Here is a 111,974-nt window from a genome sequence, read left to right as displayed (position 1 = left end):
AAAATGTAATTTATTTCTGTGATGCAAAGGTGAATTTTCAACACTATTATTCCACTCAGTGTCACATGATCTTTCAGAAATCATTGTAATATGTTGATTTGCTACTCATTTAATGTTAAATCTGTAAAATACATTTTTAAAACTGCTTTTATTTTGAAATATAAATATTTTGCTAAATATAATTATCTTTACTAGCACTTTTCATCAATGTTAAAAAATATAGTATAATATAGTAAATTATACTTTGTTATTATATATATATATATATATATATATATATATAAATTATAGATTATAATTAATTATAATGCATCCGTTATTTTAAATTACATTTATTCTCTTGTTTTTGGATAATTTTTGGTTTATGAGTATATACAATATGTACTGTATATACAAACAAGATGTTTGTTATTATTATTGCAGTTAGTGCCACAATTATTAAAAAAAAACTGTCTAAATTTTGCTTGCAGGAAAATTTTTATTACATTATGATATATACATATTTGATGAAAAACATGGGATTAAAATAGTTGCAACTAACTGAGGTAAACATGCTAAATACTAAAAATATACATTTTTAGCTATATAGAAATATATTAAAAAATTAAAATAACAGAACAACAAAGTTGCAAAACCGTAAACTGAATAAAATTTGAGAATATAACTATAAGAGCTAATTAAGAATATGAATAAATTCTTATAAAATTACTAAATTTAAATAAAATGGTTATTAGTACATTTATTTGTTACTTTTGCCACAATTATGACAAAATGACTTGGTTTAAAAAGCAATAAGATTTCTGGACTTGGCTTGCATCTTTGTCTTTTGTATTTAGGGTTGTACGAGGTGAAATGTTTGGGAAACGTTGTGATGTTTTTTACTCTCTCGAAGCACAGTTGAAGATTAGCCACCTGTTACAGATCCAACTCTCTGTCTCTCTCCCAACAGTCTGAACCGGGCCAGAGCTCTACCCTGCCTCTCTTTAGCATCCAGATCTGTCAGTGAGCTCATCTTTGGCTTTCATCTGTGTGCTCAGCACCACTCGCTTCTAAAACAACCATGCACATCTGGCGAGATATAAAATCCCATCTATAAATCTCACAGGAAAAAGAATGGACTTTATAAGATACTCTACCAGTTTATATGAGACATTGTAAAGCGTGTACTCTTTTGCCAGAACCTTTAAACCTCCTGTTATGCAGCCATCTGCACTCCACACACTGTACTAACCCACTAACCACTAGCTTTACACACTGTGCACTACTATCATGAGCAACAGATTATCCTCCTAATATAAAAAAAAAAAAAAAAAAAAAAAAAAAAAAAATTGTGCAGCAAAACACTTAAGACACTGAAGATGGAAGTAATGATGCTAAAAATATAGCTGCCATCACAGGAATAAATCTCAAATATTTCAATATTTTAAAAATGAAAACAGTTATTTTAGACTTTAATCATATTTCAAAATGTTACTGTTTTTATAATTGCATAATTTATAATTTTACAAATAAATGCAGTCTCGGTTAGCATAAGAGACCCAAAACATTTAAACTGTATGTACATTGTCCAGAATTATTGAAACCATAACACTGAAACATCAAAACATGGAAAATATGTATAATATATAGTAGTATACGTATTAGTTTATGTTGCACAACAAGTTTGTATTTCGATATAAAAAGTGGCAGCAATGTTTCGTTCAAATTTCATGTTCACATTTTATTTGTGCAAGCTTCTGATTTTCAATATGCACATTGAAAATATTGCTTGAGCTTGTTGGATCATCGGTCTAATGAATATATATATTTTTCTATAATTCTGTATTCTTTGTCAGAATCTGCAGCTGAGCTCATATGAACACGTTCATAGGCAGACGTGTAGATCTTTACGGCTCAGTGGATGATACTGAGCTTCAAACATGAGGGCTGAAATCTGACAGAGGGCATGAAGTTGATTAAAAGCATCTGTTGTCTGCGAGCAGCTGGCCAGTTGTATTCAGAAGATCAATCCATCTGGCACTCAGCCCCAGCAGATCCACCAGAGACAGCGCAGTGGGCACTTTGTGCCGCCTGTGAAGGTTTGTTCCACAACATTACATCCTCTTTAAGAGACAAATGTAAGCGAGAGACATTTATCAAGAAGGGAAGATGGGAAATAAAATGCATGGTGTTGTGTACTGTGCACCATGTTGAGTTCCATCCATATCTGTCTTTACTTTGCCAGTTTTCCTTCCTTCTCTTGCTCTCTCTCTCTCTCTCTCACTTGCTGAACAAACAAAGGAAAGTTAATGAAGTGCATCTACAGGCTGAAACTTTTTCCCACGTGCTTGATGAAGTCATGTATTTCCAACCTGTCATGATATGACTATGGATCCCACATAAACAAACACCGCACCTGTTGTAGATCGTCCTGACTCGTAACTTTCGACTCTTTGCAACTTGCATCAGGCTGTTGGAGATGCTGAATCAAAACAGCTTACAGTCACATTAGAAGAACAGTTCACCTAAAAATGTGAATGCTCACCAATGGATCCTCTGCTGTGAATGGGTGCCATCAGAATAAGTATCCAAACGGCAGATAATCTATCATTGCTTCCAGCTACGTAAGATTTAGAAGTGAAATTTATCCTCCTCTCATAGGAACTGTGTCCTGTTTAATGTTTAAAATATAGATATTTTTTATTTCTTGAATATATTTCTTGTAACCTATGTAAAAGAAAGTTAGAATTTTGAAAGAGTTTACTATGGTTTAATGTTACACCTTAATTATGGATTTATTTCTTATAAACACAAATCCTTTTGCTTCACAAGGCATTAACTGACGGACTGGAGTCATGTGGGTTATTGTAATGTTTTTATCAGCTGTTTTGGACTCTCATTCTGACGGCACCCATTCACTGCAGGGGATCCATTGGTGAAAAAAAGTGATGTAATGCTTAATTTCTCCAAATCTGTTCTGATGAAGAAACAAACTCCACTAAATGTACATCTTGGCTGACTTGAGGGTGAGTAAAGTTTCAGCTAAACTGATTGAACTGTTACTTAAAATATAAAGCACCTTACAAATGTCAGAGCGACAGTTACCCAAAGCTTTTTATTTCTCCATCTTAAGGTCAGCAGGTGTGCATGAATATTTTCGACTCGTTCAAAACGATCGATACCTCCATTGTTTTGAGTAAAGAGTTCAGCTGTCCACCTCACATATGGGCTGCGCCATCGAGGCATCCGCCAGCCTGAGAGACAGAAAAGCCCTCAGGGTTCACCGAGGTTTTAAATATGGATCAGTTGGCATTTGTGTCGCTGTATCACAAGGTGACACATTCTGATGTTTATCAGAACATCTGTTATATTGTCCTCTTCTCTCAATAATCAAGTTTCTGCTATGTCATTTTCATATCAAGCACATTCTGAGAACCCTTTGAGACACTTACATGAGGCAAATGTGCATTAAATACGCTTTCTTTTTCAGTAATCTCATAAAGTCGGAAAATCATCAGACTTCATTGCTATGCCCCAAAACCTAGTAGAACATAAATACATTCAATAAGTGTGTAAAATACACCAATTGTGAGTCAGGTCTCCTGTGTGTGTCACATTAGTTGTGCTTTTTGTTGTTGTACCAATATAGATAATAAAAAATCAGTCACTAGCAATGTTTCATATTAGGATGCTGTCTTAGAACAGTGAGGCAGCTTATTAGGTTTTGTAGCAGAGCTTATTTCATACTGTACCAGGTTTTTTCGTTGAAGTCCACCTTTCCTTTATTAGAAGCCCCTCCAACACTGTCTATGTGCTTTTTGAGTAGGACATGCAATCCCACCCTGGTGGGAAGGGTTGGTTATGTCTTTGAAGTAATGATTTATTTGTTGCTAATGACATCTAAAACCATCCTCTGACAGGGTAACCATTTGTACCGTCCATAAACTGAGCTGTCTCTTGTTACGCATTGACTGATCGTGTTTTGCCACTTATTTTTCCATTGCGGCGGTAGTGAAGGGTTGAAACACATTGCATGTAAAAAGGTGAATTGAAAAAGGTGTTTGTGCAGAGGATATGCTGCAATGAAGTACTGATATATATATATATTTTTTTTTTTTCTTGAAGCATTTAGCATGATCTAAACTCAGTTGGTCTGCATGTGGTTATACTATGAAGACTTTAATATGAATTTAATATTAAGGCACAGACTCATAAATGAAGATACATAGCCTACTTTACAGTGAGAAACTGATGTAAAATTTCACCCTGAAATAAATGTATACCTCCTACAATAGGTTTACTTAAAAAAAAAACAAAAAAAAACAACTGATGAATATGCATTTAATATCATATATAATATATGTTCGAAGCATAGATATGGGATCAGAATCCCGCCAAATGTATTGCAGTCACAGATCGAAAAATAATAAGCATGAATCAAATATTTAAAAACACGTGTAATATAACGCACAAAACCAATTTTTTTAAAATAACTAACAGCGCAGTCATGGATCAAAAAATAATAAGCGTGAATCAAAAAGTGTAAACACACTTAAAATTATGGTGCACAAAACTGAAACATGAATTAAAAAATTTCCAAATCTCAAACAAAATCAGTTTTCCTGCTCATATGTTATTTTATTTTTTTGTGCTTGTGTGTTTTTGGGTCTTTTCCCCTTTGCTCTTGTTTCCACTTTCTGCTCTTGCATTATGTTGCAGTTAGTTTCATGTAAATCAGGGCGGGCTTCAGCTTCACCATTGGGCCACTAGTTCTAGACTGACAGATGCTCCTTAGCCAATCAGTCCAAGGGGGAGTTGACGTCACTCCAATGCGACTCTTGGCTGCTGTGGCAGATGTGTGAAGGGTGACACGCGAGTGGATTTTCAAATCTCTCCCATCCCACTCCCGCAAAAATAAAAATCGGTTTTGTGTGTTATTATTTTACACGTGTTTTAAAATATTTGATTTATGCTTTTTATTTTTTGATATGTGACTGCAATACATTTGGCAGGATTCTGATCCCATACATAGACTGTAAAAAAACATGGACGCAGTGTCCGTGACATCACCCATAGGTGTCTGAAGAGTGTATTTATTTATTTATTTTTTATCTTGGCAGTGCTTCACTGCGCGTCACTCCCAGGTAATCGAAAATGGGCAAAGAGGCGGGAGTTGGTTGCTGAAACCACACCCACCTAGCTCAGCAGTGGCCACAACCTTACTTATGCTGAATTTTAAGGCTAAATATAATTAACGGATGAGTTATAAAAAAATGTTACGCCCCCTCACAGTTGACATAAAGAGCAACCACTTTTTGTACCTGGCTGCAAAAAAAAATTTTCTGCTGTAAATTTGGGCATTTTAACATGGGGCGTCTATGAGACTGACTCCTTTTTGGAGCCAGCCTCTACCGGCCAGTCCACCAAACTGCAATGGAATGATACGTCCATTGCAATAGATCTGAATGTTTAACGCTCAATAGAAAATATACGTTTCTGTTATTTATCATACTTACAGCCAGGTTGTGATTCATAAACTGGGTATTAAGCCATCTTTCAAGAGCAAGCGTTTTATGAATCCCCCGTTGAACTCCTCAAGATTAGAAAAGCCTGTCTGCTCTATTTTTCCCAATAAGTTAAGGCTGATAAGAAATATTTTTGAACTCTTTTAAACCAAAGCTGGGCTATCTCATAGCCTCTTGCTAACGAGCGCTCGTCTGTTATTATAGCAGTCTCCCCTATTTTGTTGTTGTTCTTCTCTTTAGCTTCATTTTCTACTGCAAAACAATGGCCCAGGACAGTATCGCCACCTTCTGGAACAACTGAATACCGCAAAAATAATTGAATGCATATGTGTGACCTGCGCGTACAGAAATAAACCAAATTTACATTCACAGCATTGGATACAGTGTCTTCTCGACATGATGTTAACCACACAGACAAGCTACAGCGTTTGAGGGCGGGTCAAGTTGTTCCCAACCGGCCAATGTAGAACATAGGTGGGACTTATGCAAATTAAACGACATGTTTAGGCTGTTCGATTCTTTCTTCTGGGAGCAATAACTTTATTTATCGTGCACTTTTGGCACAATCAATTATTTACATTCACATACAGCTACAGTCAATATTCAAAATGGTATAAAAGGGGCATTTTAATATATTATCATTTTATCAACGCAGATCAGTATAACCTACATCTCTGTGAGAGAAGTATCCGAGAACTATCCATGTGTTTCCTGTGCACTGTGTGAGGTTGTCTAAGTGAACGTCAGTCCGGAGTTCCCTTGTTTCTTTTGCAGGAACATTTGACCCGTTTCCCAGCTTGATTCATCGTTTCCAGTCTGACAAAGCCACACCACCTTTGTTTCTGTGTTCCTCTCTTTATTCATCTTTCTCTTCCTGCTCATTTCCAAAGCACACCTTCCAAACCGGGCCTAACCTTTAAAGCCAACGGCCAGCCTGTCCATCCTCCCCTTCTGTTGACTCAGCAAAATGGTTCAGAGGCCACAAAACGAAAACAAAATCATCTCCTTTGGAAAATATTGTTGGGCCTTGGCCGGTGTGTTCGTTCCGTCTGCTTCTGTAGTGCACACAAACACAGATGACTGATTGCCGTCTCTTTGGTCCGCCAACAGTGCACGACTGGGAACGTCCTGCTTCCATGAGCTGAGTTATCTTTCCTTCTGTAGCCGGAAAGGAAGTGGAGGGAGGCGAAGGGAGTGTCTGAGGGATTTTAGAGGAAATTTGGAAACACAAAAGACTTGTAAGTTGGGGACGATAATGAATCCAGAGGTGTGGAGTACAGGCGTACAGGAAAATGTGGGAGTTTCTTGTAAAGCTGATGAAGATTGAGTTATTGAAGAATTATCATTATGCTTCTCAAGGGGCCCATCAGTGCTGATGTGACCGCCTGCAGAGACCAAAGCAAACGTAGTTACAGCGGGTAGTCTCTCTGTTTATCAGTACTGGGGTTATTTTTGTTGGTGTCTTTGTTAAGTTCTGGAATATCTTTTGATTAATCAATCAATTTCTGTACTGTTGTTCAGATGCGTTCGAAGAGATAACATTACCATAATGTATTCATATGTATTAAATAATATATTCACTTTTTTAAATAAACCTAAAAAATGTATCAGTTAGAAGAGTTTTCAGAGTATTTCAAGTTATTTGTTGTGAACTTGTCGCATAGAAAAATACAAGGAATACAATTTTCCATGAACTGAGGAGCCCTCCTTCTTGATCAAGAGATCAGAAATCATGCCAGCAGTTTATTCTTCTGGAAAGTTCAGCTTAATTATGCTCTGGGATTGTTAGAGATGTGTTTGTGCTTGTGTGTTACTGGGGTCATATAATATTTCTTCACTTTTTCTTCCTGAGGGAAAGTTTCTTTGCATGTTAGTCTAGTCATATTTTGCAGTTTAGTTTTTCATGTAATTTTCTATCCATTCTCCTCCCGTTAAGATTTAAACATGCCCCTTTTTTGCTGCTGCTTCTGAGTAAACACTCTCTTTGAGATAAACATTATTTTGCTGTGGGTTTGCAGGTTTTGCATCTGAAAGTTGCATCATGTGTTTCATAGAATATCCAGTGCTTTTATTTCACAAGACCAAGGTCAATTTGATTTCTTATGATGTAACACCTTTAATACTTATTTATGTGCATGAGTACACTACAGTATGTCTTTGTGCTGTAAGATGCTGTAAAAAATATATTGTTCAATGTTAGTTCATGTAAGTTAATAACAACTGAGACCTTATTGTGAGGTGTTACTGCATAATTTTGGTTTAGACATTTAGTAAATGACTGCATGTGAGCTGTTTGTCACCTCAGTCTTTATTATCATTGTTGTTCAGTCTTTTCTGACCTGCTGTCTTACAGTGGCTGATATCCGAAGCTCTCATTGATGTGGCAAATTCACTGTGAAATGAGAAACGTTCTCCTGTGTGCTTGTGTCGGTGAGTGAGATGTCTAAATGCATGCAGAAACAGACAGCTGTCTCATTTTTTTTTTAACTGATTGCACTTTCTCTCAACGGGACATGAAGCTAATTACCTACAAGCTGACTGATGGGGAAAATCAGTGAATGAAATTAATAATTGTAAGAGTAATATCATCCATCTTTGGCAGCATCTCAGGGGAAGCAATTTAGACCTTTTTATACACGCAACAGCTGTCAATTAAAATGACTGACTGTGACGGCCTTAGCTACAGATGCTGAGAGACGGTTTGAATGTGAGCCCTGAAGCAGTGATTCCAGTGTTTTAGGGTGTATTATTGAAACCCACCCATTGCTGAATATGTGTAGTGCAGAAGAGTACAATCCCCACATGTATTGTCTCCTTTGAGATTCATTTTTTAATGATACTGAATATTCTTAAATATATTTTAAGCTTGTAATCAAAGAATTTTATGTCAACTCTTTTATGTAATGTTGTAGCTACCTCAGATATGTCATTCACAAGTTCATTTCTTCATAAAATACAGTAAAAAAGTAGTTTTCCTGTTTTTTATTTTTCACTATTTTAAATATTTTTGCTTCAATTTTTTTTTAATTGATTCATTCTGTTATATTTAATAATTGTCTTAAGTTTTGTGAAATATATGAAATATTAATAACAATATGTTAACAATAGTGATACTATGAATGAGTTATTATTTTAGTTATAACTACAATATATATAGTTAAAAATATATTTTATTTTGTTGTGTTGTGCACTCTTTGGTTCATGACTTGAAAAATAATTTTTCAAAAAATCCTAGGAAGAAAATACATTTCCGGTTTCAAGGCTGAAAAAGTGAGTGGATAAATACTGGGAAATTATTTTTAATTTTATTTAATTTTGTAAATGCATCTAATAAAGTCCCTTTAATGACTGTAATATCAACATCTAAAGTATAAAGAACTAAAATAATAATAAAGTGTTTATTTTTTATTTTTTTTTATTAGCCATTGATTATTTAAGTTTTATGATGTATATATATATATACAAATCTAAATCAGAAACAATACGTATAAAACATGGCACATTAAATGATAAACATAACAAAACATTTATAACATACAGTCCCATAGGTTCCTGCATTCATTTTCTTGTTAACTTGAGTTTGGCTTTCATGAGCATGTAAATCAATAATGATTGAACTTCAGAAACGAGAAAGCAGCATCAGCTGTCTGGGTGATAAACAGGCTCGTCACTCTATTCATATATTTAATCAATGACTAATGAGGCGATGAGTCAGTTCTTATTTATCGGACATGGTGCGTTCCCACAAACTGACAAATATGTCAGGACACTCCCACACAGTTTACTAATATTTATCAGCACCGACAGGAGCCGCAAAGGTGGAGGACAATGTGCTGACGTATCACATCTGCTGCTATGCAAACAATTATTTAATCAGTGGAAAAATGTGTTTCCTGTGATCATCATTGTGTTTTTCGTCTTGTCAAGGTGTCTGACGTGCGTGAAACACTTTCCTGATTTATCATCCTTCCTCTCAGAACTTGCAATTAGTGTATTTCCGATTAACAACCTGGAGTCAACTCGGCTGATGAAGAAGCCTTCGGAGAGCGCAGCCAATCAGAGCGCAGCTCCTCAGAGCCCCATAACCGTTACCTAGCGTGGATCATTATCTGCTCTGATTTGCATGAGGTAATTGGCTATTTCTGTCATACGTAAAGCAAAATTGCTAATGACTTTATTTAGAAGAATTGGAGACCATCTACAGAGTGAAAAAATAAGGAAAATTAGAAGAAAAAATATATTCTAAAAACAGCCAAGCTATATTTACAAATACATTGTCTCTAAATGACATTCAACAGGGTTGTGAACCATTCATAACTGAATTTATATGTAAATTAAATTGCTGAATTTGGACTGCAATAGCAAACAAGATGCCAAATTGCAATTTGAATTTAAAAGTAAGGAAGTGCATTAAATTATTTGGAATTTAAAGTCATATGTCAAGATAAACTTTAAATGTCACCTATATAAAACCTGAAAAAGCCATAAAGTTTGAAGGTTTATAAGCCAGATAGATGGATTGATGTATAGATAGATAGATAGATAGATAGATAGATAGATAGATAGATAGATAGATAGATAGATAGATAGATAGATAGATAGATAGATAGATAGAGTAGGAAGATAGGCTATACAACAAATGACACTTGACAGCAGTAATATTTTTTTTTCATTAGCCATGGAAATTATGTTAATGAAAAGTCCACAGTAGAATTTTGCAACCTTCACAGCATGAAAATCAAACGGCGACTTAATTTCTCCCTCATTTTAGCCTCTGACCAGCTCTCATTTATTCCCCATCAGCGGCCCCTGCGCTCCAATCAACATAATCTGTTTCAGTTTGACCCACATCTACAGCCAAACAATAAGCCTTGACTGAGATTTTGTCTTATTCTCCTGTTGTGAAACAAATTAGAAATAAATCAATCCGCTGAACATCAGGCGGCCCGGATAGATCTATTAACGTAATTTCCATGAGCACCACTGGAGATTCCCGACAACCGCTGGCCAGGTCTCATTAAATTAACATGATAATGTCCCATTCTAATTTACAATTACTCCCTACCATCAAAATGATGCTATTGAGCCCCGGATCCACCCTGCTGTCATTGAAAATCAATGATGTAACGTTTGCTTGAGCTCACAAGAGGTGCAATTAACTGATCACATTATCCTAAAGAAAACTCATTCCAGCTAATACAGTGTTTATCTTGGTCCTCTGAAGGATTCTCGGTGAACTCAAGGAGCAAACAGTACATGATCCGTGCACTATTGGGAAAATCACTATTACAGTTACTCATACTTGGGGTTAAGGGTTTGAACAAACCCATGGGATGATGTGGGATGTGTTCAGAAAGTATTTGATTATATGTCAGATTGTGGGACTCGTTGCCCTTATATCTTAATGTTTTGGATAATTTTTGAAAGTAAATTTTAATTAATAATTTTTTAAGGAAGGATACATTAACCTGGCATTAAAGGGGTCATATGATGCTTTTTTAAACATCTTTTTTTTGTGTGTGTATTTGGTGTAAAAGAATATGTTGACATGCTTTAATGTTCAAAAAACACATTCTTTTTCAAGTACTGTACATTATTGTAGGTCCTCTATGCATCGCCTCTCTCAAAACATATTGTTTTCTACAAAGTCCCTCCTTCCGACAAGCACAATCTGCTCTGATTGGCCAACTGACCCAGTGCATTGTGAAAGACCGTTAATAATGTCCTTAGTTTTACCATCAGTTCAAGCCTGAAAGAGGAACAGAGTCACGTGACAGACACAGTGATGAAGCTCATACCCCGTATGTGTTTGCAGTAAACAAGCAACGGAGGGTTAAGATAGCTGACTTTGTGATGTGATGTGACCCTCTCTCTCTCTCTTTCTCTCTCTCTCTCTCTCTCTCTGTCACACACACACATGCACGCAACGTGCAAAACTCCGCATTTAAACACTCCATAGCAAATACTTACACTAATAACAAAACATTTACAACAATAGCTGATTCAGAAGTGCCAGATTGTTGTAGCAAATAAAATGCGTTGCTGTTCTTTTGAAAGTAATCTTAAAGATTCCTAAATGCACCTACTTTCGGAAGGTAATAAAGTGCTTTTGCTTTCTCCTAGATACACAGCATCTCCCTGACATGACTTCTTTAACACTAACTGAAAACAGGCCTTCTTTCTTTGCATGAACATTTGGGCGGCATTACGCAAATCTTCCCACATAGTGACGTAGAGATGTGGGGGCGTGTTTAAATGAGCCATTTTCTGGGGGTGTGGTCGAGTCTTAACTTTGATAAAGAATATCTCTTTGGATTTGAAACTTTAGTCTTTGCAACTTTACAGATCTTCTTTATGCACCAAGAGCTTGTAACACTCCAAAGAGAAAGGAAAAATTTAAATCACATCATATGACCCCTTTAAATAGACCGACTCGTTCACGAGTGAAGAACCGTTTCTGTCATTCGTGAACCGAGGAGCTGATGATACTGCGCATGTGTGATTCAGCGTGAAGCAGACCGACACACAGAGCGTCTGAACTGATTCTTTTGGTGATTGATTCTGAACTGATTCTGTGCTAGTGTTATGGGTGCGGGTAAACCGAAGGCTTGAATCAAGGGCAATCATCGCCAATGACGCCATTACGTCGAGTGCAAAAGAACTGGTGAACCGTTTTCTTCAGCCGATTTATTGAATCGAACTGTCCGAAAGAACTACTGGTGATCCGAACACCGATGCAACCGGTTCTTCACTCGTGAACGAGTCAGTCTATTGTTCGTTATCTGGCTCAGCTTGGTGTTCATCACAGCAGTTCAGTCAATGTACTGTTTGAGTACATGAATTACTCCGGGATATTGGTTTGTTTGAACTCAGAGGGAGTGTCAGCTACATTAAAAAAGTTAACAGCTTAAGTCATTTATGGATTAAAGCGTATTAGAGATGCGAACCGTTTAAAACGATTCAGTTCGATTTGGTGAACTGAATGATTCGTTCTCGAACCGGAAATCCAGCTGCTTTGATTTGAACTCTCTCTCACACAGACACGGAAGAGAAGACAATGCTGAATAAAGTCGTAGTTTTTGTTTTTTTTGGACCAAAATGTATTTTCGATGCTTCAAAAAATTCCAACGGACCCTCTGATGTCACGTGGACTACTTTGATGATGTTTTTCTTACCTTTCTGGACATGGACAGTATACCGTACACACAGCTTCAATGGAGGGACTGAGAGCTCTCGGACTAAATCTAAAATATCTTAAACTGTGATCGGAAGATAAAAGGAGGCCTTACATGTTTGGAACAGCATATGGGTGAGTTATTAATGACATAATTTTCATTTTTGGGCGAACTAACCCTTTAACATCAAGTGCAAGCAGGGTAGGAAACACCTTTTTCCATCCAAGAAATATAAAAATCTAGTTCATTTATTCACAGTTGTTTATGCACTATAATTAACATTGTGCCCAGCAAAAAACATCCCATTAAACATTGTGTCAAAGCAAGTAAAAAAAAATAAAAACAGGAAAGAACATGGTCCCTAAAAAGCATTCCATCCATCTGTTCGCTGTCCTCTTTTATACTGTGATATATTTTATCCCTCCCTATTTACTTTATGTCCATACGTTCCAAGAATAAAGAGTTCACATGACTCTCAAATGAGATTTGCTCATTAGGAGTTACAGCAGTCTAGTGCCCCACAGGTCTAAAACTGCTCATTTAATTTCATCTCTATCATTTCTCTCTCTCTGTCCTTTAATTGCTGTCTCTTCCAAGGTCTTCTCTCTCTGTATCTGCTCCCCTGACTCTAATTGTACGGATATTTCTGGCTACGGATTAGCATCGAGTCTGTGGTAGCCTTGACTGCTAGATTTCAAATGATTAAATAATTACCAGAATTGCATAAAAACTGTTTTTTGACTCATGCATTGAAGCGAAGAACTGATAATGGTTTCTGAGGTGTCTGTCTGTTATGGAAGCTTGTTTCCACAATGTGATAAAAATTTACGTTTTTATCTCACAGGTTTATATCTCACCATTCAGACTCAGATTTAAACTCAGAATTGTGCGTTATAAACTCTTTTTAATATTTTTTTATATTTTGTTTAAAAAGATTTTAAAAATGTTAAGAGAAGCCTGAATTGTGAAATATAGACTTGCAATTTTAAGAAAAAAAAAAAAAATCTTAAGGAAGGAAAATTGGTCAGAATTTTCAATTCAGTGCAATGACATTTATTTTATTCATTCGTTTGACAATCTTGCATAGTGTGTTGGTGCTCAGATCTATTTTCTTTTGCTCAGACTTTTCTGAAGTAGTATTTGGAGTTTAACATAACTTATATAACCATATTATAGGATAGGTTGTTTTCATGCATGTTCAAAATGTTTAGAACTCTTGATACTTTTAACCCACCAGCTAAAGAAAAGTCTATATTCTGTCGGTACTGTTTGTTCCCTGAAGGTCTTTGGAGTCATCTCTACACTCCTTGAACTAATATGCTTAAAAGTACAGCCACTTCTGAAGCGATGGCTCCTTCACAGACCATTGCACATCAAGAGTTCAGGTCAGCTTCAATAAATCCCTTATACATAAAATACAATATTTTTCTACTTTTTTTTTATAAAACATTTTTTTTTTTTTTTATCTTTCCACCCTTCTAAATAAAGTACAGAGCAATGAACCAGTGTTCAAGTATTTGAACACTTAAGCAATACTTGAAAATACATGAATGTCATTGTGTTACATAACACATGTCTGCAAACAAATGATGCTAGAATTTCTCTGACTTAAGTGGTGTCAAGGTGATTTCATCACTTTTACTATGAGTATGTTGCACAAGCATTTAACAGGAACTTTTTCAATATACTTCAGTAAAATTGTACTTTCTTTGAAATGTTATTGCCTACAGTATGTCATTTCTAAACTGTTACCTACATGTTAAAAAACTCCCCAGGGATCACTGATAATGTCTCTCTCTCTCTCTGTGTGTGCGGGGTGTGTGTGTGTGTGTGTATGTATATATATATCTGTCCCATTTTACACTTCTGGAACACAGCTGATTTATTTTATTGTATTTTTAGTTCTATCAAATCAATGTTTTAAACACGTTTTACATCTATCCTCTAATACATGATATAAATTAGTTTTAGTAGAAGGACAATTTAGTAAAAAGCCAAGTATTTAATTCAGTAAACAACGTATCTTTATAATACAATGCTTAATATTTTTTTCCTCACACTTTCTAATTTGGGAGTCCCTTGCATACTTACTAATACAGTATAACACAATAACAGCATATCATAATTTAAAAAGCTGTTTTAAGGTACAGTATGTATATTCATTTCTTCAGTGCATTGTGTATTTAAGGGAAGTTATCTGTACACTCATTTCTTATTTGAAAAAGATTTGGTTACAATAGCTTTCTATGTTTCTTCTCTTTTCTAAGAGTGAAAGTATTACGAAATTTTATTCTACCCCGCCACAAACCAAAGGAAATGCTGACTCCATTGAGTGCTATTAATTGCTTTCCCATTCGTTCTTCTGATCTCCCGAAGATTAGATTGTAGCGCTTTGTCAGGCGGCCGTGTTATTAATTATCATTCCACTGCAATTTCGTTGAAGGAAATTATATTTCTGAGAGATTCATCTGAAATACAATAAGAGCTCTGGGCATATTGTGCATTAGAAGTGAAACATATTAACCTGTTTAGGGCCTGTTTAGACACTCTACAGCAGTTGGTTTTTGATTGTTGAGTTAAAAAAAAAATCTATGGTTTTCAAAGAAGATTATTATCAAGATGAATGAGATATAGATGTTTTTCCACATGCAGTCCAGCCTCAAACACTAAACAGCTGTCTTGTAGCATTTTTTTTCTCCAGGTTGGAAACCACAGGAGATCACTCAACCCAGTTATTTCCAAAACACCTCTGACATGTTTGGAAGGTGTTTAGAGATCATTAACTTACAAGTGCATGAACTCTTTGTGTGTTTAACCCTCAGCTGGTTCAGAGCCACCAGGGAAATGACGAGAAACACACCTGCTGAAGATGAAACTCAATCAGATGCAGCACTTGGTATGTTTTTCAGTGAGTGGGCGTTTCTCAATGTCAAGGATACTTCCTCGGCAGGTCTGATCCTTCCAAGTCACTTCCTTCAGAGGCTAGGCGAGACTCCTCTTTAGCATTCGGAGAACACGTAAATGGAACAGGCTAGCAAGTGCACGTAATTGCGTCATTACATCAGTGAAAAGGTCCGTTTGAATAACGCTGGAATGGTATCGTTAAACTACTTTGGACAACTTAACTAGTTATTTATAAACATTATTTACAAATGTTAACTAATTATTTACAAATGCTGATGACGCAACCAAGTTAACAATTGTAAAATGACAGGTCCGGTTCAGTTAACCATTTGTATTTGTATATATGGTATTAATTTGTACTGGCATTTAAACGTTAAACTTTACTTATATTTACTACAGTTTTAACAAATGTTTGGTAACGTAAATAAAAAACGTGAACGCACCGACTCCGCTAACGTTCGACATTTATACATTTTTGAACAAGATAGCAAAGCTGCGCGCATAGGATTGTGGGTAATTTGAGAGCGCGAAGAGCGCGAAGGATACACATATGCATCCTTTCCTGTGTATGGCATATTTTTCGAACGAAGGACTCCATGGTTGAAATTCCGAGGATCCTCGACATTGGAACAGTTCTTCGACGGATGTCGATGACGTAGCATCCTCGAAATACTGGCTTCCGAGGATCCTTCCTTGACATTGAGAAACACCTAATGTCTTATATGTCGTTGACCTGTTTCTCCCACAAAGCTTCATATGGCTTCAAATCATTTGGAATATAGTGCACAGGTGGTATGGACTACATTTAAAAAAATCTAAAGAATCTTATCCACTATAAAGAATCTTCTTCTAGAATGGAAATATTCCATGGAAGTTAAGGTTCTTTTATAATGGTTCTTTATTGGCATTGATTCCATGAAGAATGAAGATTATACAGGCTTGAAACAGCTTGGATTGTTCTAGGTCTTTAATGAGAAAGTTTTAGATCACCTCATTGTTCCTGAAATTTCTATTACTTTGTATCCTGTCCTTTCATTCATCAATAATTCTCACTTTTTTCCCACCATCATTCTTTTTCTCACTCTCTATCTCTCTCTCTGTTCTAAGTAAGCTAAATGTTTCAGCAGCTACCATCTCTGTAGCAGGTTAAATTAGCCAGAAATGATCATCCGTGGGAGCTGAGGGGATGCGGCAGGATGTGTAAAACAGACCGAGGAAGAATCCCAGTACCTGGAAACACAGGCCAGATTCTTTAGAAAGACAGCTGATGTAGGTATATAAATGTACACCTCCGTTATAGTGTTTGTGTTTGGCGCTGATTAATGTCTAGCATTCAAGTGAACCATGCCGTGTATTGATTAGTTCCCAGAGAACATGTTTCCAGCCTGTAGGCCTCCAGTTAAACGCTGATCATTAAAGCTACAACAAAGGTTAGAAGCATTAGCAGGGCCACATGCAATATTGCACAAGTCTCTGAGTGGACTAATCAGTTACTGGTTTAATCAGGTTTTCTTTTCTACTGCATTGAGTAAGTCACTAGATATTTCGGATGTTTAGACTATGCAGGTGTCATTGAGTGCAAAATGCTTGAACTTGAAGGGAACCTGTGAGTAGAGTCTGTAGTTGATGCATGTTTAGGCAAAGTAATGACTTGACAGCAGAATGAACATTGAATTATTGTAAATAATAGAGAAAATATTCATCCCAGCTAACAAAAAAATATTCTAACATTTTTTGGTAATGTTCCATTTAAGCTATATATATATATATATATATATATATATATATATATATTAGTTCAAGAACAACATAAAAGTCAAATAATTAATTCAGGAAACAGCATGACTTGATAATACAAAGCTTATTTGTATTTATTTTTTCACACTTTCTCACTTGGGAATGGCATCAAAAATGTTTGAAAACCCTACTAATATAATTACTAGCATAACAAAATAAGCATTATAAAGTGCTATTTTATGCTTTGGATATATTTTTGTTTCTTCCTTACATTGTGTGTTTTAAGGAAGTTATTTTTAAACGTGTTTTCTTTCTTATTTTTTGGAAGAGAGAATAGCTTCCTGTTAGCTAGGATTAATCTTATTATACAACAAGCAATAAAGGTATACTTTATTTTAAATAATACATTTAACATAACTGAATCTATGAAGCCAGGATGACTAAGATATGAAGTATATGAACAAAAATAAAATGGGGTATTTGCAGGTTCAAATCTGAAACTTTATGTTCATTTTATTGTGTGCATTTCCAATGCGGTCTCATGACCAATTCATACGTATTTTACGAGTTGGCTAATTTATACAAAACTCACTTGTATGATTTTATATGTTTTCTGTGAGGGGTAGACAATTCCTACAAATTCCTATGAATTTGCCACGTCGTAAAATATGTAAGATTTTTCACAAAATGTATGAATTCATACAAACCAGTTTGTACATATTTGTATTAGCCACCACGTAAAATATGTGTGATTTGCGAAATCTTTCTTACTTTGTGTAATGTCTGTTAATTCGTAAAACCTGTAAAAGCGAGATACGATATTTCTGTCTCAAGCAAGCTGAACGCAGTACTTCTATTTGTGAATGATTCTGTATTTTAACAAATCGTAGACAAAAACTGAGTTAAAAGCATTTCTTTGTCTTTGTTGTCATTCGCTGGATGTTTAAACTGATTTTCTGGATTCTTAGTAGATTTTTAATCACACAAATACATTTTACAGACTTGTTTTGGAAGTAAATGAGGTGTGTTTTTTTAATCATTTTAACAAGTGATTCAATGACTCATTTGTGGAGAATTGTGGTATAAAAAACAACTGCAAAAGTCACGTGTCGCCACCTACTGGTAAAATAAGGGAACAAGCTTAAAGCTGCGGTAGGTAACTTTTGACGCTCTAGCCGGTAAATAAACAGAACTGCTTGCGTCTTGCGGAAGAACATCGTAGCCGGAACTACTTCTCTCTGTTTATGTCTATGAAGAATCACAAAGGTAATGTGTTACTCCGCCGCGGTACCCCCGAAGCAATCTAAAATAGTCCGAATATAAACACTTATTATAGGTCCACCCTAGTGATTCAGGACAAGCTTAAAACACGGTTTGATAAATGGATGCACGGTGTACTCGCTTATAAATTTTTCTACATTTTGAACACAAACAAAGTTACGGACCGCAAGCTCTGATTGGTTGTTTTCTTACCGGGAGCGATGAATTTCTGCAAATGGCAATAGGACACTGGGAGGAGCCAGAGGAGCTTGATTTTTTTCACAGATTATCTGTCTCATATTCTACTGTCAGGACATAATGACAGGTTTAACAAATATGTAAAATATATTTTACAAAAGTTACCTACTGCAGCTTTAAAGGGTCAGTGAACAAATATTTTTGCTGAACTGATTCAAAAGAATTCAAAATGGTTATTTTGCATTTTTATCCTGTATTGTCAAAAAAAAAAAAAAAACATACATTATTATTGTCAGGAAATTAAAGAGAACAATTAGCATTGTTGTATTGCAGTAGTATTCCACACAGTAATCTCTTTGTTGTACTGCATATTTCGGAAAAAGTAGTAGGTCATGCAGTTAAGTCTATAAAAAAAACATAGCATGAGTTTGTGGTAAGATTTGTACAGAAGTAAGGTATTTTGACAGCCTCCATATTATGTTTGGGTATAGAGTCTATAGGTTATGCCGTCTGTTGGTAGCGTGTGTGGGTGTCTGCTGTTTTTTCTTAGCGATCTTGTGATATTTCAGAAAAAGTCAGTAAGCGTGGAGAGTAGAATGAACCCCATGAGCAAGTCAATATTCTGAGAAATGGAGCTAATTTCTTCCTGCAGTTCGAATCACTTTAGCACAGTCCAACTAATGAGGATAATGAGCTCTCACTGCAGTTGTGGCTCCTAGCTGGGCTGCAACCATGCACATCTGCCTGGAGACACCCATAAAGACATTATGAATCAATGTTTCTGAAAATCTGATATCTAATGTTATTTAGAAGAACACTAAGTGCTTTAATTAAAAGGATTTTGTAATTATGGCAACATATTTACAACCTATTTAAATGTATCACATTGTGAAATGGAAGGTTTTCATATAAAAAAATATTTCTTGTAAAGCTTATTGTCTTAATTTCTTTATTCAGAAATAATAGATTTGAGTGTGTGTTAATAGTTGCTTTATTATAATATTTTATACATGATAAAACTTATATAAAATATCTGACTGTTTATTTTTTTTTTTTAATCTTTATTGTCAATTAGTTTTAGTTTAGTTTTTATACTCTAGTTTGTTTGAGTTTTCTAGTTTCTGTGTATTGTTTTGAGTGTGTGTGTGCACAAATATTTTTGGTACCATTTTTTTGAGCAAATGTTTTTAAAATTTAAATTTTAAATAATTTAGAATTTTTATTTAGTTTTTATTTCTATTTGTTTTTATTTAGCTCAGTTATAGTTAGTTTGTACATTTTATTCTGTTTAAGTTTTTCTGTATATTTAGTTTGTGTGTGTGTGTGTGTGTGTGTGAATATTTTTAAACGGATATCTTATCATTTTATACTTTCTGAATTTATCATTTTGTATACTTTTTATGAGTTTTTATTTCTATTTTATTTGTCAATTTATTTTTGTATTTAAATTTAGTTATAAAAAAGTTCACCTGTTTTAGTTTTAGTTTTTAATTTTTTATTTCCTTTTTTGGTGAATATTTTTGATGAATTATTTGGTCAAATGGTTTCTACTTATTTTATACATTCTTTATTTTATACCTATTTTATAGTATTTAGTTTTTTTATTCATATTTTATTTCTAAGTTCTTTTTTTTTGTTAACTGTATTTCATTTTTATTTAATTTTTGTTTTAACAAAAAACTTGTTATTTGCCTCTTTTTTTCCAGAGGCAGTTATGTTTGGACTAAGAATGATAATGAATCAACCACAACGGAGTCAAAATGAGAATGCATGAAGATGGTACAGGTTAGATGAACACAAAGATGCTCAGGGGAAATATGTTCAAATGAGTTTATTGATCAATGAAATGGATCGTCAACAGATACATCACAAATACAGGGCTACAGACAGAATGAAAAAGCATAAACACGTTTTTCAGACTTCGTTTGTTTCCTTCATTTGGAATCGTTTAACATAATCAGGATGGAAAGACGATGCACATGACAATGAAGATGACTGAGATTAGCACAGATGCTAATGATTTGGAGGAACTGAGAAGTTAGTCTGGAGAATAAATGATACCATGTCGCAAAAGCAAACAGAAAACCACATCTTTGCTAAAGTTACAGAAACTGTAAACACGAATCAGGGTCTAGCACCAACATGTAGCCAATGGGCGGCACAACCTTTGACACCTGACTTAGCTGAAGCTTAAGGCCTTCACAGAACACATAGAAAATATACATGAGCCTTTAACACCAATCCATGCACCATCACGACTAGTGCAACATAAGCGTGAATACATTACTCCTGCACAAACCATCATCAAATCAAGTGTAAATCCATAATGTCTAAACTAATAACAGCACCAAAAATCTACAGGATGACGCTCACCAGTGTAGGTCCAGTTAGCACCACAAGTCCTGTCGGCTAGACAGAAAACGCTCAGAGAGAGACTCACTGTTCACACACAACAACAGATTCGCTTCTTGATGAATAAGCACACGCTCGTCCGTTTATGATCAGCTAGTCAGATAGACAACCAAAAAAAAAAAAAAAAAATGTAAATAGCAGATGTTTTTTTCTTTTTTATTCTTAAGTATTTTTTTTGCAGTTTAAACTGGATGAATTTAGAGACGCAGCTTTACAGTGTATGTTTTAAAACACTGAGCTTTTGCTTGATCTTTTTAATGTCAGATTTTCAGCATAAAATGCTCTTTATGAGGAATTGTCTTAAATTGCATTTATTCCACCACTGATTCCATCGAAAAACAAGTTCACCCCTTTTACGAAAATTGTAGTCAGATGACTATATTATTTTACTACTTAAATAAAAATGTAAGTACACGACCATTCAAAAGTGTGGGGTTTGTCCGTTTTATTTATTTTTATATAATAATAAAAAAAATTCAACTGTTTTTATAACTTAGATTATATCCCATATCTTGGACTTTGTTTCTTGCAATTTTGAGAAAAAAAGACTAAATTGTGAAATATAAACTTATAATTCATTTTTTTCTCTCTCAATTTTGAGTTTAAATCTCACTCAGTTCACTCAATAAAATCTCAATTCAGTTTTTTTTTCTCAGAATGCTACATTTACATTAAAACTTTTTTTTCATGCAAACTTTTCTTTCTTTTATTTCACCACAGATTATTATTTTTTTAATGTCATTGTGACATTTTATCTCACAATTCAAACTTTTCAGAGAAATTACTTTTATATATATTTTTTTTTATTCTGTTGCAGATCCTGGCTTCCATATCAATTTGATCAAAAGTGACTATAAAGACTTAATGTCACAAATGTTTTACTATGCTTAAATAGAAAACAATTATTTTAAAATGTAGTAATATTTCAAAATATTAGAGTTTTCACTGTATTTGTATGCCTTGGTCTTCTTTCATAACCATCACAAAGAAGTCTTACCAACCCAAGACTTCTGAATAATAGTGTACATGCAATCGGATATTTTTGGCCTTATATTTAATCTTAACTAGTTGACTAGTCATTCAGTCGACCCACCTCGTACTTGAATTTGAAAATATGTAGTTTCACACATCCCTATTATCAACATTGCTGGTTGGTTTAGAGTGATTCATGTTTAAGAAACAGTCACAGACAGTAATTCGGGTCATTTACAGCTTTAATCTCTCATCTCAGCTGTTATGCTTGCAGTAACGATGGCCGCAGTCATTTTGCTGAGCTAGATTTGAATTGGAACATAGATGGCAGTTGGATGGCTGACCTGACCTCATCCGCCATGCCAGCGCACCGAAGGCCAATCAGAATGCACACGGGGCCGCGGCTGTCTCTGTTTACTTTTGCACTTGGCGAGTTCTAAATGCCTCTGCCCACCTCTGTCTCATATTTTATGCTCTGATTCTTATCATACTAGCTAAATATAACCACAGGATACACACCACCTTTATGATACTTGGTTTTCTGGATTATTTAATGGTTGCCGTTTCCTCTCAACTGTTCAAACTGACTTATGTTTGATCGGCTGGGATTCTGGGAAACGTTCAGATGCACTGATGAGAATGCACACATACACGCATATACACATTGAGAAAGAGAGAGGATAGAACACTTACAAAATGTACTCTATGTGGTACATCAGATGGAAATACTATGGTACTTTTGAGGTATATCATGGAATTTGAACTCATGTGTCATTGTAGTTACATGGTATTTCCAAGAATGGGGTACATGTCCTTAATACAGTGCTACATTATCAGAATACCATGATAAAAAGTCAAAAACACTATGGTAATACCATGATAGGTGTTAAAAATACCATAGTAGTAGTATGGTATAATGATACCATGTATAAAAAATCATGGCAATACCATGGTAAAATGTGTAAAATACGTAGGAAGTGCTATGGTACATTTTCAATTTACCATTGCAATGGTAAAATGTCCAGAATACTATAGTAAATGCCATAGTAGTATCATGGTACTATGATCAAATGCCATGGTAAAATGTGAAAAATACCATAGTAGATTTTATAGTTCCATGGTTCCATGTTCAAAATACCATAGTAGTATCATGGTATTATGTTCAAATGTCACAGCAAAATGTCCAAAATACCATAATACCCCAGTTTCATGTTCAGAACACCATGGTATTTGTACCATGGTAAAATGTCCAAAATACCATAGTAAATAACATGATAGTATCATGTTAAAATATTCAAAATACCATAGTAAATAACATAATAGTATCATGGTACAATGTCCAAAATACCATAGTACCATGGTACCATTTTCAAATACCTTACTATGATAAAATGTCCTGTACTGTAGCATGGTACATTTTGGAAGTGAAAGAAAGGCAGAAAAGTACTGTGGCAGTACCATGGTAATACCATAGTGTTTTGAGTATTTTGAGTGTCTTGATATTGTGTGGTACTAAATGAGTACCAAAATAAAATACTATGCTATTACCATAGTATTTGTGTTAGTTGAAAGAGTAGATGTTTATATGTTTTTCCAGACTGAATGCAGTATGTGTATCATAAATGTGAACAAAGCGCTAAAAGGCATTTTAATCATATACTGATTAATTTATTAAGTCTGTCAGGACAATTTGTCCCAAACGAAGTCATGAAGTACATGAATTTGAAGAATATCCCATTTTTTTTCATTTTTTTTTCTTAAAACAATGAAAATGGAAAAAAGAAAAAAATCTAACTTCAATACAGACACACATTCAAACATCGCTTGCCAGAAACACGCTTATGTTTTTTTTTATATCATGTATGTTCTTTTCTCGCATCTAAAGAAACGTGCCGGATGACAGCTTAGCACTTTAAGTACCACTTTAAAGTTGAGGTTGAGACCATTTGATTTCAAATGTACCAAAAAAATATAGAAAGAAAAAGTATCGTAAAAAAATGCTAATGCAGAGTCAGACTGCAAGACAAGAACTGAACCGAAAGTTCTGACTCTGTAAAAAACAAAAAAAACAAAAACAAAGAAAACGTCCGATCCATTCGCAGAAACTTTCGATCAGAAGCAAAGATGAAACGTTACATGATATATCCTTGATTTTCTTCTCGGTTGATAGTAAAGACACAGGACTGGATGTGAAGGCTTGCATACACTTTGAATCAAGCGCTGTCCTGAGTTGCTCTGGTGGTTCTGGTTCAAACAACAAGGTTCTCGAATCCCATCCAGACCTAAAAACAAGGCAGTCCGAAGGAGATGACATGCTCTGTCTCAGCAACCTTTCGGAAAAAGGGAAGAAACAAATTCTCAGATCTCTGTCTGTGTAAACACGACCAAACGTGAGCGTTAAGCACGATAAACGGTTCAAGCACTTCCTTTGCGTTGCAAATCTACCGTCAGACGGAAAAAACGCGATAAAGTATTCGTCGTTGCAGTGGCTTGGTCTTCCCTCTGTTTTGACTGATATGTTAGGCAGAGGTTTAAGGAGTCCTGCCCCATTCCAGTGTGGCCCCTGGCAAAAATGAGGTCTCAAACTGATCTCAAAGGGAGCAAAGCAATACTGCACTGCCGATCTGACAGGACAAACGAAGCGGTGCTCAAAAACAAACGAATAAGCAAAAAACTAAAGCAACAACGCAATCCATAATTAAGGCTATTAAAAATATTGCAGAATATTTTGGCCCCTGTTTTTGAGACAGACTGCCACAACAGTCAAAACTTCCCCCACTACATATCACTGCAAAATATTTAGAGCAGGGAGGGAATAATAATAATAATAATAATAAAATCGTAAAAAGAAGAAAAAGATCCTCTTTGGAGTCTTTATTTGGTTTGGGATGCTTTAAAGGGAATCGTAAATATTTCAGTTGAAAAATAAATAGATCGGAGTCAAGCTAAAATTCGCAAAGTAAAAGAAAACGCGACTCCTGCGGTATTTTCGTTAATTTTTTCATGTTTTCGGCGTGCACTTGTAAAACCTAAAGGTATAGCAATCAGCCATTTCCATGACAAATGGTGGCACTGGACGGTGCAATGCACCATGGGATCCTTGCAATCCCGCAAGTCCTACAGCGGGTGCACTGGGGCCAATGGGACAAGAGAAGGGAGTTTTGGAAGGAAATGCGCCCCTCGTCTCCTGGAGGGGGGAATCAAAGCAAAGGCCCCCTCTGTTCTCCTTGAGCGAGATGCAGGTCGAGAGCCAAAATTCGCAAGTTTAGGATGTTTACGCCACCGTGTCTTGTGGCCGTGTGACTCACACCCACTCCTGCATGGAGCGTTTGCAGTACAGTATGTGTCGGGGCGTCCCCTTCCTCTTGAACTGAAAGACGGTGTAGATCAACACCAGCAGGCAGAGCGCCAGGACGCAGGGAATGACGATGGCAATGGCTTTGACCGTGCTGGCTTCATTGTCCAGTTTAATCACCACGTCCTCGTCCTCCGTAGGCTGCATGTCGGGGTCGATGGGCGTGAGGTCGCATCCCATGAAGTCTTTGAGGATGGAGCGAGGGTAGCCGGGCTCCACCCGCAGCCTGTGGTTGTTGAACTTCCAGTACTCTTTGTCCTTGTAGAAGTAAGTGAAACCTGCAAAGCATCGACACAGGAGACATTGTAAGTTGTTTTCATATTTAAACTGGATATTTAATTTTAAATGTGCGTTTCAATCTATTTTTTTACATTTTGTTAACTTTAGTGGTCATCTAACAAGTAAGTCTTGTTAAGTATGGACTTTAGCAAACCTCAAAATAAATATCTGTGGCAACATTTCTTTTCATTTTCATTCTCATTTTCATTTAGTTTAACTTCACATACTAAAATAACTATAAATAAACTGCTATAAAAATGTATATATATATAAACAACTATACAAACATATTTAAAAAGCTAATAAAAATGTCAAAAGCACACAGCAAAAATACTAAAACTAAAATTAAAATAAGAACAGAAAAACTACTAAGACCTATTAGTTAACCTATTAGTTAATATAAAATAACTTAATAAAAAAGACAAATCTACACAATTACTAAAACTATTTAAAATCAAAATGAGAACAGAAAAATACTAAAACTAATAAAAATATTAACTAATATTATAAAATATATTATAAAATGAACAAATATGTATTTTAGCTTTTTGTTTTAAAATTTCACAATTATATATATATATTTTTTAATCATTGGGGAAGTCGTGGCCTAGTGGTTAGAGAATTTGACTCCTAACCCTAGGGTTGTGGGTTTGAATCTCGGGACGGGACAGCTTCGAATTCTGAGTATGGGTCACCACACTTATATAATAAATATATGTAAAAGTGCATTTAAAAATGTTTTATTTAAATGACCAAAAAAAAAACGTGACAAACAAATTATATTTGTTTTGTCCAAAGTGTCATCAGATCTGTCATCTATTTTTGGGTTGTTCAGGCCAACTGGCGTTGACATTAAGCCATGGTGCACGTGTGGGTGATGCAAGTTCCAGTCTGAGATTAATCTTAATCTCACATCTCCCTGCTAATTTCCTGTCACTCTCCACTAATTGTGTTGAACATAGATTCTACATCTTGGAAAAGAAAATGTTCCAGACTGGAAGAGGGTTTCAGTGTGATCTAAAAAGTGTGATCTGAAAGGCTTATCGTAAGACCATGGGTTGTCGTAACATCGATACTTGCAGGACTAAAGCGCAGAAAAAAAAACGAAAAAAACAACAACTATACTTTCCCATCTCCCCATGATCGGCTGGGCATGATGACACATAATTAGGGTCAATTTTCTCGACTCTGTATCGCCCACAGAGGCCTTTTGGGTAACGTGCAGAGACAGGGCTGAAAGAAAGCCCACAATCACTTTCAAAGTGTGGTTAGCCAAACAATTTCCCTGGAATATCAATCCACCCTTCACGCTCAGATGAACGCCTGCGTCCACGAGCAAACCTGGCAGCAGGGCTGGGCACAGATGGCATGTGTGTGGCTGTCGACCTGTGCGCCTGCAGCTACGGACTGAACTCATGCAAGACGTCCCCACCCCGAGAGCTCCTGCCAGAGACGTTCACACTCGCCCGAAACACACAACCTATCAGAACTGTGCTCTTATGCAGAATGAAAATAGGCCAGTGTAAACGAGAATTCATAATGGACAGAAAAGATACAGAGTCAAATGCAAGAGGGTTTTAGATGCTGCATGGTCTGTTTGTAGTTTAAATTAGTTTGCTAACGAGTCTTTATTTAAGTTTTGTATATGTTTAGAATCTTTGTTGGTTTTCCCCTTTTTATTATGTTGGTTCCAAATTGGGTTCCAAATTATTTCTCTGCAATTGTTGCTTTTTTTCTTTTTATGAATGTAGTGGGGAAACGACATGAAATTATGGGAAGATGCTGAGGACATGAGGTTCGGAAATGTTGCAAGCGGGATTCAAACTCGTGTCGCCTGCATGAGCACCACATCACTAACAAAATCTATTGAAAATACCAAGTTTTGGTCTTTTTTTGGGAGTTCGATGGCTTAAAATGAATGTTTTGTCAACATAAAAGTGGTCTATGTGACTTGTGCACAATATGCCAAGGCAGAAGGGATGTTTAATTTTGGTGGGTTCCTCACACAAAGCTATGTCATTTTTACAGTTCAAAAGCATCCTGAATAGGAGAAAGTAAGTCTTATGGTTTTGGAGCTTAAACTAGATTGGATGATAACATAATAAAAAATGACAGTAAATTATATTACAAACATTACAATATAGTGTTTGTCAGTTTACGTAGATTTTAAAAATAATTCATATTCTGAATGAACAATAAACCTAAAGAAAAAATAGTGAAACAATTGTGTGTATATATATATAATAAATTTACCGTTAGCTTTGTCCACAAACGCTCCTTGCGGAGAATCTGGAACACCCTTCCATACAGTGATGGACTTGGGATAACCAGGATCTATCATTTTCAAGTCTTCGTTATATCTCCAATACCTGCATATAGATAAACAGAGAAAGTGAAAACACACACATGGCCGAGCGCACACACACACACACACACACATGCATGCTGTGCACATACCTATCTCCTTTGAAGAAGTAGGTCTTGGCCACGTCCTCCCACCAGACGGCTGTCTCTATACTCTGTGCTGGCATGCCGTTTCCAAACATTGAGATGTCCTGCGGGTAACCAGGCTGTAGCATTGTGTCCTTGAACACCCAGAACTGCTTGCCTAGAAACAGCACAAGAACAAAGGAGAAATCAGGAGATTACAGTATTCAGCCCAGGGTTGATTTTGAGAACGCTCTGTCATTCAGCTCAGTCAAAGAAGGAAAATGTAAATGATGGATTCTATGAATTCTTTATGACTTGCTGATTTGTTCAAGTGTGGCTCCACATACCGCTGAGGGGTTTGCTGATTTTGGACAATTTATCGATTATATATTGTGATGATTTCACATTGCATTGCGCTTTTTTTCCACCAGTATATGCCTTGATTTCACATTGCATTGCGCTTTTTTTCCACCAGTATATGCCTTGATTGATTATACTGCATTTTGTTGCATACTTTATGAATCATTTAAATATTTTAAGCCATTTAACAGCAAAATAAATACTGTACTGTACATTATAAAATAAAAAATAAAAAAAAATAATATAATGAGAACATTACAGTAAACATTTATTTTAAAAGCAGTATTAGTTTAATTTATAAATAAATAATATATAATATATAAAAACTGTAAAAGTAAAATAATTATAAACAATAATATAAAAAATTATAAATATTATAAATAAAATTACACATACATTCTTAAGCATGTTATAAAATATTCAAGTATTATTAAATATTATTCTAGCTATATATGGTACATATTACAAAATACTATATATATGTTTGTGTATATGTGTGTGTGTGTCTGTAATATATATATATATATATATAGAGAGAGAGAGAGAGAGAGAGAGAGAGAGAGAGAGTTCAAATTATTTTTATGTTAATTTTTTTAATTAAAGGCAGCAGATTTTTTTTTTATAAATACAGTTTTGCATTTTAGTATAATTTTTATTCAATATTATAATAATTATTATTATATATAATGCAGCAATGATTATTAAATATTAGAATTAATTAATGTTCTTAATGGACAATGGACATATACAGTAAAGAATATATATATATATATATATATATATATATATATATATATATATATATATATATATATATATATATATATATATATATATATATATATATAAATTAATAATATACAGTATCGCCCGTATGCACATTTATTCAATGGACAAACTTTGTAAAGATAACCCTAATCACATTTCCTGTTTCTACCAGTGAAACCTGCCTCAAATCACTGATAATCTGACACTGAGGTTGATACTTGATAAATTGATACATTGATCATTTCCAGAAATGTCTGTGTCAGCAAAACCAAACATTCAATTTCACAGTTCAGGCACTTCCTGTTTGCCTTTAATTACCGTGAGCAGGCCTCTGTTACTCAGACCTGACTTGTTAATGCCTTCAATTTAAAATGTCAGTGTGCTTTAGGAGAGCAGGGGCGCAGCGGGCCGTCATGGTTTGTTTGGAGTCTGAGGGGTCAGAATAGGACAGGTCCGTCATTCTTCCTCTGGAGGAGGAAATGCCTGTCACGTCACCTGTGTCTTTCTCATGGCCCTCTCAGCGGGGTCACGGCCGAGTGTGAGAGAGATCTCTGCAGACCCCTGGAACCTAGTGTATGTGCGTTTTTTCGGTCATTGTGCGAGTGTTTGTGAAAGTGAAACTGCAGGTTGGTTTTATTGTAAGTGTTAGCTGGAGGTCACCGTTATCCAGAACAACACATTTAAACGTCCAGATTTGGCTATGCTTTCTGACCTACTTAACTGCTCAGAGGTCAGTGTAAGTGATCCTCACTCTGTGCTGCTTTCCACCGGCAATGAGTGTGAGAAAAAAAAAAAAGTGTTTATTTGCTTCCACATGGACCACACACACTGTGTACGAGCCCATGGGAAGAAAATCACAAATGTGATGAGTTTATAAGCTCAGTCATAATGAGCTTGGTGTGATTTCAAACATTTCTCATCAAAAAAAGTTTATTCACATTCATTCATAGTTATTTTACTTTGTGTTTTATCTAGCAATCTAGTGTTAGAGGTTTAGAGTGCAAAGTACACAATCACACACCGATAGACGGAAACAACATAATTGTTCCATGCATCCATGATTCAATCGTCCCTCTTTCCTCTTGCTCTCCGATCTGATGCTGGAGATGTACGGTGTTCAGGCAAATAAATAATGCTAAAAACATGACAGGCACGGTGGGCTAAAAAGGTTGATTAGGCTCTCTGAACACGGGAGACCATTTATCAAAATAGGAACAAAAGCGTGTGGAAAACTGCTGTGTTTGTGTAGGTGTGTGTGTGTGTGTTTGTCATTATCTCATTTGTATCAGCCTCATCTTTTCCTCTTTTGCATTTTTCAACTCTCTCTCACTCTCTCTCTCTCTCTCACACACACACACACACCTTACCTTTGAAGAACACAAATTTGCCCTTGCTGTTTTCATAGACGGCGTCGATCTTGGGTGGCAGACCTCTCCAGAAGACGTTAATGAGCATGGGGTAACCGGGCATCACAGTATTATCTCTGACCCTCCAAAACCAGTGGTCCTTCATAGAGAGAAGACACAGGCAGAAAAAAACCTTAGCTGAATGGTACATGTCAGACATCCCATAAGGCTTTGCATGTTGTTTTTTTTTGAAGCACATAGTGGTCAATACAAAGCTTTAGAAGTCTAGTCTTGAAAGCAGCTATTCTGTTGTTTACAAGTCATTGTTTTAGGCTCAAAAAAGTATATTTTATAAATAACTCAAACCCTAACGGGAATAGTCCTGGCCTTCACCTGCTGCTGTTTGGCCGCAGCTGCTCTGGATCCCACGTCACACATCTACAGCTTTGATGCCACTGCTGTGATGTCTCCAAGCTTGTTTAAACATTAGTGGTAAAACAGACATCGCTCTGTGGTGGCCGTAACAATTGTTCCCTCCTGGGCAGCTGCTATGAGTCCAGAAATCAAAATGTATAAAATAGCCACATGGAAATTTAATGTATTTCTATCTCTCTTTCATGGTTCTCGGTAGACGCTGGAGGCTTTTTATTCATAGTGAAGAGCAAAGGATGCACTTTAAGTGTGTAACTGATGTTTATCTGTGTGTTTTTTTTATCATTCTTGTGCTACTGAAGAGGATGATGGGATGATATAACATTTTAAATTGTATTAAATATTATTTATAATAATTTAAACTATATAAACATACAATATACAATATATATTAAATCATTGAAATGTTAATAATTTACATAAATAATAAATATATTATTTACATAATAATTTAATAAATAATAAATATATGTGATATTTAATCTCTAATCATTCCATACCGGTATGACTTTTTTTTCTCCAAATGCTGAACTTAAAATATTCAAAAATAACATTGCTATATATATTAAATATATTTTTACTAATATAATTAATATATATTCATAATATTTTATAAAGAATATTATTCAATAATATAAAATAAGTTATGTATAAATAATAATTCAATATTAAATACATTCAATAAAAAAAAATATTATTATTATTATTATTATTATTATTATTATGAATAGTTAACTAAATAACATAACGTTTGGGCAGGATTATTAGTTAATAAGACCTAAGTTACAATAATATCCCTTGGTAATTAAACAACCTTGTTAATGTCATAAAAAAGTTTTAATGAGATTCTCAGAATAGTTCTCATGTTTGTGCATATTTTGTTTTTTTTAATATCTAATGTACATTTGCTTGTATAATAATAATTATTATTAAAATATGCAGTGCTATCAGAGCTATTACTGATTAATGTTTATATAATGTTCATAATATATATATATATATATATATATATATATATATATATATATATATATATATATATATATATATATATGAATCTTTATTATAAATTTATTTCGGATGCAATTACAGTAATCTCAGTTAAGTGATTTGAAAGCAATAAAAAATATTTATTTAAATATAAAATAAAAATAATATATTTATTATAGTATTATATTAAATGGATAAACAAAAATAAATGAATTCAAATAAATGAAATGAAATTGATAAAGAAGTAGCATTTTCTGTCAAGCAGTCTCTATTTGTTCATTCTTTGATTTTTTCTTCTTCTGTCGAACATAATTATAATGTGTAGTGTAGCACAGCTGGAACATGACATCGACCAATCAGCATCCAGAAACACATCTCGTTGATATGCAGTTCTGAGAGAATTTGTTGTGCACCAACACTACGTTTCACCAGGACTGAATCTCTCAGAATGCAACTCAACAGCAAGTTTGAGCATAACATATGGCTCAGAGATGACAACTCCATTATTCTTCAAGCACACATTTGCTTCTCCTGACTAATCTTATGTTGCAAATTGAAGAATGTAATCTGACCATCAGTATCTCTAAAACTGAAGACGTCTTTCATTTTATCCTGCAGTAATGCGCTCAGATGACACTTCTTCAGCCTGCTCCTCGCTGACAGCATTTTGTACTCGATTATAGAGACGTCACTCCTCAGATTTTGCACCACTACTTTGATTCCTCTTGTTCCTCACTGTAGCTAAAAAATGTATCAAACAGAGCACAGCGATTTTGTTTATTAGTAGTGTTTGCTTAGAATGCACTTTTGTATTACTTGTCCCATACTCACTTAAATAATACCTCAGATTTGATTGGGTCCTGTGAGCAGTTACCTAGCAACATACTAAAAAACACTCCGAACACCTTAGCAACTGCATAACAATGCAAAAACAACACTCCAGTATTGTGGCTGGTTTTCTTCGCTTTTATACACACTCCTCCGCCTCCTCATTCTTCACTTACCAGCCTCTTCTATCACAAACCAGAGAAAGACAAACAGATTTGCCTGCCACTCTTTGATCACAGGGAAGCCCACACACACAACAGTGACCTGTGCACAGCTTGTAGATGCACCACATTCATCTGCGTTTGCCTATGACAGAAGAGCTTCAGCACACCTTACTTTTTAGTTTACTATTAATATAATTATATTTATTTATTTAAGTCATCTTAAAACTATAGACAATAATCATTTAATAAAAAGGACCATAATTAATATTCGTGAACCAATAATAATTGTGCACCAATTGTGATTTTTGATCAAACTGGAGTAATGGCCTGTGTAAATTCAGCTTTACATCACAGAAATAAGTCTTATTTTAAATATATATTTAAATGAAAAACTGTTACTTAAAATTGTGAAATATTATTACAATTTAATTTATCAATTTTACATTTTACGATTAAATAAATGCAACCTCAGTGTGATTTCTTTCAAGAAAAATTCAAATGAAAAATATTTTTTTATTTCGAAACCTATTGACCAGTTGTGTGATGTATGTGTGTGTGTGTGTGTGTGTGTGTGTATATATATATATATATATATATATATATATATATATATATTAGGGCTGTCAAAAATAGCGCGTTAACGACGTTAATTAGTTGTTTGTCGTTAATTACGTCTAATTTTTTAACGCATTTCACGCATGCGCAGTGTGACAAATTATTCAGGTCAGGAAAGTCTCGTCGATCTCTGAATTCTCAAGATAGTAAAAAACAGCGGCGAGCGCTGCGACGAAAACACAGAAGAAGCTTAAGGTTTTACCCCAGTTACTCTCAAATACATTCATGCCAAGCTCGATAAACAGAGACGACTTTGGTAGTTGATACGCTGGAGCTTCTTCCTGTTATAGCGTCATGTGTTTCACACTGCGCATGCGCAGAACGCCTACATGCAATGCAGCGAAAATTACAGCTGTTTGGAAAAGCATTTGCATAAAAACAAGAGTGCCCAGAGTGCAGAGGGCGCATGTTTGTGTTTCTGAGTTCATTCTTTCGAGGTTCTCTATGCATAATTTCATAGATATGTGGCTATATTTAACCACTGGTTCACCTAAACCTCTTACACTATCTGTAATTAAATGGCATGGTTTGATATAGTGCTCAGGTAAATTTGATTAAGTAAATGTTAAACTTTTGAAATTCAGAAAAAAAAGAACCACATATTGATGAATCAATACATGAAAATTATGTATCGGTTTCCTGTTATTTATCTTTTGGTACGCATTTCAGAAAAAAAATAAATGGTTAGGATTCAGGTGTAATTGCAAATAGTGATTAATCATGATTAATCCACTGAAAATTCTGATTAATTTGATTTGATATTAAAAATTTTAATCATTTGACAGCCCTAATATATATATATATCTATATCTATATATATATATATATATATATATATATATATATTAGTGCTGTCAATCGATTAAAAAAAATTAACTAATTAATCGCACAATTTTTTAAAATTAATCGCGATTAATCGCAATTAAAAGACTGAAACTTTTTGGATATGTAAATGTAAAATGTAAATAATTAATGTAAACTCAAGACAAAGAAACTATTTAAATTCAAAATATGATTGTTTATTGGAATTTTTGTTTAACTTGTAACACAGATTTTCTCATGTAAACAACATACCTGCAATAAACCATCAATATCCTCCAAATTAACTGTTGGCTTGAAAGCCATATTTATTACAGAAATAAAAACACAGGCATGTAAGTACCATTTGAATTTCAAAACAATCAATGCCAATAAAAACAAAAATGATTTCCATGTTGAATTCTAAGTGGACTGCAAAAAAATTCCAAAGTATAGTCATTGCCAGTGCTTTAAGTGGGCCAGTAGGCACAGGTACTCAGTACCGCCACTTCCAAATATAGCTCTTGAGCGTACAGCCACCTCTCCGTGCGCCCAGAACGTGCTTGTAGCGTAACGGTACGCTCATCTGGACATCTGTTTTAATAGAGGTTTTAATCTTTTACCTGCACTGCCGATTTTCAGAGCGCCCTTCACAATGCAAGCTTCCTAATTCATCCCACCCAGAGCAGAAACTACATTACCCATTCACCCTTAAGTTATACAAGTGAATAGCGCATGTGTCGCTTTTCCCACTGTTAAGTGTCAACAACTCAACGTGGCCGGAGAAGGTGTCTGAAACTCGTTGTGAGTTATACTAAAGCAAAATCTTGAGTTTTTATTGTCTGATAAACATTAAAAACTGTCTGCGGAGGTTGAGTCGTCCTGCAGCCCCCGCTGGCTGCTCATTGGCTGCAGCATCTTTTTTCTAAGTTCTAAAAAAATACCGTAGACGGCAAGGCACAAATTTAGATATTCATTTATCTAATTAATCTATAGCCTATGCACAAAGACAATATGATCTTTTTGTCCCCTTTTTGTTTTAAAGCTTGATGAAGAGAGCGCAAGTTGCTGCAGCTGCGAGGAGGACAGTGATGCACGCGTACAGGAGTGATTGACAGTTCGCGGCACTGTGTACAAAAAATACTCCGCTACACAATTATTTTGTTATTTTCGTTTAAGCTTATTAACGTTTTTTTTAAACAATGACATTTGAGTTCATGATTTTAATGTTGCTGTTTCTTGTGGCAGACTAAATGAAGAGTAATGTTTCTTGCGGCAGACTGAAGAGTAATCCGGCAGAGTTTTATACTGAAACTTTCCGTCTAAAAGTCCTTCCTTGGTCTTATCCATATTTCTTTGCACGTTGAACACACAAGGCCACAACTGGAAATAAAAAAAACTGCAACCGCGTTAATTGCGTTATTTTTTTTTAACGCGTTAAATATTTCAAATTAATCGAATGCGTTAACGCGCTAATTTTGACAGCACTAATATATATATATCTATATATATATATATACATAGATAGATAGATAGATAGATATATATAGATATATATATAGATATAGATATAAATTCACCTTTTGTCTGTTATCTATATAATCTCTGCAAGACCTTAAAATGCATGATGCTTGTGTTACAAAGGTGGTGGTGTGGGGATGCACGAATCTTGGAGCTTAAAAAATAGGTCACAGAGAAAAAATGTATTCTGCTTCATTCTGTAAGAAAGAGTGTCTTATGTGACCTTCTGTACCGCATTTTTTATTTTTTTTTGGGAACAGTCACTCTCAGAGAGAGCATTTTCTGGTACAAGTTGGACTGTTTTCAATTTAAAATATCTTTAATTTAGCTGTGTGACACATAGGAGTGAAATGTTAAAAATAATGTTATCGTACAGGAAGCAGCGTTAGGATTAAAGTAATTGAAGCACATGCTGTTCACTGATTAGGATCTTCACAACTTCTTCTGATGCCATTTAATGAGCTTATAAAAGCTTCTATACAGTATGTGGTTGTTTAAAATGTACATGTGTATATATATTTATTTAAGGGTTATTAATTGTTAATGGAATCATTAAGGAAAAAGAGAAATTGAAATGAAGGTAAAATCTCTCAGTTTCTCATATTTCTCTGCCATATAACTACATATCGATTCATTTAGATGTCAGAAAACGATCAATGAAATTTGATTTGCTTTCACTGATGTTTGATTTTGCAGGACGAAGCAGTAAGTTATGAGAGCGTTTAGTCTGTATCACAGTGTATCGGCCAGCCAGTACTAAACACAGGGATGTGTGCGGGGAGATGCACTGGAAAGATGAAAGCAGTGCGAGCAGTGTGGTGCTGGGCAGGTTGAGAGCTCACTGCTGGGAGATCAGCCTCTAGCTCTCTGTTTCACAGTCTACAGATCCCTCACTGGACTGTGAAACTCTCCTCACAGGACTGGACGGAAGAGATCTGTCACTGGGCACAGACTTAAACCGCATCAAACAGCAGCACTCAGGAGACGGCCAGTCAGTTGAGTGAGTGAGTGAGTGAGTGAGAGAGAGAGACACACTCTCCTATACTTCAGACACACTTACTTACTATAGAGAGAGAGAGAGAGAGAGAGAGAGGAGGGAACTGACTGTTTATATTACCGGAGAAATGATAGAAAACAAAGCATGCTTTTATTTACAGCTGAAGAAAATGTACCTACAAGGTTTAGAGAATTTTAATTTGAGAATGAAAAAATATAGTTTTGTATATTTACATTGTGTTTTTATTATAAATACAATATTTAATACATATTAAACATTTACATATTTTTATATATTCCTAGATTTAACGTACTCCATCATGACTGGTGTCAGTGCTTTCCCCTTAGTCGTTTATCCCAGCGTTTACCCCTCACGCCAGTAGCTCCGCCCTCGCGCCAAGCTTGTGACCTGAAGAGTAGAGAAGTCATTTTGAGGGGGAGGGAAGGTTGTTGTTTTTAATTAAAGATTACGAGGGCACGTGGATTAAAAAAAAAGAAAAAATGAAGTGTACGGATAAATAATTTATAATAAACACTACAGAGTATTCCATTAAAAAAATAAGAATTGTACATTTTTATTTCATGGTGACTTTAATTGTTTGGCATCACTACATTTTTTATATATTAATTTATTCATACATTAATCAAGTATTGAAAAATATATATTCCAGTTGATATGTAGGTCAGTTCTATATGTATGCATATATGCATATGTATATCTATATGTATGCACGCACACAGAGATCGCTGGGAGAGGCTGTTTATCATCTGATCGCGTAAATCCGTGGAAAATGAATAGAAATGACGATTCTGTCTGAAGAAATATGAAGTAAACATCAGTAAATATATCCATATATCTCCGCAGATATGCATCTTTGGTCTGTAAATCCTTATTGACGCTGTTCAGTGAGTCTATGTGAACACAAATAAACCGCTCTTGACGTGACTGAATATGAGGGAGTTGTGAATTTCTATTCAAAATGTGGCATAATACGGATTTATTATTTTGCACTCCTGACATAAATCACTAAATATCTGTCACTGCAACAATGTTTTATCAAAATATTGGTCAAATATCGAAGCTTGAGTCTTTAAACTTTCCATTGATGCACAGTTTGTCCAGATGAAGTAAGACAGTGATGTTTAATGTGCTGTGAAAGTGAAACAATAATAAACTGGGGCCGTCAGCGATGTTTGCACGCAAAGGGGTTAATGTTATAGAAACTAAACAAATGTTTATTATTTGCAGATATTTAGTAGTGAATTTGTGTCATTATCATTTGGCTAGTCTCAGCAAATAATGATATGCAAATAAATGTGATTATTAATCAGCATATCATGTAATTAATTTGATTGTTTTTCACATGATTGACAGTCCTATTAATTATATTTAATTCTAGTTCCTGGAAGTTTCTGTTCTCATATTAAACTTTCCCTAATGGTCCCTCTGAGCATTTCTGATTGGTTGTCTGCAGATGATTATTATCTCTCTCCTCGTCTCTCAGCCAATCAGTTGCCAGTTGCATAAACTTAGCCACAATGTCAACTTCTCAACTTTAAAATAGACCTTTCTACATCTCTATGTAACTGACATAAAGTTTTGACCAGTCTAAAAGAAAACATTGGATGAATAAACAGTCATAGGTTTCCCATCCATAACCGTGAGCTGCCAGTGTGAGGATCTGACACTGATATTACTGTGGCTACGCTTCTGAGTTTAGATGGCAGACTTTAAGCATTTTACTGCACAGAAATATGTTTGTGTTATTGTCTAGCAGTGATGATAGACTACTCCAGTTTACAGCATGCGAGAGAGCGAGCGACTGAGCGGGTAAGTGAGGAAATGTAACAGCATTCATGATAGATTTTGTTTTCCCAGAGGCGTCTGCCGTGAAACTGGGAGTGGAGACCAAATGACAAGATTAGAGCCCAACAAAAACCTCCTTCATGTGGAATATATCTACACGTCAGCATGAGTTTGGCGAACTCAGAAAAAAAGACACATTCTGACAAATGAATTCCAGCTATTTTTACACAGAGAAAAATATACAGAAAAGACTGGCTGTGTGTAAAGTGAGAGCAAAGTAAATCTGTGCTGCAGCCTTCAGAGACGTAAGCTCTGTTTCACAAACACACACAGATCACAACTACTGGACCCAGTCTTTATTCATATACATCTGAATAAATATGATATTCATAAGTAAGCAAACTATACTTTTTTAGAAGAGTTTCCATTGTTAATCTGTTGACTCTAGGACCTTGGTTTCCAAATGAAACTTGCTCTCATCTGATAGAGGACTTTGGACCACTGGACAACAGTCCAGTTCTTCTTCTCCTGAGCCCAGGTAAGACACCTCTGACGTTATCTATGCAGGCTTCTGAACTGAGCGCTGATAACAACTTGGGTTGTCCTTGTCCTCTTTAGTCTGGATGACATGGTGTCCCAGTTTTCCAAAAAGAACTTCAAATTTTGATTCGTCCGACCACAGAATAGATTTCCACTTTGCCACAGTCCATTTTAAATGAGCCCTGGCTCAGATAAAACACCTGTGCTTTTGGATCATGCTTAGATATGGCTTCTTTTTTGACCTATAGAGTTATAGCTGGCAACGTGAATGGCACGGTGGATTGTGTTCACCAACAATGTTTTCTGGAAGTATTCCTGAGGTCATGTTGTGAAGTTTATGAGATTCGTAAATTATTCCATTCCTTTTTTACTCAAAATTTGGACAGTGTCCCAACCTTTTTGGAATCGGTGTGTGCACGAGTTTCGAAAAACAAAAATAAAAATAAAAACAATAAAAGTTGTACATTTGAGTTGAATAACTGAAATAAATGAACTTTTCCACGAGACTCTAATTTATTGAGATGCACCTCTATGTATCTATTTTAAAGTAATATTCGCGCTACTTGTGAAATTTTTAAGATGCATAGGAGATGCAAATCTAACAGTAGACCACTAATAATAACACCAATGCTTTGTCAATGTACTTCAATACTGATCCTTGTGAAAACGCTTAAGAAGCCTTCTGTTGCTATGGCTACTTTTGTATGTAAGAGTATATTTGGCACCATGTGCATTCTGATTAACTTTTGATTACATAATATTACACAACATTACACAAAACGGCTGTTTCCTAAGTAGAACTTATCTTCCTTCTATGAGCCTCCCTTTATCTTTCCCTCACTGGTGAGGTTGAAGCTTTCATCAGTAGGGTCAGAGCTCTATAATCCGCACCCTGCCATCCATACAGTGATTGCTAACCCTCAGCTATCCTGATACACTCAACTATCACACTGGAGGGTTACGGACTCATTGAAGGCATCTCTCAGGTTCAGCGAGCAAAGAAATGCTCATTGGCTTTGACTAATAGGCCACTTTCCTTTAGTACAAGCGCTGAGGGAACAAAGAGAAAACACCCACACACAGGGAGGCGTAACGCTGGCTGAAACGCTTCCTGCGGCCGCCACGTGTGTGTGTGTGTCTTTGTCAGCTGAAGCTGCCAGCGCTCTAAACACAGCATTGAAGTGGCAGTTATGAGACCATTCGTTTGAAATGAGCTTGTTTCATATTGTAATTAAGACATATGAATCTGTTTGTTTTGTGGATTTCTGACAGGCACTGAATGCCTCACTCGTTGGCTTACCTTGAAGACAAACATCTCTCTCCTGAGGATGGCTAGCGTGTTGAAGTCGCCGTCACAGATGTCTGGCTTGGCGTTGGGGTGCATTGGTTTGTCGCCGGTCGGTATTCGTGGGGGTCGCGTCTGCCTGTCGTTTTTGCGTGGATCTGCGGGAGGGTGCGAGCGGGCTGGTGGGATTGTTGGTAGGGGTCTCGTGGGCTGGGGAAGTTTATCTGGAGGTCCTGAAGAGAGGGAGAGAGATAACAGTTATGAAACACTAAATGTTTTCCAGTTTTTAATGATTTATGTTTATCACAATTAGGGTGGTTGTATTCAAAAACCTCCTCATAAATGGCAAAATCTTGTCGCATAATGCAGTCTAAATTCAATATTTATGTGCCATTAGCTTTACAATAGTAAATAGCCTACATTTAAGCTAATGCACTACACTATTTTCGGAATAATACATTTTTAGGAATAATACATTTAATGATTCTTTAAGTATTGTGTTTTCTCATGATGCGGTTTTATTATATTTTATAAAAGCAAGCTTAAAGGGGTTTTAGAGGCTAAATGCATTGCATACAAATCCCCCTAAACCATTGTACCATGTTTGTTTTATTTCTGTGGACGCTTATATCAAGACATATAAAATAAATAATTCAATAAGTATTTAAATAAAAAAATTGATAATAATAAAATAAATTAAATAATAATTACATTAATATTAAAAATATTATTATTATAAATCGTGTATTATAAAAAATAGCCTAACTTTATATTAGTTTATGATTATTGTGTTTATATAAAATGTATAAATACCCCTTACCCCTTATACACTGGTATGCTAATTTATTACATTTCTGTTGTCACTTTTATAAAGACATATACAAAAAAAAAATAATCATTCAATAATTTTTTTAAAAGTACTTTTATTATAAATCTTATATTACAAAAAAAATCACCTTATTTAAATATTTTTCATAAATTATATTAGATTTTATTTATATTATAGTATATGTTACAATTAGTGTACCAATTTTTAAGTTATATATTTCAGTAGCCTAACCTCGGATCAGTTTATGAATATGTTGTTAATATAACACTTTTAAAATTGATTACATGTGTATATCAGCGATCTTGCTTTGATTGCTCACCCCCAACAAGTTTTGTCATTTTGTCATGTTTTTACATTTAAATGATATTGTGTGTGTGTGTGTGTGTGTGTGTGTGTGTGTGTGTGTGTGTATGTATATATATATATGGTATAAAAAAGTGCTATCATGAGCTCTCGCATCAATTACAGTCCAGCATACACCTCCATTATCTGTGGACTCATTATCACAGCACAGCAGATGGCTGACCCGCGCTGAAGAGTTCAAGCTGTTAGCACAATGAACTAAGACGTCAGATTTTTGGAAGAGTCGACGAACGCTACAAGCCTGCAGATCAAGAGGTCAAGAAATCCTCTGTGAGTATGAAAGGATAGGTGATTAAATGGAGGAAATAATGAATGATTTTAAGTATGAATCAGGAAAGGATGGAGGCCTGACAGGATTAGCCCTCTGGAGATGCGAGCGGCCCGCAGAACCACAGAGAGGAGTGACTGTCAGAAATCAAATCTCCTGAAATAGAGCGAGGATTACAGGCCTTCACGTTACATAACACAGGGCCAACGAAACCGAGATCTGCTCTGGTGAGGGTGATGGATATTGAGAGAACGTGGTTGGGAATGTGTGTGTGATACATAAGATGTACGAGTATCTCCACCCTCAGCGGTCTCATCCTGTGTCAGGAGGAGGAAAGAGGAAGACCAAAGGGACGGACGTTGGATGGGGTCCAGGAAAGAGGATCTGAACATCTCAGGAACGTGCATTTTAGTGTTTTTCTGGATGGGGGTGGAGGAGCAGAGGGAAACATAAAGCAGTAGATTTTTACATTTTATAAGAAAAGCGTGAATGGTTGCCAGGGTGTGGCTATGTAATTGCTAAGGGGGTTCTGATTTGAGCTACACACTGAGGTTCAATATTTAGTGTTACACTGTAAAAAAAAATAAAAAATTAAAAAAACTAACTATGCAAACTTGTTTATGCCATGAAACAATAAATAAATAAATTAGGCAACTGCAACTTTTTAAAATTAATTTTATCTTGACTTTTTTATTTATTTAAAGTTTATATCTCAAAATTGACTTTTGTCTCACAATTCTAAAAAAATAAATAAATCTTATTTTTAATAGGTCTTCACTTACAGGTTCTTGGTTGCACAACTAAACAGCATAAGACTGATGTCTTCACTTTCAGGTCAAGACGTCATCAATCAAATGCTCACCAGCCAATGAGAATGCACTGCTGCTAGACCCGCCCCCATGAGGAATTTGTGCCATAATCACGAACAAAAACTGAGTTAGCGTAAATGAAGACTTTAGAAGCGTTATATAATTTGGAGGCAAATTTTTATTATTATTATTTTTTTTTTTTTTTTGCTGTTTTAAAATATATTTAATTCATTTTCTTTGTTACATTCAGAATTAAAGATCAAAATCTAATTCCATAAATTCTGAGGAGAAAAAAAAACTTTAAATTGTGACACATAAACTCAGAAGTAAAAGATGTAATTGACAGGTTTAAACTCTGAATTCTGAGGAAAAAACCGTAGAATTGTGAGATAAAAAGTTGAATTTTACCCATTTTTTATTATTTTATTGTGCGGTGGAACAAACTTTCATGAATAATGAAATGAAAATGAAATGAAATAAAAACAATAAAATAAAAACCAGACTGAAATAGCATTTTATTGTGAAACATACTCCAATAATCTGTTTTACTTCGAAAAAACATGTTTTTTTTTTTTTTTTTTTTTTCAGTGCAGAAAAAGTATATAGTGAATTGAATGAGTCCTGTGTGAATCTTACCGTAGATCTTCTGGATGCCCTGCAGATCGTCATGTGGCAGTCTGAAGTTCTCTGTGTCCATGTACTGGTAGAAGGGGGCCATGATGGCAGTTGGGTCATTGGAGTGCTCCAGGCCTAGCGCGTGACCCAGCTCATGTACTGCCACCAGGAAGAGATCGTTCCCTGTACACACAAAACACACACATATCAGTTAGTTAAACACTGAGACACACTGCAGCACACATAAAACCATTTAAATCACTGTAAACTATTAAAATGAAAGTACCACATCTGGGTTAAGATGCCATTAAAAGTCTCCGATGACCCTTTTTTGAGTTGTTGGCACTTTTTAGTCAAAAACATGCTGTGTTAACCATGTGTTCTGATTCCCAAACCAATGATTCATATGAGTTGATTTATTTGAGGGAATCAAACGCTCTTGAGTCGTTTTAGTAAATTTCATAAATCAGAAACATAGTGTGACCTTTGTAGTCTGATTCTCAAACGAACAAGTCTTAACGAGCCATCTCTCTTTTTTTGTGAATCAGAATAAACAAATGATTCTTATGAGTGAGTCCTTTTTCAGTGTATCAAAACAAAACAATTTTTACAAACTGGTTCTTTTTTAGTTTAGAGTTTAAAACAATACAGTGTAGTTCTGTTCCCAAATAAACAACTCTTAAAAGCCATATTTATGTGAATTAAAATGTACAAATGATACTTGAAAGCTATCTTTTGTGAATCAAAACAAACACGATTCTTATCTAAAGTCGCTTTTATCCAAAGTTGCTAGATCAATGTGAATGTAAATATTTTTTTTTGTGAATGAAAGCAGACAAATTATTCTTTAGTTGGTTCATTTTTTTTTCTCTCAAAGCAAACAAATTATTCTTATGAAATAGTTGGTAGCAAATTGAACCAAAAACAAACAAATGACTTTTATTGGCTGGTTCTTTTTAGTGAATCAAAATGAATGAATGACTCTTATGAGCTGATTGTTTTTAGTGAGTCAAAAATATACTGTTCGTCCGTTTCTGTCTTTTTTTTCAGGACCCAGTATACCAACATTTTTCTTTTTGCAGAATATCTTTAAACAGTATTATTTCCGAATTAGTTTTGAGCAGTAATGAGGATCCATTCATATTGTTATTTAACATATACTGAATCATGAGACATATATATGTACCCAGCCAGTGCTAGTTCGCACATGAGCTCTAAAAGAAAGAATTCCTCTAAATTTACAGCAAATGTGTCAAAGCGCATAATGATATGTCAGAATCAAAGCTGCTGTCTGCCTGTGTGCGTGTGGTTGTTTGTGTGCCTAATTGTAATCCATCTCTGTTTCCACTCCAGAATCCCTCATCCAGAGTAACCACAGCTACTGCTGGGATTCATTACAGAACGAACCCTGTCACTACACACTCTCACATCAAACATCCACGCAGAGCATCTTCCCTCTGTGCACAAATGGAAAACCCCACCCAATTCGCCATGTGATGGTTTGGAGCGGGACTTTACGCCACAGGCCAGAAAACAGTCCAAACACCAAAGGAAGGCAGACATTATGAGACGGTTAATGTGAACCGCAGAGGACAGAGCGACCATGAAGGCCACATCAGCAGCTACAAACCGACATCTGTCTTTTCTCTTCTCCTGTATTTATGACTCACTCTGTCTCTCTATCTTTCCCTCTTTTATCTGCCTGCACCAATGAATCTGACACATTTTTTATTCAGTCTACTTGTGTTTTGTGTAAACTGCTTGGCGCAGGAGACGCAGATCAAATGATGCGTTTTGCATTCCTGGATATTTCGGTCTATTTCTGCACATGGAACATCACCCTGGAGGATTTGCCAGCTAGCTGATGGCTGACGGCTCCGAAACGCTCTAAATTACACAATTGACCAAACGCTACTGAGCAAACAAAACACATGAGACCAGTTACAGTTCTGTTATCAGAGAAAAAATATTAGTTTGGTAGGGTATTAGAAGGAAACAAACTGTACGTACAGTACACAACACAAGCGTTATTAAGAATTTACGAGTAAAGGGACAGCGGGAGTGCTAGAGCGAGATCTGAAGAGACTTTGTAGGAAATTGGGCTGCATTGGAACTGTCTGAAATTAGAGAGATCACTAGTAGTATTTTTCAAAAGTTTTTCTGCATAAATCCTCTCGTTGTTTACACCACAGTCATACAGTATATGACACCGAAATCCTAGACTTAAATATAAAGAGGGATCAGAGCAATCTACAGCCATCTGGGCTCTTTTAATTAAAGAGATAGTTCACCCATAAACTGTTTTCCAAGGAAAAGATGACAGAATTTTCATTTTTGGGTGAAATGTCCCTTTAAGGCAGGGTGTAGCAACCCAGCAACCACATGGCAACATGCTAGCATCCACATAGTCATGGCCACCCAAAAAGCAAGCAAAACACCATTTATATTTTGTCATAAAATGTAAAAATGTAGTTCATTTAAGCTGTCTCCACTGAAAAAGAGGATAAAACTAGTGCAAGATAGAGAGATTAATCAAAAACATTTGAGCATTCCCAAACAATGACTCTTACGAGTCAATCGGGGAATCAAAAACAGCGCAGCTAGTGTATTTTAGTGCAAGAGCGGTATCGTTAAATTCCCAAATGATTGAATCCGGTTTAAATGAGCCAGTTTGTTTTAGTGAATCAGAAAGAGTGCAACCAGTGTTATCTGATTCACAAATTAACAACACAACTGATTCTTAGGAACTAGCTCTTTTTTAATGAATCAAAACAAACAAATACCCCAAAATGAAATGTACGTGTTATGTAGAAAATAGTAAGTGCTATGCGTTTGGAACAAACTGAGAATGGCTTAATGGTGACAGAATCATCCACTATCCACATGGAAAAATTATAATAACTTCAAGCACTTAGATCTTAGCAATCATTTATATATATATATATATATATGGTTCTCTCGAGATGCTCCTGCTGAAGTTTAATCCAGAACAGCTATGTTTGAACCGGCATGACTCTTACGCAAGACCCAAGACCCTGATTAATTAGCAGGCAGCTGAAAGGCAAGTTCAGGGGAATAAAAGCAAAGTGATGGGAAACAAAAATGGGAAATGGACATGAAAAGACTTTACTCAATTTGTCAAGTCCATTGACCTCAATCTGGGAATTACCTTTCCTTATATACAATGGTATTTACACAGAGCTTCAAAGTTCTTAAAAGAATAATATGATTTTACCTTTAAATGTCCAATGAAACTTGATAATACCATGCTACTTTAATGTATACATATGTACTAAATGATTACCATATTTAGTTACATGGAACTCATAGGTCTTTAAATAAATATGATTTTGAGACGGTAAATGTCCAAAAAGCAAGGTAATAGTGTGGTTCTTATATATATATCATGATACTGAATAAATTTCATGGTTTTCCAAAATGTTAAAAAAACATGGTTTTAATATATGGTTTGATTACATTCAAATTTAAGTACCATTGTATTTATATGGTACTCAAAGTAACTTAAATAATACTGTGGTATTACCATAGTAAATGTCCAATGACACATGGCAACGCTATTGATGGTACTGAATGATTTCCATATATTAAGATATCATGGTACTTTAAGGTGTAGCAAAAAAACGTAAAAAAATTACCATGATTTTACCACGATATAAGCTTGCAAAAAGCTCAAAGGTATTTTGGAGACATTTATCATAACTGAATGCTGCTATTCTTGGAAGTACCATGGAACAGCATGTAAAAACCATGGTACTAAGCCAAGTTTCCAAGTACCACAATATTACCATATCTGCACCATGGTACTACCATAGAGCATTTTTGTAAGCTAATAAAAAATAAACAAAAAATATATATATTATTAATGCCATTGTAATACCATAGTAAACATTTTTGTGTGGGATAGAAACACAAAAGTTGGTAAATGTGTCCCATCATGCAGGAGAGAATAAGTAAAATGTTCCCCTCTCTCTTTTCTCTTTCTCTCTCTCTCTCTCTCTCTAACACACACACACACACACACACACACACACACACACACACACACACACCTTCTCTCTAATTGTCAGTTTCACTTCTAGTCAAATGAGCGATGTCTTTTTAATCCGCACTATGAACTTCCTACTCACACGGCCCTGACACACACACACACACACACACACACACGACTCCAGAGACCTGGGCTCTGATTACAGATGATGGATCCATCCGCTTAATTTCAAACACGAGATGGGAAATATCGGAGTGGATCATCCCACACCGCTGAATGATTGACAAGCGTTTCTGCCACGTGCAACGCCAGGAAATTATTTTCATGACAGCGAACGGCTTGATGAACGTCAAAGGATATGACATCACTCAGTGTTTCTCAAGGGAATGGCGAGCATTTAGAAAGGCAAGAACGTGTGAATGCGTTTGAACATTTGTGACGCGGAGGCACCAGGCATCTTCAAAACACACAAAGACATCAGTCAGGATACCCTCGGGTCACGTTACACCCTTCTTATATCCCATTCGGATATCCTCTCTGCTGGAGGACAAACGTCCTGTTCAACTAAAGATGGAAAGCACTGCTTTAAGAGGACAAGAACTCTATTTCATTAATTTACCTTCGTTAGTGCCTTCCTCTTTCTAGCCTGGCTATTACAATGCTAAATCTGTTTCTACACTGGTGTAAAGCTATCGGTGGCCCACACTTACAGCCTTGTCAACAGGATTTTAGTGAAAACAGTAAACGCCTGAGGCATACAGGTCTCTTTGAGAGAAATACTTTTCCTTTCTTTTAAAGTGAGCTGCGTTTGATTTTCCCCTACAATTTTTCCTTCTGCGCAATAAGCTTTTGCGGTAGTATCTATTATATCATCACATCACATGGAGATCATGAACAAAACTGTGTGAAACTGTTATAAAGGTGTGAATGTTTGACTAACTTCAGCCTGTTTGATGAGTTGCTGTTGGCTTTAGCAAATTCGGCCTTTCCACTACATATTTTTGACATTTTGTGTGTAGCGGAAAGGCTAAATTATAGTACAAAATAGCACAGACCAGTGGTTCTCAACCTTATTAAAAGAGCGTTATACACTATGCATCTATATTTACACTTTCTATACACAATATACTCAGCTGTGTAGTGTATGAATTTTATATGGTTATTTTGTCATCTATTATATCTATCATACTGTATATTTGAAAAAAAAAAAATATATGGAAAATATTTATTTTTTTCCACCTCAACAAGAATTGTTTTTAATGAGAGAACATAAAGTTTGAGAAACTTCTGAAATCACAAAATGAATCATGGTTAAATTACATATATAACTTGTAAAGATAAATGCTTCAAGGCCAACTGGGCTTCCTGCATGTTTTAACATTTAAAAATGTACAATAATATTAGTAAATAAATAAGAGTGTTAGTATTGCATGTTTTTGTTTTGTTTAGTTTTTTTGCATTTTTTTATTAACTCTATTATTTTATTAATATTATTGTTTACTTTTTACTTATAATGTTATTTTTTTATATAAAATTTGTATAAATTGCTGTGAAATATTACAATAGTAATATATATATATATATATATATATATATATATATATATATATATATATATATATATATATATAGTTCTTTAATTTTACTAGTAATAATAAATATTATGTATTTATATTATATTATATATTATACATTTGTAGTTAATTAAAAAAAAAAAAAAAAAAAAAAACATAGACAAGTGCAGAGCTCTCTTATTTTTCCCCACAGATTATAATTGGTCCATTCTGATCAGTGTTGAGAAAAGTAGCTTGTACCATTCAGCAAGACTTGCTACGTGCTACTTCAGCAGCTGTGTGGAAAATAATTCACACCTGAATAATGAAACTGAAATAACACTATATTGAAAACACACAGCAAGTATAAAGGCGTTCCACTAGCTGAGCCTCAAACAATAATGTATACAGAAACACAATAGCAAGACTAAACCTATCTTTGCAGGTGCAGGGCTAGCATTTGATTTGCAGGTGTACTACTAACAACAAAGACCCAAATTTCTTACACACCTGACTCAAATGTTTGTTAAATGAGTTTTAGCAGCATATAAAGTAGGAAATTTGACTAATTGCTGCATTGTTTTAGCTTAAAGTACATCGGTAACTGTTTATGTACAGTACAACTCTCTAGGTGTCATACATGCGCATCTCGCACAAACTTTTGAAAGCTTTTGAAAGTTTCATGCTAATCACTAATCTGTTGCTCTAGTTCCCTTCTTTATGCACTGCTCTGCTAACCAAATCCATTAGTTTCCAGCAGCCCTTTAGCATAACATTGCTATCGCACCTCGCCAACAAACCCTTGCTGACTCTGTACACAGCAAACAGATGTCGCTAAGAACCCAATGCTAACAGTGGAAAAATCATTATGGTGGACAATAAAACAGTGAGCCTAGCAGTTAGCATCATAAAGCACACACAGTTGAACTGCAAATCAGACGACTCCCATATAAAATGCTAATTATGGATGAGAAACATTATTAGTCTTCATTTCAACATGAGTGGTGATGGGAAAGTTGAGAACAAGAGGGCTTTTGTTAGAGCTTCGAGAAGGCCATCGCTGAGTAATTGGATCAGGAATGGAGGACGAGCGAGCGCTGAGTATTCGGATTCCTGGCGTTCTTCTGTTACTCGTGGCTGATTCCAGGAGAGATCAGGTTCAGGTTCATTCTTGGGTGTGAAGAAATGAGCCGGTGCCCATGAACAGATGAAGCATTGTGGAGAGAACAGCTGCTTGGCCATCTCTCTCTCTCTTCATCTGTCCAAACCCCCCTCTCTTCCTCTTGTTCAGCTCTCACGTCTAGACTTACGGCCTTTACTTTGGCTCTACCGTTGCTTTTCCTGTTTCAAATTCAGATCTCTATCCTGACTAATAAATATGCTGACCTTGAACACAAACCATCTTAAAAATGCAGCGCTATTGTAAAATATTTATGCTTGCTCATGGCGAATCATTTGTTTAAAAATATTTAGATTAGTTATAGAACTGAAATCGCAATCAAATCTCAAAAAGGCTGCAATTTCTTTAAATAAATATATGCCCTGCATGTTCTTTTGGATATTATAATCTTCTTAAGATAATTCAAAATGTGGCAACCATCTTCGCAAACTTGTGGATAGAAATGCTTATAAGACAACTGGGCTTCCTTCCTGTTTTAACATTTAAACCTGTAAAATAAATAACACTTATTATAAAATATTATTTATTTTTAGTATAATTTGTATTAATTTTATTATTATTATTATTATTATTATTACTATTTTATTTATTATTATTATTAATAATAATAATAATAATAAACAGTTTCATTAAACTATTTTATTTTGCAGTGAAATATTGCAATAGTAATATATCTTAGTTTGTTATAACTGTAGTAATAACAATTATTATAGAATTATAATTATTGTATAATAGTTATTATAGTTGATAAATATTATTTAAATTTTATTTTGCCAAATTGTGCAGCACTACAGACATATTATATTATATTATATTATATTATATTATATTATATTATATTATATTATATTATATTATATTATATTATATTATATTATATTATATTATATTATATTATTATATCTTTTATTTTTTTGCCAAGTTGCGCAGTACTACAGATCTTTTTTCGCAATCACAATTTTTATCAAAAAAATTGCAATTTGATTTCCCCCCCGAATCTACTTTAAACCCTATTAAACCTTTTTTTTTATGCTACAGACCTTAATGTAACCTTGAAACATGTAGTTTGTTGAGTACACCTGTTACTTCTCTAAGCGATCAGATGTATGATTTTGAACTGGACAACATGCCGAATAGACTTTATTTATGCTTGTCCAGGCCTTTTTTTGTCAGCGTCAAATTACATACAGTACAGTATATCCAGTACAGCTTAATGAGAATTCATATTTATGAGCTCAATTTGCACTAAATTCACATAAGTTGCTGTAAAACTGCCTTATAAGAAGGAAGACAGAATCCAAGGCACCATTTCAAGACTCCTTTAGTTTAGCAAGCTAACAAGGGATGAATAAAGACACGCTGGTTCTGAATCCGGAGGAAGTAGATTTGAGACGGACACTCACAAGAGATTGGAGAGATTAAGGACAGTATTTAAACACTCACACACACGTCAAGTTATCCAAGCCTTACTCACAATGCTGTGTGAGGCAAATGTTGAATGGAAAGAGAGGGACAAAGTGAGAGATGCAGAGAGAGAGGCAGGCTGTGCCGGCGGAAGGTGCTGCTGCTATCCACATGGAATGCTAATGCTCCAGTCGGTGGGTGAGAGCCTATTTTGAGAGCAGGCCTGGTGTGTACCAGCGTGAGCCGCTCTCCTTACACATACAGGATATGGATCACATACAGTACAGTCTGCAGGCCATTCTAATCACATATTATTCATTAATGCTAATTCTGACATATACTGTATTATATTATGTGTGTGCTATGGATAAAGTCTCTTTGTCAGAGTATGATGACATCACAGACTGGTCACATGACACGTTGGGTTCCAAACGTTGGAACTTTCATCGTTATGAAGTTTCAAGTGAAGTTTCGAAAAAAAATATTTACATTTCTGTTGAACTATGAAAGCGCAGAATTCTCTTGTCAGCAGTATTTGATGCACTTTGTTTATTCTTCAGTGTTTTTTAAGTGAATTAATGTAGTGATTACGTTTCGATGTCATGAATGTCAGGAACAAAGCCCGCGCATGCATCTGTTTTGCCGTTATAGGAGTTGCCATAGAAATGAATAATTTCAGAGTCTGAGGATGTGAAAAGCTCAGAGTCTCAAGAGTTGTCATCTCATAATTACAGTAATTCTGACACTACATGAATGGAGCAGTTTCAAGACAACATTAAATCACATTTGCATTTAACTTCTATAATGCGTTGTATTCATCGGGATTTGATTAGACTGTGAATCACTGGCAAAGATTAGTTGATTTTTCTATATTTTAATTTATTTGACAATTTTGATTTACTTGTCACTTTACTTTACTATCTATCTATCTATCTATCTATCTATCTATCTATCTATCTATCTATCTATCTATCTATCTATCTATCTATCTATCTATCTATCTATCTATCTATCTTATGATTACTGAGTGAACAAACAACCCACGACTAACTGTCGATTTTAAAAATGTCATTTTGCACATCTTTAATCCCTATTTCTACACACACTCCTCTTTCTTTATGCTGACAGCCCACTGACCAATGTGGATTTGCAATACAAAAGTTCCTCTTCACATTTATTTTATCATCCACCCTTATCTTGCAAGTTATACTCTTCCAGCAGAGATTGTTCTTTACATAGATGTTAAGATTTTCCTGACACAAGCCACGGTTCCTGTCGGCTCTTGTGCATGGTCCCACATGTGTGACTAAATATAATCATCTGAAATGTAGGTGAAATTTTTTAATTTTTTGAGCATATCTCCTGATTCACTAAACATTCAGGGCATTCCTCACTCTCGATTGTTTTTCTAACCTGACAAACCCCATCTCACCCTGATTTGGGTGAGGGAGAGAAAATATCACTCTGGAATTTTAATTTCCTGCATGAGTGCAGCCACGTGAATGTTCCATATTTTCCACTGTAGCCGATGTTATCACATCAACATAAGAGCACGAAAAACGTCAAAATCTGTCGAAATCTGTGTTCGCCTGTGCGTACCCCTCTCCGGGGACATTTTGGTGAAAAACAAAACATGCTTATCTTTTCAAGAGCATAATGTGCAGGTATGGTGCCTCTATGAGTAGCTGGAAATAATACAGGTTTTCAAACTAGGGTCTGGGATCTCTGGTATCTATTAAGAAAATGTAATATATATAAAGAAATGTTAATATATATATTTGTAATAATAATATATATTTTTAATGGATGTCAATTAACATGTATAGTATGAATATTAGTTTTATTATTTTTTAACACACCAGAATTGTAGTAAATGTCCAATATAAACTTGAAAAAATGTACAGATGCCATGCTCTGTATTAAAACTTAATCACAATTTTTTTTTTTAAAGCAATATTTCAGTCAATTGAACTTCCTCAGGTATAAATGTTTTAAATAAAATTAAATATAAATTAAATGTTAAATATTTATGTATTACAATTAAATGTGCAATTAATTTAATTAAACAGTTAATTTGGGAAACATCTGTATAATGTCAAACTTAAGATTTTATTTATTTTTATTAAATACAATAAATAAAATAGTTTTTTTATGATATATTTATTGAATGTATTCATATTTGTTTATTTATTATTATTTTATTTAGTTTTATTCAAATTACAAAAACACATATTTTTCACAAATGACTTTACAAATGTCTATTTCAGGAAGGGAGATCATATTATTTGGGGGCCTTTGGCTTTAAAAAGTAAAAAAATAAAAATAAACCTGTGTTAAGCAATAATAGTTGTGACATCAAACTTTGGATGTTTAAATCAAATTTTTGAATGGTCATCAGTGGAAAAAAATATGCTTCTTGATGGCAGAATGTAATTGTAACAGTAGCTCAGGCTTATATACTGTACGTGTAGGTCCATGTTAGCTAAACCTTGACCTGGTTTGGTTTGAACCTAACCTTTTGGTTCATCATAAACCACCTCACCACGATGTCCATAGCAGCAGGGAAGAAGCTACACAGCTTCATCTGTTCACAATTTTGATGCTGAAGTGTAAAGCTCCAGTTGTGAACAAATGGTTTTCTCGCTCTATTCTGTGTATTTCACCTTTATCATCCCAGACAATCTTTCTTTCTCTCATCCTTGAACGAGACCAGGAGATTGTTCCTGTTGTGAGGTCTAACCGCTCTCCTACACACACACACACACACACACACACACACACACACAGTCCCACAGCCCAGCCGTAATGTTCTGTGTCTGTTTCTAAAAACAAGTGGGGTAATAAAAGTAACCTAATTACAGCTTAATTGTGACTTGTTTCTTGTTTCAAATATATCTCACATTTTACATTTTATTTCACAGTATGATGTCATTTGATTTGATTTTAACTCTAATGGAGAAATAGGCTTGCATACTGAAGTGATGAAGTCTGTAAGTAGCAGGTTCATATATAATTTTTTTGTAAAGACTTTAAGTCGGCAAACAGGTTTGGGGATGTGATCTTGAAGAGTAAAGCTTCAGGACTATGTGCGATATTGCATATTATGTAGGTGTGGTTGCCAGCACTTTTGAATTGTATAGTCCACTTGAAAAATTGGTTACCCTGGTTAAACTGAAACATCTAAATTAATAACTACAATTGCATTAAGATTGACAGCACCCTGGCTCCGCCCCCACACCATATAATCTGTGCACATAATATCTTCAGATTCAGAACACTTGGTGTCAGAAGCAGTTTTGCAATTTGCATATTTTAAAGAACTTTTACGTGTGTGTGTGTGTGTGTGTGTGTGTGTGTGTGTTTTAATCCGTAAAGTCACAGGTTGCAGTTTTTGGGGTTTATTTACAGCTGGGCGTTTAGGCTTGTTAGATTTTGGCCTACAAAAGTTTTAGATTAGCTGGAGAAACAGTTATTTTCCCATACTTAACACATGCTTATTTTGGCATATCTTGGTTAGCTGACTTGCAAACATAGGGATTGTTTGTCAGGCTGGGTTTCTTGTTTTTGGGGGATTTTTTAGAGATCTGGCAACACTGGACGGATACAAGCTGGTCTTGCAGAGACAGACTTTGGCATAATGTTTGACTACACTTGCAGCCTATTCTAGTCAAGACACCACCAAGAGACCATCTGATCAGCACAGTTTGTATTTGATTGTACACACAGTTTAAATCTGAAATCAGTGCAAAAACAAAAATCGGTCAGTGTGGAAAAACTTTATGAATTATTATGAATTCCAAATTATGATGCAACAGAAAAATAGCAGAACATCTATTTAGATTTAAGTCATAAATACTGATTATTTCAAAGACAGAAAAATAAGCTAAATATAGTTATTCTGTTGGATATCTAGTTTCCTTGATGTAAAGTTCCTCAAACAAGTTCCCTAGAACCAGTTCCCATCTCAAAATATCAGTTGCTTTACATTTAATGGTGTGTATGGTGCTAAAATTGACCAAATACATATACTCTACATGTAATACTCCATCATTTTCTAGAGCAGTCCAGAAAAGCAAAGCTCATGAGGAGAGAGAGCTGAGATTTACTCTCCAATAAAGCTGGGTTTATACGCGACCAATGTAACCAGGTTTACGTACCATCATGGTTAGGGTTCCCCAGAGTCCAAGGCTCATCCGAATCGAAGTGTGTGTCTCCTCCGATCCCCGGACCGGGGAAGTAGGCATGCGCAAGAAAACCCCCTTCTCCATCGAAGGGGGAGCTATCGCCATGGAAACCTGAGGCAAAAATGATAGTAATATCCACATCTTTCTTGTTGCGCTCCAGGTCGCTGTAGGGCACTGCCTCGAAACGCAGCGGCGTGACATTCTGCCACACATCGAACGCCCGGCGAATGGCATTGTGGGTCTCCTCCGCTCCCACCTTAGGAGTGACGTTTTTTATACTGTAAAGAAGGTAAGATGACAATCAGAAAGTTTGTATTTTACATCCAATGATCAAATAAACAACCCTGTGTTGCACGGGACGTTTGACTGCAATAGAGCTTGCTATTTGCACATTTTTTATCACTTGGTGTTGAATTACATTTTTTGTAATTTTTTGTGTTTTTATAATTCTCTGTGAAGCAGAGATGTTAAAAATGATTTTGTTAGTTTCAATAAAGCTAATGTATATTATAAAAGTACAATAAATAAAAAGTAAGTTAATAATAAATTAGTAATAAATATGTAATTACTACTTTATTAAGTAATATTACCATAATTTTAGTAATTACTATTACTAAAATTACTGGTTTTACTTTAGTTTAAGGTGTCCTTGTTGCAGTGTAATTATATATTTAAGTAGGGCTACTGAGTTATTAATATTAATTAACTACATGTATTTACTATGTGGTTAGGGTTTGGTTTAGGGTTACTTGCATGTAATTATGCATAATGAATTGTTATTATATTAAAAATTACATGTAATATGTGTAACAAGGACACAATAAAATACATTTCAAAACTAATACAAATGAAGGAAATAAAACAAAGTATGCCATTTTAACTAATTCAAAATATTAATAAATACTGTAATTATATATATATATATATATATATATATATATATATATATATATATATATAAGTAAAACTAAAGTAACACTGCGTGGTTGCATTTTTTAATTTGACCAAAATGCATCTTACAGTATAATGCAGCTTAACTTAGATTGTATTTTGAAAGCATTTTCACTTCAAAAATGATTTAAAATGCTGTCTACATATACAGCTCACTGGATTTGGGAACAGAGCAAGTGTATCTCACTCCATGTAATCTTGCAGAAATAAAGAGAAACAGACAAAGAGAGTAAATTAGGAGGAACCACTGCTTCTCCTGCCCCTGCTCCTCTGCTGGAGGTTGAAGCAGGTTTATTTTCTCACTGAGGATTACCAACAGCTCACTGCACAACAAAAGCCACCTGATGTGGGCATATTTTCAAAACTCTTGTTTTTTTCCGAATTATGTGTATAATCAACGCTATCTCACGGGCAATTCATACGTATTTTACGAGGTGTCTTATTTGTATGAATTTGTACGACCTCACTTGTACGATTTTATAAGATTTGTCTAAACCCCAGTGACGGTTAGGTTTAGGGGCGGGGTTAGGTGTAGGTCATTCGTACAAATTCATACGAATTGTGCAACTCTTAAAATACGTACGATTTGGCAACAATCATATGAATTTGTATGAGTGTGGTCGTACAAATTCGTACAAATAAGACACCTCGTAAAATACGTATGAATTGGCCGTGAGATCGGGTTGGTATAATATGTTTAAATTGTTTTTAAGCTCTTTACAAAACCACATTTTCTTTAGCCTCTGGACTGAGTTTATGAAGGTTGAAGGATGGTTCTAATACTTCTAATGTACTGTAGTAATGTGTTGGTGTCAGTGTTGAAGAAGCAACTTTAAGACTGTACACTACCTAGAATACAAGCTACGTATAGTTAGTTCAACCACAGTCAAGCTAATGTTTTGAAAAAGTAGGCTACCTGCATGTCATATAGCCACATCTAAATCTTTTGAAATGAACAGGTAAATACTTTCAGATACTCAAATCGAGTAAATAATTTCTTTTTGAACAGCTTAATTTGCAAAAACCTTCCAATGGTTCTGATTTACTGGAATTAATAAGATCATCCTAGTTTCAATTGCAGAGTTGTTTTGTTAAAACCAAAAAAATACTAAAATTGTTACTAAAACAACAACAACAACAACAACAACCCTAATCTTAACTAAACTTAAAAAAACTAGAAATATTGTCTTGGCAACTAGCTGAAATAAAATAAGTTTAAGTTGATGTGCTAAAATTACTAAAACAGAAATAAAAAGGGCTAAATAAAAATATTTAAAATTTATAAAAATGACAAAATCTAAATTGAAAGAAAATTGCTAAAACTTAAATGAAAATTAAAACAAAACTGGAAATATAAATAAAAACACATTCAAAATGTTTTATATATATATATATATATATATATATATATATATATATATATATATATATATATATATATATATATATATATATATATATATATATATATGCCTACAGAGTTATTCATATTAATTAACTACGTGTATTTACTATATGGTAAGGATTAGGGTTTGGCTTAGGGTTACTTGCATGTAATTATGCATAATGAATTGTTATTATAATAGTAATTACATGTAACATGTGAAACGGAAGAAATATGAAATTTTTTCTCAATATTACGAACTCAACTGATTGTAAATATATCTATTGATTTTCACTTTTACCTGACAACATTTAGAACAGAACACAGTTGTGAATAAATCATTATTTTGAGGCAGTTTAATTGAACCGTTTACTGGTTTACAGTTTATCTGAATGATTCATTCACAAAGCAATCAGAAACTAAAGCAGTTGGTCAAATTCTGACTCACTTTCTGATTCATCTTCTTACACAGACTCTGATGCTTAAGTACATACAATAGCATTTACTGTAAAACTTCTATCTGATATGTTTCCCATGGGTTACTTTAACATTTACTTGCGGTATCTTCATGAGGGTTTCTCTTCTTATACAGGTACTTAAGTATGACTATCAGGTACTACAGCGTAGTGCTTGTGTCTATAGTGTATTAGCCAAAACTCTCAATCAACTCAGTAGCAGCTGTTTTCTCAAATGTGCTGAGGAATTTAAATTGTATTAAAGCTGTGCCTCTTCAAATATTTACAAGACATGATATCTCACGGAAACCTAAGCTCTATCTCTATTTGTCTCTCTTATTCCCTCCAGGTGGTGCAGGATGGTGTTTGGATATCATCTGCATACAGTTGTTCTGTCTGTGAATGCAAACTATTAGATCAACATCTGGCTTCCACTGTTCATGTATTTTCTTGTCTTTCTCAGCTGTACTTCCCAGAAATCCTAATCCCGTCTTTGAACTTCATGACCCTTCCGATATTTACTTTCCTCTTTAGGCTTAGATTTCCAGCTCGGCTGCTGTGAAGGCTGCTTGTTAGAGACGTGTGAGGTGTTTTACAAACCTTCCTGCCATGTTTCTCATCTGTGACATACAGAATTGATTCAGTTAAAAAAAATCACTGAGAAAAAGGAGCATAAATTTGCATCGAGTCTGGATGCCAGAAAACACTTGGTTGATGACCAGAGCCAGTGGAAATCGTTTCTACAGTCTAACCGCGTTAAATCACAACGACAGGTAGGGGTTAAGTGTTTGTCAAGAGGGCACAATGGTTATAATTCATAGATCACGTCTTTTGGGGTTTGAACCTGTAACTGTTTGGCTGTCAGCCCAGCTCTTTAACCACAAGGCTACACCACCACCACCAGAAGAAATCTTTCCATTGAAAATCCAACAGCAGGGATATTGTCCACTAAATTAAGCAGGGTTGTGAGCCTTTCAGAATTAAATTGAGGGTATGACAGTTAAGTACTGAAAACTGAATTTTTTTTTCCTTTGTGTTTTTAAAAAGTTTCACGTATAGATGATCAAGTTGTCAAAATGATTTCGGTTCACATGAATCTGCAAAAATGCTGACCAGACCAGTAGTTGGCGATACCACTTTGTAAAGAAATACTTAGACATAGCTACTGAACACATTATTTCACAAATTTTGTATTATTAGAGACCGTAATGGTATCGTTTTAAAAAGTTTTCAGGCCGCCAAACTGCAGTTGTCATATAAATGAATGGCCAAAACACGTAATTCTTTTCTTCCATTTTTAGTTGCAAACTGAGTTGTGCAAACACCCCATCAAAATTATTTTCGAAATTCCTACATTTGAATTCAATTTTGAATTGAGGTGGCAAACATCAAGTAGAATTAAAATAAATCAAATGTTGGTTTGTTTAAAAGTTTTAAAAGTCATCGATAAAATTCTAAATATAAACTGATTTAAAAATTAATAAGTATAGATTTATACTATTTACAACTTTACAGATTAAATCGTAAACCTATAATCTTACTGAATAATACATGCCAGTGCAAAAATAAGTTATAATAATATTAATAAAGTATATTGATATTTAAATATTACATTATTCAAATTTATAACAAAAATAATTTGTATATAAAATGTTAAATATATATAGAATAGATTAAAATGTATATTTGTTCAAAAGTATGCTGGCCTAGTTGACTTCCAATAAAATAATGAAACATGTTTGCATTTAGTGGTCAATTTGATCAAAAGTGACTTTCAAAAGAGGAACAAAAGCAAACGATTTTCTAAAATTTTTGCCACAAACGTGTTCCACAGAGCTTGTCCTGAACCCTGAGCATCCTTTAAGCCACTAAATTGTGAATTCATATAAGAAAATGTTCTTTTCAAAAACACAGGACAGCCTAAACCGGCTTCTGTCAAATCAACAGTGCCCATTACATATGCTGTTACGAAAAAAATTGTGGTATTATATCATCTTAACCCATGTTAACACAAGGGCTCACACGAAAGAGTCACTGAACGCACAACACCTCGCTTTGTTCTTTCAGGTCCTTTGCTGGCGATATTGAAACTATGTCAGTTACGTGAATGACTGCGTGTGTGTCACTGGTTATGAGAACACAGACTGCTTTGAGACCAACTCAATTAGCCCAGACTAAAACACACACATACAGTGATGCTGTTTGTGCTTGTTATAGCTTAAGGATGAGGAGAGGCCTCTGTATGTGTATGAGTTTGTGTGTGTGTGTGTGTGTGTGTGTGTGTGTGTGTGTGTGTGTGTGTGTGTGTGTGTGTGTGCGTGTGTATGTGTGTGTAAGTACTGCCTACCCATCTGCTCAGCCTGGCTACACACACACACACACACACCCCTGCCTACAGCCACCATTCCATTACATAATCATAATCTTTCTCTATCGCTCTCTTTCTTTCTCTCTTTATCAGTAGGCTGTATTGTCATATCAAAAGATGCACTAGTCTTTTGTAATTTCGTCTCGTCCATCAGCTTGCAAAAACACTTTTACTGTACATTAACACAATTAGAGAAGGCCAGGGAGTTTAAAAGAAGAAATGTTAAGCTGGATTTTTTGTTAAAGCACTTACATGAATTATTCAGTAAGAATATTTATTATTTGAGCTGTTCGGCTGTCTAAATCTTCATTCTTAGGTGAGACTGTGTTTCTAGGTGGATAAACTTCTGCTTATGTTCTACAGTGGTGTGAGTTTGTCCGTCACAGCCGTCACACAAACCCACCGACACAGTACTGTCAACAGATTATTTTGAGGCGAATGTAACATGGTTATATTTGAATATAGGTCATGCATAAGCTGTGGGATTATCAAAGAAATATTGCATTTATAGAGAGCATCATGTTAGTATAATACATGTAACAGCAATACAAATCACTTGTCGCTAGGTTATATAAGAACAATAACTCATTGTAAGAATGTAGGTCAGAAAAGATGCTGTATATGCCAAAAACAGTTTTCAAATTTATAATAATGTGAATATTTCTGAAGGATCATGTGACACTGAAGACTGGAGTAACAACACTGAATATTCAGCTTCGCATCACAGGAATAAATTAGGTTTAAAATATATTAAAATAGAAAACAGTTACTTTGAATTGCATTAATATTTCATAATATTACTGCTTTTACGGCGTTTTAACAAAATAAAAGCGGCTTTAGTCAGCATAAGAGACTTCTTTTAAAACAAGACACATTTATACTTGAGAAACAAAATTGCATAAAATATTAAAACTTGTTTTCAGAGAATATATTTTGAATTAAGTCTGTTTTTCTTACCCCATTGGCAAAAAGTTTTTTTCTTGATTCAAGCATAAACTTCACTATAATGATGTTGGATTTATGCTTAAAAGAAAAGTACGAAAAATACACTTTCTCTGAAATATTTTAAGCAATTTTGCTTCTAAACAAAATGTGTCTTGTTTGGAGGATTTTTACATATTTTACCGGGATTTTTATTGTTTTTTTATTTATTTTTTCACAGAAATGCACAAAAATAAATGATTTCATAACACATACACACAAAGTTGATGTGTTTTCGTAACTCACCTGTATGTGATATGTTTATGTTGCCACTTCTGCCCTGTGAGGGCATAACGTCTTTTTCGGACGCTAAATTTCGAGGCACCGCCGAACTGGTCTGGCACCCCACATCGTGGCTTCTTCATCCAGCTGAGAGAGAAACATAAGTAGAATCATTAATATTTCATTGCTTCTCACTTGTCTGAGCTTCTACACTACACAACACTAAAATGTTCATAGATTAATTGGCATTCTAGAATAACCCCTCAAAATACACAAGGTTTCCATCATATCAACCTGATTAACATTAAGTTGTGTATTTAATAGTATAAGATCCACCATGTTTTCAAAGATGAATAGAGAGGCCAAATATCAGCCATTGAATCAACTAATATGACACTGTATGGTTACTGTATTCATAACAGTGTGTTCCCTTCAATTAGAGTTCACACAGAGATAGAGAAGCCTATACAAGTTCAGAAACAAATGATAAGAGAAGTGTCAGCCTCACCTTATGGTGATATCACTACGCCGAAGCAAAAAGGAAACAAAAAGATCACATAAGAGTTATGACATCACCAGGATCCTAGTGGCCAGATGTTGTACATCAGTGTTTCCCAACCGTTTTAGACGTTTGCAGCCCTTATCAGACAGGTGTGAGTGTCTTTCAATAATGACAAACTAGAAAAATATCTTAAATAAAGGTTCCAAGAGGTTGTTTTTACAGTGATGCCTTAGAGGAACCTTTTCTGGTCCGCCAAAGAACAGTTCTGTTAAGAACTCCACTAAAACAAAAACTATTCTGGAATGGAAATATTCCATGGATGTTGAAAGTTCTTCATGGAACCATGGATGCCAATACTTTTTTTGAAGAGTGTGGTTGGGAATCACTGCTATACACCAAATTCAGTATGCATAGACGTACATGAGGAGTTTGTAAAGGCATTTCTTAAAAATCTAATCTGGTAATTCCCCATCCATTACCCTTCTGAAATCAGTTTTCATGTTAGTCCAGGGTGGTTTATGGCAATCTCACTGGTGGTTTAGCAATTTACATTCATACATTTCACATATATTTTAGCCTAAATGATTTCGGTATAAACTGAAGTCACTTTTGACACCATATGGAATTGAATGCGGCTGAAAACGAGACTGCGAGGGATAGATTTTACAATGGCACATTCTGTATAAGGGCCCAGATCACTTAATTTTCACCACTTTCAAAACTGTTTTATGGGGTTTTTAACTACTGAAAGTTTTTCATCCAATGAACAATCAGTATGTTGTTAAACAACAGTGCAATCCACTGACCTTCACAGCCTCATTTTATTCCCTGTCAAAAATTAAATATATCACTACCCTGATTAAGGTCTATTAGGTCTATTCCCTGGGAACTGAACCCATGACTTTGGCATTACTTATGAAGGTGTTGGTAGAGACAGCTCATGATGGGAACTAAACATGCTGGCAACCGTCTTTGTTGGTTTTTGCAATGGTAAAGTATGGCCACTAATTTAGTTGTACACAATCAATGATGTTAAAGAGTCTCTGAGAAGAACAACATCATGTTAAACTTCTGACCCAGAATCAGTCGATATTGGAGCGAGTGGCCGTGTGAGAGTGTAACTGCTACTCACTCAATGGTGTTCTTATCCAGTTCACCGGTGACGTTAAGGCCGTAGAGACGCTGCATGGCAGCGATAGCAGACTGCATGGTCTGTTCTGACCGCAGGACGGACATTCTGGGGTCTGTGGGAGGGAGGTAGCCATACCGCTGCAGCCAAGTCTGAGAGTGAGAGAGACTTTTGTTTAATCATTACACGTCACTTTTGGGAACATATATGCTTTTAATATCTTTAAGCATTTAATCATAAGTCGATGCATTAATAATTTTTCATTCTTTGCATGCTGAGTGTAACATATAATGGTAGCTTTACATGCAAAGCTGAACTACCATCTATGTGTGTAATTCATGTGTAGTTATTATATTTCATCACTTTAATTAATCTCATATTTGCATATATAAATAATGTATAACTAATATATATATATATATATATATTAATAATACATATGTTAGTATGTGTAATTGATTTGTAATTTGTAATTAATTTGTAAATTTAAAAAAATTTAAATGGTCATTCTTGTTTACGAATATGCAATTATATGTAAGTGTGTGGAGTTAAAAAATAATAATGTAAAAAAAATATTAATAAATGTAAATAAATTTGAATCTATTTTTTATAAATATATATTTTTTTATTAGATTTTATAAATATTTTATTAATTGATATATATATATATATATATATATATATATATATATATATATATATATATATATATATATATATATATATATATATATAAGATTTTATGTATTTAATTAATTCTTAGTCCACAACTTTCTGAAATATGAAGTTTATGATAAGTAAAAAAAAGAAAAATATATACACATGTCTTTTACGCACACACACACACACACACACACACACGCACACACACACACACACACACACACACACACAATCTACCAATTAAATAAGCATTGTAATAATTTTTATTTTCATTTGTACACCACCTAACTGAAAATATATGATTATATTAATATCACTGAATTATTATTTTTTCTTAACATAGCTAATATAACTCTTGATATCTTGAGTTATATTTTATATATCTTTAGAATACATATGAAATTGAGAGGAAAAACAACTAATATGCCTAAGGAAATATAACCAGACAGAATTGTATTTTCTTATAATAGCTAAATGAACTCATACTGACAGAGTTTTCTGGAGAAACATGGCCGCTGCTACCGTTATTGCCATTAGCAGATTAAAAAGAAGGTTGAGTTTGTTTTGCAGTGGTTTTCTCATTAATGCTGGAGAGAAGCGGTAGGAAGTGCTTACACGGATCCTCTGCTGACCCATCTGCTGCCTTCAGCAAACAGCCAAATACATCACAACTCTACAACACTCATCATGACACTGAGAGTATGTGTGTGTGTGTGTGTGTGTGTGTGTGTGTGTGTGTGTGTGTGTGTGTGTGTGCGTGTGTGTGCGTGTGTGTGTGTGAGTCATCATCTCTCTTCTAGCTATAAGAACATCCATGTCCTAACATGCCCTTTTCTAAAGTCACTGTTGCTGTGCTAAAGAGAAGTCCACCAGATAAACACACACAAACTCACACATATAGAGGTCAAATCCAAATCTCTGCTGTATGTGAAGCTTATCTGGACGTTAAAAAGATTTGTAACATTTGAAAGAACAGGTCTTATAGATACAGTTGTTTGCTGTCAAATGTCAGCTTCTTTGATATTGACTTTGTGAGCTGCTGAATTTTGATTGGCTGCTGATGGTCATTTTAGTTTTTTTTGTACAATTAATAATGCTATAGGATTTTAAAGTATTAAAGAATTTATATGATACAGTTAATCTTATTAAAATTCAATTGTTTTAAAAGGGAATGTTCTCACAAGATTCTCTAAAAGTTATGAACAAATGTTCTCCTAGTAACGTTAATAGAATGTTCGTTCAAAGTTTTTTGGTCTTTTATGTTCTCAAAACATTAGCAAAAACATTGATGGAACGGTTTTCTTCTAAAATGTTTTGGTTGAAAATTCGTCTTTTTTTTTATGTTAAGGTTTCAGAATGTTTACGAAATGTTCAAAAGTAAAGTGACAAAATGACATTTGACATTTTCAATGTTCAGAACATTCAGAAATAACGATTTCATAACATAATGGGAATGTAAGTACAACTTACCATTTCAAGACTAAACATACATTTTTAAGTTCAAACAACATTGTTTATTTTATTTATTTATTTATTTATCTATTTATTTATTTATTTGACAATTTATTTTCTTTTTTAGTAATTCGACAAATTGCTAACTAGTATTCTATTATTTAATGTAGTAACTTTCATAAAACTTATAATGAAAACCAGAAAATCTAAATAAAATACAACTTCTGTTTCTATTCCTTCTTCGCTTGGACAACTTTTACATTTGCATACTTGGATATTGGGATCATTTTCACTAATGAGAATGATTATATTTTTTCTTTTTCTTTTTTATTGCTGTAATGAGGATGATATCTATGCAAAGTATATTTTTCGTGTGCTAAAGAAAATTTCTGTTCTGTGGTGAAATATGAGCTAGATATTTCTATGGGAGATTCTGTTTTTCTTGCAAAATTTATTTGATGTCATACTCATCTAAAACACATAACACGATTTACCCAAGTATGACATGTTCCTATATTTGTCCTAGAATAACTTTCCTCGCAAACAATCTTAGACCAAACAAATGTCCCTAAAGATCTGTTTTATTTTTTTTTTTACCAGGAATGTTTTGTGTTAATCAAACCCAATTAAAGACTAAATTGAGGTTGGTCTGTGAGATAGGCCTACATGACAGGAAGCTTAACCCTCTGGAGTCGATTAACGCGTATACGCATTATGAGGCATTTTCTCCTGATAACCCCGAAAAGAACTTTAATTATACTTTCAGTTTTAATCGTACAGATAAGCGCAATACACAAATCGAATCTGTAAAGGGTCTACTTTTTTTGTTTACAGACATAATAACAACAGAACTTTGTACATTTATAAAATAAAGATAACAAATTAGGTGTGCTGTCTGCAGCCTTTGTCTGCACTGATCTTCATTTACAAACACGTCATTAAAATGAACTGTAACTCCGTGAATACTCAACGAAGAGACATGAGAGAGATATCTATAGAAAGCTTGACATGTCTACTTTAAACTAAACAAGTGCTGCCAAAAACAGATATTCTGTGATAAAGTAATCCATATGAAAACAATGCGATGTCCGTTTTTCACGTCTCCCTTCATTATCTTCTAATGTGACCACACCCCCCACACTGAAGCGCGCGGCTTGAATACGCCTACACAACAGAAGACAACGCAGCGAGACTGTTCTTCAAGTTTTTAAAATTATTTTACTGTTTGCTTCGCGATGAGAGGAATAAGACATAATTCACCCCAAAAAGATGTGATGTGGTTGAGGATTTGAGATTTGGATTTCTTCAGAAAAAAAGAATGAAGCACTTTATTCAGCAGAGATCATAAACATGAGTAAGTCTCTTTTTATTTATTTATATACTTTTACTAGTTTTCACATAACGTGCAAACATTTTACTAGTCCAAAGACTTTTTCCAAACTATTATTCCTGACTAAATGTATAATCAAGGGAAACATTATGAAGTTTCAATAACAATATACCATTCAAAAGCTTGATGTAAATAATATAAATGTAACAAATAAATGTAACTGTAACAAATGTAACAAACAATGCTGTTCTTTCAATTTATCCCCCCAAACAAACTGAAAAAATATTCTCAGCTCTTTTCAGCATTAATAATAATAATAATGATAGTAATAACAATAAATGTTTTTGTCCTCACATTCTTTCTTGTAACTCCTCCCTCTCAGTGACACAGCTGACTGAAAGGCTCATTATGCAGCTCATTATGCAGGCCTTTGTCTGCTCAGGTGTAAATCACAATGATATTCATGATAGTTACGTCTACTCGCATATGACTTTTACCAACAAAAAGTGTCTTATAAAATTTAAATCAACATATTGTTTTCTGTGAGTGAGTAAACAAGATGATTTTCACATAATTTAGAAAGAAAAATTCTAGGCTACAAGCTCCAGTTCTCAAAAGTCCCGGGAACCAATGTTCTGTATGTGTTTTGTGGCCTTATTCAAGTGATTTAAAATTTTTAGTTTTTCACTAACCACGCATAACATTTTTTTTTCTCAAAAACACAATCATGTACATACATGCAGCTCACATATTATTATAGCCCAGTTTGTGCTGATTACAGGGAGATTAGACTTTAGCCATTTAGATGTGTATAAGAAACTGAAAAAAGCACAAATGTCAGGGCATGACAAAACTTCTCCAGGCCCCAAAAATACCCTTAGACTCCAGAGGTAATATATAACAGGTCACATGAATATATCTCTGTTACACTCTCTCACACACAGTGATCAGAGGACTTGATTCACTTAGGCTGTTTTATGTGTGAAGGATAACAAGGATAATTAGTTGTGGTGTGAATACACACATGTGATACCCATATGAAAGAAAAAGCCCAAATGTGTCTCTTCTTGCTCAGATTTTGAAGAGCCAAGTCAATGTTATTTTAGTAGTATTTCTAAACTATTATAGTATTTATTTATATTTTATTTACACACAAACACACACACACACACACACACACATATATATATATATAGATTTTAACGAGTTTATTATATTTTTATGTATGTTTTAGTGATTTTGTTATGTTCTTTTGGCATCTTTGTATTTATATAATTTTAGTTATTAGACATTTTAGTTTTAGTAATTTTAATATTTCAGCTTTAAATTATTTATTTCAGGTTAGCTTGAACATTTTCATCTAATATTTAGATGTTTTTTAAATAATTAAATTATATAAATTAGACTTTTAATATGTTTTTATCTTAGTTTTAGTTTACATTTGAGTAATTTCTATGCATTTTCTTTCGTGGTTATTTATTATTATTATTATTTGTCATATTTCTATATAAAAAAAAAATGTTTTTTTTTTTTTTTTTTTTTTTTGAAATTGTGGTACTTCAAAATCAAATTATTTATTTTAGTTTTCCAAAGGAACATATCTTAGATTTTTGTACATTTAAGTTCTTCAATTAATATGTAGAATTTTTTCATTCATAATTATATTTCTATTTAATATTTTAATTAGATTTTTATATACGTTTTCAATTTAGGTTTGATTTACATTTAAGTATTTAGCATTTTACATTTTAGTTTTTTTGTTTGTTTGTTTTTGTCATCTAAGTTATTTTTTATTTCTTCTATATTTATAGCAATATTTATGTTGGTTTTAGTTTTAGCAATTTTGGTACTTCAAGTTCAAATTGTTTATTTTAGGTTAGTTTCCAAAACAACATATCTTAAGTTTTTTAAGTTAGGTTTAATCATATTTTTATTTCAAAACTTAATAAAATTATTGAGCTATGAAAGAGCAATATCTCATCTAGGGTAAACTAAAATATGCATAACACATTCTGACCTGCCAACTAGGCAATTTAATGTAGAATTTCTTAACAGAATTTTTACTGGTTGACCTTCAGCCCGACCAATGGCACGCCTGGTCAGGGCAGTGTAACGCTGTGCTAAAATATCCCGTATTTGCATTCAGTCACAGCATGCTGTTAGCTAAACAGCGATCTGTTATCTTCAGATGTTTTCCTCTGCACAGGAATCATACTTTTAACTGGCACAGGCATTTGGCACTGAAATTCAGAATTCATGAATAAAAACCGTAACCTAATTTGATGTTGTAACTGGATCCAAGGGGATCTATGGTGGTTTGGGTTTACAGACACATATGTGATGAGGTGTTGCATAATGCACAGACCTGAAGTGAGTGAGGAAACCAAACCAGAACAGCAAATCTGTCACGTTTTTGTAGGCGGCATTGTGCAGAGGTGCTATAATTCGATTGCACAACTCAACACAGTTATTGCTGCCCAGCATTTACGCCCAACGCTTCATGTTCCTCTGTTTGTTTAGGGTGCTGAGGGACCTTTTTTCCAGAAAGAAGAATGACAAACTATTCTCAAACTTTGTTTCAAAACCAAAAGGTTGCAAAACACCAAAAATCCTGGCAAAAATTAAGTATAAACAAACACAGTGAAGCTCAACTTAATCTGTGGGAGGTATGGTGTTTTATTGTGTTAAGTACTGGCAAACGTTTTAGACACGCTGTACTATTTAAACCAGTAAACTTAAAAGTGAAGTGTGCCATTTCTCTGCCACTAATGGGATCTAAATAATTTTGTTTGAAAGGCCTGACTGGTTTAGCCATAACATAATTGACTTAACCAGTATTGTGGGACTATTTTTTTGTCCAAACTTTGTTGAAATCATCATTTTTTGCAATTATGTTTAGTTCCAGTAGTGAAGCAGAAATTACAAACCACAAGACTTTAATGGCTAAATAGCTACAGTATATAAATAGCTAAATACTGTAGCTAATTTGGGTAGATAATATGTTCCCAACCCTAGTAGTGTCCACAGACAGGTTTAGAGTAAATTGAGTATTATTGTTAATAATAATATCAATAATACGTTCATGTTAAAAGTTTAATTTAATGCCATTAAATATAATTAAATGTATTTATTTTACAGATTTTGACAATTATTTTTGCATTCTGCTTTCTATAAACTGTTTATAGAGACAAGAAAAATTGTGCAATATTATAATATAATAATACATGTTTAAAGTTTAATTTAATTTAATTTATTTACACATTTTGACAGAATTACTTTTGCATTCTTATTTTATCCTCTTGAGAGCCATCTGCTTTTCTGTTGTCCTGAGATGAACTGAACCACTCTCATGCCTCAGTACAAAATGTATAATATGTTAGCTGGCATCCAAACATTCAAATATAATTAGAGAGGAACACAAAACAGTGGAAATGACGATAAAAAGAAGGATAATCCGAGGCGTTTGGCACTTCAGGTTCATCTTCGTGTTCCCTGGTGTCTAAACTCATTTCTTCTTCCAGCTTTCCAGTGTTATCTACCCTCTTTTATCTGCTGATGATAGACAGCTGAGCTCCACACAGCAGGTCAATGTTTTCTAACACCTCTCTGTCAATCACTTTATATCAGAGCAGAAACACATTTAATACAGTGAAGACAGATACATGTGTGTTATGTAAGTAGAGAAATATTCAGAAAAGGTCTCCTCTGAGCTATGGATTATTCAGTGTATGACTTGTTCATTTGGCTGTATATAGTCATCGTTAGTGTGAGGGGTTTTGTGAGGATTGAAGATACCCCAGGGGACCTCTAGAGGGAGAGAGAGTGATCTGAGGTGCATTTGGATTTGGGAAAACTTGGCATGTGTGGTGCACTTTAAAGGGGGGTGAAATGCTCGCTTTCACTCATTATCCTGTTAATCTTGAGTACCTATAGAGTAGTACTGCAACCTTCATAACTCCAAAAAGTCTTTAGTTTTATTATATTCATAAGAGAAAGATAGTCTGTAGCGATTTTTCCCGGAAAAACATGACCGACTGGAGACGTGACGTGTGGGCGGAGCTAAATAATCAAAAGCGCGAGTAGGCTTTTGCGTTGAGAGCGTTTAGAAGCTGTGACTTTACCGTGAGGAAAAACTAACCATGGCTAACAGTCAGATTTAGCCGTTAATTTATGATCCAGAATCAGATCCAGAGGCTGAAATTTAACAAGAGCAGCATCAGCAACAATGTCTCTATGTGGTATGTACTGAAACTGTATACATTTGTTTTGGAAAATGACTAAGTTCCACTTTGTCGTCTTTTTTTTTTTTTTTTTTTAGCTGTACATGTGGAAAGTGCAGTTTGATGACAACATCGCATGTTGTTTACTTGATGTGCTTACGCGCCGATAGCTAAGTTAACAACACAGAGATATTTGAAGCCGTTTTACTCACCGCCTGCGGTTCCAACACACGATCGTGACCCTTTTTCGTTGGGACTGCATTATCCTTAAGAAATAAACGATACGCAAATCCGGCATTAACTGGGCCTTGTTTGTAAAACAAGCATCTTCGAAATGCAGGGAAAAAACAAAAACACTTGCACAACTCCGTTGATGCTCGGTAAAAATAAACTCCATCCACTGGTCCCTTAATGCTGTTTTTTTTTTTCTTCTGGTAATCTGTGCAGGGTTGTCTTGCCCTGGCAACCAAAGACACACTTCTTTTGTGACATTTTTCTTCTTTTGTAATGGCATATTTTGGATAGTTTCTGAAAAAGTTACGTTCAGTTTTATAAAGTTTCGTTCATTATTATTGAAACAAATGTAATTCCATACACAACCAGGATACAAGATACTGTACGTTGGCTCCTTGGATGTGGACCGCGTGTCAAATGAACAGAGCTTTGGGCCTACAGGTGTATTTTGGTGAGACTGACATTTATTTACTTGGCAGATGCTGTTGTCAAAAGCACTTTACTGTACTTTTTCCACTCAAGTGTCTTGCTGAAAGAAACTTTGGGCTACAAGCTTTAAGTTATAAACCCAGATATTTTACCATTTAGTCTACCAACTTGTTTATTCATTGTTTATTATTATTTTTTTGCTGAAAACTGTTTGCTTACTGTTGTTTTTTTTGTTAATGTCTCTTGATTTTTGTCATTCATGTTTGATTATGGATGTGTTCCAAATAGCAAACTTGTCAATGAGAAAGATATCCATTAGCATTTTTGTTAATCTCATTGGTAGTTACATATCTAGAAGTGAACTGTTCTTTGGTATATTTTTCATGAGCCAATCACATGAGCCATAAATACCATATGAATAACATTCACGAAAATGATGCCTGAAATTCCTATTTTGTAGTATTGCACACTAAGCCTCAAAAGTATTGGTCATTAGGAAATGTAATATAATGAAATATTATATACGTGATAATACATTGCTTCACAATGTTTTATTTTGTCAGAGTGCGCAGAAAGTTTTTTTAATAGTACATAACATATATGCTAGTATTCTTGAGCATAATAGTGCTATTTTTGAATTATGTATGTATTATTACAGAATTTATTAGTATTTTAAATAAGGATTCATATTTTTTATTTTTATTTTGTTTTAGTCTTTTTTATGTCCTTTTGTGCCATTATTATTATTTTAATTTAATTTATTTATTATATATATATATATATATATATATATATATATATATATATATATATATATATATAATATGTATATTCAAAGAATGTATATAATCTATGTATATTTGGCATTTTGCCAAAACATTTCATTTTTAATAGTTTTATTTTTAGTTATAAAACTATAAAAATAACACTGGAACATAGCCATTGCTGAGCTGCAAAAAGGTCAACCAACATCATACAATATGATTTAGGCCGGAGTGGACCTGACGCCATAGTCTGTTTGCAGAACCACGCCACTGAACTTTCAGAGCTGATGTGCTTCATGGATCACTAGCTAATAAGCCAAACGAGGCCTAATTAGCCTCATAGAAACATCAAAGCTGAACCCTAAAGGCCGTCCGAATGCTTCATTAGCAATGAACCACCCTCAGAGAGAAGATGTGACCATGGCAACATGTACAGATGGAGTATAGATCACAGATAAATAAGTGATTTTGAGCTTGCCTAGTCAAAATACTTCTAATTCCATCCTGTAAAATCCTTTGTTCATCTTTAGACGTGAAATATGTGTTTTTGGCTCCGTGGTTCTTTCAAAACAGTTTGTTTGAGAATCCAGACCTGCCAAGCAACAGCAACACTTGCTCAACCAATAGCGTGAGTTTCGGCGGGGCTATTTTTGTCTGACCAATGACAGACAAGGGGTGTGTTCAGGGACACCTGTGTGAAAACAGTCACTATTTTAGTTAAATTAAATTAAGAAAATGTAATTCCAAGTGAGGCTAGAACTCAGAACTTTTACTCATTGTATGGGCTTTTGGGAAGCTTTACATCACTAATGCTACATTAATTTTATGTGTGATTTAATCATCCCTGCATGCAATTTGAATTGCCATAACTGTTTTTCTGTCTCTCTGTATATAATGTGCGTGTGTGTGTGTGTGTGTGTGTGTGTGTCTAAGCACATTGTTTAGCTTATATAAAAAAATGACCTTCTTACACAATGGCACTTAAATGCTGTCTGTTTTAGCTGAGCTGCGACACCAGACACATGGGATCTCTTGCGTCACCTGTGCTTAAGTGAGTGTAAGTGTGTGTGGGTAAAGGCTATCGCTCTCTGGTATCGGTTTTCACATGCACTAAATTATTCATCCGGACACATACCAAAGCGTCATATCGCACATGAGATCTCCATGGCTACCTCTCCGTCTCATGCCCTCCATCAACCGCTGCCGACTGTTTTGGGCAAATGTCAGAGAATGTCACAGTCCTAGCACGGATCTAGCACGTTTTTAACCCAGTTCCAAACAAAACATTTTCATTCATTCACAGTACATTTCCTCCATAAAGAGCTTTGTGTCTGTTGCTACAGTACATGTTCAGAATAGAGTACTAGCATAATGAATATTGCTCAGTATGTACTTGTATACAGCCTAGTATTTTATAGTATGTGAAGCACATCTTATGGTATCCTAAAGTGTTTAATGAGTTGCACCATTTTGCATTTTTATCAGTCTTTATCTCATGACTTCTTAAATGAATAATGAAACATGGATTAGATATTAACTCAATCCTTCTATTTAATTCGTCACATTTCAAATAGAAGAAAAAAACAAAACAAATAGATGACATCATTTTATGTTACTATAAAAACGCAGTTTATATATATATATATATATATATATATATATATATATATATATATATATATATATATATATATATATATTTATATGCATTTTAAAACTGTATAGTTAGTGTCTATGCTATGTCTAGTCATCACTGGATTGAGCTGCAAGGACATTTTTCCAGGTCCCTACAGTGTCAATAGAAAACCCCAAAGATCTCAAGAGAACTCATAGTGTCATGTGCGTCTGTTCAACACCAGCAGTCACCCGTGCCATTAAAAATTGACGAGCAACAGTCTCTTTCAGCACACTAACATTACGCCAAGGAAAAAAGAAAGAAAATAACGTCCGGGGAGTAAGAAAGCTAGAAATAGACATTGCATTCAGACAGAACCAAGTGTTTGGGTTGTGCTGGTGCGCTCGCTTCTCGCAGGACAGATAAACAGACGGATGTGTAGTCCCCTCCACGTCGAAAATCTGCTCGCCGTATAGAGCCAAACTGACATCAGAGAGACCATGTGTGAACACAACATGCTACATGAAGCACAGAGCACTGCGATCTTGCCTGGAAATGCACACGATGACACAATGTACGAACAGAATGCATGCATGCATTGATGCTTGCACAAGCATACAAACTCACAGGATGATGTTGCACAAATGCAACAACCGTTAACAATTAAGAGCTGAGAAAATGTCAACAATCTACTCATGTCCTCTCTAGGCCTCAAGACAGAAAGTGGCACTCAGAAACACTGCAAAAGCATAAACACACTATGAAGGGAACGATCTAATAAACATTTGAGCTTCTGTTCATTCACGAGCCTTCAAAAGAGACTTTCATGTTGTACTCAGGAACAAAACCGACCTTGTCAAATGACTCCATTATTCAAAGGGTTCTTGTGATGGAATCTGTCGGCCGGTGAGAAAGACAGAACTAAACCCATTCAGTTGGGCCGTCACGCACTCTGTGCTCAGCAGGACGCAACCTCACTGACTCTAGTACACATATAAAATTAAAGTGAAGGGCTTATGGGATGGGTTGCACATTGTGTATTCTCTTTGAAGCTGTGTGATGTGTTGAGTGCCGAGTGCGAGAGAATATGTGTATTATATGTGCAAGTGTGACAAATCCCAAAGCCTGGCTCTTAATAATGTGATTTTGCACCTGATACTCAGAACAGATTAGCTAGATATAGGCCTAATATGACCTGTTCAACCCAAAACACTGGCATACAATTAGGGCTGGGGGATATTATATATATACATTTTCAAATTTACATGAATCAGTATATGGTCTATTTAAATCGATTTGATCAACCCCTAAATGCTACTTTAATTTTAGGGCTGGGCAATATAATGAACAGTTATGAAATATTTGAGATGATGATCCTTCCTTGTCTTACAAACATTCTTTATTTTATCAAAGCAGCATTTAGAGTTGGTTCAGTGTGTCTGTATCAGTTCAAACTGTCCATTTATATGAATCAGTTCAACTCTAATTCAATGATTCGTTTGCATCATTGCTCAAAAGTGTCCATGGATGTCTCTGCATAGTATTTTTCCACTTCAAATGCTGGAATTCAATTAGGGCTGGGCAATATATTAAATATTTATGGCATTTATGACATATTTAAGATGATGATTCTTCATTCTATCATTCTCAAACATGACAGCTTTAGTAGCGTCTTTGAATTTTCAAATTAGAATTAGTTCAATTCATATACACGAATCAGTTCAAACTGTCCATTTATATGAATCAATTCAGCTCTGATTCACTGCATCATCACTCAAAAATGTTCATGGAAGTCTCAGCATAGTTCTATTATTCTCAGCATAATAAAATGATTAGTCAAATAAATATCGCAGTTTATGGTATGTGATATATTTGTACTGAAAGCTTAGTATTTATATACAGATTTTTATTATAAAAACTGTTATTTTATATTATATTTTACTGTATTTTAATTCTGTATTCAAATATATTTTAACTCACCTATTTTGTCTAAAAGAAGGTCATTTTGAGTTAGTTCGGAGCAAATGCGAGAAGTAGATATATTACAATATAATGGATTCTTCAGTTACATCATCCAGTGTGTATTTTGGGGGTGAATCACTGTAGCCATGGTGGTAAAAATAACATCTACTCTTGCTTAATGAAAGATTAGCAAAATGATAGAAACTGCAACAGAAAGATGGAGGGTGAACTCCATCTGACTCCTATTCGCGAGCACACACATCATGTTATACGAAGTGACAAACATCATCCAAACATGTCATTCTGGAGAGAATATGCCTTTGTTGGAGCGATGTGACAGAGCTTTATCTGTTCACATGACGTTTTTCTGACTGACAGCTCCGGCTCTATTTTACAGCTTGATGCGTGCGTTTTCGCAAGACGTGACGACTTAAATCTATACAATGAACGGAATAACTCCTCCATAATCCAAACGATTTATATGAATACAACTTTTTTTCCCCATTTAATAAATCATACTTTTTAATTAAAAAATAAATCAGCTGTGTTCCCGGGAGATAATTCCTCGGCTGGTTCTGGGAGGCCATTCTTCAACTGAAAGCCTCGTAAAGACCTCCAGAGAGCTATACGTATGGGAGAGCGCGCGGACTGCCAAGAAAAGATTACATGTCCATTGTCAGCTCTTAATAATTTGGCTTTCTGAAAGACCAAATAGTTTGTCAATGGTTTCTTTTATAACACACCTCACTGCCTTCGCTGCACACTGGTTAAATCCCTCTTTTGTCTGTCTGTCACACACTATTAATAATGTCTCTCTCCAAAACACACACATACACCCGGAGACAGAAAGCAAGAAAGAGAGAGAAAGACCTTGTCTACTGTACTGAGAGTGTGTACATTATACATTCGAATAGATATTGAACCATAACACATGTGTTAATGACTCTGGTAAAACATGTAGAACTGCAAGGAAGGCAGGAAATTGAGGTGATGCTGTGGCCCAGTGACCAATCAGCTCCTGACATCAGTCCAACAGAGACTGTCATAATGTCAAAAGACGGATTTAGGTTAAACTACAGATGCGCCATTTAGAAAGACAGAGACTTATCTTACCCTCTAAAAGCCAATGTATTTGTGTGCACAGGAAGCTACCAATATAACCCTCTGCCACTGCCACACCAGCAGAACATGTAAGCCAAACCGCACCAGTGAACTTCAGTGTTTTACATCAGTGTCCTTTTATAACCCCGGACAAGTGGAAAATGCATTCTGTCTGTCTCCTTGATGCTTTTTTACCCCGGCAGATTGAATGTTTGATTCACACAAGGCTTTCTTAAAGGGACAGTTCAATTAAAATGAAAGTTCTGTCATCCTTTATATGCCCTCATGTCATTCCAAACCTGCATTCTTAAAAAAAAATAGATGGTTTTTGCAGCAATGCCATAGAAGTTTTTCATAATACAGAAGTTTTTGTTGATCTAAAGAAACTTTTCCCTCTATAAAGATCCTATGGAAAGGTTCCATGGATGTTAAAAGTTCTTCATCAATGCCAATAAAGAGCCTTTTTTATTTTTTTACAGTGTGTATGACTATGATATTTTGAAGAATGTTGAGGTCCCAAAAAACATTGGAACCCATTGGCTTTCATTGTAGGTACACATTCTGTGTACGGTCTATTGGTTTTAGTGAGTAAATGAAGACTACATTTTCATTTTTGAATAAATGATCCGTTTCACTCTTTGAAATTAAAGATTCCAAAAAGAGTGTTTTTGCAACAGTGCCATAGAAGAACCCTTTTGGGTTTTCTTTCACTCTTAGAAATAAAGACTCCTTATCAGCATCTGTGGTGTCATGAAGAACCGATGGACGCTTTCCATTGCACACTGGTTCTTTATAGTGAAAAATATTCTTCAGATTGTTGAAATGCTCAACTAAAACTATTCCCTATTTTTTTGGAACCTTTATTTTAAAGAGTGTATAATCTCGAAAAAAAAAAGTTCTTTATTGGCATCAATTCATGGAACCTATCTTTATAGTGGAAAAGAAGGTTCTTTAGATTCTTTTAGTACTTTAGTTTCTTTTAAGAATTGTTCACTAAAAGGTTGGGGAACCTAAAGTGGTTCTTCAAAAACCCTCTTTTGGAAACTTTATTCTGAAGATTAATCTAAAGAACCTGTGCAATGGAAAGTTTCCATGAATTGAAAAGCTTCTGCTTGGAACCACTGATGCAACTGGTGCTTTCTTCTAAATAGAAATCCAGATCAGTCCAGTGAAGAAGTTTGTATCAAGCTGGTCTGTATTCCGCTTTGCCTCTCACTAATTTATACAATGGGATGCTTAAATACACAGTGACTGGGGACTTTTAAGTACATAGTACTGTAAAATGTTATTGAATTGCTGCTGTCCTGAGAAAGCCTCTAATCTCAATGGGTCTAAAATAGCAGTGTTCCGAGAGACAGAAAGAATAACGGTTGTCAGGATGAAAATTTAGGGCGTCTCAAGCTATTGTTTGCTTTACCGCAGATTTTAGGCTCCTTGGGCCATCTGACACAACTGTCAAGCTCATAAACAGGCGGTCTGCCTCTGCAACAGCGTCCAGCGCTTGAGGAGAAAAACTTTGTCCTGAACACACTCCACTATTCCAAACAACACAAACAGCTGTCTCATTTGAGCATAACTGTAAATTCACAGCGGACTTTTATAAAGTTGGCCCAATTCGAAGGCAAAAGCTTTCTTTGCTGCTTTGCATGAAATGCCGCTGCATTTCTAATAAAAATGAAAAGCTGAACTGTAACAGCATGTTTACCCTTACAATATTTAGGCTGTAATGACAGGTTGACTTCTTTGGTTACTGGACGGATATCAGGTCATGTCGAGTTGATTTATTCCACCCTTTGGTGAATCAGATTGTGCCAAAAGAACAAACCTGTGTGTATGTGTGTGTGTGTGTGTGTCTAAAACAGGAAAAGAGAAGCTTTTGGAGCGGAATAATGGAAGGGTATGGACTAAACACTTATTGTGCACATACATAAGCACTTCACTGTGTTTCTGGACCAATTAGCTATAGACTGAAGTAGCAACATCATGTTATGCATACAACAATGCATTACAAATGCATTACAATAGTGTTAACACTAACAGAAGTGTATTTGCTTCACAACACATGCTGCATGCTGCTTTTTATTTACAAAGCAACTGCACTGTAACTTCAACGCACATTTCGACTGTGTGATGCATTAGCATATTTAACATTGATTTTATTGATAAGTTAATATATAAATGTAAAAGGTGAACATTCACTAACAAGTCTCAGAAATAACAATGCAAGCCATTCATCTGCATTGTTGTCATTTGATAAACTTTAATTTGGCGTGTTATAGCCTACAGAACGTGCAAAGCTTGAATCGGTGAACTGCATTAGTAGATTGCATGCAAAAAGGCTCAATCCAGCGCGGGGTTTGTTATAGAGCTGTGAAGGACATCAACATCATCTCTTCTGTGGATCTCTTACCTCCACACTGAATTGCTGCTCCTCACCGTCCACAGCACATAAAATCCACAGCAAGAACTGCGCGCACAAGCAATTCAACCCTCTTCTAGTATGCAGTGTTAACAAAACCATAATGACCCGTATTTATTCGTTTTGGCTGTTTTTATTTATAGTCACTAAAAAAAGCAAAGAACAAAAGAAGGAATAAATCCCCCTGGTCTCAGTGGGTTGGAAACATTAGAGGCAGACAAACAGTCGTCACGTCGAGAGATATAATAATAATGATGATATCACATCACTCCGGGAGGCTCTGATCGCGTTGTTTGCTCCTTCAGAGTTCGTCTCTTCTTTGTCTCCCGGAGGCGCAGATGTGATGATGCTGCTCAGATAAGTCACATTTAGTTGTGCTGCTCCTCTTCTGCTCAGCGCGATGGACTGCGAGTTTTCAACCATACCTCTCTCCTCTGCGCATGCGCGCTGCGCTCCGCTCTCAATCCCACCTCAGCGGAGAACCCACGGAGAGCAACGTCACGGAATCCTAGATCAGAAACCCAACACCAGACTGGAGTAAATAAACAGATACCGTACTATAACAATAATAATAACTTAAACAATACATGTGCATTTATATATATATATATATATATATATATATATATATATATATATATATATATATATATAATTTTTTTATGTCTACCTACATATGTACTAAATGTTTCAGAATGTCTCAACATAGCCTACAGTACATACAAACTTACAAATGAATACATACTGTTAAGATTTGTTTGTTCATTTGTTAATTTAACACACAGAATCGATAATAATGAATTAACATCACATAATTAATATTAATGAAATTGATTATATAATATCAATGAATAAATATACTTAATATAATAATATATTTAATGTGTGTGTGTGTGTGTGTGTGTGTGTGTGTGTATAACATTTTATTTACTATATATAATAATCTGATTGGTTAATCACAATGTTGTTCCAGGGTCAACAACGATGTTGTCCCAGGAACATGTCTCACTTGGTAAAATCAGGTTAGGCATATAATAAACTGTATAACACACGTTTACTTATAACATTACAATTTTGATTTAGCCTTTGTTCTTTGTTCTTTTTTATTAAGGTTAATTTAAATATATTTGTTTGTATTAATGTTGATTTTAATTACAGTAAAACAGTTTAGTAATATTTAGTAAATAATCAAATAAATATATTTATATTCATATACATAATAAAAAAATACATAATGTTTAGATTTATTCTTTGTTCTAGTCTTTCCATCTAGTATTGCCATGCAGTGTACCGTTTATGTCCACTAGAGGGCGTCTCGCATGATCTCTTACTGTATAAAAAAACATTTGCTCACTTTTTATATACATAAAACTATTTCCAGCTGTTTGTTTGTTTGTTTCCAGTTCCAACAGTCAGCCTACTCTGACTAAATCATCCAGAACATGAACAGCACAGACTTTTGCTTATGTGTTACATTTATCATTTGCTTGGCATAATTTATTAACACTCTTACAAAAGTGCTAAGTGTGTGTTCCTCTCACACAGGGAACGGTCCGAAAACAAGAGTGCAAAACAAGCCCATCTCCATCTCAGTTTGAACACGCACATCAAAGCCAGAAAAATCAGATTAAATGTCGCAGATCAATGATTTTCTACTTAGAGGCAAATGCGATGAAAAAAAAAAAAAGCAGAGCAGTAGGGTACGGCCACGGCCTTCTGATGAGGTTTCAGTTTGCACGGGGCCTCAAGGAATCTGCTCTTCTCTCTAAACAGACAGATGCGATGGGAAAGCACCACTAACATCTGTGAAACTACAACCGTTGATCTCACATGTCACTGACCGCAGCAAAGATGGAGGGTTTCCACTGACCAATAACAGCTTTCCTTCAAAACATACTCACCTGAAATAATGCACCATATTGAGAATGGTGTGATATAAAAAACAGCCACTCAGAACACCTTAGTATTTAATTAGCCTATACAAAACACCATGTATTTAGGTTAACAGTGGTCAGCATTGTGCTTTTGATTTGTAGTTGATGATTTCTCTGTTATCAAATCCACAAACTCTGCCAGCTGGATCTATGTATCTGTCACATTTCAGCCACATGAGTGGAGATCAGCCAGTGAAGATGAACATGATGAGTGCTCCTGCAAAAGGTCCTTTGAGGTAAACTGAGAAACGCCCAGCAAGCTCAACAATGTTGCTAATACACATTTATTTTAAGTTGCTGAATGGTCGTAATAATGATTTGAAATAATTTTATATGTACAGTAAATGCATTGTTACTGTAATAATGATTATATTATTCTGCACAAATATATTATATTATTAGGTATAGTTTAATATTTTTTTATTTTGAAACTTTTTTGTATGTAATTTTAGTATTACACTACTAGCGTTTATTAATTATGTCTTATGTACATTTTAGGTCTTATGTATTATTCTAATGTACTTAATTAGAAATAAAAAAAGTTTTCATTTATGTTTACTTTACTTTTATCTTAGTACCTCAACTTTAACTTTTTATATTACATGTGCTTTAAGTTTTTTTAAAAGTAATAAATACATTTTATTATTACGTAAACATTTTTTTTGTTTATTATTTCTAGTACTCTATGTTAGTATTATTTATATACCTTTATATCATTTATTTATATTTTGAATTAGCTTTTATTTTTTATATTTTCTTATATACTTATATGCTTTTATCATTTTATTACTATTTTTAATATACTTCAGTTTATAGCATTCTATTAAAATAGCATTAATTTATCTATATTTCAGTAATTTTATGCTTAAACTTTTATTTTAGTTAATTGTTTTTGTTATTTATATTTAGTTTTGTTTCATCTATTTCAATTAGCGAAAGCTTTAGTTTTTTCTTCTTTTTTTTTCAGTTGACAGCAATAATGTTCTAATATGACCTGGATGTATTATGATATTTTCACTTCATAACAGTGAAGCACATGTTTTAGTTTATAAGGCTTTAAAAACAGAATGTTTTAAAACTGTTCTGCAGCGTTACTGTACTACGATGACTGCCACCAAAATGCAAAGCTGTTGAAGTGTTTTATGCCTGCGGGGCAGTTGTGCTGAAGAAATGAGCAGGTGCCATAATTTCAATTCTGGCATTTCTCATTGACACGTAATAATGATGACATCCTAAACTGGAGCATTCACACGTTTCAGCAACCATCTGTGCCTCTTTCTTTTTCTCTGTCCATCTCTCATTCTCTGTTTGCTGGTTTTGTTTGTAGTCTCTCTCGCTCTCTTGCGTTGTGAGAAATAGAAGACTTTTGTGGTTCCTCTGTTCCAGCAGTGGGTACTGCTGCCCCAGATAACTTTCCCTCTCAATATCACTTCTAATGCTGTAACTGCATCTGCTCCCCTCGTTCAGAAAGCTTCTCTTTGGCTGCCTGCTTCCAAACCTTCCTTCTGCTTCCTTCACAGACCAGCCAAAAACGCTCTGAACAGATTCAGGCTTCACAATTGTGGGTTAAGCATTTACCCATTTCTCCTGGCGACCCATCACGCATCACTTTCTCCCTCGCTCTGCATTCTTTTCTTCTTTTCCTCTCCTTCTTTACTCCTCAGTAAATCTCTTGTCATCTCCATTTACACTACATTTTCTTAAAGGTATCTGAGAAAAAAAACTAGATTTCTACTGGAGCTGTAGACAGAACAAACAGTTTTCTAGAGTCAGAATACATGTTGTTGTTTGTATTATGTCCAAATTATTGAACAGAAATCATATCACTCACCTCAAATCCATTTGTGTGGAGTTCAGAGAACACGGTTAAATGTTATAATGTAATGTCTAAGTAATATAGTAATGTAATGTCTAAGTAATAATGTATTGGAATAATAATAATTAAAATGTATTATATAGATTATTATCATTTACAGTAAGTCATTTTGTGAGATATTGTTACAATTTAAAATAACCGTTTTCTATCATAATGTATTTTAAAGTGTAATTTATTGCTGTGATGCTGAATTTTTTTTAATTACTCAGGTCTTCAGTGCCACCTGATCCTTCAGAAGTCATTCTAATATGCAATTTTATTGTAAAATAATTAATAAAGTGTAAACAAATAAATTAAACAAATAAATAATATAATTGCATAAAATGTATAATTATATAATTACACAATTTAAATATATATGCATAAAATATATATAATAAATTAAGGAAATCGAAAATATATAAAGTAATTAAACTTTTTATAAAAATTACAATTTAAACAAGTACAGTATGTGTGCATTATATATGTGTGCACAGGTATGTATACATAGAGTTCAATAAATGCAATTTTTTCTCCTGGTTCATCATCCTCTAGGCAAATATCATAAGCCTAAATAATAGCACATAATTTGATTTTCTGTTCACAAATGTGAGAGACTACTTATATGCTAAAGTTTAACATTTGGCTTAGGTGTTAGGAAGAATCCCTAGGATGAAGAAGCACCAAAACCTGCATTTATTTTAATGATGTCAGGCAGGCTTACGTTTAGAAGCATGCAATTTCGACAGAGCTTTATGCAGATCCAGCAATGGCTCAGACTCGCTGACAGTTATGAAATGCAGGGTCAGATCGAGGTCAGACCTTACAGACGCTTAAGAAAGCCAGAAGTCGCTCACGGCTCCAGTGAGGGTCCCTTAAACATCAATGTTCAGATAATGTCCCTCTTAAAATCACAATACAGCCTCTGATTTAAATTGCCTGGTTTAAAAAAAATATATATATCATTTTCCCCCCCAGAAAGTCTGGTTTTAAGTCCAGCTGTTGTGATACTCTAGAGGACAGATGGAGCATAAAAATAACCTAATACCGGTGAACATGTGCACAATGGCACGACAAACATGACATTTACATAATGTGATTAAACATGAAAGCAGGGTCGCACATGACATCCATCCAAAAATAAATAAATAAATAAAAAAATCAACTGCGATCTATAGGGTGTCTGTCATCGGTTGTGTTTGTGCGCCATGCATCCATGTGTCGCTATGCATGTGTCAGCGGAAGAGCGTGGTTTGTTGTCAAGTCTGCAGACGTCAAAAGACGGATGGCCAGAGTTCCAGAAACTGACACTGACTCGGTCGTTCCGGAGTTTGTGGACATCATCCAGGTTCTTGAACCATCTGTGAGGGGGGAAGAAGGCCTCCTGCTGGGGCATGTGAGGGTAATGAGACGCATTGTCCCCGGGGCCTGTCAGGGCCCTGCTGGAAGTGCCAGGGTTGGTTTGGCCGAAATATCAAGTGCGTGCCATCATTCTAAATGTTAAATGCGTAATCAGAGCCATTGAAAACAGGACACAGGATGACACATATTTTTACCGCTGTGGGCCAGGAGAATGACTCTGTCCGTGGCAGACAAAAGATAAAGTTCACTTCATAATGTATGACTTGCCCTAACTCTTCTTTTTTCTCTTTTAAACCGCTTATATACATTTAGAAGGTTCTCCAGTTTTATGGAACTGCACACAGCAGCCACTAATCAGGTGACTGTAATTACACAGAAAATGGAAAGGCCACACAATTAGCTTAATTTGGCACTTAGATTTTTGTATATGTTTTTTTTTTTTTTTTTTTTTTTACTGTTGGTTACTAGGTTACCAATACCACCATTATTTACTTGATCATCTTTATGGAAACACATTGTGGCCTAGTGTTTAGAGAGTTTGACTCCTAACCCTAGGGTTGTGGTTTTGTGTCCCAGGCCGACAATACCACGACTGAGGTGTCCTTGAGCAAGGAACTGAACCCCCAACTGCTCCCCGGGTGCTGCAGCATAAATGGCTGCCCACTGCTCCGGGTGTGTGTTCCTGGTGTGTTTGTGTTCACTGCTATGTGTGTGCACTTTGGATGGGTTAAATGCAGAGCACGAATTCTGAGTATGGGTCACCATACTTGACTATATGTCGCTTCACTAATTTCTATTTGTTTAGTTTTTTTGGGAAATATCAGTTGCGAAGATTCACTTCCTGTTTGGATGAAAATCCAGCTATTGACTCAACCAATGGTATTTGGTGAAACGATGTCATCAGATTTGTATATGCGTGCACAAGTTTTGCAAGAGAATAAAAAACCACTGAAATACATTGCCATTGAATCCTCACATCTTATTTCCATCAAACGTTTATCATTTGCCCACAAATGTTTTGTACTGAAATTGAATGCACTGAAATTGCACTGAAATTGTCATTTACAATTCAACTGAAATTTAAATGGTCAGTCCCCCCATCACATATTACTTCCATTATTTTGCATTTGCTTACAAATGTTGTAGAAGAAAACACCGAACATTTGCATAGATAGATAGATAGATAGATACATAGATACATAGATATGGATACTTTATATATATATATATTTTTATCACCAGTTTTGCATTTGCTCGCAAAGGTTGGGCAAGAGAACACAAAGTAGCATTGAACCATATTGTCTTTTTTATCTTATATATTTCTATCAACACTTTTGCTTTTGTTTACAAAAGTTTTAAAATGAATACAAACATTTGCAAGAGAATGCAAAAGTTTTGCCAGTGAATGCAGAAGCATTAAAAATAATTTTTCCATCCCCATGTCCCCTTTGGTGCTGCGTAGCTGTGCTCAATAGACATGGGAAACCTGTTGGTAAATGAACAATTTTTTATACATATACTGAATATTTCCTTTTGTTGTTGCTAATGATGCAGAAATTATAAACTGCACCATTAAACTTGCAGTTTCAGCAGAAACAGAATGCTTTTTGTGGACAAAATTGCTTTATCTAATCTTAAACATAGATTTTTCAAGTGGAAAACATACTTAGTGCACACTTTGAAGTGTTAAAATGATTTGGCTTTTTCCACTAAATTGCTGAGTGATTAGAGATTAAATATGGTCTCAGACTCAATAGCCTGGCAATGTTTGCAGACACAGGCTTTTAATAAGTGGAGTGAGCTTGTTACATTACAACTACATGCACACTGAACTGAAATACCCTTGTCTTGTAAATCACAAGTCACCATTTAATGGCAGCCAATGTGATTATACATTAGCGTCATAGCTCATGAAATCTGATTTGAGTGGAGATGAAATCTAGGCAGAGGTGTGATGGACAGTCTGACCAGCGTGTTTGTGGAATCAGTCCCATGCTGATCAATAATTCAGTCAGAGTTTAATATTTGCACTCAAAATCCAGCAGAATCCATTAGGATTATTATAAGAAGAGCGTTAGCAGTGCTTAAGAAAATGAACAGTCTCAAAGTCAAAATATATACTGTAATTGCAGGCTAAAGGATTTCTGCATGAATTTGATCTGATTTTCACAGCAATTGAACCACTACTAACAGCATGCAAACAATACATTCCCATGCCTTACTATTAAATGTATTGAATGAAAAAAGATGGAAGGGTGAACTGGATTGGATTCAATAAAAAACTGCGTTGTTGTTCACATACTTTTTCATGCAACTAAAAAAGTGTATCATGTTGACCTAGTTCTGGTTTTGTGAGTTTGACCATTGGTGTCCAGCACAGATCGCTACTGAGATCTAAACTTTCTCTTGAAGCCAAATACTCCCACGCTTATGCTGTTGCTTTTACAGACTGTATTGATGTATTGTTTGTCTTGCGCAATGGTGAAATAAAGGAGTTGACCGTTGTGCATGATCATATGAACAGGATTATGTCACACTGCTAAATCTGACTCTACTGTATATGAGAAATTAGAGTTCACACGAACTGTAAGTAGACCTAACTATTAACTTTATCTACACGTAAAGTTTTGTTGAGGGTCACATCAGAAAGTTTAAAAACCCCGATAGGAGAAATCAGTGTCATTTTGCCACTGCTAGGTTTGTCCATGTCTTCATGGTACTACCAAATGTCCCAAAAGATTCCAAGAAAGATCTACTATTACATCCAGGCCATCTTTACCCAATGAGAAATGGGATCGTTTGGGCTCTGGTCACATTTCACATTTCTGAGAGGCTGATTACGTCCTGGAAGCAGCATGACTGAGCCATGCGACCTGAGGGATGCCCGGTTCCCGTGTGCGCTCACGAGGACGATATTTGGGGAGGTATTTCAGCTCTCTTACATAAACACAGACAGGTTGCAGGATTATACGGGATTCAAGAGGCAAAACCTGGCTCTGCTGGAGATTTCCACAGCGCAGGATTGTTTAATGCCATATCTGTTTGGTTATGATTACAACATCAGTGATATAACTACAAATCCTGGCACACAATGTCACATGAGATTTTTAATAAAGAGATTCAACACAATGTCAGGTAGATGGAAAATCGTTCATGTGGTCGTGCTTAATTATTTCTGTTATATGTTGCATATCTATACAACTTATTAATTATGATATTTGTTGGTCAAATCAAGGATGCAATGTTTTTCTTTTGCTTGTTTCAGTTTACGGGTTCCATTGTGACAACATGCCCATATGGTATTCAATAGAATAAAAAGTGTGATAACTAGCCTCAAGTTCCCCTATTACATGACAATGGGTTCATTAAAAATAATATATGACAGGTCCATTAATGTGCAGAGTCTACCCGCTAATGGTGACCCTGAGGATTCTGGGACACAGCCAGATGAAGGAGAATATTAAGCTATTGTTGCTCTCATGATTGAATCTCAAATGAGATTTGGAGAACCCCTGGTGATAAATTCTGCCCTTTAATATCGTCATCTACCATGTGACAGGAAATGTGAGAGAGCTGATTGGAGATCTCCATTGCCATGACAACTCACTCTAATCTGGTTATGAGTGGTGAGCAAGAGGTAATAATTGGATTGTTCGGAGTGAGGGGGAAATATGATATAAATGTTATCGCTCACCCCTCTGTCTTCTGTGATCCCTGAGGAACTTCCATTGTGAGTCACATAACCACATGTTTTGCTATGAGAACTGTGTTGTATGGACTTTCTGCCATGGCATAAGTGTTGTGAGACATAGAAGACTGGATTTACTCTTTTATGCTCCAAAATATGTTAATACTGTAGTTTAGTTAACCTAAAAATGACCCATTTGGCAAGGTTCGGCTGGTTTGCATGACCCAGTAAGCCCCTGCTGGTAGATGCTGAAACTACACCATCTGGTACAACAAGTGTGTTTCTCCATTTGTGGCTATTAACATGTAGCCATATGTTTTGACTAAACCTTTTTTTATTTTTATTTTTATTTTTTGCAACTAATATGTTGGTGTTTGACCTCTTTTGACGTTTGTTTCTCGTATGTGCCAAGTTCTGTCATGAAACTCTAGATGGCGCTGGCTGATGGGTCGTTACCGCAGACTAATGATATTCACAGTGTAAAACTACTTAGCTGATTGCTTCATGTTGCATATGTAGCCAATGAGCTTACTGATTTACATTTAAATGGCTGGTTAGCAAGTCGTTGTAAAGCATTTTCGCAGTGTGCTTTCAGAGCCCCCATCTAAAACCCCATCTTCCCCAGCTTCACTTGTATATGCAGCAGCAGTATGTATTAAATACTCACAGCACTGTCTTAGTGAATATATTGGCAGTAGCAAGTTCCTGTACTTGCTTTGCAGCAGCAGCAATAATCTACAACAACAGCAATAATGAATAGCAGCAGCAATTCAGCAGCGTGGCAGATCTATTCCGCCAAGACCAATGTAATCTGATTCCCTAGCGAATAATTCTCATGAAACAGTTCTTCTTAGTGAATCAAAAACATAGAACGCCACCAGTGTAATCTGATTCCCCAGCAAATAGCTATTATTAAAAAGTTTTTCTTAGTGAACAGAAACATACAGCACAACCAGTGTAGTCCAAATGATTCCTGAACAAATGACTCTTCTAAGATGGTTCTTGTTGGGGATGCAAAACAAACAGATCAAAAGTCTGATTCCCCAGTAAAGGACTCTTATGACATGGCTCTTTTTAGTACATCAGAAACATTCAGCGCAACTAGTAATCTGATTTCCCACCTAATGACTCTTATGAGACAGTCCTTTTTAGTGTATCAAAGCATACAGATTCACCAGTGTATTCTGATTGACTTATATGAATCGGTTCTTTTTAGTGGATCAAAAACATATAATGTAGTCCTATTGCATGTGAATGACTCTTATGAGATGGTTCTTTCTGATGAATCAAAAAGATTCACTGCAATTTGTGTAATCTGCTTTCCAGCCTATTGACTCTTAGGAGACAATTATTTTCAGTGAATTAAAATGTACAGCACAGTGTAGTCTGATTTCCAAATGAATGACTCTTACAATATAGGAGTGTTCTTTTTAATTAATCAAAAACCTTCAGCATGACCAGTATTGCCTAAATCAGTGATCCACAAATCTGGCTCGCGAGAGCCACTTTCCTGCAGAGTTTAGCTCTAACCCTTATCAAACACACCTAAGTTTGCTAATCATTGTCTTTGGGATTTTTAGAAAATCACAGGTAGGTTTGTTTGATTGCGGTTGGGGCTAAACTCTGCAGGAAAGTGAATCTTGCGAGCCAGATTTGAGGATCGCTGCTCTAAACTAATGACTCTATCATGAGACTGTTATTTTTCATGAATCAAATGATCAAATATTGTAATATTTACTCATTGTTTTGTTTTTAGTAATCTATACATTATTATTGAAATCATTAATTCCTTAAATGCACCAGGAGAATCATTCATGGAATTGTTAAAGAATCAAAATCCTTAAATTCTTTTTTCAGTTCATCTCTATTCTTTGTTTGTTTACTGTTTGTTTTGCTCCACTTTTCAAGTCTTTCCATGAGACATAATGCTGATTTTGGATGTGAGTTTATGTCACTTCAATCTGTTATTGTTGTTGTCGTAATGAATGTGTGTGTGTGTGTGTGTATGTGTGTGTGTGTGTGTGTGTGTGTGTGTGTGCTATCAGATCTATGTATTACTCGAAATTAATCAGAAATGGCACACATCTACTCCCACTGCAGCAGGGCCGTGCACAGACCTTTTGAGGGGCATGTGCTGAAACTGAAAAAGGGCACCCCCCTCCCTTTTTTTATATCAAGGTTATTTAGTAAGCCTGCATAACAGGAAGAAATGGTCACATCTTCATGACAAATTCATTAACACAAAATAATAGTCTCAAAAGCTTTAGATTTATTCACGATTAATAACAACCATAATAATAATATTAGATAATTAGATAATATAGATAAACAGGGTTTTAAGGGCTTCTTTAAACCTAATTACAACAGCTCTTGTGTACTCCCTCTTTTTTTAAATTGCATTTATAGCGAAAAAAAATACTTGACTCATACATAAACATGTTAAACATATAATACAAATTAGCTTATAACACCAAACAGAAACCAAAATCTTTTTTTATTGAACTTTATGCAATTTTTTTATGAACTTTCCAAAGAAAAAAAAAAAAAAAAAAAAAAAAAAAAAAATATATATATATATATATATATATATATATATATATATATATATATATATATATATATATATATATATTCTCTTTTTTAGTTATTCTGTTTGGTTTTATAAGCTAATTTGTATTATTTGGTTTACATGATTATGAATGACATTGAGAAGAGGGGAAGGTGAGCAATGAGTCAAGTATTTTTGACAAACTTTTTTGAAATATAATTTAATTATGTCCAACTCAATTCCAGATTATAAGAAACTATAGCCATACCGTAACTATAACATATCCAATATGTATCCGCCTACCATGTTTTACTACATTTTATACATGTGAGGACAAACGGAGAGTATACCAAAACATGATTAGCTTAAATGTTAATAAATTAAGTGTATCAGCAATCATAAATCAAAGAAGAAATTTCTTAGAAATATATTTTATAAATGTTATCTAGGTGACAAGGATCACTCGTCGCTTTGTGTAAGTTCCAGTACGAAACATCGCGGGGGCGCACCTGTTATGATTTTCCGATGGTAAAAACAAATTATATGTTGTTGTATTACTTATCAATATATAGTTTTTGACCAGCGAATGTGTGCAAATGTGAATTTTTTTTTTGTCCGTCATTAAAACGGCGACGGTGCCTGCCGCTGCCGGTGTTCTGTCGATTTGTCCTACGCTGTCAGATTTTCCTACCTCCCACCAAAACAGTGGGTAGTACAATTCCACAATGAAAATTCTACTGTAAAGTTATGGTTTATTAACGTCTACACCTACCACAACCCTAATCATACCCTTACAGTACTGCAAATACAGTAATTATGTGTTATATTCGCGGTTGTAGCTAAAAGGGATACAGTTACAGGAAACCAACAATAAATATTATTTTCTACCAATTAGATTGCGTTTTTATTAAAGTCTACACCTACCCCAGCCCTAAACCTACCCTTACAGTAATGCAGATACATTAAATATCGTTGTTTAGCATGAGACAAAGGACGCGATATTGATGTGCGCGTGCGCAGTAAACCCGGGTAGGAAAATCTGACGGGGTAGGATAAAATGTCAGGACACCGGCATCACATTACACTTTAATCTACAGGTTACAAACTAGTTTTTGTAGCTATATAGACGGAGCGCTCGGTTTTTCCTGTGGTAAAATGCATTTGGCCAAAATCGCATTTTATAAAAGATTAAATGCTACTGTATGCACAGGCCATTTAAGTGTTGGCTATGTATTGGCTATGACTAAATGGCAAATGCTAGCCCCCTCTCTCAGGCGACGTCCCACATGTCTCAGTCAGTCAGTCAGACATCAAATAAATAAAATATGAGCCTTTATAGACATAGTGTTTAGTAGTACTTATTCAAACAACAAGATATTTATTTACCCTTCGCAAAACTTTGTTCAGCTCAGCTGTTGTCTACAGTGCGGCTGCTGTGGAACTTCAGTTGATTCAATGAATATAGAGGGGGCGGAGTTATCAGCTTACTGACAGCTTGAGGATCGAATAAGATTTACACAAGCTCGTTTTAAGAACTTTCATTTGCTAAATATTTTTAAAACAGACAGACAGATGTAAAGGGTGAACAATAGCATTGATAAATCTTTTTTAAAAAACACCACCAAAAAAAGGGCACTTCGGAGTGTAAGGGCAAAAAGGGCATGTGCTCTGCACAGGTTGAGCCCTACCTGTGCACGTGCCTGCACTGCAGTCTGTACTCAGTCCACTGTTGCTCCCCTAACACATCTCATGCTAAAAGCTCCACCCACACTGAGACTTTGCTGTCCAGATGGAGTTTTAGTTCAGCATAAATCACATACAAAACACACAAGGAAAACTCAGTGCTTCTTGTGCCTGGCAGGGAAAAGGTGTCTTTTTGAAAAAAAAAATGTTTTCATTACATCATCTATACATTTTAAACAGTACTAGTGGGGTTAAAGATCAGCCTCACTTTGAGTGATCCGAGCAAATTTTGTGACCGTGTAGGAGTGTATGAATGTATAAAATATGAGAGAATAGGAGCAAGTGTTACCTTTGTTTTTGTTTTGCTGGCTGATGCAACGGAAGGGGTCAATGTTTGGCTAGTCTGAGCCTCAGATGGCACACCTACAGACCGCCCACAGTAGTATGGTCGTTTTTGACTGAAAAAAAAAAAAATGTTTTTGTTTTTAAATTGTATTATTTTATGTTTTACTGTTTTTTATGATTATTCGAATTTCAGTTTTTTTATTTTATTGTTTTAATTAAGTAAATAATTATTATTTTAATTTGTTTGTTCAGAGTGGAATTAAACTTTTGTAACACTTGCTACATTCCAAATGCAAAAGCTTATAAAAGTAACTATGTCTGAATATGTTCTAATAAGCTACTAGGTAATGCACATTTATAGTCAACTTATATATAATGAAAAAAATGAGTAAAATAATATCTGCAATATGTATTTTTATTCCAGATGTATTTACACTATAAGTAATTATATAAATATATATATATATATATTTAACTTAAATATATATTCTTCACTATATATTTAGGTTAAAACTGTCTCTTCTATCCACAACTAGTACTTTAAGATGTATAAACCTTAAGAGTTACATGAAATAATATTAATATTAATGAATTAATTAATTCTGTCAGTAAAATGAAGTGTGATTAAAACCAGGATTTGTGACTAGATTAGAAAAAATTAAACGGTAATAATGTAATTTAACATTTTGAACTGAAAAAGTCATTCTTTTTAATTGTTTGTTTGTTAAAAAATTTCTCTATTTATTTTATTATTAATTATTATTTATTATTATTATTATTATTATTATTATTATTATTATTATTATTATTATTATTATTATTATTTTCAGGGACCCACTAGTATTCACTTGCAGCAGACATCAGTTTTAGAAAACCCCCAGTATTAAAGATTGCAAATCACTTACTTATGTGGATCCATTTCAGTAAGGATGCTGTTATGTTTCCTATAGTCTGTAGGCAGCAAAGCAGCTTACTAGGTTTTGGAACAGAGCCTATCTTCTATCTTCTTTGGCAGGTGGGCGGGGCAAAATGGCCGGAGTCAGACTGATGTCTGTAATGGGCTCTGGCACTGGTTTGGCACCCAATGGATCTGGAAGGATTAGTGAAGGATTAGTGCCAGCACATTTCACAGCAGTCTGGCTTACTTACACAGCAGAAGAGCAGACATACACACCTGAGATACACCACACACATACTGTATATAAACACACCCAGAGACAAACCTCAGATAAACCTAAACAAACATGGCCCAAAAATTAGCACTGACAGCTCGTCTAAGCCCCAAAAGACTGAGAACAGGGATATTTGGGTAAATACAGCTGGGCACTTTTAGCGCAATGTTCCACCCTGTCATTCAGCGAAATATGACCGTTGGAGGATCAAAGTCTCATAATGAAGGAAAAAGAAACAAGGTGGCTTCGCAAAGTCTCTTTTGTTTTTTACGAAACTCCAAAATCAGAACAGAATCGTAACCTGATGGACCACACGGCTTCAGCTCAAATAGATGTTCCAAATACTGTCTGTTGCTGAAGAAACAAACACATGTATGATCACTTCATCAAAAAGCCCTTGAAAAGCCATCGTCTGAAGCAAATGCGCTATTTGCAGGACTTGTGTTCCCCTGGTAAAAGAAAGCAGTGTATTTGTCTTAAAAGTAATAAAAACACAATAAAAAGTCTATGAGTTTAGAGAAATAGTTTATGAAACTGAGAGATAATCACACAGATGCCCTGGAGTGCTATTGCATTGGTTGTAAAAGACGCTTTGATGCGAATTACTCCCCACAAATTCAAGCCGAGGCAGATGAAGCACGTTTCATCTGCTCACTACATTGGTTTGGATTCTAGGGTCTTAAAATGTAGCAGACTTGTAGGTCTCAACAAAGCTGGATATACTTAATGGGACCGTCCAATCAAGAGAAGGTGTTTTGATGAATATTGGTAACCAAACCAAGGTGCTAGTCATTGATTTCGATATTATAGAAAAAAAAATCTAGAATGGCAACCAGTAAATGTTTGGTTAAAAATATTTTCTTTTGTATTCAACACTGTAAAAAATAATCTGTAAAATATACTCTAAAAAACCGGCAGCTGTGGTTGCCAGAATTATACCTTAAGAAATACGGTAACACCGTTTTAGGTTTAACGGTTTTACCTTAAATTTACAGTTTAATACCATGATTTAACTAACATAATATTAATATACCAACTTATTGAAGTACTGAAATCTGTTTTGTACCAGTTTGTAATACAATGGTCCACCAAAAGCAGGTGGATGAGAAAGACACATGATGAAACAAGGCCCATCACAAGCAGCTTTTAAACAATAAGATACATAGAAGGAAGCACTAAACACCATCATGGTGAGAATCATTAAACCGAAATATGCAATAAACATTATATGTAACATACAACCCAAATAAACATAACAGCTAAGAAGAAAAAATTAGATGAAACATAGTTATTGTAAACAAAAAACATCAAATTCAAATAAAATTTGAAATGCAGTGCAGAGAATTCTGGGAATGTCAGTTTTTTTACTGGCAATTACCGTTAACCTTTTAACAGGTTAGCATTTTCACAGTTTTTTACCATTAAAGTAAAAGTAATTTTTTACAGTGAAGGTTTGAAACAACTTGAGGGGGAGTAAATGATGATTATGATTTGGGTTAACTATCAATTTTTATAATATAAAATGCTAGATAAGAAGAGGTGAAATGTAGCTAAAATAAAGCTCTGACCAGAATACTCTTTTGTAGGAAGTGTTGTGTTTAGCATAACAGTGAATAAGGCCTCAAAAAGTTTACTTTCACTTAATGTCTTTCTATATTTTTTGTCTTACATTTGATTTATCCAGGCTCTTATTTCTGCATCACAACCCTGAAACCTCTTCTCATATCAGTTAAGGACTCTAGACGGTGATCTGGTGATCATAAAGCTCAGATGCGTTCATGGAAATACAACCATTTAATCGAGCAGTTACTGTCCTGCACCCCTGGCAATTTCTGCAGAGACAGTAAGTGCTGCACAATCTTTCATCATTAATAAAAATACTCTGACTATCCTGCTGATGTTTTGCTCTGAGAGGATGTGAAGGTTTATGGATGCTGACTCAATTTGCAATAAAAAGACATTTTAAACCATTGCCTGCAGTGCTGGTCTGATAGAAGGAAATAAATGTGTATTGTTCTCTCTGAAAGCAGGCATGCCAGCACAGTGAGTTGGGAAACATTCAACAAGTGTGGTTTTCTCATATGTGCTTCTATTTTACCTGAAGAGTGAAGTAAAGGTGGCTTAAAGGAGGTTTTCTGTTCATGCAGGTGCAGTATGGTGAAGGTGTCAGGTGTTGTGGTCCGGTGTAAAGTACAAAGCGAATTCCTTGAAATAAAGCAGGTGGGGAGGACGAAAGAGAAATATTAGTGGTTTCCTCTCAAGGTTACTTGTCTGGGTAGCTAGTGCTGTTTTCCACTGACTCCACCATTGATGGGTGTCATGTGGCATCAGACGTGCAGTATGTGGTCTGCCTGCTAAACATGTATAGTTTATTAGGACTTCCTATATGTGCACATGAGATAAGAGAGATTTGGAAAAGTCTTTATGCCTTACCTTAGATGTTCGAGTAAAACTATAATTGGGCAATATAAGAATATATATGACCCTGGACCACTTAAGTGTCAGTTTTTCGAAAATTGAGATTTATACATCATATGAAAGCGGAATAAATAAGACAATATTATCTGGCAATATCTGGCTGAGATACAACTATTTGAAAATCTGGAATCTGAGGGTGCAAAAAAATAAAAATAAATAAATACTGAGAAAATCACCTTTGAATTTGTCCAAATGAATTTTTAGCAATGCATATTACTAATCAAAAATTAAGTTTTAATATATCTGCAGTAGGAAATTTACAAAATATCTTCATGGAACACAATCTTTACTTAACATCCTAATGATTTTTGGCATAAAAGGTAAATCAATAATTTTGACTTTTTTTTTTTTTTTTTGGCTGTTGCTATACCTCAGCGACTTAAGATCACAATATCACAATAGTCTTTAAAAAGGTTGGTGGATTTTTATTTTTATATTAACAAAATAAAATCCATTCAAACAAACAAACAAACAAACAAACAGGGAAGGGGCAACAACAGACATATTGACAATAATTCACAATCATAAAGAGAGGGAGAAAAAAATATATGGTAATTCCTTTATATATTACAAAATGTTAGAAGAAAAACATTGTCATGCATCAATGGTATTATAGGTTTAGCTTTGTTAATTCGTACTGTTGTACATTCACAAGTTACTATCTTAAGGAGGCTAATTTAAGTTTATCTGATTTCAAATGAATTTTAATTAACAAAATGTTTAACTTGAAAAAAAAGAGTCATTGCATGTTTTAAATTTTTTATTACAACAATATTACAATGAAACCTAGTCAATAAGTAAATGGTAAAATTTTACAATAGCAGGTTAATCAGTTGGTGGACCTTATATTATGCATCAGGAACTAACAATAAACAACATTTTTTAAAGCATTTATTTCATTTCTTTCAGGCAAGTTTTTTTTTTTCTTTTTTTAATTGCACAATTTAATTTCCTTGTATAGTAATTTGCTTCTGAAAAGGCACAAGCACTAAATTTCTTCTTCTTCTGTATAACCAGTCATTCGTAATGTAAATACTTACATCAGACACAGTGAGTCAGATTCAGTCAATTCAGTAATCCATCTGAATGAATCAGTGAGTTCATTAAACTGAGTCACTGTTTGTGAATCGGACTACACTGTTTGCGCTGTATACCTGCGTTTCACAAACATGAATAAGAATAAAGAAAATCTGAATATGGAATTCAGTTCATACACACAACTTGAAAGAGAGCACAAAGCATGCAATACCATCTTGATTCATTTGCACCATGTAGCAAGACAAAGTTAATCAGTCTGAAACAATGTCTTAGTCTGCAATTTATGACAGAGATCACCTGAAAGTGCTGCTATCTCATTAGCACATAATATACTGTACCTGCTAATGAAGCAAGACCTTACAAGATGTTGCAGTGGTTCTTCCTGTCTAAACCCTGCCCATATGTACTTAGCCCATTTATAGTCAACAGATGAATAATTAGTGCTGTTTTACATGCGGACTTAGCAAATAAGGTGAAGTTAACTGCATACTCAGGTGTTTGTGTAGACGCTAATTGCAAATTTGTCTTTTAGTTGATGCTTTTATCCAAAGCAATTACAGGATTTTCAAAGTATGCATTTTGCATGTGTGTTCTCTTTGAATTGTACCCATTGTGTGCCATTGTTACTGCCAGTATATATATATATTTACCTGCTACCTAGTAAGCACAAAGTATGTCAAACACTCGTTTTGTGTTATGATATAAAAACAAATACAAACTTTGCTATCTAAAAGCCTCATACTTCAAAAAAGGTAAATAGTGGGACGCTCATGGACTGTGGAGTCTTGGCTGCTTCCCAATAGATGCATTTATCAGAATGACCTATAGTACTGCAATAAAGCCCTCCAGACAAGAGCAGACGTAGAGTTAGCATTTTCATGCAATGCTCAGTGCTGCATTGGGAACTCAATTACTAGATACTTTTAAGGCAAATTAAAAGAACCCATTCAGTCCTGTCTGCACTAGATTATTGACCGCTAGTGATCAGTCATCAGCTTTCAATGAAGCCAGTACGGTTTGTGCTGGTAGACAGCTGGGCTCAGACTCAAAAGCAGTTTGGATGGACTCCATCAGGAGTGCTGAACATGTAATATCCATTTCTAAACACTACATTCCTGGAATGGAACAGATTAGCCTTGTTCTTCCCTTGTTCTTCCTTTTGGAGCAATAGGGAATTCTGTGTTTGCAAGACCTCGGAAGACTTTTATAAAACTAGCTCTAAAGGAAGCAATTGTGCACACTTACTCTGGTAATTTTGTAATGTTAATTTCAGACTCATTATGCTATAGTTAGCACAAATAACCTGATTTAACTGTAAGTTAAAACATACAAGCCCAGCATTGGACCTAATCGACCTAAATGGAAGGCAAAAGTCCATCAGGAATCATTTATTAAAGTCTATCGTAGACTTTTCTGAGTGCTGGCATCTTCCCAATCCTGGGACTTTAGTCTAGATCGATCCATCTCGCTCTGCGGATCTTTCATCAACGGCTGAACTCTGTCTCTTTTTCTGCCAACAACTCTCCTCCCACTCCTCTGATCCTTTCCACCTCTTTCTATCATTCTCCGACCATCTGTAGCTCCTGGCACAACTCTGCATGATAATAAATAGAATTAAGACCATTTCTAAATTACTGTGACTTAAAGGAATAGTTGACATAAAATTTTTAATTTTTTCATTATTTACTAACCTCCAAAAGACAAATTTAGATATTACGAATAATATATTGGTTACTCTTTTACATGCAATTACAGTAAATGGTCATGGGCACTTTTAAGATTGAAAAACTGCGCAAAAGCACCTTTAGCTTTGTGTGACAATTGCCTTAATTTTCAAACCACCAAGTTTTTATTATATAGTCTTAATTTGTTTTAATGACTTCTCTTTTGTTGACAACAGCTGGTTTATAAGCACTGACTTCTCATTACAAGTTTGGGAAGATGGTTGGTGCACACATGGCCATATCACAATTTCCGTTTTATTTCAATGAACTATACAGCCACAAAAGTCACATATAGCTTTTGAAGGTTAGAAATAAGGCTCGGTAGATATTGACATAGTAGTGTAGTTTCACTTCAAAAGAAAGGGAGCCCACCTGTGGAGAGGAATGTTGACTTTCACATGTGATTTTACGGCTGGAAATGTTTTTTTGTAAAAGTGCTGAGTGCATGTTTATAGAGCATATGGAGTGTTTTGTCACGTGTGTTTCATTAGTCTATGTTTACATGTGTATGTATGTATCTGTGGGCGACTGGTGCGGACAGGAGGTCGAGGCATAAATTCCAAGGGAACCCGACAGTGACATGCAGAAGGAAACATCTCAAAGGCGATGGACGGCGCATGAGTGCTTTATTCGTTTTTCACTGGCATGCAACGCTAAGCACGAACAGGATGGAAATCAACCCCCACCGTCTTCAATGAAAAGGTTATGATGGATTTGGCCAGCTTGAGGTTGCAAACACAACGGTGTTTGAGGAGGAACCAGGTTGTATCTTATGGAAACTCATTTCCCTGAGCCAGGACACACCCCGTCAGCAGAGCAAAATATATTCTGGCTTCCTTCCGATTATCCTCGATTAGGAAAACAAGAGCATTTCTGCTGAACAATACCCCAGTTCTGCACTTATTTTTCATACTTACTCACAGACCAAAAGGCTTTCTCTAATTACTTTGGAGGAAAAACATATAGTGAAAGCAGACACTCGGTCCGAAGGGGCCTCTGACAGGTGTTTCAGTTTAAAACTTCAGACAGAACAATAGTATAGGATGTTTTACCCAGACAAAAGGATCTAGCATGAGGAATGGCATTTCCTTTGCTTTCCAAGGCTGGAATCAATTTAACTTCAAGTACATAGACGCAGCCCACACCCCCAGCCCAGCTCCCGTTGTTGGCTCTGAGGATATCCCAGCTGGCATGTTTCCCCCACCTTTGCCCTGTATTCTAGGAATCCCCCAGAAGTCCTGTCCTAGCTGGTGTGTCCCTTGAGAGGAGGTTTTCATTTCCTCCTGACGGCAGACGTTTGCTGTCACAGGAGCATTTGGTCAGTGCTGATTGGTTCACAAGGTCAGCTGTCACTTGGCCAACACCGTACAGTTCCAGTGAGACTCTGCATCTTCCTGATTAAAACCACAGTTCTGCCATCAATTATTTACCCTTATTGTGTTCCAAACCCATACGACTTCATTTCAGTTCTTTTCCATACAATGAAAATGAACAGGGTGCTGTTGAGTTCCAAAAAGCACTATTGTTCTGTACGATGTGCTCCATTCCAAGACTCTTAGATTTCATTTAGGTTAAAATTCAATGGCCTTCTTCCAGTTAAGTTTAGTTTCTGTCAGTTTACACTCTTGGGCTGTTGGTTTTAGTTACCGTTTTTTGTAGTTTCAGCTTATTTAGTTGATTTTAAAGGTATCGTTCACCCAAAAATGAAAATTACCCCGTAATTAGTCATCCTAGGTGTGTATGACTTTCTTCTTTCAGACAAATGCAATCAGAGTTGTATAAAAATAAAAAAAAATGTACTGGCTCTTCCAAGCTTTATAATGGCAATGGGTAGTGATCCAGATTTTAAAGTAAAATAAGGCATATCCATCCATCATAAAAAGTACTCCAGATGGCACCGGGGGGTGAATAAAAGCCTCCTGAAGCAAAGCGATACGTTAGTGTAAGAAAAATATCCATATATACAACTTTATAAACCATAATCCACTAACTGTCAGCAGATGACATAGTAAAAAGTGGGGACGAATGCAATAGTGATAAAAGTGGAAGCCCAGAGGAGAGAGCTAAATTAAATTGATTAGATAAATTAAATTGCCGTTTACACAATTATTAAGCAGCACAACTGTTTTCAGCATTTTTTTTCTTGAGCAGCAAATCAGCATATTAGAATGATTTCTGAAGGATCACGTGACACTGAAGACTGGAGTAATGATGCTGAAAATGATGCTTTTCCTTCACAGGATTAAATTACATTTAAAAATGTGTTAAAATAGTATTAGATTTCTAAAGTATTTTTGAAATGCAAACCTTGTGATCATTCATATTATTAATAATAATAATAATAATCTTACAGCCTACAAATTTCTAAACGTATTTATGTGTTTTATTAATATACCACTATGTGAGAACAGTTTTGTATGAATTATATTTCACCCTCATGACTCTCAGCACAATGCTACAGAAAGCGGTGGATGCGCTTTTTGGTTCATCACGCACATCTGGTCGGGACACGGTGTAAACCTGCACAGGAAATGGAGCAAATAGAAGACAGGAGGACTGGCTAGTGTAACAATCATGATGACATCAAGAGTTTAATGAGCAACAGAAGGACTGTGTGTTGTTTTCTTAAGAGGAACATGATATCTGAAAGCCAGTCCTGGCCTTTTGTCGGAGCAGAACTGGTGCATGTTAGAGATCCACGTGTTTCTGACTCCAGCTGAAACACAGACCTTTAGCTGACCCCTTCTGATCGGACCACGTCTGCACACGAGGTGGTCCATGTCCATATCCCTTGACCATATTCTTAATATGAATATTATCACATTTACATTTCTGTGCATGTTTGTGTGTGTTTAATAGAGCTCCTTGTTCACTCACGTCAACTTTTGCTGCTTGCAGCATTTTTATTTTTGTATTATTATTAAAATGAGTTAATGTAGCGTAATGTTTGAATTCTGGTCACAATTTAATCAATTTAAATGTCTAAAATAACATTTGTATATAATATACTGTATATAATTTCATGTTAATGTTAAGAGTAAGAGAAAAGTTTGAACTCGGTTAATTTGAATCCAAAGAATAATCTTGATTTTTTTTTTTTTTTTTTTGCAGTGCCTCTCTCTTTCACGTGTGCAGGGTTAGGTGACATTGGATTGTTTTGTCAGGGTTCAGTGCCACATAAATGCACATTTCATAAGTTCATTTATTGTCTGCGCATGTTAGCCAAATGCCTAATGTAGCGCATTTACCACAAGAGCCTCTCTGGATGTGTTTTTTACTCTATTCATTTATGTGTGTGTGTGTGTGTGTGTGTTTGCGTGTGTGTGTGTGTGTGTGTCTGAAGCTTTTCAAAAGTAGGGAAGCAAAATGTGTATTTTCTTTTTTTCTTTTATTATTTTGATGTCTGCAGTGTTGCTCAAACTTTCTCTTTTGCACTCTTGAAGCAACACTGTCACATACAGTATAAAGATTTTCTGCACACCTACTTGTCTTTCTCCTCTTTTTTCCCATTCTTCAATTTTCTCTCCCCTTCTTGTACTCCTCATTCCTTTTATGCTTTTAGTTTCTGAGTTCACTCTTTCTGTATTTCTCTAACACTCATCTTCTCCTCTTATATCTTCGTTTTCGTACTTCATCTCAGCCTCTAGCTGTCCTCTTTCTTTTCATCTGTCTCAGTTTCTATCAGCCAAAGATCTCTCTCTGAATTGGTAATCTTTCTCTTTCTCTCTCTCACCGGAGATAGCTGGCAATCTTTACCTCTTTCTCTCTATGTGATCAATGGTTGATAATGTTCTGGCTGTTTCTCTCAAAATTCTCCCTCTGATGCAACTAATTTCGCCAGGTTTTTTCTTTTTCTGTTACTTCATCCTTTTTGCTAAATTTTCTATTACTTTTGTTGGCTTTATTGTATTATTATTACATGGCACCTATTATGCTTTTTTGATTTCACCGTTCCTTTAGTGTATAATATAGACTTTTGTGTAAATACGCGTAAACAGTCTGTGAAGTTACAAAGCCTACAAGAAAAAAGGGTTATTTTTCCAGCACAAGACAATTCAATGAAATGCCTCATTTTTTTTTACTTAAGGCATGTATGTATATATATATATATATATATATATATATATACTGTATGTGTGTGTGTGTGTGTGTGTGTGTGTGTGCGTGCGTGCATGTGTGTGTGAGAAAATCCGTTTTGGGTAAACTAATTCTAAATTTTGAACTGGAGCTAATGCAACATTTGAGACGAGAAGGTATTTCAGCAGAGTGCATTTAATTATTCAGTTTGCTTTGCTATAAAGTTGTTTGTGTAATGTAATGTGACATCAAAGCTAATAAAGTAGCATTCTGTTATCCAATGCTGATTTTTGTTAGAAAAGGCTGCTGGTAATTCACTATTTTGTAAGCTGGTTGTCTCAGTACTATTAGTTAATTACTGCCTTACACCGATTATGCATCTGTGCAAAATGACTTGTTATGATGAGGTGATTTCTTTTTTTGCAGTTCTATGACCAGTAGTCAACAAAAGAACCTGAGCTAAGGTTTTACTGACCGTCACTTGGCATTACACGAGCTAGCAGCCTCAAACTGATGCTCAGTTTTAAAGGTCACTGGAATCACTATTAGGTTCTGAGTTTTCGACATCTTGTTGGAAATATTACCTTACCTCAGATGCAAGTGCATGTGCATGTTTGTGTGTGAATGCATGTTTGCTTACTCTTTGGATGTTTTCTCACCTCCATTGGGCAACAAACCGGTACTGACCAAGCAGACCAGATGGACAGCACTGCGTGAGAGTTTCGTCTTTAACTCTGAGCTCATAACACACTCTCTCTCTGTTCCACTGGTTTCTTATTCTCCTGACTATGCAGGAGTGAGGACCCAATGCTTTCTGTCTCTTATAGTCTATAACTAAAAGTAGCAATTCTACTAATTTCTATATATTAATCAGCAGAGTGGGAGTACTTTTTCACTAAACGTCATATTTAATGTCACCCATGTCACTAATTAATGTCATTTTAATTCACATACAGTTTTTACTGAAAATAAAAATAATTATAATGAATAATTTGTTATTGAACAAATCATTCTAAACAGTTCTCCTTTGCCTTTTATGTAGCACTGAACATCAGATTCACTTTAGTGAATCTTTCGTTCTAAATTATCTTCTCTCTCATATGTAGCATCGGTCTGAATCATTCTAGTGAATCGTTTGTTTCATTCTAAAGAATCAGTTTGTTTGGGTGTATTCAAGTTTAATGCTGTCACCCTAAATGAGATTGTTAAATTAATGAACACTCTTGTTTTGGGGGCAGAGCAAAACAGATTCTTTCTAAATAAATAAATTATGAAAAATAGAAATATGCACTATACCATTCAAAAGCTATTTTTGTTGTAATTTCCTACTTTAAATATAACAAAACTTATTTTTTTATTCATTATATGCATTGCTAAGTACTTCATTTGGACAAATTTACAGTAAAGTTTAAAAAGAGTTGTAAAAAAAGTTGTAAAAAAAATGTACAGCTGATTACAGATTTTCAAATAGTTGTATTTCAGTCAAATATTGCCCTATCCTTTGAGAATAAATAAATAAAATAAAAAGTTGTGCAGCTTGATTAAAAAAAAAAAAAATTATGTATTTTGTTCAGAATTCTTTGTTGAATAGAAGAGCATTCATTTAAAACCTGAATATTTAGCAACAATATAAATGTTTTACTGTCATTTTGATCCATTTAATGAGTTCTTTCTGAATACATTTTCAAAAAAGAAAAACAATCTTGACCCCAAACTTTTGAACGGTGGTGTATCTGACTGTAGTTAAACTTCTTCACATTATTACTCATCTTGGCAGGCTCCAAAGTTGCTTCCCCAACCCTGTAAATAACATCTAAAAGGCCGACATGAACATATTCACTTCCAGCAAATGACTGATACATTTTAAGCAGATTTACAGTAGCTGAACAAGGACACTGCCTCTGCCTAACTACAATAACTTGCTCATTAAAAGTGTTAAGAAACTTTTGAAAGACAAGCAGAGAAAGCTTCTGTGCATGTCAAAGCGGCTGGGACTAAATTTAATCAAAGTGACTGACACAGAAATGCTTAGTTCTTTCCCTCACTGTATGAACATTGATTATAGGTTAAAGGCAATTAAAGTAATGGAGAAAAAACCCGAGGATGCTGCCAAAGAGAGTCTTGGCTCGTCTGTCTGTAATAGTGCAGGAACAGTGAGTGAGAGGTCTGATTTAGAGACCTTGAGCGTCTTACAGGAACAAACTCTTAATGCAGCGTCTCTGAATGATGTTCAGAGAGAGAGTCAGAGTACAGAGAAACCACTGCCAAAGTCCGAAACGTTTTAGCTAAAAGGCACTGAAATAAACCAAGTGTAACTTGGTACAATGTTCCTAAAGCAATAAAGGTCTCATTAATACAAAACAAAGCACAATGTTGCTGTGCCTTTCACTGGTTAGACAGAAAAGCTTCTTAATGATATGCTAATTTATGGAAACCTTATTAAATTATGAAAAATGTGACCATTGTTTAATCACCAAAAGAAATGTGGGGGATACATGTACAACTATTATGTATTTGTTTTAATGGCAGTTGCACCACATGGCAATGCAATAAAGCGAGAAGCGATAAATCACAGATGTCTATTTCCTAATAATCCATGAGTTCTTGATGTCTATTACTGTCGCCCACATACAGTAGATGTATATTAAAACTGCTTGCCAATGAGAAGAGTTCTTGTAATTGCACTCAAAATTGATATAATAGAAATCACTAGTTAATGAAATAAAATAAAATTTGAATATTACTTTTTAAATAATGAAAATATTTTGTTTAAAATAAATATTTTAAAGTAATATTTTAATATTTATCTTCTGCATTTTTTTTTATAAAATGCAATTTTTGATTAAAATAATTTAATCAGATAAAATATAAATAAATACATTTAATAAAATAATTATATTTTAGATCACTAGGAAATTACAAATATAATAAAATTTTAATTACTTTTTTAAATAATGAATTATTTTATACAGTAATGTTTTATGATGTATTATATTAGTAATGTTTTTAATATTTTATAATTTATGAATTTTCCTATAAACATTTTTTTAAACAATGTTATTATTTTTTATAAAATAATGTTTAATTTCGTCAAACATAAACAATAAATTTAATTTAAAAAAATATTATTCTATATATATTCAAAATTTTCAATATGTCAATTACAAATTATACATATACGTCATAATTTGTGTCATGTCTGCCTATGCAACTGTATTAAATCATCCATTGTTCATAACAAGTTGAGGTTAGTAATTTAAGGTTATCGAAAGCTCTTGATAAAGAAACGATGCTCTGATTTACATGTGACATATGTCAAAGTAAGCGGCAGAAGGTTGAAGGTTGAATTCAAATTGAATTCAATAATGCAGCAGCTCCCGCTTCTCTAATTGACTCAGAATGTGGTATACAGTTCGTAAAGTACAATAGAACTGAATTCCTCCAAGGCCAGATCTGCTCTGCGAGGTAGCAGACAGAATGCCCTGTGGTTTATCTGGATCCGCATGTAAATACACTTCTGATAGTGGTTCATTTTGATTCTACTGAATACATGCTGGAGTTCGTGTGGGTTTACTCTTGTCTTAAAGAGACAGTTCACCAAAGAATGAGAATTCTGTCATCATTTACTCACCCTCGTGTCACTCCAAACCAGTAAGACTTACAGAATTAATGGAACACAAAACCGAATCTTTAAAGATTCTCAAAAGAATGTCTGCATTTTTGGTTGAACTATTCCTTTTTTAGGATTTCTAGCCACTATTCAGATCAAATCTCGCCCAAACCAAAAGCATGTGCTCTTCCTTTTCCTTTCTTCCACCTCTCACATTTCTTCAACACCATCCCTCCGCTTGCCCATTGTGTAAATAAACCCAATATCAAGCAGGGCTGATTGACTTCCTGCTTAGTCTGGTCCACCCAGCCCAGTTCTGCATGTGAAATAAACTTCGATTCCCCCTGTCAGGGCTCCTGGTCCCCACAGAACCAGACAGAACTGCCCTCTCCATGTTGGAGAAGTTTACTGACACGAGTTTCAGCGAGTCTAAATGGAGCCAGTGTGCCGTAACCCAGAGAACACAAAACCTTCATGCAGACTTCAACAGTGTGATGGATTGAAAAGGGTTTGAATGAGAGCTGTGTGGCTGGACATGATGTTGCAATGTTTGTGTGGACCTCGTGCTTGTATAGTACAGGCTTTGACGATGTGGAACAGAGGAGAGTGTGTCTGTTGTGATGCCACACAAGGATATCACTCATGATGTTTGTGCAGCAAGCGTGCCCATGGGGGTAACTGCTCTTAAACCCCCACTATGTGAAAAAACTGCACGATAAACAAAAGAGAGGGAGAAAGAGAGAAGTGCTACTAGAGGGCAAACATGCATCTGTTCTTGCTAGATCACTAATGGCAAATCACAAGAGCATTGTTGTGTTATTTACCTTTTATTCTTAAGCATCCAGACCACAAACAAAGTTACAGGAAAAAAGAAGGCGCTAAATTATAAAATAAATAATTTATTAATAAAACATTAATAAAATAAATAAATACAATTATTAAAAAATATAAAATATACAAATATTTTATAAAATGTGCCACAGAGAATAACATGAAAACAGAATCAAGCAAAAAACAAAACAATATTTTATATACAAATATAATATTAATTATGTGTAAATAAGTTTCACCAAAAATAACAATCAAGTGAAATTAAAAAATGATTTATAATTTTCTTTAATTAAAAACACAATCATAAAAAAATAAACCTATCATTTATAATAAGAATATAACAAAATATTAATTTAATAAAAATCTAAATATTACAAAAAATGCATAAAAACCACACACACACACACACCGAGTTATTTATTACAGCTTTTAATAGGCATTGAATGGTTAAAAATGGTGGTCTTTGCAAGTATCCTAGTAAAAACAGTAATTAGAGTCTTAAATTAAAGCAAACAGATGAGAACGAAAACACGTGTAAAAGTATATTGGATCCGGGCAGCTCTTAAAGTGACAGCAGTCCAATATTCCAGCTGTCTGTCATTATGTATTTCATTCACACAGTGAAGAATATGCAGTTTTTTTCATACATTTGATTACTTTATACAATGTATTTAGCTTTTCTTGTTTATTTGTTCTTCTTGAAGGTTTTTTTTTGTTTTAGTTTTTGTCCTATAGCTTGTTATAAGTTTCTTATCCTTTATTAGTTCCTTATAATTTCTCTATTTAATCACTGACTGTTTACTTGAGTGTTATGGTTTTTAAAAATGTGTGTGTGTGTGTGTGTGTGTGTGTGTGTGTGTGTGTGTGTGTGTGTGTGTGTGTGTGTGTGTGTGTGTGTGTGTGTGCGTGTGTGTGTGTGTGTGTGAATGAGAGAGGTTTGTATTTTCCATTGATTTTTCCTAAGACTCTACTGACCCATTTTATACCAGATTGAGCATCGAACTATTTATGGAGTCTTACATAAGCGTTTAATATTAGAGGTAAAAGGGTCTGACGGTGCTGTGGGACTGATATCAGCTTTAGAGAGATTCCAGCAACCTTCTATTGTATTTATGTAGAGTGTGGAAACACGCAGGCACCGAGACAAAAGCTTTCACAGGCAGAAAATTAACAGCAAATGTATGCAAATCAAACTTTAATTCATTCCCAGCTGCTAAAAGGCCAAAGCTAAGGACATAAATCAAAACTGAAACCAACAAAATGGCCTTAAACACATGCACGGATACAAAAGCAGTAAATTACCCAGGATGCTCTGTGGGAATGATGCAGTGCAGTGTGTCACTCGATCGCTCAACTAGAATAATGCCAGACTCGCCTTCTAACCCAACGCTCACTCTCGATATCTGTCTCTGTCTTTCCCTACGCTCTTGTTTTGGCTGTGTGGAAATCATTTGTGGTACAGAAAAAAAAAAATGCTCCATTTACAAGAATGATTCTTGACACTTTATATAAACAGTGAGGAATAAATTTACAAAACAGTGGCACAGCTTCTGCACTCGCTATGAGTGTAATGTTTTCATGTGCGTATGTGTGTGTAAAACGGGATAAAGGATTAGAACATTTTATCAGTGAAAAATAATCTAGTCATACTCAAGCAAGCACAGCGTTTCTTTAACATTTCTCAATGTTGTTTTGGTTGCTGTTAAGTGTTGCGGAAAATTGTTTTAAAATGTTCTGAGAACCAATTAAAACAAGTATGCATATGTAGAATGACCCAAAAGCTTTAAAACTGAATATAAATAATCACATGCTAAAAGTTTACTCACTCTGAGGCCAATCCAAGGGTTAATTTCTTCATCGTAACAGATTTGGAGGATCTGCTCAACAGTGATTCCTCTGCAGTGAATGGGTGCCGTCACAATGAGAGTCCAATCAGCTGATAAAAACATCATAATATTCCACAACTAATCCACACAACTCCAGTCCATGAGATAATGTCTTGTGAAGTGAAAAGCTGTGAGTTTATAAGAAACAAATCCTTTAGTAAGGTGTTAGAACTTAAAGCCATGACATCTGGCCAAAATATGAGTCCATAATCCACAAACAGGCTTTATCCACTGAAAAGGCCGTCCCCTGTTGATCTCTAACATCAAAATCCAGTGACATATTTGTTTCGACATGTTTGCTTTGGACTGTTTTTGCTTTTAAATGGTGCTTGATCTGTGCATTTTTCTCCGCTGATTCAGACGAGACAACATTTCACTGGAGAAAGGAACACGGAACAACAGTTTGAAGTTAAAAACGTCATAAAGACGGGTTTGTTACTTACAAACGCACAGCTTTTCACTTCACAAGCCATTAATTGATGGACTGGAGAGGTGTGGATTGATTGTGAATTATTGTGACGTTTTTATCAGCTGTTTCGACTCTAATTCTGACGGCACCCATTCACTGTAAATGTTCATTGCCGATCAAGTGACGTAATGCTAAATTTCTCCAAAACAAACTTATCTACAACTAAGATTTTTGACAAATTCTCATTTTGGGGGGAACTATTTCTAAGTGAAAATGTTGTGAAAGGACTGCTTTAATATCTGGAAAGGGAAAGCTGTGAGAATGCATGTAAGATGTAAGATTTTTTGACAGTAAAAACATTCCGCATTCAGTTTTAGTCAGAGGTCATAGAAATGAAAAATCATGTTGTCATGTCTGCCTTTGCTATTTAATTTATGAGAAATCAGTTCTTGCAAGAAGCCTGTGTCACTCACGGGACGTCCAGATTCTGTTAAAGTGTGTGTGTATGTGCGTGTCTGAGAGGGAGAAAGAAAAATGTAGGAGACAGCGTGCGCAGGAGTCTGTGTGTGTCTATCTTTATCACCTGCACTTTGCAAATGAAGTTGGCTCGGCTGCATGGCTTTAGGCTTGAATCTAATTTATGAGCTCTGCAGCAACACTTGCATTAAGAATATCAGACTCACCATTTGCTGACACTCATCACATCACAAGAGCCAATGTCTCTAACAGCAGTGTGTCTGGGATGCTAAACTATTGGCTTAGTTAAAAGTGTGTGTGTTGCTGTGTTCGGAATGTGATGTACTTCTTGCATACTGCTTAAGGTGGGGTGTATATACTGTATAATGCCTACGATTTATAGCTCGCAAAGAAATAGCATGCTGTATACAATTATAAAAAATTCTAGCATGCAGAATTGTAGTATTCTTATTGTAGTGCAGGAGCCCAGTTTTCAACATGAAAATGAATTTTACACTTCAATCCAATTTTGTGTAAAAGAAAATACACACTGGAAATTAAAGGTCAAGTGAAATGCATTGAATTGTGGGATATTGAAATACTAGCATACGGTTTATATATTTCATGCATACTGTGTATACATTGTGTACAGCCTACTATTTAAAAAAAATAGTATGTGATGTAGCATATGTGATAGTATGCAACAGTAAACATTTAAACAGTTGTTGTTTCATGACTTTATTTTATTATATGTTTTAATTTAGCGAGTGGCATCGAGTTATGTTTGAACATGGTTATTTTGCATTA

The 111,974-nt window shown here is 34.9% G+C and overlaps 1 protein-coding gene across 2 annotated transcripts; it reads right to left on the bottom strand.

Annotated features, from left to right (window-relative positions):
* Positions 1-20,594: 20,594 nt before the first annotated feature.
* On the bottom strand, positions 20,595-80,565 carry LOC113042549 (matrix metalloproteinase-16-like). 2 transcript variants are annotated; one of them, XM_026201484.1, is made up of 11 exons: positions 80,063-80,565; positions 63,886-64,034; positions 62,760-62,774; positions 62,276-62,398; positions 55,864-56,168; positions 43,582-43,743; positions 40,692-40,909; positions 30,722-30,860; positions 28,254-28,404; positions 28,050-28,165; positions 20,595-25,795 (listed from the first exon to the last, which is right to left on the bottom strand). In XM_026201484.1, the coding sequence occupies exons 1-11, from the start codon at positions 80,171-80,173 to the stop codon at positions 25,467-25,469; spliced, it is 1,818 nt and encodes a 605-aa protein (XP_026057269.1). In that variant the 5' UTR covers positions 80,174-80,565; the 3' UTR covers positions 20,595-25,466. The 2 variants fall into 2 exon arrangements, with proteins under 2 accessions (XP_026057269.1, XP_026057270.1); XM_026201485.1 differs by lacking the exon at positions 62,760-62,774 and having other exon boundaries at positions 80,063-80,564.
* Between the last annotated feature and the right edge of the window lie 31,409 nt (positions 80,566-111,974).

The sequence above is a fragment of the Carassius auratus genome, chromosome 24 (genome assembly GCF_003368295.1).
Source record: "Carassius auratus strain Wakin chromosome 24, ASM336829v1, whole genome shotgun sequence".
In the NCBI taxonomy this organism is placed as follows: Eukaryota; Metazoa; Chordata; class Actinopteri; order Cypriniformes; family Cyprinidae; genus Carassius; species Carassius auratus.
This window is presented reverse-complemented; position numbering and strand designations above follow the sequence as displayed.

Coding starts and splice junctions, on each gene's coding strand:
- LOC113042549 (XM_026201484.1), bottom strand. CDS start 80,173: ATGGTTTTGTTAACACTGCATACTAGAAGAGGGTTGAATTGCTTGTGC. Junction 56,169..62,275: donor CATAAACATATCACATACAG/GTGAGTTACGAA, acceptor CCTTCTTTACAG/TATAAAAAACGTCACTCCTA. Junction 25,796..28,049: donor GTTTGTGGACAAAGCTAACG/GTAAATTTATTA, acceptor GATGCTTTGCAG/GTTTCACTTACTTCTACAAG.